A 144,179-nucleotide genomic window follows, 5' to 3' on the forward strand; every position below is an offset into this window, starting at 1 on the left:
ATGCAAAAGAAACAGATATAGGCCAATAACAACCGTGTACATAAACTAAGATTGAGTAGGGCATAGAACAAAATTGGATTAAGGGGAGTATTATATTTGTAATATTGTTTTGGACTATGTATAGTTCGATGCAGGTATGGCGAGTATTCATAGTATAAGGCAAATGACGTCGTGAAATGGAAAGCGAAAGACAAGATTTAAATATTTTATCCTTTTCCTCACCAGTTTGCAGATAACAAGAATAAAGAATACAACGTGTGGAGAATGCAAAAGACAGCCTTACAAATAGCCTCTGAAAAAGGATGTTTTCAAATGGTTAACTTACTAAAGGATGCCGAAGAAATAACTATAAAAGAAAAAATATATGACGCTACAGGTAAGATAATTTCTGAACATACATTATGTAATTCTCTTTCCATAGCACACACTACAAACTAAAATATTAATATGGCATTGGATTAATGCATTGTGCGTGTGGTGCATTTGCTATAGAAAGGTAATCTGTGATTGGTCAGGGGTGTTTGGAATTCCAGTAGAACCACAGTCTACCTAAAACAAATCAGTTGACTGCATCAGAGTAAGGTCACATTCCTGGATCAAGGGAAATGTAGAACTCGCTCTCGGTTCTGTTTTGCTTGACCTAGCACTAATTTCGTCAAGCAGCACCTCGGCTGTCTTCTGTTCATCAAGTGTCCTTAGCACCAGAGTCTATGTGGATTTTTCTAGTCTACCGGTAGCATACTAGCTTGATCAGCGTGACTACTTTTCTGGCTCAATGCGTCCGCATTCTCATTGTTTTTACCAGACCTGTCCGTGTAGACAGTAAATTCTGCAATGATAAGGAGGTCACAATATTTCTTGGTAGCCCAGCTTAGTGCTAACAGCTAGAGATTCATGATAAAGAAGTTCGCCATATGTCGTTCATTGGACCTTCAAACTTCTGCTGGCATAGGTGAGCACAATTTCCTTATCACCATGCTTCTGTGATAATACAGCCCATAGTCGATAATAGCTTGCGTTTCCAAAGTTTTCCTTGAAGATAAAATAATCATACCCATCCATAATCTGATAACACTAGGTAGAAATTCGTAATGCACAATCAATTGTTATAAACATAGACACAAAACAGCACAGAACAGACAGTAAATAGACGGTACACAAATAAAGTCAAATTAATGAAAAGAAGATACATGGACCTCTGGACAAAAGACCAAGAAGTGATGTCAGTTGTTTCGAAAATAGTAAGCGCATCCTGCCCCACATGTGGCACCCGCCATATATCAATCTGTAAGTCAAATAGATATAGTGGTCACCATTTAAGGTCCAATGTCACTGATGCCATCAGCGATCACTTGTCGAAGAGAGATGCTGTATTTATCTACCAGCTTGTGATACCTACCAAAAAAGCGTTTGAATGTAAAGACAAGCCTTTTTCTGGTGTAACCTTGATTTAATAGTTTGTAAGGGAGATGGCTATGTCTACAAAATTACCATATGAACTGCATGCTCTTGCATATCGAATAAGCTGGGAAATTTATACCCCATAAGCTGGTGAGAGTGGAATGTTACAGATAAGGTGTTGGAAATTGATGATACCGAAGTTGAAATCATCTCTCTTTTCATATAGTCTAATAGAAAGGTGGCCTCCAAATTCAACAAATATGTTGTCGATGAGGAAATCAAGCAAACTGATACTGTCTTTCTCGCTAAAAACAACTTCAGAATTAGTAGTAATCTTAACAAGATATGTAGAATTATACCCTAATACTACATATTCGTAATTGTGTGAACCGTTTTTGTATAAAAGATGCTTGGTTAACTATGTTTTTCAAGCGTTCTTTCAATGTATCATGTGTTATTGTGGTACATAACGTGGAATAATCGAAAGTGTTAATAGATTTTTTTAAAGTAGTTCTTGATTTCAAATTATCCAAGAGTTCCTTTAAATATTTAATGTCCTTATTTGATTTATACCATTCCGAGAAAAGACAACATCACAGTATGCCTTAAGTCCCCGTTTAACGATACATAGAACAGAAGTTAGTATCTTCGATTACTTTGTTGTTGAACATTTTGAAGAACCTGCAATAAACCTAGCTTAGTATTGTGGGTTGTTGAGTTTTGGTATCCAGTATATGCTAGGCAACTTATTGTGGTAATCTTTGGTTTTAATATGAACATTATTAATGAATATCTTATGGTCTGCCAAAATTTCGGTTGTTGATGAACATTGATTGTCTGTAAGTAGAGTTGATGGAGGTCTTACACCAAGTTCGGCTACAAGACATTCAAAATAATGCTTCTTACATACCATACCATACAATGATATTGGCAGCTTTATCAGCAAGGAGGACAACATATTTGTCATGGATGTCATTCAAACACTGAACAGGATTCGGATCTTTAAATACAGAATAGGGTCTTCTGCGAATATGTGATTTAAGTCGACCAATACGGCCACGGACTGTTTTCCTCACAGATTTGACCCATTCTGGCAGTGTGTCTAACTCTACATCTTCCCCCTTAGCCAATTTTCCTTGAAGGTTGATCCAAACACTACAGTGTCGTCTAAATAGAAAAGAAGAGTCAGAAAGTTTAATAGCCGAACACTTTGTCCATTAGTTTCATGTAGCTGCTGCTCCTGATAAACGAAATGGTATCCTGAAAAACTTATAGTGGCCATCCATGGCAGACAGGAAGGCAGTTTTTCTCAATGTCCTGCTCAGCGACTGGTACCTGATAGAAGTCATGGACGAGATCGAGACTACAATTATAGCACTTCGCCCTATTCAAACATCAAGTGCCTCCTCTATTCTGAGGGGCGGATATGCTTCTGTGCGCGTTTTGGCATTCAGTGCATGATAAGTCGACACATAAACACAGTTTCCCCACATTTCTTGTGAACCAGAACGATGAAAGGTGCATATGGATTGCTTGACTCCCTTATAATACCTACATCAAAGGATCTCTGAAGGTATTCTCTTACCTCGTCCTTTTGATGTGGGGTGCTCTCTAGTAGGGTATTTAACTGGAATGTCATCAACGGTATTTATTTCGTGTTAGACCAAATCACAGGAACAAATGTCGTTTTCATGCATACAAAAGGTTTGACAGTACTTGCCAACTACTTCATTGAAGAAACTCTGTTCTGCTTACTAAGTTCACCAACATCCATATTTGATACAATGTCCTTTACAAATGATGAAGTTGTATCATCCCCATTCAACAATCTCACTTGGACTTGATTCTCATCAATCTTGTCGGATGTGACAGTCAGTTCAAGAGAATCAGACTTAGTAACACCAAATGGTGTACGGGGCTGTAAAAAGACATCAATATCACTGAAGTTAGCAATTCGCATGGAAACTCTGCATCATGACCTACAGACAAGTATGATGCTCCGAGTGCAAGTCATTCCATTGCTCAACACCACGGGCTTCAAGTCTTTCAATGAGGGTATGATACACTTGTCTTTTATCATATACCCAGATTCACGTGTCTAAAGCTAATGGGAGCAGCGCCTTCCAATTCGTACATTTTTTACATATCACGCCCCGGCACTGTATGCCCAAACTTGGATGTACGCGTCGAATCCCGGACCTACTTTTGTATTTAGAACAGTGCGCAACATTCAAAGGTTATCACACACACTGCTTCGAAATATGAACAATCGCTTGCATTTCTGAACTGCCTTCATTCCTGGTTACTAGGCACGTTGCTTTCTGCACGAGATTAGGAATGTATCTGCCCGCTCAGATCGTAGTGGCGACAATGGAGCCACGCGCCAGTGACATCGGTTGATGTTGTTAAATTCTAGTGAAATCTAGTGTACACTAAGTGCGTCCCTGTTGAGTGTAAATTACAATAATGTACGCTTTTGTGTCTTTCTTTCACCTCGATTTCAGCCTGGATCTCTGTTGGTCACGTATGTTGCTTTGCTTGTTCTAGAATTCTGCAGGTAAACAAATGACGTCATTATGTATGTTAATCCACGACGGGAAATCTTTTTCTAAAAAATTGACACAAATGGCGACGAGTTGTTGATGTCGCACGTATTTTTATCTCCAAAACAGTACTGAATATTATGTTAACTAAATATTTATCATTAAATAAGGTATGATAAAACCTTTACAGCCCTGGTACGGGTTTTGCGGACCTGGTCGTATGGCCTACGGGCCCTTGCACGCTTGGCCCTTCCGCCGTACGACCATGGTCCGCAATACAAATATCAGGGCCGTAAAGATTATTAGCAACACACTTGACAGAACCTTCAACAGTGTTGATTGATCGGCTTCCTACAAGCAACACAAGCATGTGCACATCTGAGGATGGTGCAATTGTCTCTTAATTCATTAGCTGTGGCCCATACATTTCTAGTGCATGTAGAAGTTTGACTTCATCATTGCTTAGTGACGCTGATAACTTTTTGAGGTAATCATCACCATATGTACAGAATCACTTTTGTCTAACATCTAGTAGTACTTTAGTTAGATCCGACAACACCAGGAACTCTCCTTTTCCGGGCTTCAACAGGGGTGTTGACTAGACCACGAAACACAAGGAATCCAAGACCATCAAATTTCATATTGAATACAGTCACAGTAAAAGCTCCACATAACCACTGTAGGGGATTTCCAACCCTTGCGAAGCAGTAATCGTGGTGCACGAGGAGACATCTACCAGTCCCCTTCCTGGATCAAATGTTCTATGACGAATCCGTTAGTTATGATAAACACCTTTGTGCCCATGTCAATCAACATGCCGCCTGAACACCACCTAACTTCACCATCGTTGTCGGACAATTACTGATTGCTTTAATTATGATTGAGCCTCCATTAGTCACAGTCTCGCCTAATAGTGTCGGCATGCCTGGTTTAAGTTCTCAGTCTTGGCTTTCTTAGCTGTAGCAGTGTCACTCCCATTACGTTGATCGGTTTTTTTGGGACAATTTCAGCTTATATGGCAGATAGCATCACACATCCAGTATCGCCTCTTACGATCTGCGGACACAGTAGCTTTTGACGACTTTGTCCAAATGTTTCTATTTTGTATCATTGATGTTAACTGTTGTAACTGCTTTTGCTGGGCTGAAACTAGCTCATCTTGTTTGATAATCAGAATGCGCAAGTCTTCTTCTGCTGCTACTTTGCATAAAACGGCACCATGCTTTGTCCTCAGTGTTTTTCAGTCCATCCATCAAGGCTAGGATATGGTCTCTAGCATCGAAGAATCTGGCTTGCCAGAATTCAGACCTCTGAATTCTATTCGTAGGTTGTCATCTTACACCACCTCAGCAAGTCAGTTTTTCAGTTGAGATTTCCTATCTGGTTTGAATGATGAGTGCAAGTGGATGATTCTATCGTACGAGTTCACCAACTTTATGGAGCATGCCTTCAAAACTTCTCAATCCTTCTGGTGGTAAGCAAAAAAGCTGTTGTAATCGTAGCAAAGTTTCACCATCACCGAATACTTCAGTCAACACAGCAAATATCTTATTTGGATAGGAACCCCTTGATGCAATTAACGCTCCTGCATCTTGCATCCAGTCTTCAATGAGCAGCCCTGATTCACTCTTGCCATCAAACCCGTCAATGTTTTTGGTTTGTTTACACATGTACCATCTATGTGGCTGCATTTTTATTAACATGGCCTGAATGGGATTCATCTTTAGGGACAGGTTGTACCTTCTCCGACGTCAGTTCCTTGATGTCTCTTCCTGCTTCTTTGGTATATGTATTTGCAACTGACGCTGCAGACTCCTCGTCCTTTAACGAGCTACTTCCGCCTTCAAGCTCGCTATGGTATCCTGTTACTGCTTCACATACTGTTACGTGATCTCTACTTTCACTGCTGCAGGGTAGGACATTTGAATATACTATACTTTACTGGAGAAGTGTACTTGTATGTGTTACTACACTGGAGTCGACAACAAGAATGACAATTTCGCTCAATGACTGAAACTACTTATTGTACATCATTACAATTTACAGCATTACTTCAAAACATTTCAACGCTTTACAAGTATCAATAGTAATATTGTTGAATGTGTAGTCACTTTAAAAAAAGTTCTGTATATCTACTGCACAGTTACATTTCTTCGTAGGTAGCACATATAACAGTTCAGAACAGTTCATCAAAAGGGTACAAACTATCTTTCCATACAACTGCACAAACACTATCACATCCGTATGCATGCAGGGCTTTCAATGTAGAATATTGATGAGAAAATCCTGCCGACTACGCATTGTGTAACGTTCGGTAAAGATGCGCATATACGCTGTACCTTGACTCATCAATACCGAATTCTTTATTTCGAATTCCCCATTAATTCGAGGCAAATTAGCAGGACATTTCTGTCAGTGTAGTTTGGTACAGGAAAAAAGTCACTCTGACACCGAAGGATCAGAAGACCGGTGTAGAAGACGTAAAGAGCATACCCAAGTTAATAATAATTACAACTGTTTCAGTCTCCACTGAGAAATCAAAATCACTCACAACTACATACAGTATATTTGAGCTTAGAAAGCTTTTTATTGTTTACCCAAGCTTACGAACTGAAGAGGTTCCCAACCCTGAAACTGACAGAATGCAGTCCATCGGAATGTTTATTTAGAATTGCCGGTTGTCTCGTCGGGCCCCTCGGGGCTCTGCTACATTCTGCATTCTGGACCTTGCCAAACGGTAAACTCGCCCTTGCTTGGTTCTGTATACTTAACCTACTACAGTTGCGAATAGCAGACCTAAACGACTGTATATAGAGTCTGGGAAAAAGTTGAAACTTTCCACAATGCAAAAATTATTTCTTAACTGAGGTGGCGAGCCTGATTCGACCCCTTTCAATACGCATCACTCCTAATGTTCTGGCTATAGACTGTCACGTCCGGCGTCGAACAGATTTACAGCTGTAGTATTTTAGGCGTTATAACGTAGTGCAGTTTATCAAGTAGTACAGTTTAGGGAGCTACTAATTATGAAAGGCTTGAGTCTCATTCATAGAATATCCTGGGTGGGTCGGTTCCATGTCCGGGCATTTCCTGTACAGTACACAGCGGTTGAGGTAACTCGGCGTGGGGCCTGCTGCCGGTATTAAAACACTGACTCTCAACTCTGCCATGCTCTCATGGAAATATCTCTAGGTCCACACCAAATTAACACACAAATGTAGACTAAAACTATTCAGGTTTGCGTTGTTGCAGCTACAAATCGCGCATCTTCTCATCATAGTGAACAAACTGAGATCTTCTCGAAGTTGGGACTAAATGCGTTGACTATTGCTCTCAGAGGATTGCTCTCAGAGGTTAGCCACTTCTGACGTCATGCTTCGTGACCAATACATGGCGAATGATCTGTACTCAGACGTTTTTTGACAGGGTGAATTTTTCACAACTTTAACAGTGAAATACACTACTATAGAAATAGTTGCCACTACAACGTCACGGATTTTTCGAAATAATGAATATTGTTTTATGCAATTCGATTAAGTTCAGACATTCAAAAAATAGGTTGATATACACTTTAAATAAAGTACTACAATTTGGACTGAATATTAATAATACACAAAACTCACCGTGACACATTGCAACCTGTGTCTGTAGCCTTATACAATATCTGCAGTTATCATACTAAAACACCTGTTTAAGTAATAGGACAGTGGTTTAGTGTCTCGTAAACTGAACAGAACATTTCGCTGCATGCATATGAAATAACTATGACTAGAAGTCACTTCATAAAAAGTACTTGACTCGGGTTTGTGTCAACAATGGCGTGAACTATCAAAGCGATAAAGTTGCTGCACAATGAACGGCAAACCTTGACGTTGAACAGTAGTCATTACTTCAGCATATGTGTACAGTCGCACATTTGCATCTGACATGTGCAAACTGAAACATTTATAGAATCAGAAGGAAATATGTTCCGAAAAACCGTAAATACAACAAAAGGACCCTTACCAACAAAGGGATTCATGAGTTTTCATTACTTGTGATGCATGCACTCAATTTGAGATAAACTGACAAACAAAGCTTTGGATATGCGCACCAGAAATCAAGCTTCATTTTCAGCTTTTTATTGTCCTGCGTCTGCGCCAGACGGAATGCGCCCTCAAATACCCGAGTGAGCAAGATCGTAGCCTCACAAAATGATGATGGTTTTGCGGGCCATTCGAGAGATTAAAAGAGATAATTTGATACTATCATTGTCACTTTCTTGAAATATGATTCTCTACCCATGTATTTCCATCCATGAAATCACGGATATGATTAAGTATTGTTTAAAACGACAGTGAATACAGCACATTTTCATGTAAATATGCTCTATATACTTATATCGGCAACTATGATGCATTATCCTACAGATGATGTTGAGGACTTAGTTTCGCAGGAGGTACGTAAAATGTTTGCAAAAGCAAACCCGGCATACTTATGTTTGAAAGAGAAAGATCCAGTTGTGTCAGCTTTAGAATGGCCGTTGAAATTCAATGAAGTCTTCGGACCTACGAATACACTACCAATACTACGGGTAAATTATTTACGATATATCAATTTTAAATATTTTTCGGGTAGTTATTATAGCTTTGTCAATACCGTTGTATTTTGTGAAGTCTTCACCCAGATTATTACAGATAATGTATCCGATATCTAGCATTGAGACTCTAGATGTTTTTTACATCTACTTTAATTAGCTGCATTGCCAAAACTATAAAATATTAGCCTCGTACATTATTGAAAGCAATGTTTGTTGGTGGGATTGGGTACATTATTGCCTAATTATCATTACAAGTTTTAAAAGTAGATTACACTACGGGGGACAAGATTTTCAAATCTAGTTTGATAATGTTATCAAACATGTTGCGTGTTAGATCATTCGCCCATTAAATTATCTAGAAATTGCCGCAATCGAAAATCTTGTATATACCATTAGCTCTATGGTAAAATATATTTATAATGTATGTAAAAGCAGGGATTTGTTGATAACCCACGTCTTACTAAATATTAAGACCTGTCATGTTGTAAAGGAGACTGAAATATGTCATACTAAAACCGTTTAAGGTACACTTAATTTGTCTTTAATGGTAACACAGCTGCAAGTTTTGATAATATGCTCATCAAAACCGGTGCATATTAATCTTCTCTGCGAGTATTCTGTGTCATCCTTACAACACATCACATTGTGTGCATCTGTTTAAGTAATATGGCCACTGGACAATGCACTTACACCGGTTTACTTACATGTCTTCGGAATTCGACAAACAATACTAACATTTCCACATGATGTTGCGAGTGAAAAAGCAGCTTCATATAAATTTGAAAATTACAATACTTAAGTGGTGTTGTAGTAGCGAATTTCAAAATAGTTTGGAATTACAATGTGCTAGGGTGATTAGAAAAACGTTTCTGGCGATAGAAAATAACTCAAACTACATCCATTGCAAACGTTCTCCTTTGATAGATTTTGCAACAATTTAACCCAATACGACGTCCACTGTTCTCACTCACAGAACACGTTGAGTGTAGGAAACACCAATCGTTGTACCGACTCGTACACACTTTACCGAGGAAAAACCTATCGTTAGCGTTATGTGCAGTTTCATAGACGGGAAATGATATAATAAAGGAAAATAATGATAAAGGCAATATAAGAATATTCAAACAGTCAGTGTACGGGTGAGTTTTTCAATTTGAGCGTGGCAACACAGACGATGTTGACTATGGAACAGAGTATTGGGTTAATTTGTCGCAAAATTTATCGAAGGAGAATAGTTGTAATGAATGCAGTTGGCGTCATTTTTTATCGCCAGAAACGTTTTTCTGATCACCAAAGCACGTTGTAATTCAAAGCTATTTGGCAATTCACTGTTATAGAAAGCAATAAAAATGGAAGAGCGAGTGAGAATATTACTGTTGTTACACTTTTCCTTAGCCGGGCAGTGAAGGGCATATTTTTCTAGTTTTTTACTTTGTTTTATTGTTTTACGGCACTCTAATGAGTTTCTTGTCATCGTTTGCCAACGATTAATATGAAATATTTAATACCATGGCTATACTTGTTTAATTATGGTTCCTTTGTTGCGATATGTATTGACCCAGGACAGGTACATGGGCTACAAGCGACAACTGACACAATTCACGGAAGAGATTCTCGACTGTTGCTTAACACATGCAGAAGTGAGAAAACTGCTGAATGGAAAGGATCGGGCAGAACTGCTGAATGGAAAGGATCGGGCAAACGGAGACGTTTTCTTCATGATACATTAAAGTTGGCCAACGATGCAGTTAGACTTCGAGGGAAGGGAGTAGGGAAATCTACCTTGTCTTCATATTATTTGATACTGTAGATAAAATTGCAAGCCATGCAGGAGATACTTTTGAACTCGCCAAAAGATTGCATGCAAACGTTAGTAAAAGTATATCATTATGTACCTACCTGCCTGCGCTCACATACACACACAAATGAAGAAACATATACATACATACATACATACATACATACATACATACATACATACATACATACATACATACATACATACATACATACATACATACATACATACATACGTACGAACACACGTACACACACATACAGAAATACATATAGACAGACAGACAGACATAACACAAGCACACTGTGAGATGTACTAGAATTCGTTAAATATGCCTTCTCTCTCTCTCTCTCTCTCTCTCTCTCTCTCTCTCTCTCTCTCTCTCTCTCTCTCTCTCTCTCACTCTAGTTTGTAGCGCATCGAAAAACTCAGCTTGAACTTCAGCGGCGATGGCTTTACGGACAGCCAAAGTTTTTTAGATGGAGTGGCAACAGCTGGTTCTGGTTTTTCCTTTATTATTTCTGTTGCTGCATGTTTTACGGACTACTGCTTCCTGTTCTCCCAATGGTTTATGCTCTTCGACTCACTCGCAAATATATATCCAGTCCCAAGGGAAAATTCTTGACTGAGCAATTTTCTGCCATCTTTTTCTTGGTCGCCCTTTTTGTTTACGAAGTTCTTGATAACCATCACCCTGTTTTGTTTAGTTTTCTGCTGTCCTGGATTCTTGGATCTCTTGCCTCTGAACTAATACAACTGAGAATCTACGGCCCTAGGCGTTACTTCGAGAATATTTGGACTATTTTGGACTTGTTGGTTTTAATTTCATTTGCTGCTGGTGTCATTTTAAGGGACTACTTTATAATGTCGGGTAGTCATTTTCTCTTATTTTTTGAGAAATTGCCAGCTTTAACTCTGGTTTGTGCCATGCTCCGCCGCATGCAGAATTTTTATCTTTCGGAACTTGTCGGTAAAATGTTCTTGATATTTATGGAAATGAAGACTGAAGTCTACAGATTTCTTGTTATTTTCGGTTACGTGGTCCTGGCATTTGCCTGTTCATTTTATTTTCTCTACTACGATGTGCGCGACGGAATCTTCAGACCATTTTTAAGGTAAGTGGGAATTCAAGTATTGTATATCGTCGTTGAAGCGACAAAACTAGATAATAGATTGCGCAAGCGGCTCACTAATACGCATGCGTCATAACAGTACGATACGAACAAATGTTTGACCGCTTAGTTGCCGGCATTATTATTGTGATTGCGTCATCGCATGTCATGGCCCTGGTTAAACATTTTTTACTTTGAGCAACATGCAAGCAATAAAGTTATAAATCTTCTTAATTAGTGAAAAGCGAGGATGCATGGCTATCAACACCTGTGACAAAGATGAGTATCTTATAATAAAAACAAGTTGAATTTTTCAATTGTATTCAAATCAAATATTAAAATTTAACAAATAAAATGAATTTTCTTTGAAAACGAAATTAAACGGTGAAGAAACCTTACATCATAATCGTCATTAAACTTAGCTATAAAAAGACGAATAAAGTTCCATTCAATAACAATAGATATGAAAGCTGAAATAATCAACAGTTTTTAATTTACTAATTATTTATAAAACAAGGTTTCATGAGCCTCCACGATTGCCGTAGTACATACCTGCTGATCGTTCGTAATTGTAACCGTGTTTTCTCTGTCGCTGTTATCATTCTTTCATGTTACCCGTGCCGATGGTTGCAATCTCGTGACAATAGTGAGGTGGCAGTATCGTCGATGAAATTTTTATACCTAATTAACATTTTTCTTACAGTTTCCATACCTCCTTACTACATCTGACAATGAAGGTGTTTTCCGAAACGAACAATATTGAATATCTGCAGTTGCTTAATCAGAACATCACCATCGGTGCCGCACAGCGTAATGGAACTATCGCGTTTGACGCCAGTGGTATCTATGATTTTGTGGGGTTTACGTTGTACACAATATTCTTGATGATGGCGATTCTCATTCTTCTAAAATTGTGTGTAGCGATGATGACAAATAAATATAGTATTTTGCAGGTTTGTCAAATTATTCTTGTCGTTCCTTTTCGAAGCAACAATATTCGATGACATGGCACACTCTATATTTGTTGAGAATGAGTAGAGATTTAGAGGACGTAAGACCATGGTGTATTTGATTCGCACGATCATAATTCCGTGATATACTATCGCTCCCCTAAGGGCTGGTCAGTTTCTTCAAAAAGTGGCTGAGTTCCCATTCCAAGTTTGAAATTAGCTTGACCCCAAAGACAAACAGAACTATATATAATATATATAATATATATATATATATATATATATATATATATATATATATATATATATATATATATATATATATATATATAAACAGAATACTTCAAGTACAAAGTAATGAAATCTATTACTTAAGTTTCATGCATCTTGCAATACTCTATCTGAGGATTGCAAGATGCATGAAACTTAAGTAATAGATTTAATTACTTTGTACTTGAAGTATTCTGTTTATTTATAACGCTCTGCTTTTGCATTGAGCACTGTAATTTCCCACGAGGACATCTGTATACTTCGATATATATATATATATATATAATATATATATATATATATATATATATATATATATATATATATATATATATATATATATATACGCTCTGCTTTTGCATTGAGCACTGTAATTTCCCACGAGGACATCTGTATACTTCGATATATATATATATATATATATATATATATATATATATATATATATATATATATCACATTAAGTGTGTATACAGTATTTTGAATGAGCTGCGAATGTATTTCAAATCTTTCTATGCTTAACCAAATGTCAAGAACCGTTGTATATATTAAAATTGATGTCAGTCTTTAATATAAAAGAGACAATTAGCTGAACTTTTGACAATTTTTCATGAATTATATTCTGTATATGAATGACAAAAAATGCTCAGACTTCAGTTTATCAACATAGCATACATATGTATAAAATAAATATGTATGTTCAATAATTTGTATCATTCAAGGTAAATATATTGCCAATACATGAATTTTGGTTAAGACTGAAAATTTCCTTATGGCCTTAACATATGCAGGCTATTTCAACAAGCTTAACACTGGACATTTCCATGTACTTTTAAACCTTTCTCCATCATGGTGGACCTCCACAGAGTACAATGAGAGTGAAAAGGTTCAGAGATTTCATGACACTGTTGTTGATGTTACAGAAACAAAATAGCAAAGACGTTGTGTTTTCATGCATTATAGCAACCTCCCTCAAACGTGAACTACATTTAAATGGTTTTTTTTTTCATGACGATTTTGGTATAAAATTTTCATTCAGTGACAATGAATGCATTATTGTACTTTTCTGAAACTGTCCTGGTACTTCTTATTGTACTAGCCTCAAAGATATTGAATGTGAATTTTGGTTTTCCTCTTACCTTTTTAATAAATTAAGGAAACTATCACTACCAGTAGTATAACCACGCACATCCATCCCATGGCAAACAACGGACAGGAGCGAAGAAATGTGGGCTTTTCGCTTGGTTCCAATTACATCTCCTGGGAAGCCCTTGAGAACTATTTTTATCAGTTGTGGCCAAATCTGATGTGCACAGTGTCTAAGGGAACCCTTTTATTTACAATAAAAACCATAAAAGCACTGCTAATAATTACAAAAAGTGTCTTGTGTCAACTGTCATTTTACTCATTAAAATATCACTGGTTATTTGGAAACCTGTGTGACAGGAAGGAAAATAATTGCATCAGTGAGAAGAAAAAATATCTTGTTTATTTTTTCTTTATAAAATATGCCACTGTATTAATGTATTGTGAAATATTAGTGCAGATTGCTTTCTCTTCCTAAGTTCTCATTGAGAAAACAATAAGATTGCAGATTTCATAACAATTGTTACACTTAAAATGCAAAACAGTTTTCAGTTTGCAAACATCAAGATATCTCTGACTCGTCGGAATGGCGCGTTAAATACTGCAAAGCGTGGCTGGCACGATGCACTTTATGCAAGTACGAGCCCGTATCTTTATGCAAAAACACACTTACCTCCTCTATTGAGCAATTAGAAAACATGGTGACCCAATAAACAAAGTAAAAAAACAGGGCAACCTCCATGGATACACTTGTCCCAAGACTGAAGAAACTGATCAGTTCCTAATGGCAGCTATTATTGCCAGTTGAAGCGATACACTCACACTTGTTTCGCGTGGTTTTGATGAGAAGGAATGCTTTTCAATGTGTTGCTTTGTCTGCCTTACAACATTTAAATTGTGTCGTTTAATCCTATGTTGAAACAAATCATATGCTGAACGCGGTGTCAAACGTTAGCGTCTTTTCATTTGTTTCTCTGTCGACTGATATATCAACATAAACGTTTTTAACTTCTAAACTAGATTTTCTCAAGAGCAAATACTACAAAGAACTTACCATTTCAAATTGTTTTACCCATCACTTGTACAAACTAATATATTGTTCATATATTTTATATGGCTGTTTCCTTATTTATGACTGTTTATTTATTGTTCTAAAAACTTGCCAGAAAAATATCGAGAAGCTGTGGTATCTCAAGAGATCGGAAATTTGGCTGTATTATATCCGACAGAAAATTATATTTCCACCACCGTATAACTTGTTGGAGATTTTCGTCAGAATATTGCTTGACCTCAAACGCCGCTTTCAACAGGTAATAGTAGAGAAATTCTTTCACTTTTCTGTCTGTGCATTGTAAGATTTGCTGATTAAATAGTTTGCTGATATGCCTCTTTTAATATATATCTGAGGTATGCAAATTTTCTATGGCTGACATTATTTAAATGTATATACTATTAGAAAGGTATTATTCTGTCATTGTTGTCGAAGTAAAGTTAACGTATTGTTTCAACGACATTCTTAAGAACACAATGTCTTGACCTAAGTACAATCACAATGAAATGTCGGCGAATAAAATCGCTGAATTAATGAGTCATCGTTGTCGAACTTGAACATCTTAAACTTATTAAGGTCAAACGCTAAAGCATGTCTGATTTCGTTATAACAGCTAAAAAATCTCGATCTAAAATGCTTGATCTTGATTTGTAGGCTGTGTGCGAGGCGAACGCCAGTGGAGAACCGGTCCAAGACGAACACCAGTGGAGAACCGGTCAAAGAAGTCAAGATCGAAATGACGAAGGTATTAACCGTTTTCGATTGTGTAACATTAAGTGCTGAGAAAAAAACACCATTATCCGTCACTGAGAAAAATAAAGGCTGCGGTAAAGAACGTTTAGACAAATTAAAAGACTTCGAAATAAAATTTTTTTACAATAATTCTCCTTTCTACGATTTGATATGTATCATTTTAATATGCATTTTTGAGGTATTCTGAAGGGGCATGCAGATTTATTTCATTTGTTTACAGTGGAAATATACTTTTTAATGCAATGTGCCGATACTTTTTCAAAGTGAGAAAGCTTTTCCTGTACCAGATGGATTGTCAGACAATGTCCGTTATATTTTTATCGGTAAATGAATGATGTACACAACCATCTAAATCTGAATTTTGTATCGATGCCATTAAAACGAAGCATTGCTTACAGTTGTTTTGCTTTTTATTGCGACCTGTGCTTGTGCTCGTCTTCTTTGAAAGGCCAAACATAATAACCATCATCATCATCATCATCATCATCATCATCGTCGTCGTTGTCGTCGTCGTCGTCGGTCTTATCGTAACGGGGTCCGAAAACGGGCACTCTTTGTACATCGTCATCCGTAGATCCAATCTTTAGAATTTGAACGACATTCGTTACTTCAAAATTACGTAATGCCTTTACGACTAGTGCAATAATCTCCGTAACAGTAATAGATGTATCCAATGCAATTTTTCATGAAGTTTGAATTATAATTGTTCAAGCCAAATACAAGCAGGACAGACTACCCGACGTTCAATTATTCTAGTATAATTTCATTCAATGCGATTCCATGATACTCTTGGCAATAAACCGAAAGTGCTGTTTTGCGCGTGCACCGTATGACGTTTTTATGTAACGGTTTCTTTGAAATTCAGATTATGTATTACACATATTTTCTTCAACCTTTAAAATTCGTTATTCAAAGGCGACTCGACGCTTATAGGAACTCTTATTTCATAAAAACCCAGCTGAAACCTTTATATACATATCACTAACGAATGATGAACTGAATTCCAAAACAGCTAATTGCTCTAGGTGATAATTGTATTTAACTCGTAGCAAATACTTCTTTCCTTTCACTGTAGAAGAACGCTGGACAAGAAGATTTCGAGCCATCGTACGAAGAGGTGAAAAATTAAAATGTCTTTATTATTGTGTAATCTCAATATATTTAGTAGTTCATAAACTACGGCCAAATTGCAGATTCAAAGATTTGAGGACCCTACCCAGATATAGCAAGAGAACGGACAATAGCCATTCTAGATCGGTGGACGGACCGAAACAATCCTTCTTAATCATCGTTTGCAAATTTCCACTTACGGCAAACACTCCCTCAAAAGATTAAGACATTCAGTTCAGTTCAGTTCAGTTTTGATGAGGGATAAGGTATCCAGAGGATAATGAAAGTCCCTTTGTTCTCAAATATTGGCAGAGCGTCGTACTGGGTTTTAAAGTCATTGACAGACTGTGCATATACAATGTTGGCTGGCAAACTGTTCCATGTATTGACTATCCTAGATGAGAAGAAGTATTTCCGTGTATTTAGTCTGACAGTTGGTTCAGTGTTATGTAGGTCATTTACCCCACACTCATCATGACCTGAGTTCAATTAGTCTAGAACATTCTCAAGGTCACTGCCCTTAATGACCTCACAACCTTGAATTCAATTAGTCATGTTTGGAATGTTCTGGAAATTTAATTAGTTGTGTAAGAGAGATAATTTTAGAACAGTATTAGCATGTCAATAAAAGTTCTAGATTGTTCTTATATGCCCTTATGTAACCCATGTTATAAAAGGGACGTGCACAGCTTCCAGTCAGACTTTTGGGATCGTGTCTCTTGTGTGTTACTAAACTCCAGCAGTAGTCATTCTCAAGACTTTTCAAGACCTTCACTGTCAACGCTGGATTTATACTGTGGACTTTGTGCAGCTTCAAGCCTGCAAGCCAAAGGACTGTTCATTCATCCGACTGACTGTTACAACTCTGAGACTGGAGCTTTGCCGTCCCAGCTGAGATAAGTAGTCTGTACACTTTTAAAGCTTGTACTCTGTCCCTAACTTAGCAATTAGTTTTGTTTTCGTAATAAATTTTGTTTAAACGGAAACTGCTGAGTTCACCCTTTTGTTCGTTTTCTCTGCACGTAACAAATTGGGGGCTCGTCCGGGATACGAATATTTTGAGCCGTTTGACAACATTTTGACAGCCTTTTCAAAACTACTGTATACTGTGAACTCAGCGAAATTCAATCATGGCGGAATTCAAGCCAGACGAATTTATGGATGACCTTGATCAGGACACATTAATTCCCTCAGAAAAGACAACCTCATAGCACTGGCAAATTTCCTTAAAGTAGATGTCAAAAGATCTATGCGCAAGCGAGAAATACAGTTCAAGATTGCAAAACATTTAGTTAATTCTGGCCATTTTGAGGAGTCTGCCTTAAAAGATTATGAGCCTGAGTCTTCCTCTGAACTCAGAAAATTAGAATTAGAATTGCAGACACATTTGGAGATTAAGAACTAGAATTACAAATGGAAGAAAGACAGAAAGAAAAAGAATTACAAATGGAAAAGAGAGACAGGCATTAGAAAAAGAAAAATACGAATGCAGTTAGAAATGGAAGAAAGACAGAAAGAAAAAGAAAGGCAGGAAAGATTAGAAATGGAAGAAAGACAGAGAGAAAAGAATTGCGATTAGAAGAACAGCGATTACAGGTAGAAATAAAACGTTTAGAGCTTGGACAGTCAGGAAAATTCTTCCTTCAGACAAGTTTGACATCACTAAGCATTTCAGGTTAGTTCCCCCTTTCCAAGAAAGGATGTTGATAAATATTTCCTTCATTTTGAGAAAATTGCTCAGAGTCTGAATTGGCCTAAGGAGTCCTGGTCTATGCTTTTGCAGAGTGCTTTGGTGGGTAAGCCAGAGAAATTTACATTCAATTGTCAGTAGAGCAGGCTTCAGATTATGATTCTGTGAAGGAATTAATTCTCAAGGGCTATGAGTTGGTGCCTGAAGCTTACCGTCAGAAATTTAGGGATTGTGAGAAGGTGAAGGATCAAACTTATGTTGAATTTGCTCGAACAAAAGAACAACTGTTTGATCGTTGGTGTTCTTCTGAAAAGGTCAGTCAGAATTATGACAAATTACGACAACTTGTTTTGATTGAGGAATTTAAAAGGTGCATTCGGAGTGACATCAAGACGTTTATCAATGAACAAAAGGCAGATACATTGGAGGTTGCTGCACGTTTGGCCGATGATTACTCATTGACTCACAAATCTTCATTTCTCAGCAAACCATCCCAGTCCTTTTCATACAGAAACAATGCAGGTAAATTTAACTCCTCCTTTTCATCCAAGAATTTTTCAAAGGAGAGTAGAAAATCAAATGACAACAGTTCACAGAGTTCAAGTAACACTCCCACATCATCAGATCCCAAGTCTCAATCTCCTTCTGACAAACAGTTTGGTACACTTTCTTGTAATTATTGTAAGAAAGACGGCCATTTAATGTCAAAGTGTTTCAAATTGAAAAGAAAACGTGAAGGTCAAAGTGGTCAAAGTGGATCTAAGCCCACCGGCTTTATTTCTTCATCAACTCAATTAGAGTCTAATAATGTGTGCAACACATTTTCTGAGGTTAAACCCCTCTTATCCCCAATTAATGAGGTCAAGGTCAATTCTTCTCAAGATAGCATTATGGGTATTTTCGAACCATTTATTCATAATGGTTTATATCACTTTCTAGTGATTTCTCTTCCGCTACCCCTGTCAAAATTTTAAGAGATACGGGGCTTCCCAGTCTCTTTTGTTGGCAGATACCCTGCCGTTTTCTGAAAAGTCATTTTCAGGTTCTAAAGTTCTTATTAAGGGGGTAGATTGTAATGACTACATTCCTGTTCCTCTCCATAATGTCTATTTGTCTTCGGACTTTGTTTCTGGACCTGTGACTTTAGGTATTAGGCCTTTTTTGCCTTTTGAAGGGATTCACCTTCTTCTTGGAAACGACCTTGCTGGGGACAAGGTCATTACTAATCCACTTGTGACTGATAATCCTACTTTAGATCAGGATCCAGAGCCAATTGAACAAGAGATACCCGATTTATTTCCTTCATGTGCTATTACTCGAGCCATGTCAAAGAAAACTTCCGAGAATCAAAATACTCTCAAAAATAATGTCACAGATGTTGACTTAAATGACACCTTTCTCAGTCAGGTGTTTGACACGGATCATTCCGTTATCCCTCGTGGATTTGAAACTTCCAGTAAAACTTCTGCTGACCAAAGTCAGACATTTTCTAGATCAAATCTCATTGCAGAACAACACAAAGACCCAGATATTTTGTCTTTGTTTGACAGGGTAGATGATGAAGGTAGAACTTCAGATAGCTCTGTTTCCTATTATACAAAGTCGGTATTCTCATGCGTAAATGGAGACCTCCAGATGTTTTGGTTGATGACGATTGGGCTATAAAACATCAATTGTGGTTCCAAAGCCCTACCGTGCTGAAATATTGCGCCTGGCCCATGAAACCCCTGGGCTGGTCATTTGGGAGTAAGGAAAACTTATCATAAAATTCTCAGTCACTTTTATTGGCCTAATCTCAGGCAGGATGTAGCACATTTCTGTAAAACTTGTCACACATGTCAAATGGTAGGAAAGCCGAATCAGACCATTCCAAAGGCCCCTTTACAGCCAATTCCTGCATTTCAAGAACCATTTAGTAGGATACTAATAGACTGTGTTGGGCCCCTACCAAAAACAAGATCAGGAAATGAGTACATGCTGACAATAATGTGTACATCAACTCGGTTCCCAGAAGCCATACCACTGAGAAATATAAAGACAAAGACTATAGTGAAAGCTTTAGTCAAATTTTTCACTTTATTTGGCCTCCCTAAATGTGTCCAGTCCGATCAAGGCTCCAACTTTATGTCTGGTATTTTTCAACAAGTAATGGATCAGCTAGGCATTAAACAGTATAGGTCATCCGCCTATCATCCAGAAAGTCAGGGTGCTCTTGAGCGATTTCATCAAACTTGAAAAACATGATTAGGACCTACTGTTTTGACACAGAGAAGCAGTGGGATGAAGGAATTCATTTTTTGCTCTTTGCTGTTAGAGAGTCAATTCAGGAGTCTCTTGGTTTTAGCCCATTTGAGCTTGTATTTGGACATACAGTCCGTGGCCCACTTAAGCTCGTTAAAGAGAAATTCCTATCAGACGATGATGATTGTCTGAATATTTTGCAATATGTGTCAGATTTTCGTACAAAACTCTCTAAAGCATGTGAATTAGCCAGAGAAAATCTTGAGTCATCTCAGCAGTCAATGAAAACCAAATATGATAAAACACCTCAAAACGGAAGTTTGAACCAGGTCAAAAAGTTCTTGTTCTACTTCCAATTCCTGGCAAACCACTCCATGCTCGTTACTTTGGGCCATACCTAATTGATAAGAATTGAGTGATTTAAATTACATCATAATAACACCTGACAGGCGAAAACAAAAACAGCTATGTCACATAAATATGCTTAAGCCATATTTGGATAGGGATAATCCTACTATAACTCAGCCTGTCAGTACCGTCAGTTCTGGCCATTATGAAGATAGTGATACTGAAACTGACTTGAGTGAAAATACTCTAAACTCAAAGCTGGGCTCGGTCAAGCTTCAGAACTCAGAAATCCTGGAGAAGCTGGAGTCTACAAAGTTGGCACACCTCCAGCCAGAACAACAACAACAGGTGAAAGAATTGCTCCATGAATATAACACCTGTTTCAAGATGTTCCAACGAGGACAAACGTCATCTATCACGACGTTGATGTTGGGGACAGTAAGCCTGTAAAACAACATCCATACAGACTGAATCCAACAAAAGCAAAATATCTCCAGGAAGAAGTCAAATACCTGCTGGACAATGACTTTATTGAACCCAGTAAAAGTAACTGGAGTTCGCCGTGTATACTTGTTCCCAAATCAGATCACAGTTATCGTATGTGCACGGACTTTAGGAAGGTCAACACTTTAACAAAGACAGACACTTTCCCAATCCCGAGGATTGATGACTGCATCGACCGAGTGGGAAAAGCCAAGTATGTGACGAAATTTGACCTACTGAAGGGATTTTGGCAAGTCCCTCTGACGGATCGTGCTCGTGAAATATCCGCCTTTGTTACACCAGACGGATTGTTCCAGTACAAGGTGATGCCATTCGGAATGAAGAACTCTCCGGCAACGTTCCAACGGATGATCAACGACGTCATATCCGGGCTAGACGGGTGTGCAGCCTATGTTGACGACGTCGTCCTGTATAGTGACACCTGGGAGGAACACATCAAGCTCATGCGGAAGTTCTTTGAGAGACTGAGTAAAGCAATGTTGACTGTCAACCTTGCCAAATCTGAGTTTGGTTGGGCGAGGGTAACTTACCTCGGACATACTGTAGGACAGGGTGAGGTAAAACCTGTTGATGCCAAAATCAGTGCCATTTCAAGTTTTCCCATACCAAACTGCAAACGACAACTGATGCGCTTTCTCGGTATGGCTGGTTACTACAGAAAATTCTGTCCAAATTTCTCCACAATTACTGAGCCTTTGACTAACTTACTTAAAAGAAAGTAAAGTTTGTTTGGTCAGAGCAATGCCAACAGGCATTTGACACACTTAAAGCCATACTGCAAGTGCCCCAGTGTTGTCTGCACCAGATTTCACTTTGCCATTCAAATTAGCTGTGGATGCTAGTGATACGGCTGCTGGTGCTGTTTTATTGCAAGAGGATAGTCATGGTGTAGATCATCCTGTTTGCTATTTTTCACGCAAATTTAACAAATCCCAGAGAAACTACTCCACAATTGAAAAAGAGTGTTTATCTTTGATATTAGCTTTACAGCATTTTGAAGTTTATGTTACTTCTTCAAATCAGCCAATAGTGTTTATATTGATCACAACCCTCTTGTTTTTCTGCAGAAATTTAAAGGCAAAAATCAGAGATTGCTAAGATGGAGTTTAATGTTACAGGAGTTTAATCTTGATATTAGACATATCAAAGGCAGAGACAATTTAATTGCAGACTGTCTCTCTCGTATTTAGAGTTTATTGTTGTTCACTTTCAAGAAATTTTACTTTAGAGTAAAAAAAAAAAAAAAAAAAAAAAAAAAAAAAAAAAAAAAAAATTTGAGTACTTAAATCCTTTTCAAGATTACATTTGTAAAAGAAAGATTTTTCTTTGAAAAATTTTCTTTTTTTGAAGAGGGGGTGTGTTATGTAGGTCATTTACCCCACACTCATCATGACCTGAGTTCAATTAGTCTAGAACATTCTCAAGGTCACTGCCCTTAATGACCTCACAACCTTGAATTCAATTAGTCATGTTTGGAATGTTCTGGAAATTTAATTAGTTGTGTAAGAGAGATAATTTTAGAACAGTAATTAGCATGTCAATAAAAGTTCTAGATTGTTCTTATATGCCCTTATGTAAACCCATGTGTATAAAAAGGGACGTGCACAGCTTCCAGTCAGACTTTTGGGGATCGTGTCTCTTGTGTGTTACTAAACTCCAGCAGTAGTCATTCTCAAGACTTTTCAAGACCTTCACTGTCAACGCTGGATTATACTGTGGACTTTGTGCAGCTTCAAGCCTGCAAGCCAAAGGACTGTTCATTCATCCGACTGACTGTTACAACTCTGAGACTGGAGCTTTGCCGTCCCAGCTGAGATAAGTAGTCTGTACACTTTTAAAGCTTGTACTCTGTCCCTAACTTAGCAATTAGTTTTGTTTTCGTAATAAATTTTGTTTAAACGGAAACTGCTGAGTTCACCCTTTTGTTCGTTTTCTCTGCACGTAACATCAGCAGTTTATAATTGTGTGCACGTGTAGTCCTTGATGACAGTTGAAGTGATATATTGCATGAGTCGTTTCCATTTAAAATCTTGAAAACTTGCAACATGTCTCCCCTGGTTCTTCTCTGCTCCAGTTTAGTAAGACCAAAGTGCTGTAATCTTTCTTGATATGGTAGTTTACGTAGTTCTGGAACTAATTTTGTGGCCCGGCGTTGAACTTTCTCTAGTAAGGTAATATCCTTTTGTAACCATGGTGACCATGCTTGCACACCATATCCAATCTTGGTCTCACCAGTTGCTTGTACAAACGTTTAATTATGTCTGTTGATTTGTGGGTAATTGTTCTTTTAATGATGCCAAGCATGTTATTTGCTGTTTTTGCTGCCTGGATACACTGTGATGAAGGTTTGAGGCTGGAATGCATTGTTACACCAAGATCTTTTTTCCTCCTCTGTATGCTGCAGTGGTATATTGCTCATCTGGTAAACATGTGATGGATTATTCACTCCAATATGCATGGACTTACATTTCTTGACATAAAACTCATCTGCCAATCCTGTGACCACTTTTGGAGTCTGTCCAGATCATTTTGTAACGTATCAGTGTCATTTCTATTGTAAATTGGGCGATATAGCTTTGTGTCGTCAGCAAATTTCTTAATTTGAGATATCAAACCACAGTCAATGTCGTTGATGAAAATCAGGAACAGTATGGGACCATTGATGACAACACGCTGTTGACGATTGATAGCCAGGCTTGTACTCACTGAAGGACAGAACCAGTAATGCCATGGTTTTCCATTTTATTTATGAGTCTAGCATGAGGAACTTTGTCAAAGGCCTTTGCAAAATCAAGATAAATTACATCCACAGGCACTCCGTCATCTATGTACTGTGTAATTTCATCCAGGAATTCTAATAAATTTGTAAGGCATGACTTCCCATGACAAATCCCATGCTGTGAGCCCAGAATTAGATCATGACTGTCCAGATGCTGTACAATATTGTCCCGGATGATAGATTCCAGCAGTTTTCCACAAATTGCTGTTAGGCTAATTGGTCTGTAGTTACCTGGTTCTGATTTGCTGCCTTTCTTAAAATAGGTGTAACATTCGCTTTCCTCCAGTCATCCGGTACAATGCCAGTTATCAGGGATTCAGTATAAATGAGGGATAGTGGTTTAGCTAATTACGCTGCAGCTGTACGTAGAACTCTTTGTGATATTTTATCCGGTCCTGCGGCTTTACCTGGTGACAACTGTAAATGTGCTTCGATGAATGAGCTGATGAGAATAAATTGTGCATCATTTTTTTGAAAACATGTACCATATGCTATTGCAGTCTGGCGTGCTAGTAATTTCTTGAGTCTAAAATGTGTTTGCGCAGAGGTTTTTTTAATGCTTGATCACTTAACCGATACTGCGGATGAACATTCCTTCAAATATGCTATGGAATTAAGTCTTGTGGGCCGAAAATGTTGAGGCCATCGTGTCATTTATTCACTGGACAATAAAATGGTATTTACAAGGAAACGTGGACACTCTAGTCATACTCAACACCGCCGTGGGCAGTAAGAAGAAATAACACCTTCGAAAAATTGCAGCCAGTAACATTTTGTCAGGCAAAATAAAATCAAATTTTCGACTCAAAGTTTGAAGCCCTACCACAACGACAAAAACCTTAGAAACTTTATTTTTTAGGAACGATTCCCGCCCTAGCCGGGTATATTCTCCATTTAGGTACGGCTTGGTGCCATATGAAGCGAATTGTATCCCAATCGAGGTGCCTGCGAAGGGGGTTATTGCTGTTATATTATATCAACACTTATTTTGGTGGCGTTATGTTTTCTTCGTAGGGTTATCATAAGCAGAAAGCAGGATAAAATCTGAGTGATTGCTGTCGAACAGAAATTCAGCGCCCGGGACCGAGCATTCTTGCCGAAATGAATTATACTGCGTGTACTTCGTATGATGCGCAGTCGAAGTGACGCAGACGACAAATGCTTTAATAAGGCAGTTCGAAAAGCAAACTTGCGACTGCTCATGCAGCTATTTCTGCGTTTCACCATTATACTTGTTCTCAAATAAATTTCTCTGTCTTTGTACATCGTCATCCGTAGATCCAATCTTTAGAATTTGAACGACATTCGTTACTTCAAAATTACGTAATGCCTTTACGACTAGTGCAATAATCTCCGTAACAGTAATAGATGTATCCAATGCAATTTTTCATGAAGTTTGAATTATAATTGTTCAAGCCAAATACAAGCAGGACACAATACCCGACGTTTAATTATGCTAGTATCATTTAATTCAGTGCTATCCCATGATGCTCTTGGCAATAAACCGAAACTGGTGTACTGTGCGTGCTCTGTACGTTGTTTTTATGTAACGGTTTCTTTGAAATTCAGATTATGTATTACACATATTTTCTTCAACCTTTAAAATTCGTTATTCAAAGGCGACTCGAGGCTTGTAAGCAGTTATGAAAACCTAGCTGAAACCTTTAAATACGTATCACTAACGAATGACGAACTGATTTCCAGAACAGCATGTTGCTCGAGGTTGTTATTGTGTTTAACTCGTAGCAAACACTTCTTTTTATTCACTGCAGAATAATACCGAACAAGAAGATCGTACGAAGAGGTGAAAAATTATTTTTTTTTATAATGAATAATCTCAATATCTTAATAGTTCATACACTGCGGCCAAGTTGCACAATCAAAGATTTTAGGACCCCAACCAGCCATAGCAAGAGAACAGACCGTAGCCATTCTAGATCGGTGGACGGACCGAAACAATCCTTATTAATCAGCGTTTGTAAGTTTCCACTTACGGCAAACACTCCCTCAAAAGATTAAGACATATGCTTCGATGAATGAACTGATGTATCATTTTTTGAAACATGTACCATATGCTATTGCAGTCTGGCGTACTTGTAATTTGTTGACTCTAAAATGTGTTTTGCGCAGAGGTTATATTTTTAATGCTTTATCGCTGATCAGTTACAGCTGATGAACATTCCTCCAACTTTGCTATGGACTTCAGTCTAGTGCGCTGGATAATTTTGAAGCCATCCTGGCGTTTATTCAAACTTTCAAAGGACAATAAAATCGCGTTAACAGGGAAACGTGGACACTCTAGTCACAATCAACACCGCCGTGGGCAGTAAGAAGAAATAACACCTTCGAAAAATTGCAGCCAGTAACATTTTGTCAGGCAAAATAAATCAAAATTTTCGACTCAAAGTTTGAAGCCCTACCACAACGACAAAAACCTTAGAAACTTTATTTTTTAGGAACGATTCCCGCCCTAGCCGGGTATATTCTCCATTTAGGTATCGCTTGGTGTCATTTGAAGCGAATTGTATCCCAATCGAGGTGCCTGCGAAGGGGGTTATTGCTGTTATATCAGCATTTGTGTCTGTGGCGTTGTTTTCTTCGTAGTTTTAGCATCCTTAAAATAGGAGAAAGCAGGATCAAATCTGAGTGATCTCTGTTCGAACAGAAATTCAGCGCCCGGGACTGAGCATTCTTCACGGAAATGAATTATACCACGTGTACTTCCTATAGTGCGCAGTCGAGGCGACACAGACAACAAATGCCCTAATAAGGCAGTTTGAAAAGCAACGTTCTAAACTTGCGACTGCTCATGCAACTATTTCTGCGTTTCATCATTATACTTGTTCTCAAATAAATTTCTCCTGCTGTTTTAGTGGTCTGTGTCTCCACGTCGAAATTCTACGCCAGTTGAGGGGTCCGTTTTAATACTGGTAAAACTGTTTTTACCACGACCAGTGTGAGCTCTCGTCCACTAAGAACAACGCATTGCGTGATTGACATTTTGTACGTATCAAAATGCAATCGGTTAAAAGTTCTTTTTTGTTAAATTATCTTTTTAATATTGTGTTCTTCCATACAGTTAATCACTATTCTTAAGGTTCGATACTACGTGGCTCATGGTTGTGACAACTGCAAGATACATGGCCTGATGAAAGAGGCATCGACAGGACTATAAACGGAGCGTAAAACATCCATTTAGAATCTGTATCTTTGAATAATGGATAAGAATTGGATAATGTTTTACTCAAGTTTAAATGCACTTTAAATCGAATATTGACAAGCGTACCAACGACGTTTGAAGTAACATTTCCTCAATAATTTTCTTTGCTTCAAGGAAGTGGAAGTCACGAGCACATTAAACATATTCAGAAGTTGTAAACTTTGTTTCTAAGATACCGCATTTTCATATTACTTGCAGCTCTTTTTTTCCTTCATTTCTGTCAAACTTTGAGATCTGAAACAATTATTTACGTTATTGCTTTTTCTTCATATTAATTATCTACAAGTGTAAGTTGATTTTGTCAGTATCCTAATCAGAAAGACGTACATAAAATCTGTTTTTCAGGGCAAACAGATTATTGGATCAAAAAATACTTCCCAAAATGCATTTTATTACGTTTTTCCTTTTGTTCCACTTAGTGTAGTCACGCGTGGTATTATAACTTTAACGAAGTTTCTGAAACATTTTAATCTGTCTAGCGTTTGCTATTTTCATCCATATTCAGTGCATTTTGGGATATAGAACAGTTACAAATGTTTATTACTTTTTGCACATTATAATTTTTAAACACATTTTGTAGCTGTTTTGTTTGAGTAGACCTGGACTCACAGAGAAATATGGATGAATTTCTAATAATCAATAGGATTAGAAGACATTATTATTAAACCTAATATCGACTTCTAAAGTAATATTTTCACAATATTTTCTTCTTCTTCCTTCCAAGAAGTGTATTAACGTGTTGTAGTGAGGTTATTCAGTAGTTTAATTTTAACAACCTTTCTGAGACATTATCTTTCTAGTATACTTTTTCATTTTTCTTGCAATCTTGAACAGTTGTGTACGCAATCACCGAAAGGATCAAAATGAGAGTACCAACAACTTTGAGGTAAGACTTTCTTAATTATCTTCTTCTGTGTCAGGGAGTGAAGTTACGCGTATATTGAACATATTGAGTCGTTGTAACTTGTTTCTAAGAAATTGCATTTTTCTATTACTTGCAGCTCTTATTTTTTATTTCTGGTTGCGATATGGAACAGTAATGTAACGTAATTGCTTTAATTTACATTATCAGTTATGTAGATGTGTAAGTTGATTTTGTCAGTATGATAGTCATAGAGACGTAGATGAAATCTACATTTTTTTTAAGCCAACTGATTTCCCAGATTGCATTTCGCGTTTGATTTCTCTGTCTTGGAATGAATAACATTGTTACATAATTCTGTGATTTTGTGAACACATTTGTCTTGCACAACTTTCAATTTTAGATTTTCTTAACGTTCATGAATTACTGTGAGCTATTCCGTGATTAGCTCTCTCACATGTTCATCGAACACCAGCTGGCCGCAAAATGCTTGGCGTGTGGTGTAATATCGAATGTTCGATATGGGACAATAAAAACATATTTGACCATATTTCAGTAATATTTCTTCGAATTATGTATTAAAACTTTGTTGACCTTAAAATGCCACGGATTATAAAGGTTAGGAACTCAGTTTTCATTTTATTCTCATTCAGTCAATGTTTGTAGTATATTAATCAATCTTCAGTTCCAACTTGTTTGACTTCAAGGATTATGTGAGACTTGTCATTTTTGCAAAAAAAAAAACCCCATTTTATTGGAAATGTATTTTACTTTAAGACAGCACGTCAATGAATAAACTGAATATGCTATCTTTAAACTTAACATCCTTTCTGTCTTAGTATGTTATCCAACGTTTTTTCGTTGTGAACCATTTTCAATAGCGTTGTCTACGACCAGAGGGTGTCCTTCGGAACTTTCGATATCTGCTGGACTTCTGTCACCTTATAGGTACCTGCTCGAGGTGCAATATAATTATTCCTTTCTATTAAAGATGGAAAATTTGATTTATTTGACTTATTTGAGGTCTAAGGACATTGTATAATTCTTGGAGATACACTGACTGGTATATACGGCTATTATATCCACTTTCATTCGTAGATGACGTAGACCTGCTTGCTCTATGCTCTTAGCTGTTCATACGCGATCGAGCTTGAAATCGAACGCTGGCGGGAGTATTTTGACCTGATTTTTGGTGGGCCTCATAACTTTCGCGAAGGGATCAGATTATGTTTCAAAACACCAAAAACACTCATTTTACACACTCCAGCCTATGCTTTACATCTACTGCCATACTAAACTTAAACATAAATGTTCTTCAAATTGTGAAATCTGTGTGCGACAACTTGATATTTGATTGTTTGTTGTGACATGAACGTGTACCACAAACCCTGCCTTGAAGTGGAATGGTCAAACAGCGGAATAATATCAACAAGTGATACAGTTGCCATAAGTCCTTAACAGCCAACTTTTTATGAGTAAGAGGAGCAAGCAAGGTTGATTTCAGTTGATTTCGTCGCTAATTTGGAACGTTTCTAGGGAAACAGTCATAACTATAGAGTATGCATGTTGTTAAATGGGTTTATTGCACGAAGTTAGGTCGATACCGCGTCGCATTCCTCATTTTGACTCGTTGCTACGCAACTCGTCAAAATACGGACACATTACTCGAATACGACGCGATATCGACCAAACTTCGTGTAAATATCCTTAAGTATTTCGTAGAATAAGCTTGCTATAATTGGTCAAAGCCCCATAAAAATCAGTTGACCTGTGACATTCGTTTCTAATAAAGCATTTAGAACTTTCCCCAACAGTGCAGATCGAGTCGACAATAGTACTGACTTCATCGGGAGTGGTTTGAATTTCGATTCCATCGATTTTGTTATATGCTGCCTTCTGAAACAGGACTACCGAGAATTGTCGTAAAAAGTTTCGTCTCATTTAAGTAAGTTTATATACTTCACTAATCAGAATCGATATTTTGCTGCACTTCACACTAAAAGCTATAGTCTTGTACTGGTTCCGCGTGACCTTCCACCAAACCACACATCCGCCATCTAGGTGTCGTTGGACACAGTTGGATCTTTGAGCCTGCTTCAATGAATGGTTTTACATTCAACGGTGAAAAACGCGACAGGCAAAAGGTTTTTGATCCATTCTAGCCCGTCAACGATCGTCTCGCGATGCTTTTGTAAAAGCACAGATTTACAAGGACTGCTGTAAAATGCGTAACGTCTTTATTGGTCTACAGTTGCCATTGCACTGTTGAGCAAACGATGAACTCAAAATGTAGCTTGTTTCACAGCAGGTTTGATGTTTGCCAGCATCCGATGCATATATATGCGTTACGTGAGAAATTAATTGACATGCAAGATATCTGTTATAGATACAAAACTCAAAATGTTGGAAGAAGTCTTCTTCAGTCGAATAATATACGAAGGGCAGGCGGTGACGGGTATATTATGTCAGGCTCTGAGGTGTAGGTACGCTCACGATTGCCAGCAACGAGATTCCGACACCAAGAAGAAATAACAACAACAAAACCAGTTGTCTTCGTAATGGAAATTCAAGTGCTTTTAAACCCTTAAACTACTGAATTTAGTCAGCACAAGCCGTTTTGACCTTTTCATTTGCAACGTTCCACTTCGTGAAAAGCTTTCTGCACTATCCTAAATTAATCTTATTCCAGCAACAAAAACCTTTATGACTGACATTTGACCAGGTTGATTCCGAAATAAACAGTACTTGTGAAACTGCTTTTCAATAAATGACTTTGGTAAACAATCTTTATAATATATGTTCTTGGCGAGGTCCAAAGTTTAAAGTTAAGAGTGCGGAGTATGGTTACACAGGGAAAGGGGAGTACTTAGTTATCAAGCAAAAACGCTGCAATGTTGTGAAATTCGATCTTGAATACGAGAGTATGGTAACTAAAGGTACATGAAAATGCCTACTTGTTAATCGCGCAGTGTCAGTCAATTCCATTGACTTGCTAATGGAAATGCAAGAATAACCTTGAATCTTTCACAAAATGTAAGAATAGCATTTAATAAGACGCATTCAAAAAAAGTGGAAGCACTTGAGTACACTCAATTGTGGAGGCATTCCTCGTGTGCTTTTATGCAGCTACACCCGCTAAATTGCAAATCTAACGTATTAAAATAGTAGCTATTTGAATCTGGTTTCTAAATAAGAGTGCCGTACTCGCAAAGTAATGTCAACAGTGTTTAACAGATATCCAATAAGGTTAAAGGTGTCACCTGTTCCGATTTTGCCACAGTTACCACGGAAAGATAAAATCTAACCCGCTTTTAAAAACAGCGCCCTCATGTTGGCATTTTGAATAGCAAGGACGCCTCTTTGACCTTATATGGGCATCTTTAGATTACAGGTGACTGTATACCTTTAATGTTACAAAGACAAAACACAAAAATATCACAAAGAAGAGTTTTCACTGAATTCTCTGTAGCTGGTTCGTCTGTTTAAAAGGGATAAAACAATGTAAAATGCAGGCGTCATTTTTGAAAATGTGAACTTGGTTAGTTTTTTTCCGAGTCGGTCGTATAACCGAAAACGTACGGTTTTTATTTGCCCTGTAGAGGCTACAGAGCTACATCTTCATCTTCAATTATTCCTGTGCTAAAAACCTATACATCATAAATGACGGTCGTAGTGAGAAAATATTTAGGGAAAAACACGAAATACTTGAGTTTCAATTGCACAACACATTATACACTGGCTATTAAAGGAGATTGCCTCTAACAGTATGACATTTAAAAATCTGGAGTAAAAGTGTGCCATCAACTGCTACTTCTTTTGTTTAACAGGTCGATGTTATCCTAAATGCGGCATCGTCCGTTTTGAAATTCTATAGCTTACAATAGTAGCCGATATAATATGGCAACAGATCAATATTACGGAGACTATCAGCCTGCAACGCCGGTAAGTGTTAATATCCCGACTATTCTTAAACACTTCCGTAAAAGGTGATACATATGTTCTTAAATCCTGTTGCAACATGCACTTACCGGTTGCAGACTTCCTAGCATTTGATTGAATTTGTCGTCATCCAGTTTGCTTGATGTTTCTGTTTCTTTTAGTCTATTTCTCTGTAACTTCCGTCGCATATAATTGCCACGTTTTCAAAAAGACAGCTCTACCCTTCAAAACAAACATACTAAACCATATATATATATAGGCCTATATATATATATTTATATTTCCATCATATTTAATGCGGGCAGTCGGATGCTTAACGCATAAAACTTGTCATTACAAATTGATCAAGTCTACGATTCCAAGTCAAAGAAGTCAACTTTTATTCAAGATGAACACTTGCGTATCCAGTTGTTTATCTGATCGGAAAATTCTCAGAACATTTGTTGTACCTGAAATGCGAATTGCCCACCTAAGAAAGGCATTAATGTTTCAGGCGGTCAACCATACTTTAAACATGGCGGCTTTCTGCAGGTAAAAAACATAAAATTACAAAAGTCAGAGTAAAGTTTTCTTTGAAACAGGAATTTCATACCATAAATGTCTATAAAAAGACAAAGATGCATGAGTTTAGCAAGTTTTAAAAGCAAATAACTTTTGACTATAAACAAGATCGCATTTGCGTTAAAAGTCTTTATTACATCACTCTCAAACTATTGTAGTGAGAAGTCGAAGTTTTACCCACAATGCATTTCAATATCATGCAGTTTGACCAATTGGCACGAGACGAAAGATATTTATCATTGAGAGAATGATATTTTCTATATACTCAATAATAAAATTGCTCATTTATTCCGCAAGCTTTAAACCGGGCCCACACAAGCAATATACAGTAAATTGCTGTACAAATGTAAGAGTGTGAATATAAAATCCCAAGAAACATTCTGTATTCTGCTTTTTTTTCTTTTGACAAATTATTCCTGTTTCGCTTTGCTTTGAAGAATTGAGGTCTGAAATTTGTCATTACCTAGCAAGTGTCAGCAAACGATTCGACATGCCAGTGTTTTGATTTCTTGAATGGAGACCTTCCACTAATGTATCAGTTAATTGGTCAGGACACAGGAGAAATGTAAAGATCTAAAGGCAATTTACGGACACTGTAATTGAAATTGAACAGCAGAATTTGTCAAAATGAGTATTTCATTACATTTTTGTCTTTACATTGAATAAGAAATTTTAATTTGGTTGAATATGTGTACCATATTAAACACGACGATGTTGGATACTCCTTTTGCTAAATGAATGTATCAATTCTCACCTTGTTTACACTATCTAAAAGTTCTCGACAGAGCCGAAAGATACCACTGACAGTAGCACCGGAGAAGATTGGCACAATGTTAATAGGTAAGACAAGCTCACAAAAGAAACCACAGTAGGGGTTACGTTATCAAATGCATCTCTCCCGTTTAGCGACAGACAAGGATTTGCGTTGTCATGGTGTTTGATAAGGCATGTCGGCAATGTACAGTAAAACTGTCTTGTGACTCAAAACAAACCATACAGCACTTAAATTTTTGAAGACGACGTAATGGTCACTTGTACAGATTTCGCTCTTTTATCCAAACGTTGCTCTAATTTCTCGATGCTTTTGAGTTGTTAGTACATTGACATAAGTCTTGTACTGTGCACAAAATAGTATGATGGCACAGTACCAATGTAGAGGTGTGCAATTTCTGCTTTATAGAGGTCTCTCACACAGTATTCTTACCTCGTTTTCTTCCATTATTTTGATCGATTCGGAAAATACAATCTAGACTACATAATCACCACAGCGATGACATCTTGAGTTAAAAGAGATGGACTTTTCTTATAGTAAGGCGAGCGTTTTGATTGCTTTTCTGTTCTTGGCCAAAACTCTAATATGTTCTCCTTTAAACCACCAACACATTAGAAATCAACGAAATATGACATAGTAAGGTAACAAAATAATATTTTGAAGGTTGGTCCGATAACACTTTACCTTCTCATTTTTGATTTTTTGCGTCGTCGTTTTGACTTTATTGTTTGGACAACAAAATAATGTATGTTATTTTACTGCTATTCTGGAATTGATGTCGAAAGTATGTTTGGCGTGTCGGATGGTGATGTATCAAGGTATCTCGAAGACGATCATGGAAATGATAGAAGAGAAGAGAACCAATTTCTTCACTTTATGGAGCAAGGAGACATTGAAAAGATCAAAAAGATACAATCGGTAGGTCAAAAAAAATTTCTTTGTTAACTAGAGTTCAGGCATGAGGAGCAACTACATGAGCAAGTGCATGAGCAAAAATCATGATGTCTTGAGCGGAAGTAATCTTTGCGTATTTCTTTCTCTGACAAGAATGTCAAAAAGGATGCAACATACAACGTCTGGAGAATGCAAAAAACAGCCTTACAAATAGCCGCTGAAAAGGGATGCTTTCAAATGGTTAACCTACTGAAGAATGGCGCTAGAATATCTGTCAACGACAACGGCGCTAGAATATCTGTCAACGACAAAATATATAAAAGCGATGGTAAGGTTATGTCTTTGCGTACGATAAAATCAGTTAAAATACAGAACATTTGTGAAGGAATAATACAAGCTTAACTCGGTGCATTTTTGTAAAGAATGGTAAGGAAGTAAGCACACACTACTGATAGAAGACAGTGTATTATACTAGTAATATGCAGTGTATTATACTGTAAATAATAGTGTAGGTCATATTTGCTAAGAACATGTCAGAATATTTTAGCTTAGAATTTCCACTTGATAATAAAGAATGTTATCATGCGAAACCTATTTTTCTAAAAGTACAGATCTTATCATAGAAATTCGGTCAAATGTTGACGGCATAAATCTACCTGTGTTGGAATAATTTGATAAATCAAAAGACAATATCAGATACTCACCAAATCACATTCTGGTAATGAAATTTACCGCCCCAATAAAGTAGAGGGGAAATGGCTGATACGCAGATTGAAATATTGGCAGATTTGAACATTGTTGCTGTTAATGATCGTTCCTAGTATATTATTACATAGATATTGCAGATGTGACTTCTCGGCAGTTACCTAAGATGGTTGCTAAAGCCAATCCGGCATACTTATGCTTGGTAGAGGAGGATCCGGTAAAATCGGCTTTAAAGTGGCCATCAGAATTCAAGAAAGTCTTTGGGCCCACAAATACATTACCAATACTACGGGTACGTTTTGTCATATCATGTAAGTAAGTTGTGAGTTCGAATCCCATCGAGAATTTACTGAATTTATTTTAAGTGTCCCTCTCTTCAATCATTGTCGCAGCTTGATTACACTGCAGGCGACAAAAAGTTGTCAATAGGTTTACATAAGGGTGAATCAGGATTTGGTCCATCAGCCTGCAAGCCGCTTGTTTTGATAATACATGTTTCATAACAGAGGCCAATCGCTAAATTTGGATATGTTAAGTCTTGGAACGACCCCCCTTGAAGTAAAACCACGCCATGTCGTAGAGTAAAATTTTGTAGATACCATAAATAGTTTGACCAAATATATCTTCATGACTTATGTAAAAATCGGCTTCAGGAGATATTTGTCACCCGTTCAGTACACGTCAAGGCCATTACCAATGCATGGGGTGTAATACCACAGCTGCATCTTTCTAATGGTTTCGCTGCTATAATACTGGTTCCATTTCATTCAGAAAAAGTACAAGTCCTGCAAGCAACAACTCACACTCTTCACTGAACAGCTCCTCAACTGTTGCCTGACAACCACTGAAGTGAGGACACTGTTGAATGGTGCATGCGATAATGGGAAAACAAAAGATTCAATGTTTCTTCATGACAAATTAAAATTGGTCAGCAAGGCTGTCCGACATCAAGGAAAAGCGGTAGGTGCCAAGTACCTGTGTCTGAACAGTATATATACGGTCGACATAAAGTACCAGGAAAACTAAAATGGTGACCGTCGCTTTTTATAAATGTAACAATAATCACATTAAATCTTGTAACTATACTAAGCGAAATTTTGTCCTATCAACACAATTATTCCACATTTACAGAGGTTTTCATAATGACCGGCCATTAATGTCAAACCCTTGAATGGCTTCCACATCTTAAATTTACTGATTTTGCGTCGTTTAAATGAAGAAATTTGGTAGCAATATTTTCTTTCCTGCTGGTGGAATGTCACATCTTTAAATATAGTTAAAGGGTCCTTGCTTGAGACATGTTTCCGTGGAAACGAATATGATGACCCCTATTATTTAACTTTTGGAATTCATAAATTTCAAAGATTTTCCATGCAACCTTTCATGAAATTGACATCATATTTAAATTTCAGTGAATTTGCAGTACTTATCCACAAAGCTTGCGTGAATGCAATATCTACCACAGATACATACATATGTACCTGACTTCACATACATACATACATACATACATACATACATACATACATACATACATACATACATACATACATACATACTTGTACATGTAAATGGAAAGATGCATGCATTACACATTGTTGAACATGCATTCTCTCTCTCTCTCTCTCTCTCTCTCTCTCTCTCTCTCTCCTCTTCTCTCTCTCTCTCTCTCTCTTCTCTCTCTCTCTCTCTCTGTCTGTCTGTCTGTCTCGTCTCTCTCTCTCTCTCTCTCTCTCTCTCTCTCTCTCTCTCTCTCTCTCTCTCTCTCTCTCTGACAAATGTTCCTTCGATGTCTTATCTTTAACAGTTTGTGGCACATCGCAAAACTCAACTTGAAATTCAGAAGCAATGGCTTGACGGACAGCCCGTGTATTTTAGATGGAGTGGCAATAGTTGGCGCTGGTTTTTCTTCTATCATTTCTTTTGCTTTTTGTTTTACGGACTGTTATACCCGATTCTCCCTATGGTCTATACGGTTCCCCGTTTCCGTACATTAATAACCAGTCCAAAGGGCAAATTCTCCTCTGAGCTTTTTTCTTCGATCTTCTTCTTGGTCACATTATTCGTCTACGAAGTTTTGGGTTACCGTCATGCTTTCGTGTTGAGTTTTTTGCTATCGTGGATTATAGGATCTCTTGTCTATGAACTAATTCAGCTTACAACCGTGGGCCGCGTGCTTTACTTCAAGGATGTTTGGAATATCTTAGATCTGCTGGTTTTAATTTCATTTGCTGCTGGTGTCCTAGTAAGGGACTATTTTATCGTGTCGGATAGTCATTTTCTCTTATTTCTTGAGAAATTGCCAGCTGTAACTCTGGTTTGTGCCATGCTCCGCCGCATGCAGACCTTTTATCTTTCGGAATTAATCGGTAAAATGTTCTTAATATTCGTTGAAATGAAGACTGAAGTCTGCCGATTTCTTGTTATTTTCGGTTACGTGGTCCTGGCATTTGCCTGCGCATTTTATTTTCTCTACTATGATGCGAACACTGGACTCTTAACACCATTTTTAACGTAAGTGAAACCTTATGCATTTCTCGCCTTACTAGCGACAAAACCTAGTTTTAGAATAACTTAGCGACTCTACAGATGTTGCTATCGGGTAGTCATCAGGCAGTCAAATAGAAGAATGTTCATAAGAGAATTTAGAAACAAACAAACATTAAAATCGTAAAGTGATATCGTATTTTTGTCATGTGTTTCATGATCGCTAAATTTACGAAATACACGACGGTTTTGGAGCTCGAACCCCTGCGCCCTTCGTCTCAAGACCGTCTCCGATTTTCAGCCTACTCGCTGCAAGATGTTATTCATCTGATATAGATACTTCCGCATCGGACGTTCACCTTAACAAAGAACGTTCGATCTTCGGACCTTTTGATTAAGTGGGCCATCGAAATACAAACCCTTTTGGTAATTGTCCATCTTTCACCAATTTCGCAAGATCTGCACATAGTTGAGAGGTCGAAGCGTTGTATTGAAATAACGTGTTTGCAAGATGAAGCAAAAGGGCAATGACCCCAGTACCGCAATTTGAATACATTTCATACATCTGCCATGATCTTCTATTCATCAGAAAATATTTTTTCTTGAGTCGCTATGACGATGGAAATATTGGTTAATACCATTCTAGGTGCTAATTTAGAAAATGTAGGATGGCAGTATCGTATATTAGACTTTAACACTGAATTTGTCTATTTCCTGTACAGTTTCGGAACCTCATTGCTACATCTAACGATGACAATATTTTCCGAAACAAGTGACCTGGAATACATGCAACTCATCAATCACAACGTCACCGTGAGAGGCGCACAGCGAAACCAGCGGAACGGAACCTATGTGCTCGACGCAAGTAGTATCTATGACCTTGCTGGGTTTACGTTGTATACAGTATTCTTGACGATGGCGATTCTTGTCCTTCTGAAACTGTGTATAGCAATGATGACAAATAAGTACAGGGTGCTGAAGGTTTGTTCAACCAATGCTGTATTATTATAGTGCGAGACAAAGTCATTTGATGCTATGGCGCTCGGTATACTGAAAGACACCAGTTCAGATTTCTGCAAGTGAGACCACAGTGTGTGCGATTAACTAGATTGAAATTTTGTTCGGCCGATCACATCAGTGCTATTCGTAATTATGCATAAATAACAAATACCGACAATCGTGAATGATAATCAGTGCAATACCCATACGCAGATATGGTGTAATTATGGTCTCGAGAACTTTTTCGAAGTGTTGCTCTTGTCTACCTCTTCAAAAATAGTGTTGTTCAGTATACAACCAAAAACAAACAGTAAGATTAGCGACCGATTTGCAAATTGCAATGTTCTTCCAAAAGCGCAGCTTCTTCCGAGATTGTTACATGTAAATGTCCGTTTTTTGCTCACGTGTTTACACACGTGGGCATATGTCGCAGCGATGTCTGTCTGTCTGTCTGTCTGTCCGTCTGTGTGTCTGTCTGTCTGTCTGTCTGTCTGTCTGTCTGTCTGTCTGTCTGTCTGTTGGTCCATTATCTCAAAAACGGCTTATCAGATCAGAATCAAATCTGGTACATATATTCAGTTAGCAAATGGCAAGAACTGATTAGTTTTTGGTGGGTCTGGCTTGCATACTTTTTGCTCATTTGCATAATTAATGATTTTAGAAAAAATGGATATATATTAAAAACAACTACACAAAATTTGATGAGATTTGCTACAAATGTTGATCTCACCAAGATATATCAGCAGTGGGAACCATTAAGGGGTTACATGAAAGATAGTTGCTAATTTGCATATTTAATGAACTTTCCTAACTAGGGATATATGTCTGATTTGACTTGATCAAAATTAACCAAACTTGGTATGTATATTAAAGATACTATGATTTAACATTATTGAAAGTCATTAAGCGTTTTAATTTCAGCCAATTCCTAATTTGCATATTTCATGAACTTTGTTAATTAGGAATATATATTTGAAATGACTGGACCAAAGTTGATGAAACTTGCTACATGTATTGAAGCCACTATGATACAACATTTTTGAAAGTCATTAAACATTTTTACTTCAGCCAATTCCGAATTTGCATATTTAATGAACTTTCCCAATTAGGGATATATATCTGAATTAACTTGATTGTAGTTGTTGAAACTTACTATATACATCAAAGATACTGTGATATAACATTATTGAAAGTCAAAAGACATTTTTACTTCACCAAAACCTAATTTTAATATTAAATGAATTTTCATAATGCGGTATATTTATCTTAATGGACTTGATCAAATTGATGAAACTTACTATGTATATTAAAGACTCTATAATTCAATATTATTGAAAGTCATCAAGCATTTTCTCTTTAGCCAATGCCTAATTTGCATATTTAATGAACTTTCCTAATTAGAGATATATGTCTGAATTGACTTGACCAAAGTTGACAAAATTTGCTACACATATTGCAGATATCATGATACAACATTACTGACAATCACTAAGCATTTTTACTAAAGCCACTTCCTAATTTACATATTTAATTAACTTTGCTTATTAGGGATATATACCGGGATTTACTTGATCAAAGTTGGCAAAACATGCTATGTACATTGATGATTAGACCAGGTACTAGATCAAAACAATATCGAAAGTCATTTCACATTTTCATGTCAGCTTATTTATAATTTGCATATCTAATGAGCTTTCACAGCTCGGCATATATGGCTTGAAGGACTTGGCCAACGGTAATTACACTTGCTAGATAAAGTGGTGATACAATAAGAGCAGTAAAATTACTTTAATATTTTTATTTCAGCTAATTACATATTTGTATACTTCATGACCTTTTAGAATTAATCGGCGGTGATTATTGTTCATTATGTTGATCATAATAATTTCAATGAAGTTGCAAACATGTGGCAAAGGTTCAAATTTACACATAACTTCAATATATAATGAAACACGTGAGCATTTACAGTTCATATCTGGTTGTGTTAGTTTTGTTGACAGTTTCAATATACACAATGAGATCCCATTGCAGATTTGCGAAACGCCGGACAGCGCCCCCACAGAGCTTTGACAGGACTTGTTGCTCGTACTTCCCTCGGTTTCTATGCAAAATTAGGCAAGCGAAGAAGCAGCGTATAAAGGGAAGCCAAGCGGTCTATTCGATAAATTGAAACCATGGATCGTATTACACGAAAATTGTGTATTCTAATGTATAAAAACAAAATAAAAATTTGGAGGAGAAAATAATATTTTTTTTGTAACTATCCTCCGCCACTATTAGGAATTTCCCCTCCCACACGTTTTCCAATGACACCCTCAATGAAATCTCCCCGCTACTCCTCTCACCACCAAAAGCACTTCTTATTTTCCTCTTCTTGCTTGAAATGTTCCCAGTCAGATCTACCTGAAAACTCCGACTATCGGTGAACTCCCGAAAATAGCAAAAACGTACTCCTTGCCCACCCAATGGGCCTTTTCCAAATTCCAACTGATCGCAGTATACACATATTGACTGGCTATGAGGGCAACAGCATACGTTTGTACCCCGAGGGACTGTGAGTCACCCCCAGTCTGTTTTTGGGGGTGACTCACAGGCCCGAGGGGTTAAAGACGTATGCTGTTGCCCTCATGGCCAGTCAATATGTGTTTTGTAACACACCTCATCCGTAGCCATGCATAAGAACGTACTATACACAAAACTTGTCGCATGTAGGCCTATGATGTAGGCCTAATATGTTGGAGTGGTTCAGTAAGAAAAAGTTTTTCCCAAAAGGATCGCAATACTTCTGCAAACGTTCAATGCACCTTTGATTATAGTTTTTGTCGAGTCCTTGTTGGAAACCAAAGCATTCAATTCTTCTTCAGAAAGTAGGATAAACCAAGAAATTTCTCGACTATCGTTTCGATCAGCCGCAGACGACATCTTTGTTTACATTCCGGTCCGCGTTCTCGTCAATGTCGTCAGCGGGCATCATTTTTCGAAACTGATGCCTGGCAGGCAACAGTTCTAACGAATGATGCCTGATGACGCTGTTTACGTGGATCAGCACAAAAAGAACGCATCCCACGTGACTATCAATTGACGAATTAGAATACAGACTGCGGATGAGGTGTGTTACAATAGAATATGGTTTCCCGCTCGACAGTGAGGAAAACTACCCAACTAGCCCGCTACCCGCTCGTTCATGTTAAATAAAAAATGTGTGCCAGTATAATATGAGTCAGAAGCGGGAGCCTTTTCATTTGCTATCTTGCATTGCTGATAAAGCCACGTCGTCATCATTTTCCTAAACTGTAAATTTATCCTGGAATTACTATTACGAAGATTTATTCAAATCGAATTGTTTGCCTATCATGGGGTCAAATCATTTCTTTCCAACGTATCTTTATGTCAATTTTTCTTACTGCTGACTGTTCATGTTTTTTTACTACTTGCCAGGAAAGTATCAGTATGGAATGGCATTTTAGAAGATCGGAAATCTGGCTGCTTTACATCAGACAAAAGATAATATTTCCACCCCCGTTTAATGTGTTGGAGGTTTTCGTAAGAATGTTGCTTCAAAAGGTAATATAGTAAAAAAATGATTTCATTTTTCTGATGTTGTATTTAAAGGCTTTGTTGATAAAATGTCTGCTGATATGCCTCATTTACCATATATGGAGATATACAACTTCATCGCGAGTGGGTTGCTTCAAACGTGTATCTCTGAAGAAAGCTAAGTCTCTAACGTTTTCCAAGGTAACCAAAAGCCTTTATGTGCAGTAAAATCTAATATCGTACCTTCGTCGTAAGTCAAATGACTCTAAATTTTCGGCGACTAGAGTCTCCAAATTACTTACCATCAAGCATGGCAACACTACTCTGTTGACAAGAAATTTTGTACTAAATTGTGTTACCTTGATTTATAGGCTAAGTGTTCGGCGAACAGATGTGAAAACTCGGCCTCAGATGTAGAAATGTCTGAGGTATGTATCTTGCTCAGTACAGATTTTGATACTACATAAAAAATTGAAAATAATATTCTTATCGACAACTCGAAAAGCTGAAGTGGAACTGACCAACCGAACATGCATTGCAGTTAGTTTTTAGGTCGCGGCTGCATTGATACCTACTTGAGTATTTTATAAATTCTCTGCAACATTTCAAAATGGGTAATTCCGAGTTCATAAGGACTCTATATTCCATAAAACCTGACACAATTGCTTGAAATTAAGAATCCTGGAGGATGACTGAACAAAGCGCATCATTACATCTTGTTGGAGAGGTCGTGTTTAATCAAGTAGTATTTGCCGTGGCGCACTACTACTCAACTATCTGCTGTTGGGTAGCGTTAAAGTCAGCAAAATGTGACATCTGTTAGTTTGTGTTCTTTTTTCATATTAGGTGAAAGGCGGACAAGAAAAACTAATGGGAGAAAAGGTGAGAAATATAATTTCTTTATACATAACAGTTGATAGTTGGCAGTCCATTGTCATACGGTATAGCCGATTGGCATTTTCAATACTTTGAAAACCTTAGACATGCCGGTCATTGACCTGATGATGAGAGACAGTATCCAACCTCAACCAGCGAACGGAAAGACAAAATCAGCTTATTAATCGATTTTCTACGTATAAAAAAGATAGTATCAAACACTCATAGACTTCACGACATGTGTTTCACCGAAGCTCAGAGATAATTATCATAATCTGACTGAAAGAAATAAAGGGTTTTCCTCACATGGACAAGAGATGCAATTTTGACTTTTTTAACAGCATAAGTTACTGTTACTTCTATGTCATGCTGTTGCAGCCAGCACTACAAACTATAGATATTTATTAACAGCAGTAAGTGCGTTTAATGTTTTCGGTATAAATTTGGTTTTAAACTCGAAATATCTGCAAATTGAAAGAATGTCAAAGTACCTCTACATTGAATTCTGCAGGTATATTTTCATTCACTGTCATTCTGATTCTCAACAACAATTCAAAACAACAAACGAACAAACAAACGTAGAACCAGAAACTGGCGAACTGCGCGTGCGCTATAGCTCTTAGGTTCCGGATGTTTTATGGTAATTATAACATCTGACAACAGTTACTTTGAATAACAGTCACTGACAAAAAGTCACAGAGAACAGCATTACGCCGCACTAGAAAGGTGGTTTTCATTATCCGGTACTACTTGCTATAGCATACTTTGCTAATTTTCTGCTTTGGGATAACACAAAATTCAATGTAATGTGACGCTTTTCTTTGTACTCTTTTTTTTACTCAGGAAAAGGTCGGATCAAAAGATTTCAAACCTACGTATAAACAGGTGATAAATAACTCTGTTTTCATAAAAGTCGACAGTCGGGCAGTTCATAGTTTGTACGCTATAACAGTATGGCCCTGTCAAAGCTTTGAAGACGTTAAGACTCTATCCTGCCAGTGTCAGCGAACAGGCCTTAGCCATCCCTAGTCAGCGAATGGAACGGCAAAACCAAATAACGCATCCTTTGTCAGTTGACTTATAACAAACACTCCCTTGAAACAAATAAATATTTCGCGATATGTGTTTTGATGAATGATGTGAAGTGGATAAGCCGTAAATGATATCTTGTGCACCCAATTAGCAAATGCTATTATGTATAGCTATTGATATAGTAATTGCTACGATAATAAATTATTGTTGCTTAAGTATCATTTCAAGGGCTGGGTGGCAGATCCTCCACTGTGGATGGACTTCCATCCAACTTTGCTTTGAACAACGCTCTGGTGTGTAGGAGAATTGAACACTTAAGTGGCCAACTTGTCTGTCACTCAGGCCGATTATGACATTGCGATTTAACAAGTAAAAGGATGATACTCCTATCACATTGAAAACCGCTATCGGGGTGAACAGAAACAATATATTGCAGACAGCATTTGTGATACAATACAATGGAGTACATAACGACACAAGCCACATTTCATCAGAAAGAACAGACATAACATATCCAACTTCAAAGACCAAGCCAAAAATTGGAATCTTGTGAAAGTAATATCATCCACTTAATACGTCTAAAATTGTTATTGCGACTGCTTAAAATTAATGATTTTGTAAAATTATTTTCATGTCGCTTTTTTCCCTCCAACAGCTGCTCATAGTTCTCAAGGTTCGGTATTACAAAGCTTATGGTTGTAACAACTGCAAGATACACGACCCTTGTGTAGGATAGACAGTGATATACTGGATAAATGCGAAGAAATCCGCCGATGTAAAGAACTTTAAGTATCGTTGATGGTTGATACGAAGAAGAGAAAAAATTGTCAATTCTTGAAATTATATCTACTTAAAAGCATTTTCATGTACTTTTGATTCAAAATCTGTAAACAGATTTAGATGACAGTATTGCTAAATCTTGTAATGAGTTCTAAACTACATTTCCTTAGTAATATGTTTACTTTCGAAAAGTATAATCACGCCTTGTATTGAATTCATTCAGTAGTTGTAACTTTAGACACGTTTCTCACGTATTTTATATTTCCGATATATTTGTAGTTTTAAGCTTATCCGTTTCGCTTTGCGATCTGCAATAGTTTAAGTGAGGAATTACTTTTGTGCATTTTATATTATGTGTATGTATATGTCGATTTTGTTTTCAGTTGACTTCCAGGGATATAAAGTTGAAATTCTTATAAACAAGGGAGTTTTATGACAGTATTATAAACCTAGAGTTGATATCATAGGCGATCTTTTGATAACACTCTCCTTCAAAGCAGTACTGGTGTAGTGGCGTGATGTATTGAATCCACTCAGAAGTTGTGACTTTAGTAGCACTTTACTTTTCTAATATTTGCACTTCACTTTCCCACTTTCTGTAAAAACTTTTTCCCCTGCTTGTCCGTAAGCTTCAAATTTTTGTGATATAATTTTGTATCTTTTCCAATCTTTGCATTAATTACAAAATCAGTTGTAAGGTCATTACCTAATAGTATGTCTTTTAGTTCCGCATAACTTTGAACTTGCTGGAATCTGAGGACTACTTACTGTCTTGTCAGTCTACCTCAGGGGTCAGGGGCTTTTGGAGAACTCTGCGGTTTAGCGCTAGCCGCTTCACTTAATCAATGTCTCTAAAGTCTTGATAATTATTTTCTGGAAACCTCGTGTCATTTCAATATTTTTGCCTTCCAGTTTTTGTATCAATATAATATATGAGTGAAAATGCCATACCAAAAATCGTTGACACCACAGTACAGAATTATGATTCCAGGAGGAACGAAGGCAGCAAGAACTCGTCATGTTATTAGTCACAATCAAATCCCGACACAACCAATAGAAATACTCTATCTGCGATGGCAGAAACTATAGAGTGAAGTTTTCCTCGCACCAGAAACTTTTAGCTTGGTCTTTGACCTTGAAATCACAGGCACGAAAAACAACAGAATCATGTATAATGTGGCTAAATCCATCGTAAGTTGTCTCATACTCAAATTTGAGGGAGATGTACTTCCCGACCTCGCTTATCATAATATGATTAAATGCTATATTGAGACCTATTCATGTATTAGAAAGATAGAATGAATTTGTATCGCCTGCAGTCGTAGTCAGAAACCATGCACAAATTTCGAAGTGGTGCACGAGATACCGCCCCAAATGACGTAGACGATAACCTCCTTTCGCAGACAAACAGAGGGAAGTGTGCCGTCAGTTTAGTGAATTCCCTGATACCTGACCATTGAACGGTCTATCCTAGTGCACTGGGCAGTCTCATTGAGTAGGAGGTCAAACCGGTTCCAGTAGAGTAATATCTGCTGAGCTCAGAATTATCGACAGTCAGTGCCCCAGGCTTTCAACTCTCTCGAACTCTCTTGAACTCTCTCTTGAATCTTTTTTCTATTTTTGAACTCTCTCTTGAACTCTCAAGGCCAAAAAATGAATTGCGCTGTTTCGATAACATGCCTTTCAAAACGTAGGTAGGTCGGCAGGAATTTTTTCAAAAATATTTTTATTTTTAAATATGCATTTTTCAGTTCAGGCCGGTCAAACACTGGCCACAACATTTCCAGAAAAATGTATCATACATATAAAAGGAAAAAAACATAAACGACATCCTCGTTCAAGCAAAGATCAAATGCCAAGTTAACGCGTGATTTTGCGTTTTCTTTTTATTTTTTTTTACTTCCGTGTTTACGTAGCTCTAAAATGTTAAGGGTCGGCAGGTAAAAAATAGGGTAGGTCGGGTTATCGGAACAGCACAATTTTTTTTGTTTGGCTTAATAAGACAATGGATTTCACTCTGCTCTCGGATATTTTTAATAGACTTTAATACAAGTAATAAGCAGAAAAGACAAGCAATAAATGTGCCATGGACGGATCGAATTGTTGATTTGGTTCAGCACTGAATTGGTCGGCTGGCAAGGATTACTTGTGACCTGTCATTTGCATATGAGATTTTGAATGCCAGGAATCCAAACTTTTTTCGCCGTTGGATTGAAGCGTCTGTGGATACACCTGAACAAGAAAATAATATCGACGATTATTATATCCTTGTTTTAGTTGCGTAACTGAACGATTTCACTTAAATTGTTATACTATGTGCCGTTAAATGTCAGTAATTTGAACTTCAGAACTTTTAGCCTTCTCTCGCTGAGATGGAAAAGGAGATCCAAATTGATTTTAACAATTAAGAAACTAAGAGAAAAATATGTAACATAATACTGCTGCGAAATGGACGGCTACAAAAGAGTTAGACTTCTTTTATCCCATCATTTTATAGATCTGCCAAAGGTGCCCTGACATAACTGAGGTACGTCATTTCACTCTTTCTCTAGTTGCGTCATACAATTCCCCAACTTTCAATGCAAAAAAATATTCAGCAAAAAGTACTATGGTAGTGGTAGGTTAAGTGTGTCTTTTTACTGTGATTGCACCTTCGCCAAATAATGTCAACGTCAATGTCTATTCTTTTTCGTCGTTTAATATTGATTTCTGGTCTACACTATACGTAAGTAATAGGCCACTGCTTCAGGTCACTCATTGTGCCATTTCATGTTAAAAATACTAAGTGTTTGGTAACAAATACATGCATTTACCTTCTTCTTGCGAAATGATGAGAAAATCCAACGCCTAGTGAAATACATATAACCAGTCACCGAAACGATGGCTGCTGCAGAAATTGTGCAAAGGGTCCCTCCTATTATTGCTCCGACCACAGCACCTTTGTTAGAGTCTTGACCTGGCGGGTGTTATAAACGTTAAACGATCATTTTGCAGTTGAATTTGAAAAACAAGAAACGTCATTGCCTTTCTTTTCTCTCAGAGTCAGCGAATTTACATTTCTAAAACACGATTGGAACTAATTTGGGATAATTGGATGGTGAAGTAAACTCGATTTAACCCTTTGAGCGCCAAAGTCAATTTTTGTCGCCTTTATAAAATGTATCCCGGTCAATTTTTTTTTAAATTTTTGCAAATATTTTAATGAAAAACTGTTGCAAATGAAATGTGATGTACGTTAGGTCAGTAATTATGAAACAAATTACAGAAAAAATCATTGAAATTGTTAAAATGTACTAAAATTCTGGTGGGAATTATTACAGCACTCAAAGGGTTAATCTGCATATCTAATCTCATCTACTTTTCTATTTAAGCTACACACTTGTTTTTATGAGTACATTGTAATTTGTTGTATCGCAACATTCAGCTATAGGGCACCTGACACTTTTAAGAAATTTAAAAAATGTAAAGATCCAATTATCCTAAATAAGTTCCAATCGTATTTCAATTAACTGTATATTTTACTCCGATGGATAGGGGTGGGCATTCTGAATATGAAACATGAGAGAAATGTCTGTTCGTTACATATAGAATCGCGTAGTAGTTGTTGATCAGTAATTTGTAAATTATGATAACACTCTGGTAGGATTGCTAAATGTCATCAAATGCGAAATTTAACAAATCACAAAATTTCAGTTTTGAGTATTTCGGTCAAAGTAAAGAATAATTCGAACTCTTCCGAATTTGAACAGTTTATATTTGAAATATCGAGACTACAATAACCACGAACTTGTGTTAATGTTGTATTAAATGTTATTGGTAACGTTACACTCAAAATTGTTGGTATTTCTGAGTAAGAGCCATTGCTAATAGAAATCTGCTTAACAGAACTTGAATTGATGTGTGGAAAGTAGTGTCGAATTTTTGGATAATTCGAGTCAAAAGATTAAAGTTTAGCTGTTGAAATAAGCCTTTTGTGAAACATTAGCACACACAATACCAGACATCATAGTTCTTGAATTTGATTGGATCAACATATAATATTAAAATATTAAATATATGACTGAACAACACAAACCTGAAGTAACTGTCCATTTATATTGGTCAACGTCTGGCACACATTTCTTGTCTGTGTTCAGATGATGACTTTCATTTTCCATATAGCAGTGACCGTTGATGTCGCAAGTGTTTGGCTATTGAAGGAAGCAGATTGTGTTTACGTTATAATCCTGATTCGACATGTCATGTTGTACTGAGCATGGTATATACAGTAACATTTAAATACTTCATAATAGAGGATCAATAGGAGATTCTTATCGCATGCACATAAATACTCGCAGTTTTACTTGTTCTGTTGATGACGTAGAACGCGCCTCGGGCGCTCATTTTTTAAAAAATGTTTTTAAGATCTAGGTCTACCACTTGTGTGGGTTAAATTTTGAAGCTCATGGCGTAAAATATAATTTTCACGGTCTCATTTTGTGAAAATCGGATATTGAATTCTATCTCATAGAGTTAAAAAGTGATATCGCCCATTTTGAATTTCAAATATTGATTATTTTAAGTAGTTTGTTTCTCTAGTACCAAAATTTGCACAGTGATTCCTGATTGTTATTCTTGATATTGGAATTGAATGGTTGAAAATTGTTCAGAACTTGCATGACAAAAAGATGTGCGCTTATATACTTGCCGCTGGCCTGCTGTAATGAAATATCATACTAGTTTTTTCCAATAAAAGTTATGTGCCACATCTCTTAAAATGACCAAAGTCAAACCTTCAAAGAGCAGTTATCCGTCCCATTACATAGTCGACACTTTGAATCAAATATTGTAAATCGTAGCGCGTTACTGGCCGAGTTTCCATTGTCGTTGCTCAAATACACCGCAACAGTCTTGAATGTGACACCTGCATCATCAGGGTCCCCGGGATTCACCATGGCAACGGGAAGTGAACAGGTGATCTCAGAGAATGTCTGGAAATGCGCATCTGAAAGTACTTTTTCATATCGTTCCAGTGACTCCTAAGTATAATGATAATGAGAAATTGAAGATTGCTCAGTATCGTGTTGGATATTTGTGCATTGTTGAGATGTTAAAAAAATCATAAGGATAACAAGAAGCTTTAAAGCTGTATAAAGTCACAATATTGTGAAATTAAAACATGATGTTTACCGTCTCTTCCAGCTGACACTTTAACTTATCCGAATTCAAAATATTATCCCCAATAACATTTATTGACTGGCAGTCTTCTTCTCTGACGTCACAGAAGCTATGTTCAGCGCCATTTACGTACCAGATAGTCGGTGGTTCATTCAGATCAATAGAACAATCAGTGCCACCGTAACCTGTAAAAACCAACGCATACAAACACAAAGGATAACTTTTCAAAACGCTGTTCACTTTTCTTCAATACCCTAAATAATACCTATCTCAAAGCGTACCCTTTCCACAATACTAGCATTATGTACTTTACAGTGCTCAGAAAACTTGTGGCCCTTTGTGCGTAATACACATTTCTTGTTAAATTGGCAAACTCGAGCCTTTAGGCAGAGAAAGGTAACGTTTTAAACGTTTCACGCCGAAATTCCATTATACTGTTGTAAAAATAGCAGTAAACAACCCCAGCGACGAGCCTACGAATCGATTTTGACAATTTGCAGTGTAACTCCATAAACGCAGGCGCAATCACTTCTTGTGAACAGGTCAAAATCTCGTTGTAGCCCCTGGAATATTTACTTTTTGTGAAGTCGGTCTATACTTTCTCAACTTTACTTGATATTGAACGACCACTATAGGATAGGCATTCCTGTCTTGTTTTATAAAGCTGAATGTATGTGCGCTTATTTTCTTTTCGCCGTGAAGGTATTGTCAACGCAATCGCATAAATGTATGATACGAATAGCAAGGAGTGTAGACCATGTGTTACCTTCATGACAGTGATATTTCCCGTTGGTGCAATAGCCATGATCTCCGCATCGGAAAGGACACATGGACGAGGTCAGGAAGCTCGGTGGCGCTATGATTTTTCCATTAATATCTACAATACGTTGTTTAATGAGAAACATATAATGTAAGAGGTGGATTTTGGTACTCGAGAAAGTTTCGTCATCAATTTCATGAATCTGAACTCAAACATACTTTAATATATCGTCGATCAGCTCCACAGATATCACTTTTATGGCGCCTTCCTGCGTAGACTGTAATCACTTAATTCTTGCGATAGACCTATTTAAGGTAGTGCGTGCCTCGAAAGTGAAAGACGTAAACTTTTGCTCAAACTTTCCCTTATGAAACTTTCAACGTTTCTCTTACCAAATCAACAATAAAAAGATTTGGTACTAGAGAAACGCACAATAGTGCCGAATATTTTCGATATTCGAAAAACTGAGACGTGGAAATTTTTTCTTGCCCCAAGAGCTTTAAAATGAGCCCCAACAAGTTGTATACCAGAAAACTACTGAAATAAATTGGGAACAATTTCACAGATCTTTTGAATACATATCTGGTTTTCAGTGTCCGATGCCCCAATTCGCAGCCTGTAGGGTTAATAAAGTTTTTTTAAGTTGATTCTGTAAAAGTTAGAGCAGAGATCGACGGCGGTGATTTTGAAACTCAAATATCAGTAATATTCAAGTAATTTGTTTCTTTAATCATAAAATTGTAAAGTGACCCCTACGTTTTACTCTCAATTTTGAAATAGCAAGATTTTTAAGGTTTGCATTTTCGATCGAGCAGGTGCTATCTCTTAGGTATTGTGCGCATCGGAACTGAAACACTTAAAGATTGCTCAAACTTTTCTTGAGGAAAATTTCGATCATTCTCTTTCAAAATCATGAAATCTGGGCCAACGAGCAACTTTTGGCACAAGCAATTATATTCATTTTAGCGATATTTGTAATTCAACCCTGCCGCCATCCCTGTATTACTCTATTGGTAAATATCAAATTCTCGATTTTCACAAAAATTCGGCGGTGACAACTTTACTACCTCAAGGAGCATAAAAACGAGTTTGAGTATCTTTTCTAAACGCGCATTCTACCTTTATACCACTTCTGGATTTACTGTAGATACAGATTCTGAGTTTACAAATACGATATGCATGTAATCCCTTACCCTTTTGATATAACGTAAGATTCTTCAAAGACACGTCTTCACAATGCTTCTCCATGATGGAGACAACGTCGCAAAGAAACAGCAGACTATCTGAAAACTAGAGATGCCGATGTAGAACAATAGTGACGGTGTGAGTATTGCAGCGGACCAAAATGATTCAGTTGACAAACAATATGCCGGGTTTAAATAGTTATTATGTTAATGATGAGACTTAACAATCCTTTATAAAGACTTGTACTTTAATCAATCATTGGAGAACGATCAATAATGACAATGACCTCATAATTCACAGCTGCAGATATAGCAAGGTACGAGAAAATACATCCTAAAATGTTATTCATAAGGGAAAACTGGAATATCGAACAGTTTAAAGCTTTAAGGTAGTAAGCGCGTCGAAAGTGAAAGACTTAAACTTTTGTTCAAACTTTTCTCAGTGAAACTTTCATTCATTCTCTCAGTACCAAATCAAGAAGAAAAAGTCTTGGGTCACTGTGCAAAGTTTTCTAATTGAGAAGTATCTAACGTTTACAGATATTTGAATTTGAAAATGTCTGTCCTTCTTGTGTTAAGTCTATGAGGAAAATATAATTTCAGATTTAATAAAGCTAAGACGGTGATGCAGAATTTTTCCTTATTCGAAGAGCTTCAACACTGCCCAACAAGCGGTAGACTAGATAAGCAGTGGAAAAATTTTGAGAGTCCGAATATCTGTCCCGACACGCATTCTACCTTAATGTGAATATAATTATCATACCCCTATGTCTTCCACGCATGCGTCCCTTCCGATAAACAAGTCAACCTCTTGAACGTCAGAACATGATGTTGCGCTGTCAGAGTTCTGGACAGCCGAAGTGCAAATATCGCGAGCTTGTTGTTCAGTTATACCGCTTCGAGTTGGCCAGGTTAGAATTCTGGGCAAGAAGTCAGGGTCTTGATAATACGTATATCCAGACAAAAGGGCATCGTCACTGTTGTTTTCTTGTCTTCTACAACAAAAATTAAACTTAAATTAAATCAATAAATTACTAGTAACGCTTGTTGGTTTGTATTTTGCCTTTTGCAAATGTAGAAAATCGTCTACTTTTTTAACGCGAAGCTAATCATCCAAAAATTGCGCAAAAAACTTATATGGTCCTGGAATGCTAACTTTGCATTTAAGATATAAGTTGACAAATCAGATATGACAGTCCTTTACATATATTACTATCGATACCGCAGGCTGTGACAGCCTGAGGTATCGATAGCCGCATGCTACTATCAGCAGAACTTCGAGAATATAGCTTTTTTTCACTGGAACTTCACCAATATCTTCGTTTCCACTGGAGATTGGGATGTGTATTCTTTACCATTCTATTCTCATTGGGCTGGGTTTTTTATTTCTATTTTTCCATCATCACATTATTGGAATCTACAGTTGTGAAAGAAGTGGATTCTTGACTGCGATTGCGAATGAAAGAAAGTAAATCGTGCCTGAATAAGAAAACAAACAAATTACTGTTTTGCATAAAATGAATAAGAAAATGCGGACCTATCACCGCTGTCGTTTAATTCTTCTGTTATATCAACCCATTCTTGCTGAGGACGATTCAGTTGGTCAGCGTGCTCCTTGATATTTTTCCTGCAGTCTTTGTTGCTGCTTTCACATGCACAGAACTCTTGGTCACTGTAGATGACATCATCTGGGCGATTGTCAAACAGACTTTCACCGTTCGTGACTCTGTGATGGTCAAATACAATAAACAACACGTATAGTCTCTATGTTTTTACATTTTGTCGTCACTGGTACAATTCAACAATTGCTGTTTGTTTAACACGTCGACTTAGCGATCTACACGAAACATAGACAAGCCATTAAACAATTACCAAATATGACATTTTCTCGAATAGTGCGTTGGCGATTCACCATTCTCTTGGCGTCATTGGGCCACAACATATTTCCATAAATACATATTTGATAAAAGAAGTAAGTCAGCCATATAAGTAAACAGGTCATCGAACGCCTTCAATCTCTTTAAGAAAGTAACAAAAGCAAGCTTATAATATCTGTAAATATATCACTACATACCTCCAACTTTCAGAAAATGAATCTGGACGACGACCAACATACTGCAAGACCCTTCCATCTCTGTCGGTGAAATCGTTAGTGACATGGCCATCGAATGTTCCACAGAGACCTCTTGAACGATTGAAGTCGTCGCTTGGGATATCTAAGAATATGTTCAGACGGTATCTGTCCGCTGAGACCCGCACTGATCTCTGGGAAGACATTTGCACCTATAAGATAATGGCGGTGACGTATAAGTGAAAGATGCTAGTGATCGATGTCATCGCAAAATTACAAATTTCACGTTTTAAAAATTAAAAGATACTTTAAATGTAATAAATTAAAATAATCACGTTTATCAATTCTTGCTTACCAAAAATTCCTTTCCGTTGAGATGCTTGTAAACTTTGTTGCCGTGAACTAGTTTTCCTTCACTTGGTTTCCGAACTCTGGGCGAAGATTTTCCGAAATTCCCGTGGCACATATCTACGGTGATGACGTCATTAGCTTCTTTAATGGCAATTCCACAATTACAGGTGACGGACCAGCATTTCCAAGTCCTCACCTGAACCTAAATCATACAACAAACGTGTTAATGTAACAAGCGCCTTTGAAAATGAAAACACTAAAACTTTCTGTCAAGCGTTTTTCCTTTGGCAACTTGCAACACAATTCAAGAATAAATCAGGGGTTACCTTCCAAATTTTTGGTACCAGGGAAACAAATCACCGAATATTTAACGATGTTTGAAATTCAAAATAGCCGCAAGATGGTGACATCTGTCCTTACTCCAAGGGCTTCAAATGAGCCCCAACAAGTTAAGTGGAAGACTAATAAAGTACGGTAAAGGCTTGAGAGTCCGAATATCTGTCCCTATAGCGCATTCTACCCTAACAAAAAACATGATGGCGCTATGGTTTTCATTTAGGGGTAGCAATAAGATTTGTATGTCAGATGCTAAGGGTCGCCAGGGCTGTCGCAAGTCGAGTTGATCGACGCATTATGCATTTGGCCTTTGCTCTATGATTTTACATATCCGATAACCGTAAATTAACAAGAAGTTGAGGACTCCGAATTCTGACTGTCCCGAACTTCTTTTGACATATCATTGGGTAGGATTAAACAATATGTAGATCGTTACCTGGAAGTTATTATAGGGGCTCTCGAAGAGTACAAAGTCCCCGACGCCATACCAGTCATATGAACTGTTACAGGGAAAAGAGAAAGTAAACGTATGTATTAAAACAAAGAGGTATTTTTAAACAATTACATTACCAACATTTACACTACCCTTCCAATTATTTCCATGTATTTGATCGCTTAATTAGTTTACCATCAATTTTCCCTACTATCAACATGCTCTCCGTCCCCGTATTGAGCTTCTACGCTAGTTGAAGAAGGAACCGTTTTTAGTAAAGGTAAAACACTTTTTACGACGACTGGCGTGAGCTCTCGTCCAATCAGAACGACGCATTGGCATTACTGGCACGCTAGTGTAATATAATCGAGACATACCATTAACATGCCGTCAATATTTCATCGACATATTAATGTAAGGTTTAAGAATGCCAGCCTATACCCAGGATCTTATTTATATCGCCTTACCTTCCGTCAAACGTTACGTAATGGGGATCTCCTGTTCCATAGCAATGCCCACAGTTAACGTCAACTACCGATATCTATTTTATAAAATGTTTGTAAGAAGGCAGAAAGTGCTTCAACGTACGTTGTTCAGACCAAAAAATACCCCACCAATATTACTGTCCAAATAAATATCGCATACAATTATTACTTTTAATGTTTAACATAACAGCGTTTTGTAATTGTACTTTCCCGCGATAAAATTAATATATTGTGTAGAGCCGACCCGCATGTGGAATTGAATTATTTATAAATTCAGTATTGTATGGTTCAGTAGATTCACTTGTTTCCCCCAAACTTGATCCAGCCATCCACATAGCAACGTCAACACTAACGAAAAACAATCGTATAATTTACCCCGTTTATGTAAAAGGCTTGAATGGATATTTAGTATGTATTCTGGGATAGTACTAACAGTAATGGTTTCCTTGTATCCCTGAACAACGGCAACAGAACACTGACTAGAAGGCGTGATGTCAACAGTTGTTGTATAGAATCCGTCTTCTTGACAGTCTCTCACAGCCAGAACTTTAACGATATGATTTTCATCGAAGTCCGTGTAGTCAATGTCCACCCTACATTTGTCAAATACAACATCTCGGCGACCAATGCCATAATTAGCTGTAAAAAATTCGTTTACAAAAAAATTGAAGCGATAATTTTGAAAGTTCAAACATGCCATGTAGCCGACTTAAACTCTTACAGGTTACTTCGACAAAAATAACAGTGTTAAAACAACGGAAAGGTCACATTCCCCCAAGCCCCACAAAGGTGGTTTAACCCTGTGATACAACCGCAACTTTGATCAGGTCATCATTCTACCTTTGGCGACAGATTATCAACCTCACCCTAACCGTTGCAAGATGAATTTGAAACCGAGGAGAAGAACAACAAACGTGAACAAAAGCAACGATATTTTGCGTGAATAGGCTGTTCGCCATTGCCGATGCTTCTGAAGAACCCTCAAGAAGAGAACGAAAATTCTTTTTGATTTACCACTCCTGGGAGGTTAATATAAAGCTTGGAGTAAATAAAAGTGCCATCGGTTTTATTTTCTATGAAATTCGAAAATTATGCTTGTCTCAATAGAGCTGTGCTTGATTTTGAAGGGAATTTTTGGCGCTTGCGTTTCGAGGCGCGTACAACTTCATAGATATTCAATAAGAATTATTCAATATCGTGCGAGATTAATACCAGGTCTTGCAGTGATGTCAAGAGTGCATCGCATAGCTATGTTTGTCCTAACTGATACATTGACATGACTTCCGCCCTCTATCACTGATACATCTCTTGGGGTAACCTAGAAGAGGAGATATTTGAAACATTATGATAACGGTTATAGGCAGTTAAAGTACATCGTGATTAAGAAGAAGTGGAATATTGACAGAAATTCAGCTTTTCCTGGCTTTTGCATTGCAATCAAGATACACATGTTATGCCCAGTCTAAAATTGATCTATGAGTTGATATCGTTACCTGGAAGCCAATGTATATCTTATTGCTTGAAACTGCTGGCCCAAATATTCCAAAACTGACATATGACCCAGAAACGTCACAGCTCACCTGCAAAGTAACAAACAAATATCTCTCTGGCGTCTCATATATGTGTACTAATAAAAAAGATATATGGTAGACATAAGATATACTAGTAAATTGACATAAACCTAACTTTATGTATTGCTTTGTAAAATGTGTGAAAATTTAGTCATTACTACCCCACTTGCTGTAGTGGATTAAAGTGGTTTTTAAACGTGATTGCGTGAATAATTCATCATTTCAAATGCCATTCAATTCAGTGAATGGTTTGATGGGTGGGGCGAACTTGACCAAAATACTGCACGACATGCAAGACAGAAAGGAAACCGTTTGGTTGGCAAAGGGCTTAGTTGATTGACTGGATACACACAGAGAGTATATGAATGATGGTAATATGAGAAAAGTAGGAATCATAACACTGAAAGTTATACTGACAATGTACAAAAGTTACCTGCCGGCCAATTTGGTATTCACTTTCATACAAACTGCTTGTTCTTTTCAAACCTCCGATGTACTCGGTTTTCACAAGCACATCGTCAAGATACCAATTAACAACATAACTGGCGTTCATCCAATGAGATGCCGTGAACATACATTGGAAGAATACTTCTTGATCAGTGGCAACCTGACTCACATGTTGAACATTCGGTGGGTTCTCCAATGTCGGGTACAACTCTACGAAAGAAAAATGATAATAGAAAGGAGAGATTTTGTTGTGTGAAACATTATCTTCTCGGCGATTTTTCGATCCCCCGTGTCTATATGCCCGATATATTTAACGTGTCAATCCAGGGTTATTTCTAAAAGGGTAACTTTTTGCTATTCGGACTAAATTCAAACTCACCTAGTATCTTAAAATATACAAATACCACTTACTACTTTTTCTATCTTACACAGCCCAATTCTATCAAATACGGATAAGTCCAGAAATCTTAAACAGCTCTCGTATGTGTTCAGTGATATAGTTATCAAACGATTGAAAGGAGGCTTATTTTGCGAGATCGTGAACCTTTAGATGTGGCTGAGAAGACTTGCCTGCTCCTTGAACAAAAGATGTTTTGACTTAAAGGTATACAATCATCTGTAATCTAAATATGCCCATATATGGCCAAAGGGGTGTTCGTTGGTATTCAAAATGCCCATGTGAGGCCGCTGTTTTTAAAATGCGGCCACCCGATTAAAATCTGTGATTGGTTAGATTTAATCTTTCTATGGTAACTGTGGCAAAATTGGAACAGATGACAGTATACCTTTAAGGTAGAACGCGCCTCGGGGACCGAAATTCGGGTTTTCTAATTTTATAATTTTTCTTGTAATCTACCACTTGTGGGAATTCATTTTAAAGCTCACTTTATAGTTAACACAGGGATAGCGGCCATTTTGAATTTCAAATATTAGGAAATCTTAGGTAATTTGTCTCTCTAGTACCAAAGTTTGCAAGGTGACCCCTGATTTTTATTCTTGCTTTGGTAAGAGAATGGTCGAAAGTTTCATTGAGGAATGTTTGAGCAAAAGTTTTAAGTCTTTCACTTTCGAGGCGCATATTACCTTAATGACAATGGCATCAGAAATTTGATAGTGCATCTTAATTTATAAACAAAGATCTGCACATCCACACATCTACATGACAACTCGCACAGACATCAGCCAATCTTGCCCGTACCTGAGCATCCAGGCTGGAAATCTCCGTTTGTAGGAGATCTTTGACCAGGTTTGCAAGGTTCTCTGTCGCCTAGAATTTACAAGAAAATTCACTGGGGTCAAATTTTTCCATGAATTTAAGAATAGACATGTTAAGTTCGGGCAATACTGATATACATTCAACAAAGTACTATTGACTCGTTCAATTTATATTGATGTGTTTCTATACCTGCACAATATGCACTCGGACATGTAGGTAGAGGGCGCAATTCATACACGAAGAATCCTCTTTGGCAATTCTTCATGCGTATATTAAGAGATCGGCCACAGCAGTCTCCATCTGAATGTTACAGAGTAGAAAAACGTTTGATTAAAATCGTATGCGTGTTATAGCCAGCTATTCGGACTCTTTAATTTTCCCTTTAGAGATAGCATAGAGAAAGCAACAATGTGGAATCCAAAATATCGGTAACTTTAAGGTACTATATCTCCCTGGTACCAACACTTGTACGTTGACTCCGATGAACATTTTTGATTTTGAAAGCGAATCGTTTGAACATTAATCGAGCAAAATTTAGGCAAAATGTTAAATCTTGTATTTCGAGACACATACTACCTTAAAGCAACTTATCAATATAATTAAGGTAATATGCACCTCGAAAGTGAAAGACTTAAACTTTTGCTCTAACTTTCCTCAAGGGATCTTTCAATCATTCTCTTTCAAAATCAAGAATAAAAATAGGGGGTCACCGTGCAAATTTTGGTACTAGAGAAACAAATAACCCAAGATTTACCGATATTAGAAATTCAAAATGGCCGCCATCCCTGTGTTAACTCTATGAAGAAAAATAAAAATTTTCGAATTCGAAAAACTAAGCCGGTGAAAAGTTTTCTTTCACCAAGAGCTTTAAAATGAACCCCCACATGTGGTATATCAGAAGAGAATTGTAAAAGTTTGAGAGTCCGAATGTCTGTTCCCGAGGTGCGTTCTGCCTTAATAAAAGTGCTTTGCAAACATATGGTCACTTGTAAATTTGATATACTTTGAGATTTATCTTCACTAGGTGCTGTCAATACGCACAACATTATGCCTACTCTTTGGAGATTAGAGCTAACATTGGAATGCTGTTCATGTTCATAATCCGGTGGTCACTATTAAAATCCGGATTTGTAAGTAGCGATTGTGTTGGTCGTGCAGATGTAACGGTTGAAAATACTGCGCACGCGCTCTGCACTACTGTTCTGAAATTTGCAGAAAGTACAGAATAAGACACTCGTATTATGAATATCTTCTCAGAATATTGACTTGTCAACATTCAGGCATGGAGACATGCAAAGATATCTTTGAAGAACAATAACATGACAAATAGTTAAATTAAGCGCCCATACTTACCAATGTTTATACAGGCATCAACCGTTGTTATAAAGTTCACATCTGGTAGAGGGCTATTGATCCAGACCGGGTATTGAGTTCCACACATGCCTTCGTTGATACACGTTGTTGGTATCTCCCCTCCTGCCTCACTAACAAACCTGTACCAAGCTTTCCTGATATTGCTGTCGCAGATAGTGTCGGAGGAGTTCGTGAAAAGGGTCGATCTGAACCCTGAACTCCGATAGCGGTTGTCGATTTTCAGGTGGCTGTCATCAGCGCATGCGTCTTTGACTTAAAATTTAGGGAAGAAAAGGGAAACGTGATGCGGTACCAATCCTATCTGAACTACAGATTGTGTGTAGTGTAACGCTTCTATGGCCTTTCACACCGTTTGAGACATAACCATTCAAGCATGTCGGTTACAGTTAAGAACTGCTTCTGGCACACGTGCTGATGTTTTTGTTGTATCTTTCCTGCTTACGGCATAGGTGGTTAGACGTTAAAGGAAAACAGAATGTCACTATTCCATAGTCCGAAAAAAGTTGCTGAAGTTTGCCATTGTAATCATAGTGCCACAGTTCTCCATAGGTCTAGTTTTGTGTCGAAGTCAATTTTACAATTTGCTTTTTTACGGGAGTTCGATAACATACAACACCATGTGATTAATTATGACTGAAGTTAGGAATAATATACAAAAAATATGACTTAAGTTAGAAATAATACCGTCGAAGGACAGACGTTAGAATTATAGCAACAACGAAGGTAATATATTCTATCGTCAATTGCCCCGGTTGTAATTTCCCCAGCATGTACTGACTCTGGATTTAGGGCCCGCTCATAGCACTTAACGTGATAATTTGGAACGTGAATTATCTAATTGTTATATGTTGTCACTTCAAGAGTAGTTTTCATATTTATGCTAGGATGAATTTGTTATCTATAATTCATATCCATCGTCCTGTCAAGGTAGAATGCACTCCGGGGAGAGATATTCCGACTCAAAAACTTTTCAAATACATTTTGGTCTATCACTTGTGGGGGCTCATTTTGAAGCTCATAGAGTAAATAAAGATTTCACCGGCTTATTTTTGTGAAAGTCTAAAATTGTATTTTTCCCATAGAATTAACACAGGGATTGTTGCCATTTTGAATTTCACATATCGGTAAACATTGGGTAATTTGTTTTTCTAGAAAGACATTTTGAATACTGACAACTGATTTTTTTGGAATTGGTTAAGGTAGTTATTTCTGACCTCTGGAGTACTCGTGCACCCGCCAAGTATGTTTTCTATAGGCCAAGAGGTTTGTCGCACTTTTCCATATGCATTAAAGGGAAATTCCTATGGTGGCAAACACGAAGAAAACATTTTGCGTCTACTAGTTATGCCTTCTACATTGACTTGATTTATCATAATAGTGTAAACTAAATTATAATAGCGATGTCTGCAACGTGAGACGACGTGACTCACCGGTTCCCCAGAGTTTCACTGTAACGTTGGCGATCTTTGACGATTGGGCGTTAATTTCTCCGCCCCATCCATCGATCACGTTGACCACACTCCCATCAGCCTCTGAGGGAGACCACATTGTCACTTTATCGTTATTGTATGCAAATATCAGACCGCCATATTTGAAACCTGAGCGAGCTTGTTGGGCACCCATGCCATAGAAGACGAAGTGTTCATTCGGTTGACTGATTGACTCGACCTGAAAGGAGCGACATAGGAATGCGGTCACACAGCATATAATATTGGACAATCGTATGTACTATGAAAATCTTAAAAAAACATGACAATAAAATAAATCTAAGGGTTTGACATGGATCAAAATAGATTATTTGAATTAAAGGTAAGTTTACAGTAAAAAAGATAAAAACAGCGAATACATATATAAAGGTAAAGAAACCTAAATTAAAAAGAAACACTCGTTGCTTCATTCGTATAACTTTTATACAGTCTGGCATTACATAATTATCAAAAGTTCAGCCTGTAAGATTAAGAAAATTCTGGCGAAAAAATACTTCAAATAGCTTGGATAACACAAACAAGTGAAAAAAATCACGTACTTCAACGACAACAAAGTCTGGACTCGTCCCAAACGAAGATAGATCCATTTCGTGGTAAGTAACCTCACCATCTTGTCCCATTTGTAAGTGGCCGCCTAGAGTAATGTCTGGTTCTGGAAATTTGTCTCCCCACACTCTGATTTTGACCTTGCCTTGAAGAAAGCGGTGCGAATGAGACCAACCGTCCGAAGATGAGAAAAGAGCACCTGACAGTTGGAGAAAGTAAGACAGACAGACAGATATAAAGAAAGAAAGGAAGAAAGAAAGAATAGGTAAATGAATAAGTAACAAATCAAAGTAGTCCATCGATTGAGAGGGCCCGACGACTCTCCAGACTAACATGTTGTGGCTGCGAGCAAAATTATTCGTAGAGCATCAAATAGGAAATTCATAAATATTATGCCAACGAAAGAATAATGTGGGTCAACGAGATTTAAAATTAATTTTAAATAGAAAATTTAAAATTAGTCTTACAACTGACGAGATGGCAACATTTTTCTTACCAACGTAATCACCAGTGAAGTCATTAACAGTTGGCGCCCAGGCCCTGACACTACTGTTGTCGTATGCGAACACGATACCTCCATGATGTCTCCAATTTGAACCGTCATCAGATTGTGCGGCACCTGAAGTATGGATAAGTACAGATTGTGTGTTTACTCAAAAATGCACATAGACAGTAAGTCTATGAATGCGCATAGCTAGACAATGCAAGCGTACATGCACAATGTAGATGCACAGATGGAGAGACATACATACATACATACATACATACATACATACATACATACATACATACATACATACATACATACACACACACACACACACACACCACACACATACATACATACATACATACATACATACATACATACATACATACATACATACATACATACATACATACATACATACATACATACATACATACATACATACATACATACATACATACGGACAGACAGACAGACAGACAGACTTATGTACGTACGTAAGTGCGAACGTACATAGGTACGCAATACATGCATTTACATATTCACGACCGATGGTAAAAGACTTACCGATGCCGTCGTAGTGAAAGCCTATGTTATCAGGGTCGGCATACTTTTCAGTATACTGTAAGGATACAAGCCGCGGTCTTGCATTAAGACCATGGTAAACTTCAACGAAGGACGAAGCACCATTCTCAGCGCTGAGGTCAAAAAATCCGGAAGTGAACTCAGGTTTCGGGAAATCTTCCTCCTTCCACAAATCCACCTTGACTTCACCGTCGTGACTGCATTGATGTATTGCTGTTCCCCATAATGAGCCACCTTATATGAAGATATACGAGCGAGAGCCGCCTTTTATTAAGAAATACGAGCGAGCAACTTTAGAAAATCGGTCACAACTTACTGTATCATTAAGCTGGCACAATCACAAAGATCTCAAGTAATATATGTTTCGTTATCATCAGATCAAGTCAGAAGGGCTGAAGGATAACAGAAGGCATTTCATCGCACTGGTGATGGCTATATGTAAGCAAGTGTAATAAGAAATAAAGTAAAAAAACTCAGAAATTATTGTCACAGAGGGATTTCTTAATCTAACAGGAGTGGTAATTCCAAAAATGAGGGGTTCAGAAAGCAAGAAATGGAATTAATGCAATCCTTAACTGAAATCATGCTTAGCTTGATTAAGATGATTGAGAATGATGTTGTTGTTTTCGATTGGACAGATACATTCTGACAACAAGTTTTACAGACAAAATTATATATAAAGCAAAGTCATCGCAGCATTACTTTGCTCTCTCAAAGAGCACATGTGATTTTAGAATAAGCTAAACACTATCCGCGTTGGACATTTTACGAAGAGGCAAACCCGAAAATTCGTGCATGACGTCTATGTGAGTTTACCTGTATACACAACACACCCACCGGCATTACCATTATTCACAGTAGGAAGTATGACTCTAACAGTTTCGTGACTGTAACTGTAAACTATGCCACCATACTCATCTGAAGCATCGTCATCTGTTTGGGCAGAACCGACTCCTTTAAAGATCATCCCAGCATTGGGACCATCAACGGAACGCGCCAAAACCTACAAACGATAATCAAGAGCAGGTTGACCTCTTTTAGTGCACGGTGTGAGGTGGATTAGTCATTCATTATGTAAATCATATTCATAAGTATTGTTTGGGTACTGAAATTGTATGCTAATGATTATTTGTCAATTTGGAATATACATGTTCGTGGAGGACTTGACACGAAAATCAAATGAAACTGAAACTGATTGATTGTATGTCGCATCTTGCATTATAGTCGACTTGGGTATGATAATTCAAAGTTATCGGACAGAATAGTTTTAGTCTTGCATAGTTGATCACTCATTATCGCGTTATAATTTTCCGTCCCTTTTGAATCAGAAATAAACACACCGACTCAACTGAGAGGAGAGAAGCTGTCACGGTTCAAAATGAAGTTAAGAGCTAGCAGTTCAGAACCCCTGTCACCGAGTTTAGATTTACTGCAGTCGCACGTGAAATATGTTGACTGATATGTGTGGGCTCTTAAATGATAAACATAAACTTTATTCATACTCTGCACGAAGGGTTAAGAAGCATGTAATATTCATAATGGAAGAACTAAATGGACTGTAAACTTGTGGATGTTCGAACCACTGCTCTGTGCAAACAGGTTTAATCGTCAGATATCGAAGTACAGAAATGAGACGTCAAACGGCCTGGTCCAAATCCAGTTATACTAATTATGGCTCGATATGGGAACTGTAAAAGTTTGAATTGTGTCTGTGCCTGCCTGCACGCTTCGTTAGATTCTCTACGACGATATGTTGAAGCATTGGAAATGTCACATTGTGAAACAAGCGAGTCGGTGATTTATACATAAGCCCCCTTGCACCAAGGACATGCAGGGCACTTTATTAAAAATGTTACATTGTATTTGCAGATAAATCTCGGTAAGGCACACGTAATTATGTTTGACAAAACATTTTCTCAAAGTATCAAAAGGAATTCCAATGGACAATACATTTTCGTGCGAGAATTTTCCAATCAGTAACACGATAACAAAGAGAGGTCATAACTGCAGAGTTATAAGAATGCCTTCGATAGTAGCTTACTTCTGTTGCATGTTAACAGTGCTATTTGTTAACTTCGAAATTAATTACATATATAAGCTATATTTCACGAAAACACTATATTGGAAACATCATTTCTAAATGGAATGTACATCTCTCTCTCTCTCTCTCTCTCTCTCTCTCTCTCTCTCTCTCTCTCTCTCTCTCTGATTTCCGTGATTTACATGTTTGAGTCATCGGCTGGGTGTATCACATAATCTTTCTCGAGTTACCTTCTCCGAGAATCTCACTACCCTTGTATGTTCTTTAGACTTACCTGTACATAGATGGGTACCTCTCCGAGGTCATGGGAAACTTCCAGAAATGAGTCGTCTCCTGCCTGGGATCTTACTGGAATCCACTGACTTGAGAATGAAGGCTGTGGAAGTCGTAACGCTGTAACAGAATCGGAATGCAGATGCTGGTCACATCAAGTGTAAATCAAATGACATCACATCAAGTGAAAATTTAGAGTGTATGTTACGCAATTTTCATGAATTTAAGTTAATAGTTTGATAAACGGAAGGTTTTCGCCCCTGCTCAACGTCTTTCTTGTAATTTCTAACAGTGAGGGCGAGAGAAAGCACCTTTATTCAAGAAAAAAATCCCGAAGCTATTTATCGCCAGAAACGATATAAAATCGCATCTCCGTCACGAAATGTGGTAAAATACGAACGACCCAATGTCAAATTCAATAAGACATGAAGTTCATAGCTGTCATGTTTGTATGGGGTTACTTGAAAAGTCAACCAAAACCATGACGACGAGTGTCGTTGTTGATGTTTCCCAAATTGACTATGTTCCTCAACAAGTTTCAGCGATTGAGAGATCAGAAGTCAATGTTCTTACTCACCTGTTGCTAGGTAAGACGAATAGTATAAATGCACACTAAATACAATTACAAATAATATGACCATAGGTCTTGTCGACGGCATTTTTAAAGGATGCTGTGGAGTGTAAGGTCAATCACTGGTGTTTCATTCCAGGAATCAAACAAGATATGTTACTACTCGCTGTTGTTACGATTACGCGATTTCACATACTGGCGGCGCCACCGGTCGCATGTACACCCCAAGTGTCATTGTATGATGGCATAATAAATCTCTCTTGTTTGAGATTTATTGAATGCGAGTTGAAAGTACGGCTTACCGGGTAGAGTCCTTGTGAACATGTAAACTCTTGCAGTGAATTTCAAAATAGCTTGGAATTACAACGTACAAGGGTGATTAGAAAAACGTTTCTGGCAATATAAGAATGTTCAACAGCTAGTGTACAGGTGGGTTTTTCAGTAGGAGCCCAGCAATACTGACGATGTTGACTGTGGTAGTGGACGTCCTATTGGGTTAAATTGTTGCAAAATTTATCAAGGGAGAACATTTGCAATGGATGCAGTTGGCGTCATTTTCTATCGCCAGAAACGTTTTTCTTATCACCTAAACAAGTTGTAATTCCAAGCTATTTTGAAATTTACTGCAATCAGTGTGAAGCTCTCTCGACTGCACGAGACTTAAAAAGATGTACAGCATATAAAATATTTGGCGGCATTATGGTATGATGAATGTAGACGATATCATATTTATAGTTGTTGTTCACGAATGGTTCCTTCTAGATTGTCCTGAGGACATCGTTTGCAGATCTCAACAATGGCTCCGGGCGAGGGATTATTCTGACGATGTTTATTGTATGTTACGTTACCAACACTAAGCATGTAATTCATATGTCAAATCTGATATAAACGCCTTCCAAAATTTTCAATTGAGAAACATATTCATGCCTGCAAGCCACAATATACCAATGGATATAAGGAATATTGAATGAAGAGTCTCATCTGATATGAATCACTCGAAACATACAAATAAATTATCGAAATTCAAAAATGCTTTCTGCCTCTATACGAACCGTAAGGTGAGCTCCTGTCGTCAATCTAGTGTAAGATGAGTGCTTCTCAAACACGACAATGATTCACAAAAAATAAGCTTCTATGTCAATAAACACACTTAAGATGCTTTGACCTATTTGAAATTCAGATTTTGCGCCGAAACAACGTGATAGGATTGTTTTCAGTGTACAATATCGTCGTGGTTGGTGTAGCTAACGGGACGTGAGGGCGCATAAGTAAACTATAGGTGTATAATTTTTGCTCTGAGTGTTATTCTAAATCCACTGTTGATTTGACCAACGTGTTTTGGTCTTCGAAATGGACCGCGGTCAGGATTAAATGCCAATGTCCCATATAAAAGGGGGATTATGGTAAGACTATGCAAATGTGAAAAAGCCACGCCATGGGAAAGACGCACTCGATTTGCTCCGAGATTTCCAAAAATGCGACGTGTGAACGGCGTTAATTTCCTTCCAATCTCATACATGACGTGCTGTTTATCATGATTACCGGCGGCATGAGCGATCCTTGATCCATGCTGAGCACAACCACGGTCCGAGGGACCGTGGCACAACTAACTGAACTAACAAAGCGTACTGACGTATCACTAAAATCACCGTTATGTACCTAAACATACGCGTACACAGCAACATACAACACGATGAGACATATGTAATGAACATCCAAGAAACGGTATTCTCTTTTTAGAGTGAATGGTGGTCCTGAATAGAACCATTTTGTATGCGGTCCTGTAAAAGTTATGAACATTGAGTCTTCACACGTCGTTTGGAAGTCATTCAAACTTTCATTTCTTCCTTCAGGCATCGAAACTGAATCTTTTCTCTCATATTTTGAGGATTTGCCCGGGCGTTGTGACTGGTTTGATCGATGTTTATATCAGTTGAGCCAATTCAGTTTAGCTGACTGGACTTGAAATTCCAGCGTCGATTACATCGTTACCACTCTCACTGGCCACGTCAACATTGCGTTGTTTGATACATCCTCCACACTCATCGACGACGGCCGCGGCCCTGCACAGCTGTCCTGGGGGACTCATCAGCCTCTAACTTTCTTTACCAATGTATTTCAAAATTCTTTGCTGATCATTTAGTTTCCTTTTGTTGAAGTTTTCTGGCTTACATATCGTGAAAAGCAGCGTATATGGTATTCAAATTAAATATGCATGCTCATCCATGGATGCATATTACTAACGGTTGTCGATGTTTTCCAAGGTTACCTGTACGAGATAACCGTATATGCAACCTGCGCTTACTATACTTCGGGTCATGCCGTTGCTTCAAACAGTAGAAGGTTCTAACTTATAACCACAATCTGCTGCCGTCCTTATAGACTATAATTCATTTGCTAAACTTTCCCCTTAGGCCAGGAAGAAAAAATAAATTGTTCATCGGAATCGCCGCTTCTACTTTGGCATATTTGGAATTTTTTTTGATCGCGGCAAATTCTTACTTCCGCATTACAAATATTTTTAGTACTGCCGCTGGTGGCGCCCTACACTGTGTCGGGTTAGTACATGTCACATGAGTATTAATTTGATCGCCAACATTCGACGTGATGGCCAACAGTTAGTTCCAGAGACGCTATTCAGTGCAGTGTTTGTCCTGATATTACGTTCGGCGATTTGTTCCACAAGATCGTGACAGCAGATGGACGGTGCATCCGATTGAATGAAAACTGCATCGAAAGTATAAAAAATTACGGCAATGACAAAACACATGGTTGCGTCGATGTTAAAGTACGATCTGAATGATGACTATATAACTTCACTCCGATCACAGTACAGTGTTGTTAGACCATTATGTAAAATGTGTATATATAGACAGTGGTAAAGAGGCCAAAACATGGGGCCAAAGTAAAATGAAAAAAACTCTGATGCTAGGTCCCACCAGGACAATATTAAAGGACAATACTGAATTGTTGAATTTCAGTGATTTGCTGTACATTTCAGTTTTATTCTGAGAGAATGTTGAACTGTTCAGAATATGTTGTGCAAACACTAACTGTGAATGTAATGGCCTATGTTATTGTTGGGAATATAGTATTGAATTCAGTTACCAGTATCAGTGTTTCTTGTCTGAGATATTTCAGGTAAAAAGGGAAACAATTATCTTGCCTTGTCTGCATCTGTGCAAAAATGCCACCGCGTTTACCTTCGGCCTAGAAAAAAAAAAAAAAAAAATTCGCTCGCCGCTCCTGGGACTTGGTCCAAAAAATCCGATGAACAAGATTTTTTTCTCTGGCCTTATTACATGTATGTCTTGTGTGCGCGCTTGTACCGAACACGAGACGCTCAGAGCTAGATTTGAGCTCAATACAGTGCCCAAGGAAATTCTCTCCTGAACTATGTCAAGACTCATTTCATCTTCCTTCCGAACTTAGTAATATGTCTATTTCAACGACTGGCTTCCATCACGGCGCCTCTACATTCAAATCACCCGCTGCTGTTGTAAGAAAGTAGTCGTTTCATGTTGGAAGCTGGGGTTGAAAGCCGTGTCCCGTTCGAAATCGCAACGGAATATGCACAGATCGACTTAGACGTAAAAAAACGATAGCAAAAATTCAGAGATGTATTGAAAGCCATGCATCTGGTTTGAATAGGGAAATCCGTCTCCGAACTCGGCGATACGTGGGTATAGCAGCCATTCTGTTACCAAAGTTCCATTCTTTCTATTGCATATCGCAGCGGCCATCGCCGTGTATCGAACCACAAACGTGGTTTGGAAATGGTTTGAATTTAGTAAATTTTCGATGGGATTCGAACTCAAAACGTACGGCATCCAGTCACCTAGCGAATATAACGCAGTCGAGAAAGGTCTGTCGGCCAGACCACAGCACCTCGGCCAGTCTACAACCCCCGGTTTATGAGCTACAGTGTGCTTGAATCGTGTGAACCCTGCAAATTTCCGTATTATTCAGGCAAGGGTGATAATCGGTAGCTCCCGGTGTAATAGATAGTTTATGTTTCTCAGATAAACCTACGACTAACGGGAAGTTACAGTTATCATGGGCGCACAATAGAGGGATTACTGATGACGCACCATTTGCATACACTGGGCGGGAGTTTTTGAATTCTCATAGCGTCGCATTGACTGTATGATAATTTTGAATAATAATCATGATGGGCACTGACGTGACATAAGGGAGCGTTCAGTTATTATGCCGGGGGTGGGCCGGCAAATTCTTCCTGCGCATCAGTCAAAATAAGTGAACCCCCCCTACCCATTGTACCAAAAAAATTTATGACCCCCCCTTTCAAGATGACAAAAATTTCATGACCCCCCCCCCCCCTTGCTTGAGTAAATTAGCTGCACACACAAACACCTCAGGGGTATGGAGCGATAGGATCCCCCCCAAAAAGAGTTTAGATTTTTTCAAATGACCTTCCTTACAAACTCAAAAGGTGTCAATGCTCAGATTTCCCATTCTGACTTGTTATAATTTTGAAATTACCCTCAAAGGGGTTGGACAGAAATTACTGGTGGATCGCAATATTTTTGCGCAAGCGGTGTGTGTACATATTTTGATATTTGGATTTAATTAAAAATCAGCTGTTGATAATGTTGATTCACTATACAAGTGTAACGCTCATTTATTGGACACAGACACGATCACTGAATCCAACACGTTCTTTTATTTCCGACTCCACAGAAACTAAGGCAGAGCACTGGTTTGTTTACAAACACAGTAGTTTATAACATAAGACTAAAAGGAAAAAACCTGAAGGAAAAATAGAAAGAAACTCTGTATAAATATCACTTCAATATAGCATGCTGTGAAACACTAGCACAACAGTGATATCAGTCTCATAGAGGAAATTTACAATACAAGTCAAACACCAGGTAGATGCACTATACGGACAAGCAAAGGACTGTGCGCCCTCAGTGGCGAGTCACGGTATATATGGAAATGTATAGCATAACCTCTATAGGCATACAGATGAATAAACTTCACTGCTAAATACTCGTAAAAATGTGATACAAAAATACATTTCACAAACACTCACCCTGACTGTGACAGGTAAGGCTTTGAATGACAGCAACTCTAGTCTGAATCGATCGACTGTCTTACCTAAAGCAAATGGTAAATGCAGTGTAAAGCTATGGCACTCGCGGTAACACACAAACTATACAGTGTTTGCATAGAACTCTTCAAATCCATCAAACATGATAAAAACTCAAATCGGCAAGTTTCTCGGAGTCAATAAGAACTTTTTGAATCGATAAACCTAGCAGTAAACTCTGAAATACTCTCAAACAATGACTAGAAAAGTTTGAATAAGTTTCCTAGCAGCGATGTATACAAAGTCACATGGTTTGGAAAACGCTATGTATTTCTATGGCAGTTCACTGAGGCAAATACTACAGTACGGAAAACTGTAAATATCTCAGAAATCACTTGGAAACAACTGACAAAATCACATCGGATTAAAGTTCAACATCTTACCAAAGATATCTGCATATCGATTAAACTCTGATGGCATCTGACCACGGTAGATGGCTCAGATAGAAAGTAAATACGGAGCTAACTCAAACTCCAACTAATACAATCAAAGTAAAACTTAAGTTGCCCACGCGGAAATAGTTGAAAAATGCAAGTTTAATCGAATAATAGAATTTGTCACTACATAAATTTACAAAAAAATAGGATTTGCGTTCCTATGTTATAAAAGCAAGCATGGGGTCTCTGAAGTTACACGAGCGTATATAAATAATGACAGACCAAAATATTTCCATTGACAATGATTACATGACACATGAGTTTTAATAACTCTTTTACTAGAGTAAATGAAGCAAGACAATTAATTTTAATAAAATGAACAAACAATGTGCATTTTTCAAGTTACACTATACAATGACAAAGAACAAACTCAGGAATGTACACAACAATTACAATAAAGTTAGATAAAGTAAGACTTTTGAAGTGCAACTTTGGAAATAATTTGAGTTGTGACAAGAATGATTCAAGATGGGTTGTTTTGTTGGACTGTTATGCATTTCAAATTGTGTAGGAGCAATGACATGACCAAGTCAAAGTAAGTGAATTTGGTGTGATTGACAGTTGACATCTTTCACTATCGTTTCTGTGCTCCCTGGAGGTGAATGCCATGGGCTATAATTGGTTATTAATTATGGTCAGCCCTTCAGAAATCTGTTGAGAGAAAAAGGGATACATATATCAAAATATTTGCAAATATATGCAAATGAACTAATTATGATATGGGGAAACTCATGAAACTTTCAAAAATGTATTCAAAAAAATATAGCAAAATGTAAGTATGATGACTCATGGCATGCTCATTAAGCAAAAGCATATATGTTAAACGAAACTTGGATCAAATTCACTCCATTCAGTTTTGTTGATGGCTTAATTTAGCTAATTATAATATGAGATACTCATAAACTTCAAGCATGACTTAAAGTAAGTATAGCTGCTGAAGCTTAGAAGTCATATCAAATTAAGTTACAAATATCACATTCACTTTCAACATATAGCCCAAGTACAGAATTTCATTATGTACAAGTTTTAAATCAGAGTTACATGGTCATCATAAATGTGTTAGTAAATATAACCAATGTACTTCAAGAAGTCCAATCAAATGAATTTTGATACATTGCCTTATTAAAGTTTCATTACATCTTTGGATAAGATCAATAAGATTGTGTGACTTTCAGATTTTCTCCATTAAATAATGTCTTTAATTTACAATGTGCTTGACTGGCTGCCGGGGCTGGCTGCTGCTCTTTATTATCAAGCTGAGATCACAAACAACTACTCTGCTAGTGTTTATCTGCCAATGCATACGCACATGTGCATCTGCAACCCTTTTACCTGTTTACACGTTCACTCACTGAGCACAGCCGTCTTTCAAAGTTTTATTTTGATAAATGTATTCGTGAAGAAAGCAGATTCAAGTTTCGTTTTCGTTACTCTTCAGTGCAGATTTGTTTTCTCTAACTAAGTGAGAGCCGATTCCTAACAACCAAGGTCACGTAATTTGAAACTGTCTGCATCTCACGCACTACGTAGCTGCAATATGTGGCCTCCTTGGTCGACTGAGCCCGTTTCGATTACGATGTAAACTTGTACTCTTTCAACCGAGGGTTGATTAATGCGTTTCACACTAAGCATTGCCGAGATCCATGGCTCCAAATAAAGTTTACATGGCTAATTGTACTCCGCGAAATAGCGAAATGACGAAATGGCGAAATCACGATTTTCGATTTTTTCCAAATAGCAAAATAAACAAATAAAGAAACTACACACAGAGAAATTACCTGCCACCTAGAGTATGCTTTATAATCGTCTCCTACTCTTACTAGTACAACATTACATGTAAAACGCCATGTTGAACATCACTGAAATTGACCTCGGAATCAGATTCAGTTTCGAGTGACCGAACAAACAGCTGGCAGGTTTTTTTCCAAACCGACCAAAGTCATTTTCTGTCACATGAAAAGTATTTCGACCACAACAAGTTTATTACTGGTATGTGTTTTGCAGTATAAAGAAAAGGCACTGATTAGCGATGATACCATTGTCGGTTTAGTTTATTGTTTGGCCGCCGTTTTATCACATACTCCCGCCAAAACACGTGTACGCACGCTTACGCAAAATATTTTATCTTGGTACAAGAGATCTAAGGGACAAACCTTTAGATATTCGGAGGGGTGGTCAGAAACGGAAAAAAATTCAGAAGAGTTTGGCGGGAAATATCTTCACACTATATTGCAAAATAAACAAAATATTTAGAACACAATTGAGTAAAATAAATCTGCAAGACTCAGAAAAATAATTATCTATTCTCATTTGAAAAAAAAAAAGAAAATTTTGAAATTTTCAGTTGTACAAATTTTTTTTCACAATCCGATCGTGACCACTCCCTCCCAAAATCTAATGGTCTGTCCCTAAGCCTGGAGGTATACGTGGTTCTCTGCGCTGTCAACTTCCGGGTTCGCGATCGCGCGATTTCGCCGAATTATCGTACTTTCGGTGCTAAACTTCGATGTTGAGAATCGAAACATGTGCAGATTCACTTAATCTGACTTTGTTCAGATGAAACTCAGCAGATTTTCTTATCAATTTCCAACCTACACGGCATACACATGGGTTTTGGAATCCACCACAGGCTCTAGAGTCAATGCAGGCGAACCGCTAGCCGCCACTGATACAATAAAATTGATTTTTATTGTATCAGTGGCGGCTAGCGGTTCGCCTGCATTGACTCTAGAGCCTGTGGAATCCACCGTGCAGATTGCAGTGTGCACCCGGGTATTTCGGCTTAACATCGATTATACAGCATACTCTAGTGGCAGGTAATTTCTCTATGTGTAGTATCTTCATTTCTTCATTGTGCAATTTGAAAAAAAATCGTGATTTCGTCATTTCGCCTTTCGCTATTTCGCTGTGTACAATTAGCCAGTTTACATCCATTTACCAGCACAATGCAAGGTGCAATTACACTCTCGAGTGAAGTCGACCGTCATACACTTGCACAAAGAGAACGGCAACCACTGTCAAGGGCATACCACCACTTTACGGCAAACATAGAAAACAGTCAGTTGACTCCGCGTACGTTGGAGAGAACATGTCGCAAAACTCTAATTTTACGACTTTTTTGTGTTTTACAACAGCAAGCGATGTCGGGCGGATTTTCAAGGGTTTTCAGAAAAAAAAAATTCTCAGAGTTGAAGGACTTAACATGATTGTAGGCGTGTAGAGACGTAATGAAATACCTTTTGAAGCTTGAATTGTCCAGAGCTTAGTTAATTCAACCGCTGGTGCACTTGCCCATCGGACGGGAAGCATATTGATTTTTATACTTGCCGAACGCAAAATTCACCAGCCACGGCCCGGCGTCGGGCGATAGGAATTTTTGAGCCCTGTACTGGCTAATGAATTGCAAGTATTTATTATTATTTAAATCACGCAGGCTGCGGTTTTGCTGTGTTTTCAAAATGTCACAACATGCTTTTATCTTGTGCTGTATGACTGCATATGCAGCTATCACAGAGGGCAACAACATGTCAAGTGTACAAAAGCTGCTGTCATCGATATGGAGATTAGCCAATCACAAGTTTGGATTCACGCTATGTTTTCATTCATGCACAAATGTCGCAATTAGTTTGTTTTATTTTGCTAACGAGTTTTTCCGCCGTCAGACAACGCGTCTTCCTTCAGTATTCCTTCATTCAAGCCGTAGCATCGATGACATGATGACCCAAAATTTAGTGGTAGAAAAATACCACCAGAAAAAAAAATTGGTGGCAGATTGACATGTTTTGGTGGCAAATGCCACCATTGCCACCGATTATTTCGAACACTGTATTGTATCATATTGTTGCACCAAAATCGATCCGTTACGATGCTTGAATCTGCATGCCGAAGCTGAACTGAACGGAAAATTGCAAGTATAATGTACATATACTAAACAAAAATTACTATTTTGCGACATTGTCAAATCCCCACCTGTTGGGCGTGTAGCGATCAAATTTGCAGCTGCCGGAATACGATGTCCGATCAATTTCTCTGCACTCCCGTCCCCGCGGAAAACACTGATAAGTGAATTACACGGAATAACAAAAAAAAACCCCAAAAAACCCCCCAGAAAACCGAAAACTAAACAAAACGCAATAAAACCTAGCTTTGATACCCCATACCAGCGGGAACAGAACACTGGTTCAAAGATCATGACGCCCATTGGCTATACAAAGTCTTCAAAAGTCATGCGTTAAAACAAAGTCTGTTTTCGATGATATTCACATGGTTAGGCCTACGTTATACAACTTTAGAGTCCTATTTGAACATAAGGCTACACGAAAAATACGAAACAAATAAAAAAATATAACGAACAGCTATCGACAATTTCACAATCTTGCAAGACAATTAAGACATACGGCTGGACACTTGGGCGATATCGAACACCGTTCGGGCCTCCGGCCCATTCATTTTGTCAAATTGATCCGTTACAGAGTTGTTATTCCACAGGGAACTTAGTAATCTTGTTGTTGTTGTTGTTGTTGTTGTTGATGATGGTGGTGATGATGATGTTGACGATAATAAAAAATATTAAAAAACAATGTCTCATTCCTTGCTGTTGTTTGTCGATGTTGTAGATAATTGTAAAAGAAAACTGTAATCGTGATCAAAAAACGACGTAGGTCGCCCAACGTCACTCCCGTCCTATTATACAACCAAGGGTGGAATCGAGATGCCCCTGATCAAGGCTCATCAGCCACCTTCAAGGCCCAGACAAAAACACCCATTCACGAGCGATCGATTGAAAAGTGCTATCATAGGCACTGAAATTTATCTCACTGACCTAATTTGGGCTTCACTTGAACTACCGACCTGCAAACGAGTGGAAAAAACGGCGATTTCCAAGTCGTACCCGGTCAAAATCGATCACATTTGAACTTCCCGGTCGATGGTGACGGCGCTTTCGTCACTGGGCATTTAAATTGACCAATTGGGGGCCCTGTAAAGGCTGCTTCGGCCAGCTCTCATTACCAATACATGAGGAGGCTTGTCCCAACGCAAAATTTCACTACAGTTTAAACTTCGCGGTCTCAACTTCATTGAATTTCTATTCTTGTAGAATAATACTTATATATGGATACCAATGACAAATCAACCCGTCATTTACTGTAAACTATCACCTGGAATACTCATTCACAACGATAATGTACACTCGCTCAAGTACGAGCCCGGATGTTGATTACGCTTGTATCCTTGTAACGGGGGAAAGTCAAATACACGGAAGTGTACGCTCTAACTATCGACAGTATATCCTGACGTAAAATGGCAGATTTCCTGACAAAGAGTTGGAAATTCTCCGTTTATCTGCATGACTATGAAGGTTTTTCTACGTTTTTTCGCGTACTTTTGAACGTTACACGTACGCGTACGAGCAGGGAGCATTGAAACATAAACAATCGGCTGGCCGAAGCAGCCTTTACAGGGCCCCCAATTGTCAATTTAAATGCCCAGTGACGAAAGCGCCGTCACCATCGACCGGGAAGTTCAAATGTGATTGATTTTGACCGGGTACGACTTGGGAAATCGCCGTTTTCCACTCGTTTGCAGGTCGGTAGTTCAAGTGAAGCCCAAATTAGGTCAGTGAGATAAATTTCAGTGCCTATGATAGCACTTTTCAATCGATCGCTCGTGAATGGGGTGTTTTTTCTGGGCCTGAAGGTGGCTGATGAGCCTTGATCAGGGGCATCTCGATTCCACCCTTGGTTGTATAATAGGACGGGAGTGACGTTGGGCGACCTACGTCGTTTTTTGATCACGATTACAGTTTTTTTTTACAATTATCTACAACATCGACAAACAACAGCAAGGAATGAGACATTGTTTTTTAATATTTTTGATTATCGTCAACATCATCATCACCACCATCATCAACAACAACAACAACAACAACAACAACAACAAGATTACTAAGTTCCCTGTGGTTATTCATTCGTAAATGTTCATGACCCCGGGACGAATATCGGTGTTTTGATGCATTCATTAATGATTGACAGATAAATGTATCAAAGTTAACAAATTTTACAAATTTCACGTAGCTGACAAATCCTGTGATTGGCAGCGTTTAGATAATGGTTGCCGCGTTCTCGGAATTCAGTCTGTTTTACCCAGAAACGAACCGCTGGTCTCCATAGTTACGATGCAAATTTTGGCCTTGAAGTGATCAGTATTTCAATCCGTGGTTAATGTTGTGTTAAACATTGTAACTCAATCGTGTTTTTGCTGTCGTTTTTAATATTGCAACTTTCTGAATAGTGGAATTTCACTTGCAGAATGGACGTCTTTCATACGTTTATGATTGCGGCTTCTTGGATGGTTCAGTACGCAAGGGGTAATAGTTTGCCTGTAAGTTTCATGGGGAAAAAGCGATAGCGGTTACAGAGTTGCTCTCGGCCTCTACATTTCACAAAAATGTCAGTATCGAAGTTTTCATCTTTTAAACTGTTGTCGCCATTTTGATTTCGACTTTCAAATCTTAAACTTGTCACTTAGGAATTTGTTTTGGCGTACGCGATTGCTACTACGAGCAGCTGGTTTGCCAATGTCGGTTTCGCGTTCATCACACGTCCTGTAGACGACAGACTGCCAAAGTATATTGCTTGAATTTCACTATCACTTCACCATCAATGCTTTCATCTAACGTTTATCCTTCGATTCACGCTATTATAAGACCGCGAACATTTAGCAACTCAAGTTGTGCGTGTATGATATGAAACACGGCAGGAATAAAAAAACAGCGCAAGGAGATACACGCGCACCGGTACATGTCACTGCCCCTCGTGAAGGGACTGTGTTTATGTCGATAAAATAAATAAAATAACACCATTGAAAATGGTATGCTGGACGAGAGAGAGAGAGAGAGAGAGAGAGAGAGAGAGAGAGAGAGAGAGAGAGAGAGAGAGAGAGAGAGAGAGAGAGAGAGAGAGAGAGAGATGAACTGGTAACTGCTCTACCGTATCTTTCTCATGTTGATTTACATTCTACAAAGCTACGAGAAAAAGCCGATCGATTTTTTTTTCCACTGAAAATGGAGCGTAAACATTCAAATGAAATAACACAAACTCACTTTTATTTCTGGAGCCTTGGGTAATCTATAAAGCACTATAAGGCTAAATCTGTATTGAGAAAGGGGTACTGTATAGAGATACTTTCAGTCGAGCGAAACGTCAATTGGGAAAGGGCAACGCGTACGGCAGTTGGCAGAAGTTATCGGAGCTATATCTATGCTTATTTATTTGTAGTCCTGTGATCAGACATGATTCGTAACACTCTGAAAAAGCCATAAAATAACTTACCTGCTGTATATCAACAACATATAACTGTATGGTTCTCAAAGACAGCTACGTTAAATACGTCAATCTGCAACAGTCATACCGATCACGGTTGCCAGCAGGTACATTATGTCGGCCTTGGATCCGGATCAACTGCGTTCATGACGACATTGACTATGCGCTTGCGCACTTGATGTTGCACGTGATCTAGGGCTGGACCCTTAGTACTAAAGGGTGGGGTTTTTAATACTCTATATAACTTTTGTCTCCATAGGACCTTGCCACCAATTTCCTTATTTTGATGTTTGTTTTTTTAAATAAAAGTTTCATCAGCCTGTTACACAGTACTGGAGATTTCCCATCATGATTGGTACCCTCGGAAACTCTTCAGTGGTCTACTGTGTCTCCCATGTGTACATATATTCACAGACTGGTTTTTAAAATTCTGAAAACGTACCTTTATGGACACCTTTCTTCTAAAATCCTATTTCAAATGATTTAGAAAAATGTGCTTGATTGAGAAAGAAGATAGCATTTTTGTAATTTTTTGCACTGATTGTGTCTTCAGCAATACAGAATAAGGTGATGGAAAGTAGGGAGACTAGTTGCACTTACGGTATTTTGTGAAACAAATGGATATTGATTTATTCCAAGCAGAAAGACAAAAGAAATTTACATGCTGACTTTTCAGAGAATGACCCTTCAGTTTGTCATAATTTACTACCCAAAAGTCTGGCATTTATAGTACCTACAGAATGACTTGTATGGTTACTTAATGATTTCTTTGGAATTTATAGAGATATATGTAAACATACTTTAATAGATGTAATTAATTATACATCTAGAGGTTTTATATTACTGCTTTCAGGCATAACGATAAAAAGTTATAAACATTCTAACGTTGTGTGTACAAATCAAACTGAATTGTGGATAATTTATTGTACCGTGTGTTAATGCTACCCTAAGGTAGAATAAGTAGACTACCAAGAGGCTCAGTATGCAAAATTTACTCATGGCATAGGATTGCGTATAGAAATGTTCGAAAACATACTAGGAATAGAGGCAATTTTCTGGTATTTCCACAACTGATTCACTGAAAGATGCTTTGTTGAAAAATATAAAACCATGTCACCATGCTTGATTTAAGACAACGTCATAGTTTTAGGGTTTCCTTTGAGAAGCCACTGATGCAAAAGTGCTGACTCGGCACTTTCTCATAAGTTTTAATATATTAAATAGGTGGCATCTTTGTTATTGGATCAGTAACTTCATACCTTATGTTTATATCGAAAATACTACATGTAGAAGACATGTATTTCACCACTGTAGTAATGAAATGTACATGGCATTTTGTCAACTTTGGTCAATACAATACTGATATATATTCCTTAGTAGGAAAGTCTCTTAAATATGTTAATTTGTTATTGTAATGCAAATATGCTAAACCACTTAGAGTACTGTGGTATCAGAGTATTTTCAATTTATTTAGCAAGTTTTGTCAACTTTGGTCAGGTCAATGCACACATATATCTGTGATGAGAAAGTTAGTTGCATACACAAATGGACAGTGTCATTCTTTGTCATAATTCTTAGACAGACAAACAAACAGACAGACAGACAGATAAACACAAAGACAGATATACACAGAGAATTTAAAACGTCAGTAGCACAAAAGCTCATTCGAATGAACACACAAGCTAAAAACCCTAGTCATGTAATACTCTTCCAAGTCCTCTGTGCCCCACTCCTTATAATTTAGTGCATCCTCCCTTGCTATGTAAATGAGCAAAAATAAGTCAAAATATTACTTCAAAAATTAATTTCTGCTGAACTATGCAACCAACAGACCCCAAAACTTTGTCAGATCAAGTTTCCATCCTAAAGATTCTGTGTACCTATTTTCATGACATTTGATGAATGAGTTTGAGAGATATCGACGATACAAATCCATAACACACACACACAGACAGACATACATATTACAGACACACATACAGACTAACAAACGCCAACCTATGACATTGGCCCACTTAGGTGGGCTACGCCCACCGCGTGGGCCAAAAATGGCGGAATGTGATATAGCAAATACGCATGCGCATGTGTTTAATTTGCTCACGTCACACACTTCCTGCTTGATGGTTGGTGTCTCAACAACCAAGCAAAAGCTACAAGCTAATTACATTTAGTTTGAGAAATCATCTGCATAATCAAAAGATTTGACTGTGCTATATTAGTCAACACTTGCGAGTCAATCTGAAAAGCAACAGTAGATTCTTTCACAGCAGATTTGGGCAAATGAAAAGGGTTAGAATGACATCCGGCATTCTCACGACTTGTACGTCGAAGTCCTACAGTCTTCTTCTGTCAGCAAGGGCTCTGGACTCTGTCTGATATCCACCTTGTCTGTAAGATTCTTCACCACTTTCTCAGTACCAGGTTGTGCAGAGCTATGAGTATTCTTGTCAGAGGGCTGCTTCCCTGCTTTGACTGAAGTACTAGGCTCACTACCATAGGTTGAAATTACTTTTCCTCTGGGTTTCCGGTCTGATCAGCTGTACTGCTTCTGGTGATGCGGAACATAACTGCTCCCAGCGAATACAATCAACGCCATAGTCAAATTCATCATCATCTGACTCACTACAGGACGTATCTTCACTAACAGGACGTATCTTCAGACTTAACCACATCAGTGGGAGTACTGTCAAGTTCCATGTCTTTTGCAAGGCTTCTGGAATCAACATCTCTCCACGATGAACAGTCTTTTTAGGTCGTCCTCCATCGACAGGCTCAACAACATAGGTGTTCCCACCTGTGTCAAGTCGATCAACCACTATATATGGTTCTGGACTCCATACATCTTGTATTTTATTCCGTCCTCTTGTATTTCTATTCCGCAGAAACACTCGAGCACCGACTGGTAAGTCTGTCTTATCAGCCTTACGGTCATTTCTGGTTCTCCTCCTCAGGGCCTCACGCTCTGTTTTCTTTGAGGCCATATCATATGCATCCATCAACTTCTGGTGATGCTCAGCAATCCACTCTTCCACCTGACTATTGTCGTCGGCATCCACCTCAATTCCTAGTAAATGATCCACAGGGAGTGAAGGTTCTCTACCAAAGAATAAGTAATGCGGTGAATACCCAGTAGACGAATGGGGTGTACTGTTGTATGCATATACCAACTCTGGCAGCAACTCTGGCCATTTACGCTTCTTCTCAGGGGGTAGAGTGCGTAAACGCTCGTGCAGGGTGCGATTAAATCGTTCGCATTGCCCGTTCCCTTCCGGGTGGTATGGGGTCGTGCGACTCTTCACAATGCCATACACCTTACAGAGTTCACTGATGAGTTTGCTCTCAAAATTCCGACCTTGGTCGCTGTGTATTCTACGTGGCACTCCAAACCTCACAAACCAATCACGAACCAGGACTCGCGCTACCGTTGTGGCTTTCTGGTCTCGCGTGGGGATGGCTTGAGTGAATTTCGTAAACACATCTGTTAGCACAAGAACATTCTCGATACCATTGGTTCCAGGTTCTAAAACGGTAAAATCCATGGCTAGTACCTCCAAAGGCTTCGTAGCAGTGAGGGATCCTATAGTTGGGTGGAGTCTCTTCCCTGCTTTGGCCAAGGTACAGCGTTTACATCTGTGACAATAGTCGGTTGCATCAGAGACCATGTTGGCCCAATAACACCTACTCCGAAGAAGGGCAATCGTCTTCTCAGACGCCTGGTGTCCAACCTGGTCATGTACAGCAAACAATACTTTACTCTTGAGTGAGTCAGGAAGTAATAGCTGTCTAACTTCACGTCCGGTTTCATGTACAATGCGGTACAAAACACCATTATCTTCTTTGATTCTCTTCCAACCTCTGAGTAGTTTACGTGTTGATTTGGTCTCTTTCATCAGCTGTCTATTTGTTGGCGGGTGTTTGTTCTCCCAATAGTACCATAGTCTTCCTATGTGGTCCATCAGCTTTCTGGAGTCTGGCAAGTTCATCCCTGGAACTGTGGGGAAAGTAGAAACAGTCTTTGGTTCCATCTTAGCAGATCTTGTACGTATCTCATTCAAGTAACACATCTGTAGTTGTGTGATGAACCTGTTGTCTGACAGCATCTGGTAAAGGCTGAGGTAGTCTAATGGTTGCAGTATGGTTGACAAGGGTTTCACTTGTAGTTTCCTCCAACCGTACAGATCTTGGTTCATTACCATGGCTGACCTTCCTACTGAGCGCATCAGCATTTCTGTTACTCTTACCGGAGCGATACTTGATAGTGAACGTAAACTGTGCAAGTTCTGCGGCCCAACGTGTTTCAGTGGCTCCCAACTTGGCTGTTGACTGTAGATAACTCAAAGGATTGTTGTCTGTATAAACTACAAACTCAGATCCAATCAAAAGGTCACGGTACTTCTGGGTTACTGCCCATTTCAATGCTAGCAGCTCCAACTTCATACTGGAGTAGTTGTTCATGTTGCGTTCATTAGGCTTCAAACTGCGGCTGGCGTACCTAGGACGACAATTCTGTCACCTTGCTTCTGTGAAAGCACTGCTCCTAAACCTTGGAGGCTTGCATCAACCTCAAGTATGAAAGGTAGGTTGAAATCCGGGTAGCCCAATATAGGTGCCGAAGTCAAGACTTGTTTCAAAGTATTAAAGGAATCTTCACATGACAGATCCCAGCGGTCTCGAATCACACATGCAGTACGCTTCTGCTTGACTTTCTTGCCGGTCTTCTCATCTGCAGAGGGGCTCCTCAGCAGGTTTTGCAGGGGTGCTGCAATGTTGGCATATCCTTTCACAAACCTCCTATAGTATCCAGACAAACCTAAGAATCCACGGAGTTCTCGCTCAGACTCCGGTCGAGGCCACTCTCGTACGGCTCGTACTTTCTCTGGATCAGGGCCTGTCCCTTCACTGGTCACCAAATGTCCTAAGAAGTGAACAGTGGTGTGGAATAGTTGACATTTCTCAGGCTTGACCTTCAAGTTAAGGTTTGATAGGCGTGAAAGAACCAAGTCAAGTCTTGCTAAGGTTTCCTCGAATGTGGATCCGAAAACCAATATGTCGTCTAAGTAGATCAGGAGAGTTGAAAATTCAAATCTCCGAAAGAAAAGTTTGAATAAGTTTCCTAGCAGCGATGTATACAAAGTCACATGGTTTGGAAAACGCTATGTATTTCTATGGCAGTTCACTGAGGCAAATACTACAGTACGGAAAACTGTAAATATCTCAGAAATAACTTGGAAACAACTGACAAAATCACATCGGATTAAAGTTCAACATCTTACCAAAGATATCTGCATATCGATTAAACTCTGATGGCATCTGACCATGGTAGATGGCTCAGATAGAAAGTAAATACGGAGCTAACTCAAACTCCAACTAAAACAAAAATGGCGGAATGTGATATAGCAAATACGCATGCGCACGTGTTTAATTTGCTCATGTCACACATGGTATACATATATTTTCTCATACATGTTGAGGAATCTATGTAATACTTTCTCAATGCAAAAACTATATCTATGCATTTATAGATATTTGATAATTTACATAAATGTACTTAAATGAAATAGGGTTGTTACAACTGGCATGTAGACAAAAAGTTAGACCTTAGAATTTCACCAAAAATGTTCATCCACTATACATGGGAGTCAATGATAAAATTGTGAATATTTTTTTTCCAATGAAAAACTTGGTATACTTGTGCATATACAGACGATCAATAATTAACATAATTGTACTTGATTAGAATATGGTGGTTAAAGGTGCATATTATGTGTACAAGAAATCTGATCATGGAATTTCACTGAAAATGTTCATCCACTACACATGGGAGTCTATGAGGAAAGTATGAATATTTTTTTTCCAATACAAAAATAGGTAAACCCATGTATTTATGTACTCTCGATTATTGATATTAATGTACTTGATTAGATTAGGGTGGTAACAAAAGGATGTGTTCGCCAGAAATTGGATTTTGGAATTATACCAAAATGTAGATTCACTGTACATGGGAGTCTATGAGGAAAATATGAATAATTTTTTTCCAATACAAAACTATCAAAATCTGTGTATTTATAGGCATTTGATAATTCATTTTAAAGTACTTAGTTAGCCTAGGATGGTTAAAGGTTGATATGTGTGCAAGAAATTAGATTTTGGAATTTCACCGAAATGCTGATTCACTATACACTGGAATCTATGAGAAAAATAAGAATAATCTTTTTACAATGCTAAACTAAATTAATTTGTGCTTTTATAGGTGTTTGATAATTGATACAAATGTACTTGATTCAAATAGGGTATTTAAAGTTATGATGTGGACAACAATTATGATATTGGAATTTCACCTAAAAGTATTATTTAACTTTTCATGGTACTAGTAGTCTCAGTACAGGTAACTGTTAAATAATTTCCCTGACAAAACTTGCTATATCTCTAATATGTAAGTAATAGGAATTGTTCATTGCCCTCAGTGCAGTGAGCTTGATTTACAATAAGACAAGCCTCAGAGTTGTCAAGTCAAGATGTTCATGTGACAGATAATTATACTTTTGTTCAGATTTACAGGTGAATAACTTCAGAGAATGAAATCATGCAACGAATCATTTTTATCTCCGAATATTTCTGAACACTGAAACTGCTATTTGACGGGACGGATACTTATGAAAATTAAGTGACCCCCCTCTGAGCTGTTTGAAAAATACATGCGACCCCCCCTTTGCAGTTTTCAAATTTGAGGTGACCCCCCCCCCTGGATTTTGCCGGCCCACCCCGGCCATAATAACTGAACGCTCCCTAAGTATATAAAGAGAGGTCAAATGGTTGTACAGGGAACACATTTTGAAACATATGCGTTCTACGAGAAAAAATGGAATATTTTTCAGGTTATTTTCGACTCAAGAGTAGGCGCTATATATTCACAGACATCAAATGCAAGATTTAATGACAATGAACACCTGAAACATGGCAAAATTATGGGGTTATGGGACCAAACACGGCAAGTCCGGTCAGTAGCATGGCTTTTTACATTTGCGTTTATTTACGATAATCCAGGTTTTATATGGAAAGTTCCTGTTTAACCATCCCGCCCAGTGTTTGCCAACGACCGACGTTACTACGACGTTGCCTATTGTGCGCCCACGGCGCTGAACCTTGAACTTTTTTGGTGGCGGTTTTTGGGCATGGCTCTGCATAATGAGTGTGTTGGTTAATTTGATAATTGCGATCTTTCGCATTATCTGCGTAATCTGCTTGCTATCAAACCACGCTAAAAATTAATGTAAGTAAAGCCTTCGTTTCCCGGTTCGTTTCACTTATACTATGGCAATGCTCGAAAGAAAAAGAAAAAAGAAAAGAAAGAAAGAAAAATTATTTTCATCACAGGAGCTTGCTGAGTGGATTTACTGAAGTTTAGAGGTCATGTCAACGTTTATTATTAGAATGATTCGGCTACTTATTATGCTGTTGCCATATGTACACACTGAATTGGCGCCGTATACTTAGTGGAAATAAGTCGACTAGAGCCTTTACAAGATTGGGTGATGACGCTTACTTGCTCACCTTGAACTGACAGATACTGTTCAGATTTCTTGCAAGTTTTGTATAATTCTTGTAAGAGAAGTAAAAAAAATTATGTTTTTATCAGGGCGGAAGACATGAAAATTACTTGTAAAAAGTGGATAAGTTTATTTGTTTGCATGTTTGCGTATTAAGGGTCACTAAGCAACTAACACCATAGAAATTCACAAAGTAACATCGACAAAGTGTTTGAGGTGTCACTACAAAAGCAATTTGTTGGAAGAATTAAAACTACACACATCTATCAATTTAAACCGCGAAAAGGCAAACTGGGCGTGATTGAATTTAAGGTTCCAAGACAAGAAATTGATCTTTTTAATCTAACAATTGTCTGGTGGTTAATAAGCTCAGAACATCCGTAAATTGTACATTTCCTGAAGCCTATAAGGGAACATTTTAGTGGGAACATTTTAGTAAAATAGTGTCACCATTGTTTACATAACTATCACGTGACAGGTAATTTGCATAACCTTTCAGAAATCGGTTTCCCTATGTTTTGTCTCAATTCTTCAAAATATCTAACTCAACCTTTCTGGAATGCAAGCTGTCACAACGGTTTTACAGAGTGTGTCTCAGATTTGTTTATATCTTGCTTAGTGCTTTTTGGAGCACAATTTTAAAGAAATCAACTAGGATTAAATTCACCGCTCTGGAAGTTTTTCTGACATAAAAATTGTTCAAGAAGGTTTAAAAAATTTCTGAGACACACATTTTTGAAGATCTTTAGGACGGCTTGCACTCACACAAATTTCAGCCTTATATCTCAAAGCATTGATACAAAACATAGGGCAAACCGATTTTTGAAAGGTTATGTAAATTACCTGTCACGTGATAGGTTTGTAAACAATGGTGTCACTATAGTAACCAAAATGTTTCCCTGTATCCAGGTTTTGCGAAAAAATATAATTTACGGGGGTTCTGAGCTTATTAACCACAAGAGAATTGTTAGCTTAAAAAGATCAATTTTTGTCTTTGAACTTTAACACTTGATCTACATGGGCAGATTTGACCAATTGCTCTGTCTAATACTAGTATTTATAACTTGTTAGAGAAAACAATAAATAACCCTTACATTACGGGCCAATCGATTTCTTCTCCGTATCTACCTGTTTTCGAGGTTGGTGACCCTGATGTGTTCTGAGCGAATATACACAAGAATGAATGAATACTGCATGGAGCTCAGTACAGCCTCGTTTTAATTATAGATCAAAGTTCGCCAATTTTACAATTTTGATGGCAGGGTACTCATATTCAGTGTGACCCTTATATCGACTGTATGACCTCTTGTCTCTTGGCTCTGTTTGACCCTGCTGCTTACAGTTGTCACGATTGAATCACGCGGTGCACAAGTGGGCAAAGTAAATGGCAAGGATAGTTTTTTTTCGAATGACAAATAATCAAGACACCTTAAACAAAGCGTTGGATTGTAAATTAAAATGAAATATTGATCAGTTAATAACATGTCACTGTTGATGTTTCATTGCATGTTGCTCCAGATGACGTAATGTAACTTCATTTGTAGGTCTGACCAATTTTGCTGATTGACATATATAAAGACCTTTGGCGTTGCCTTGTTAAACTTGATGCTACTTAAAATGTCGCTTTGGCAAAGTTATTGAAGCAAAAAGGCTGGAGCAGGCTAAATTTCATGACACTGGCTTCCAAGCTGCAGTATGTGGGTAACTGATCTCGTAAGCAGCAATTTTTGAAGTCCTTGTTAAACACATCGGATCCATTTTCAAGATAGTTAAGGGGCAACAATAGTATTTTTTTCAGTTTTCTTCCTCTTTTATTGTCTCATATGAAATATAGGTGCAGTATATCATATTTTCCATATTACTCACTTAAACTCATTCAGTCATACTCTTTTGCAGTGTGTTGTGTCAACTTTCAATAATTCGCAACTTACCACGTTGAAGCAAATTTGGTATTTTCCTTCCGCGGATCATAATTGTCATGAGAGAGTGCTGAATTTGACACATGAGTTCAATATATCACTAAATACATACATTCCTACCAGGAATCAGTCTGTAAGTTTGTCATTTATATGCTTGTGGTTTTTTTTTCACGAGGAAATTTACATTTTGCTTGCCCGTGTCGTTTGATTTAATCGTAGGCCTCAACTCTCCCCACTCCTTGTCTGTGTCCTGATCAATGTAGTTTGTACCACTGAGGGGTAAACGCTATTTTTCCAACTATCTTCCTCTCTCAATTTATCACCTACTTTAAACATGCCAAAAGCTATTCTGGAATTTACAGGGACTCACAAAAATTCGTGATATCACATCTTAGAGCACTCGGTAACCAATATGTTTAGTATAAAAATCGATACATCGATTTTCATCAAGCTGTAAACAGAAGTAAGAACGGTTCTGAGGCTAAATGCTTCTCTTCTAAACGCAGATGATTGAGTGATCCCGTGCTCACAAACAAGTTTCAGCAAGTTGGCGTTTCAAAATATACCGCATCTCTAAGCAACACACATGCCAATCAGCAAATTGATCAAACCTACAAATGCAGATATACGACGTCATATTAAGCAATTCAATACAACAAAACATCCAGTTAGCTATGAGAGATAATACTTTACAGTAAATCAGAATTATTAAAATCTGCTACTTGACGGTCAAATTTTGTCAAAATGACCGTAAAGCTTTTCACATGACCGTGGGTGAAAAATTCAAATTCTGGAGACCAGCAATGACATGATATTTAATATCTAAACAAACAAAGGGCTAAAATTAACATAACACAAAGTAAGGTGGCATTGGCGCAGAAGTATAGGCGTGTCTGAATTAATAATACATATTCTCGCAAATAGATTGTTTACTTCACTCCTGTTAGATTCTTGTATATCGTAAGCAAGGTAAGTTTGTAACTCATGTTTCATTTGCCTGGACGTGATTGTTTTTTCAAGTAATTTTATAATGTAATATGTTTCTTTGAGTAACTTGGAAAATGTGATTTATAACGTACCTTTGTAAAGTGAGAGAGAAATGAAATGAGTCAAGTAACGCGGGCAGAGTACAAAAGAATATGGCCCCTTAAAACACAAGCATAGAAATGAAGAACGTACGTACTGCTACCTGATTGGAAATTATACATTAACTCACAAATTGCACTTATGTGCTAAATTTAGTACCCTGTCAGCAATTGGCAATTATGAGCCGTGGGAAAGTCAATACCAGATTGTTGGAGCGCAGAGATTTGCAGACAATGAAAAAATAAAAACAAACGCTGCAAAAGAGTGTCTTATAAAACGGGATGAGTTTCAGGAGCTTAGAACATATGATGTAAAGCGACTATGTTTCATGTGATTGAGAAATTGTAAGAGGAAGAACATTTACAAAAATACCGTGGTTGCCCCTCAGTGGCGGAAATCATATTGCTAGGCGAGGGTCGGATCTCTGTTGATCATGATTTCAAAAATTGCAACGGCAGCCATGTAAGTCATTATCGATAAATTTTGCCTGCTCCGGCATTTTAAATTTCCTTTTTTATTCGATGGCATTTGTCGCAGAGTGATGTTAAGGAGCACCAAATAAATGGTAAGATTGTAACAAAATGGTTAAACGTAAAAAGTTATCGTTTTCTTGTCTTCATATATCTACCGAAGTATATTAAGTTACAGACAACATGGCATTACTTTTTTTTGGAAGGAGACCTCTAGAAAACGATATTTATATGACAAAAGTAACAATGATGTTTCATTTTTCTTTTTAAACTAAAACTTAAAGCTTTAAACAGTTTACAAACGAAATTCACACTTATAGTTTAATATTTTGCAACTCTTTAGTATTCCGCAAACTAGCAAAAAAGTGAGGTGAAATGGAATACGATCTCTATGGGGACTATCCACCTACGGTAAGTGTACCCGTAAGACTCTATGAGCAATGCTGGATTATACAGTGATTTCCATCTGATTGCACTTGGTAACCTATATTTAAAGCAGCAATTCGATACATAATCGATTTTTTCAGTAGGCAGGGTCGCGTAAACAAGAAGTACGTCATCAAAACTCTTTGGCTCCGTGCAGAAGTAAGGGACGGACCATTAGACCTTGGAAGGGGGTGGTCACAATGAAATTGTGAAAATGTTTTTTTTACTATTGTAAATTTCTGAAATTTTTTTTTCCAATTGAGATTAGCTGTGCAATTTTTTTTTCAGAGTAAATTTTCAGATTTATAATTTTTTTTAGTTCGTCGCTGTCTGAAGATAAAGAGGGCAAATATGTGGTGCCAAAAATCAAAAGCGGCCACGCAAGCGGTCACGGGGGGGGGGGGGGGTCAGGAGAGGGGTGTCCCCCTGCTGCTGTTGAACCTTTTGAAAAATAGAGATTAAAATGGTGTTATTTGGTGGCACTTGGGGAGTATTTTGCGGGGGGCGGTCAGGAGTGGGTGTCCCCCTCCTGCCGTTGGAGCTTTTGAAAAATAGAGATTAAAATGGTGTTATTTGGTGGCACTTGGGGAGTATTTTTGCAGGGGGTGGTCAGGAGGGGGTGTCCCCCTCCTGCCGTTGGAGCTTTTGAAAAATAGAGATTAAAATGGTGTTATTTGGTGGCACTTGGGGAGTATTTTTGCGGGGGGAGGTCAGGAGGGGGGACACTGTTGGAGCTTTTGAAAAATAGAGATAAAAATGGTGTTATTTGGTGGCACTTTGGGAGCATTTTTTTCGGATTACACATCTTCCTCTGAAACATGGTCTTCTTGCTCCTCAGTAGCTTCCTATAGTTTTGAAAATTGACAATTTTGGTTTCCTGGGCTTCCCTTTCTACTGCGTGGTGAAATGCCTACATTCACCCCACCAAACATCATGCATATCTCATGATTTACAATTGATTTTGACAAGCTGAGAAGCTAAAATAAGCTAAATATATAGTTAAATTTGCATATTTGTGTTTTTAGAACAATTGTTGCCCTTTTATGATCAAAACATCTATTTCTCTGTAGCAGCACGTCCAAATTGATTGGATGTGTATAGATGTGTTGAAATTTCAATATTTGTCTTTTTAGGGCAATTTATGCCATTCTTGGTCAAAAAATCTGTATTCTCTGAAAGGGCTTGTCCAATTTCTTTTAAATTTGCTACACGAAAACGATTATTCATGCAGATTTATTCAGTATTTGCTATCGAGAAACTTTCAAAGTTCAACCCTTTTGTGGTTTTCTGTGTTGGGATTTGTTGGATAGATGGCATTCTACGTAGTGTATTGTTGATTGTTAAAAAAAGTATTGCTGTTGTTTTTGAGGCTGTTTTTTGAGAAAAAAGAATTGAAAATGCCTTTTTAAAAGCAAAATAATACATAATGACTTGATATGTTGTTTTATCATTATTGACGTGTTTCTACTTGTTCACCCATTCTTGCATTCATCATTGCAATAAAATGCTGTGAAAAAAACGAAACTGATGTGGCCTGCATCTATTTACCTTGATCTTAAAAGGCAAATACAACTTTCTGTCTTGACAAACCATACCATAGTTTGAATGTTTTACCTAGTGTACCTGCTTGGTTTGTACGCAGGAAACAAGTAGAAAACAGGCTCTATAATTTCATAATTTTCAAGTGATCAGAATACAAAAGTCCTGAAAAGATAAGATAATCACAACTTCCAGTATAAGGGATACAGTCACTCTAAATGTATAAATTAAAATTAAAAACGTGCCGGGAGGATGTACTAAAAAATACAGAAAGTTGCTTTCTGTTGGTAAAATCTAAAAAAAATCAAAATTTTAAAGACTTTTGCAGATTTTTATTTTACACCTTTGTCTTCTATTTATTTATTTTTTATTTTGCAAATTAGTTTGAAGATTTTTTTTTCCTAACTTTCTGCTCTGAAAATTTTTTTCTGTTTTTGACCACCCCCTCCCAAGATCTAATGGTCCGTCCCTAAACACGGTCATTAGACGAAATGCTGAACTCTTTGACACCAATGATAGGGGTTTCTTGTGCTCACAAACAAGGTTTATAAGTTGCCTTTTAAAATATACCGCATCTCCAAGCAACGCTTAAGATTTTTACATTAATTTGCCGATCAGCAAAGGTGGTCAGACCTACCAATGAAGATATGTTACGTCATCTGGAGCAACATACAATGAAACATCAAAGGCGACTTGTTATTAAACGAACAAACTGTCATTTTAATTTATGATATGATGCTTTGCTTAAGGTGTCTCGATTATTTCTCATTCGGAAAAAAAAATACTCTCTAAATTTTATTCGCCCAATTGTGAATCGCCTGATTCTAGCATGACGAATATAAGCAGCATGGTCAAACAGAGCCAGAGATAAGAGGTCATACAGTCGATATAAGGGTCACACTGAATATGAGTGCCCTGTTATTAAAATTGTGAAATTGGCGAACTTTGATCTATAATTAAAACGAGGCTGTACTGAGCTTCATGCAGTATTCATTCAATATTGTGTTTGTTTGCTCAGAAACCATTAGGGTCACCAGCTACAAATACAGTTAAATGCGGAGTTGGAATCGATTGGCATGATAGGTAAGGGCAAATTTCTTATTCAAAAAATTGTTCATATATTAGTCATGACAATTGGTAAAATCTGCCAGTGTAGGTCAATCCATATCGTTTGGTCTAAAATGTTGTTAGGTTAATAATTTTCAAGAAAATTTACTGTACGACAATAGCATTCGGCACTACTTAAATTAAGGCAGACTTTCAACAATACTATAACGAAGCATAACATTTCGATCATGCACTGTGCATTTCAGCATGATTTCGTATTGGAACTGAAACGTCATATTATAAACTTACAAAGGCACCAAAACAAATGAAATCTTCCACCGAATGTACATTAACTGAAGTCAATTGTTTGCACAAAGTACAGCAAAACTGATACTCTTTATTAACTTTTAAAGGCACAGACATGATGCAGAAGGATTGTTTATAATAGAGAATCGTAGAGATGTGGTCGAATACTTAGAAGATGATAGAGGGATTCAAAACATCGCCGCCAAGGAATTTCTCAATTACATTGAGCATGGAAACGTCGACAAAATTAAAGAAAAATTACAGGACTATGATTATGTCAACAAAACGGTGCGTGTTATTTAATTAAAAAACATTAAATCTTTCAACACAGTAATATAAGCCTTACGGTGTATTAGTTCCGGTTTCTCAGTCATGTGTAACGAACAAACAGACAAATGTGTACACAAACTCCGAATATCAACCGTTGTTCAGTTTGCAGTCATGATTAATGTTTTTTTTAATGAAAGAAGTGGTGACTATGTGAAAGAATACTATAACGAAGCATAATATTTCGATCATTCACGTTGAGGAAGTAAAATTAAAGTGTCGATTTCTACAGTACTTACAGACTCTCGACATAAATAAAAGCCATAAAGTATGGCGGATGTCAAAGACAGCTCTACAGGTAGCTTCAGCGAAAGGATGTTTTCAAATGGTCGGCCTACTTAAAGAGTTTGGAGCTAAGCAAATATCGCTCGAAGGAGAGGTAGATGAAGATGCGGGTAAGGCTTTGTCCTGTTTTGGTTTTTTACATGAAACATGCTGCTCAGAGAGAGAAAATTGTAGGTCTCCAGATCTATTTCACAACGAAGCTACCACCTTCACAGTTTGGGTTGGGGACGTAGCCAAGACGATTTGATCACTAGCGTCTTTGCTTGGTGAGTGAGCGCCGTAAGTCATGAGTTTGATATTCATCAAATACTTACGGAATACTTAGTTTTCATTGAAAATAGTAATGAACTCATTCTTTCGGATAGATGTTTATTTCGAGATGCTTTATGTCTTGGTTGTCTTTCGTAAGTGACTTAGCAAATTTTGGCCGCAATCAAATAACCGTTTGTTTGGCCTAGAGGGCAATTTCTATAACTTTTGAAGATATTTGCCTTTTTTACATATGTAATAGTCAATATGCTATTCAAAAACGCAATGCAAAATAGTGTTTTTCGATTGTTCTCCATAAAAGTCAACAAAGTTTCCAATTTGAAAAACAGCTTTAGTAAATAAAAGGCAGTGATCATGCAGACAGCAATCATTGACATATTTCTCGTTCGCATCTATTTACAAAAAGGTGGTTGAGAAACTTTATATATATATATATATATATATATATATATATATATATATATATATATATTATATATATATATATATATATATTATATATATATATTACTATACAAAAGTAGATGAGAAAGGTACTTTGGTTTTGACTTATTCTTTCAATCTACATTTGAATGTATTCAGGCTGGATAGTTCACTGATTTCAGTCGTTAATGAATTTCACACTTTAGTGACACGGAAATGAAAATTGCGTTCTCCAACATTTAAGACACATACAGGTACATAACATTCCTGATGAGAAGTGGAGCGTGTATAGTAATCATGGACGTAACGTTTCCTTGTGAGTGAATGAATTAGATAAATACCGAGGTCAACCGTAAACGGAAAGCTTTGTCAATAAAATCTGATGATCAATAAGGTCAAAGGCCTTTTTATCCCTTGTTTATATCCCTTGCTTAACCACTGAAACAAGTTTAATGGCTTACGTTGAATACGTCAGCTATATTTTTGAGAAAGAAGATACGGTAGGCTTCCTTTACTCTGAATTTTCGAGTTCAGCTTTCGTTCACACATTAAGGGACTTTATTAACCAAGGTGACATCACTTAATTTCAAAATATATAACAAAAGTTGTTTTTGTTTGGTACATCATATCTTGGGAACGTATTACATCGTTTGTACCTCAAGAGTATATTATTGGACCCTGTTATTTGTATTTTATATCAACGATATTACCGATTTTCTTAGTCGACTTCTGTCGTTGTTGGCTGATGACTAGAAGATGATCATGTCTGTGGAAGGTAATTCAGGTCGTGCTTCTTGGAGGAATAACATTATCTGACTTGTTTAATTAACGGAGAACGAAGTTTTCATTGATGTTGTCTACGGATTTGCCAAGCGCATATCCATAAATTGTTTATATACTGTGGAGGCCCTAGGCATTGATACTTCTTTGGTCAAACATCTCCACGAAGCAATTTCCCATTGTTTTCCTTTATTGCGAAATCAAATATAGTAATCCTATCAGTCATGAAAAAAATTCAGGTTTTTCTCCGTGGTCCATTCACGTTCCGCGTTTTACATATTCTGGTAACCTATTTAAATAAATAAATAAATAAATAAATAAATAAATAAATAAATAAATAAATAAATAAATGAAAAAACAAATAAATAAATAAACATATTAATAAATACATTAATTCAGTTGTTAACAGTACATTAGATACATACATACATACATACAGGTTGTACTGAAAAATAAATGAAACGCTCAGCACATGGAGCCTAAAGTAGGTAAATGTTTGTCTTTTGATGCCATTATTGCGTTTTCCTTCAGACGCTGAACTTCAAAGATCAAGCAAGGTAGCTAAGATGGTCGCCAAGGCGAATCCAGCATACCTGTGTTTTATTGAAGACGACCCAATTATGGCAGTGTTCGAGTGGCCACAATATTTCAAGAACATCTTGGGGAGTATAGATAATATGTCCATATATCGTGTAAGTTTCTCCTGTATTGTTTTCTGTAAGCACTATTAGGTTCATCAGTAATATCCTTCTTTTACTTTTCAAACCTTTTTTTTATCTTTTAATTTTTTGCACCAACCTGTGTTGCGGATTAAAGGGAACATCTTAGCGAATATAAAGTCTGAAAATTGTTGTTATTTATGATCAGAAGTTAGTTGTTTTAAGAAAGTTCAATATAGTTGCCGCATGCCTACTATCATTCTGTCCCAATGAAATGCTGTCTTTATATTCCGAATACTAGGAAAGGTATAGAGCGTGCAAGAAGCAGCTCAATCTTTTCACCGAGCAGTTACTTAACTGTTGTTTGATCCCTGAAGAGGTGAGAACGTTGCTACATGGCAAAGAAACACATGGCAAAATGCTCTTTGTTGAGAAGAAGCTTGACCTGGCCGAAGATGCTGTCAAATATCGAGCAATAGAGGTAACTGACTATCGAATGTATGTATGTATGTATGTATGTATGTATGTATGTATGTATGTATGTATGTATGTATGTATGTATGTATGTATGTATGTATGTATGTATGTATGTATGTATGACTGTATGACTGTATGACTGTATGTATGTATGTATGTATGTATGTATGTATGTATGTATGTATGTATGCATGCATGCATGCATGTATGTATGTGTGTGTGTATGTATGTATGTATGTGTGTGTGTATTTGCGAATGCGTGTATGTAGGTACCAATGTGTTTATCTCTGTACATATCTATGTATCTGTATATTGACGTCATATACCATAGATTGGCATAAGGGGGAGGTAGTTGGGAAAGTAGCCATGTAAATATTACACCATATATAGAGAACTGCGTGGCATTTTTACCCTTTGTGTCCGAGAATCTGCATGTTTTCTTGAGAGACTTTTATTGATATGCAGAGAGAATGTTTACTTTTAGCTTTTATGAGAGGTAATAATTTGAATTTTGTTCACCTTCGACAGTTTGTGGCTCATCGTAAGACTCAACTTGAGCTTCAGCGGCAGTGGCTAGACGGGCAACCGAAGTGGTTTGAAAAAGGAGCCAACAGCTGGTTTTGGTTTTGCCTTAGCCACGTTTGCTTCTGTTTGTTTTACGGATTATCTTACCCAGTCCTTCCTTTAATTTACCCATTTCCTCGTTTCCGTGGATTAATAACCGGTCCAAAGGGCAAATACGTGATAGAGCAGTGTTCTTACATATTTTTTCTCGTCGCCCTATTCGTCAATGAAGTCATACATTTTCATCACGTCGTTTTGGACTATTTCCTGTTGTCATGGATTGTGGGTTATTTTGTCTCTGAACTTGTACAAATGAAGAGATTGGGGTTTTCGAATTATTTTGGAATATTTTGGAATATTTTAGATCTGTTGGTTTTAGCTTCACTCGCTGCAAGTATCATATTGAAAAATACCAAGATGAGTAGTCATTTTGTCATCGTCATCGAGAAGTTACCTGCTTGTACGCTCCTCTGTGCACTCCTCCGTCGGATGCAGATCTTCCACCTTTCGGAATTCGTCGGCAAACTGTTCTTGATATTTTTGGGAATGAAAACCGAAATCTTCCGCTTTCTTGCAATCTTCAGTTATGTGATGTTTGCATTCGCCTGTGCCTTCACTATCCTATTCGATGATATTCGCAACGAAATCTACACACCCTTTTCATCGTAAGTCAATTCCTTATTGTTATCTTGCCGAGTTACAGCATACAATGTCTAATATATAGCAACGGCATTCAAATGAACAAGAGAAGGCACTTATGTGTATGTTCATGTTTAGGGGGGGCAGTTACTATAGCCTAGATCATTGTATATGATTATTGCAAAGGTTAGAAATTTCTTGAATAGAATTTGAAACAAAATATACATACTGGAATATAAGTCAAATGATACTTCCTTCACTGTCATTTAGAGTAAGGCTGACTGCAAACGAAACAATGGAGAACATTGAAAAGCGGTATTTCACATTTTCAACTCACTAAAAATACAATTTAATGTTAATCGCGATAAAAGTAAATGTTCTATTTTGACACCGTTTCCGAACAAAAGTTTGCAATACTTTTTCTGACTTATTACAATAATATTTACTCTTGGCGTTTACACCTTCTAAACAGACTTAGTTCGTCGTTACTGCAGCTGATTACGACCATGTTTGCCGGAGGAAATACGCTACGGTACCTACAAGTGAGAGGACAGAACATCACCGAAGGAGGCACACGAGGAAACGAAACCATTATAATGGACCTTAGCGGTATATATGAATCTATAGGAACTGCGTTGTACGCGGTATTTATGATAATGACGATCGTCATCCTTCTAAAATTGTGCATGGCCATGATGACAGATAAGTTTAGAACACTTAAGGTAAGTATGCTTGGTGTATTGCAGTTCATATGGTTATAATATTGCCATCAAAACAATGTGTTCTAAGTTTTCTGTTTTTGTTGTTACCAAGTTGTTCTCGAATACATAACATAGATAGATAGATAGATAGATAGATAGATAGATAGATAGATAGATAGATAGATAGATAGATAGATAGATGCCGTTCATACACAGGCCATTAAAACGCCTCTTAAACGGTTCTGGGTCAATACTGGCATAAAAAGTTATGTGTGCATGCTCCGAAGTGGTTCTGAAGCGCTTCAGATTTGAGACGGTTTAGTCGGCCCGACCTGAGCCGTTGTAGGGATTAACTCTATCTGCAAATCGCCGTGTGGAAGAACTGAGCCGCTTCAGGGGCGTTTTAAACGCCCTCACGCGACAAGTATTTGTAACATAAAACAAACAACAACCAACAAACAATATTTACTTTCGTCATGGCTGCCGAACACAGTTCCGAACACAAAAAATGACTTTGTTTCAAAGGTCAATACACGTAATGCAAGATTAGTCGAACGTGGCTAAAACAACGGGAAACTCTAGTCACATCGCAAGCACAGTTCGCCGCACGAATTACGCAACTAGAACACCAGCGAAGAAAACACTAGTCTTCGCAACGAAAAATATAGCAAAAATATATATAGGAACACAAGCAATAAAACACAGCAATGTGCGAAAACTCAGAACACATGGACAAGGACGAAACACTAAGGCCTGAAAGAAATTATTTCCACAACAACTGATCATCGCATACAAAAGAAATCAAAACATTTACTGATACAGGCCAAAGTCAATTGCATTTGGAACAAGGCAAGAAACAAAAATACACAAAAAGGTCAAAACATAATATTCTAGTTTCCCTGCTAGAAAAACAAGAGATCAACATCATAGACACAATATATAAAAATAAGAAAGAGATATACATAGGCGACTGAGGAAGAGACCGAGCTGGTTTCGAAACGTGGGGTCAAAGGGTCACGGTTGTCTAAGACACACTCGACTACGCCCACGTCTCGCCATGGCTTATTTTAAAATTAACAACCCGTTTGTTAATTTTCACACTAACAGCCAAAACACAATTAAGACACATTCAAGACAAGATGGGTGATGTGTGAAGCCACTTTCCTTTATTACAATACGACTCCGTCTGGACCGCATAAGCAGCAGATAAAAAAACAGAAGACAAGCCAGTATGACGTCGTTCATTTCGGCCATCTTGCCACAATGCCATATGCTTGGCCATACACACCTTTTGAACTAAAGAGGGCGCATTAAAACGTCTTAAACACCAAAACAATGGCTTAATTTTGTGAGTGTGATGCAAGCGGACTCAAACTATTAACCCCTGTGTTTGCAAATCACAAAAAAGTGTTACAGAAGCGATTCAATTTTTACCTGTCTGAACGTAGCAATAGATAGATAGATAGATAGATAATAGATAGATAGATAGATAGATAGATAGATAGATAGACAGAGAGAGACAGATAGATAGACAGACAAATAGATAGGCAAATACTTACATACATACATACAAACATTCATACATACATACAGACAGACACACACACACACACAGATAGACAGACAGACAGACCCTATTTGTATTCTAGATGTTTAATTATATTTCGTCTCTGTCTATTTGTATTCTTGCTTATCAGGGACGTATATCGAAACATTGGTATTTTAAAAGATCGGAATTTGGTTGTTTTACATTAGGCAGAAGATTATATTTTCACCTCCGTTTAATAGTTTTGAGATTTTATTCAGAATACTGCTGGAAGTTACAAAGTGTCTTAAAAAGGTAAATATATTATTGAGGGAACTTGATGAGTCAATACCTATGTTGCCTTACCGATGATTCCTTGCAAATGACGAAATTGAACGTTAGGGTTATTCGTAGTTTGATATTCAAGGTGAAAAGCTGTGTTCAAAGGACGTTTCCGCATAACAGGAAGCGACGTACTGTGTTCGTTATTTTTTTTTCAAATAATTGTAAAACTCGGTGTTTGTTGCAGAGTAAACCAAGTGTCAGCATTGAGCTTTCCATTGGAAAATTACTCAATTACCACCTTAATCTTACTGAAATGGACAATTAATAGCTCTTAAGAGTACTTCAATCATAATTCGCAGTTGTCAATTTGTATAGTATTTAATTTAGGTTAACATCTCTTTGTTGTGCTCGTCTTCTCCAGGGTGACAAATATGACAATTCATGTGTGGGCAATGATGATGCAAAACAGTGCGAGCAAGAGGTCAGTATGGTTGATGTTTGCCAGAATGTGGGCAATGATGATGCAAAACAGTGCAAGCAAGAGGTCAGTATGGTTGATGTTTGCCTGAAGAGGTTGTTTTAGTATTATGTACGGCTGCCATGGTCGTTAAACTGAACAGTCATTGGATTCTTATGCAAAAGAATTATTATTTCAACATATTGTTCGCAAGTACAATTTGGATATTAACATTTGACTTCCCCAATTCGTATTATTGATACTTCTGCAAATCGAAGAGCAATTCCTCATATCCTCCTAAGTGAAGACATCACTACTTGTCTTAGAGTGTCATTAACCAACAATATACCCTTCTCAGCTAAAAATGGACGAAAGAGAACTTTGCTGTTGAGATATTTGTTGAGAGCAAAGCGTCAGTATATTATTGACCGGAGGGGTATATCATTGCCATTATTTTATGGTTTCGGCAATTGAAGTGAATATGCAAACGTAGAAAAATCGGAAACAATGCTGAATAATCGGATACATTATCAGTGATAATCTTGGGATGACGTCACAAAGCTCATTGGTATTGACAAAGCTATCATATAAAATTAAGCGATAAAGCACAACCAGCGACGGTATACCATGAGATTTGACCAGTCGACGACATATATGCACGAGCGATAGCGAGTGCATAGAAGAAGTGAACTGGTCAAAATCAAGTGGTATACCGTCGCTGGGTGTGACTTATTGCTATTATATCATAACGGTATATTGAAATTCTGACTTGGAAAGTCAAAAACGGATTTTTGCTCAAGCTGAGAGCTCGCGCGTATGCCAACCGTGGTATATCGCGATATGCCGCGGTTCTTTTCGTGTTTCGACCAATCAGATCGCTGTATCTGCGCCATCAGTGTACTGGTATGATATAATAGTTAATAATTAAGAAACGAACCTCGTAAGATGAACGGCTTTGTACGGTTCTCTTATCCTTGATATTCTTCAGTCTTGCGAATGCCATTTGTTATCACTCCTAAGTCGTATCGCGATTTATTATGGAATATGCTTCATGTAACAAAAGTCGTTTTGTTTGAGACTTTGCGTTTTGTTTGAGAAATTGGTCCTTAAGGCAGGCTATACTCTAAAACTAACCAAAATTAAAGATGTTGGCATGCCTATCGTGAATCTCCGACAACTTATCCGGTATTAAAATTACAATGTACTTTGTTCGAAGACCAGCGATTTAGAAAAAAGCAATTGTCTAAAAACATGCTATTGTGCTCCTCCAAGCAAGTTGTTGCATTTATTATGCTTCAGGATACATCATGTTGCTGTGTCAACTTTCCTGCCCAGACGAGCGATGGTTACAAACAGGTAATAGAATGTACAAAGGAGTCACTCCTTATATATGAAAATTAATGTTTTTAAATTAATAATTACAGTGCTCGATGCTATAAGTAGAGCGTTACAAATAATAACACAAATATTAACACGCACATACACATACACACACACACCTGCACATACACACACGCACCCAATAGGTAGATATAAATGTGTCGCAACCAAAAGAAATATATTTTATCGAATTTCAACAACATTACCTATAACCACTGTATAATGGTACGTCTCAGCCATATAAATGAGAACAAAGACCTACGAAAACAATGCCACCGCGTTTAGCTTCCATAAGTGTAAGGAAGGGGCTTCCTTTACTTTCTGTGTTTGAGATCTCAACAGAACAGTATTTGTGTTTCTGATTTTATGTCACCCATCATCTCTACAAAGTTAAATAATATCGGAGAGACTAAGCTTAATATTTATGTTTATACTTTTATTGTCTTTTCTTTTCTCCAATAGCTCATTACTATTCTCAAGATTAGGTACTATAAAGCCTATGGTTACAACAACTGCCAGTACACCATAATGGTGAAGGCTGAAGACGCACAATGCAGCCGATGAAGGAGAAATACAGGATCGTACTTAGCGAAGGCTTAAGTTTAGATCAATAAAAAATAAATGGCCATTTAATGCTCAAACTTAGTAATAGTGGACAATGTGAAAACACTGCTTGTGCTTAAGAAAGTAAATGAAGTGTATATTTTCTGTCAAGATATCTCCCTTGTTATTCCATATCTGAATAATTTTTTTATGAACTACCTCGTCTTTCAAGGCGTATGATAAAGTGGGCACTAACGGCCAATTTTCCCCGAACTTGGATGGTTTGTGATGGATCGATGTCGATGGGTGGGTTGGTGCATGGGTGGATGCATGTCTAATAATTTATAATAGCAGCTTCAAAACCTACTAACAGCACTAATATGGTAAAGTCCCTTGGATTGAACTCTACAAGAACCATTGAAACGTGTACGTGTTCATATTGTGACGGACGTAAATTCCCTGCTAATGTATATTGAGCAGAATTTCTATATGCAGGACGTAGTCAAAGAAAGTGAAACTCACCCTCAATTTCATTTCACTCGCTACCTTTACATGTTTTACATATTGTTGTTATCGCTGTACAGAATACTTAACCATTGGTTCTTGGAGTTTTACAAGCTATGACACGGTAGATACTGATCGTGATAAACCAGGGAGTAGTGAGAGATGTATGACACGCTTAAAACATCTTAGAGTGAATGTCCTTCGTTGGGTAATTTGACGTCAGGCTGTTATATTGAGAACTTTTAATATAATATCCCTTACAAATATTGTTTCTAAATTTGGCGTTCGTCAGATCGATATGACATAGTAAAATTATTAAGAAAGCTGTGTAAATTATCTAATTGGATTATGTTGTTCTTTGCCAAAACAGTCACATACAGTGTATATATAAATGATAGTACACTTAATGATAGTAACACGATTGGAACTACTTTGAGATAATTGGATCTTTATTTTTCGAATTTCTCAAAAGTGTTCAGTACCATATAGCTGAATGTTGCAATATTACAAATTACTCCTAAAAAACAAGTGTGTAACTTAAAAAGAAAAGCAGAGCAGCTTACATTTGCTGATTAAAACGACCTCACTCCGCCATCCAATTATCCCAAATTAGTTCCAATCGTATTTTAGTATAAACATATTCGAAAAGATTAAAAAGCAATTTTGCAGTGTTTTTGTTTTCATAGCCTACCTTCAGGAAAGGCGAATTACCTTTATGTGGAATGTTTACACTCATATTTAGGTTTGCAGGATGTGACTTTGTCAACAGACACATTGATGAAGTGAGTGACATTACCATACAAAAATTTCGTTTGTAATTTCAGATACCATCGCAGCAATGTGTCCTTTGTTCAGCGTTTTGTAGACTGAACAAGGAAGACTGCGAATCTAACAATTATTTAATGTAAAGGCGTTGTAGACAGTCTTTGTCATTAAAAAAGAATGTAATTACAGATATTTATTGTTACAATATATTAAACACTAAATGTGCTCACCGTGTTCATTCACGCTTTTCCTAATGCGTTATTATAGAATTGAAACAATCGAAGCTGCGTAATTGTGATTGTGTTCGCAACACCGTAAATTATTAAGAGAGTGTAAATAACTCGACCCGGTCACAGAGAATATAACCTCATATATGAAACAAACACGACTCCGGCTTTTGCGTTGCATAGCCTATGGAATGATGGCGTAAGTGTGCAAGCGTTGACCGTCTGTAAGAAATATTAGTGATGCAGCTGATTTAACGAAATCGAAAAATAATTTCTTAATTTCAAAAGAAGACAATGTATTAGTACTATCTGACTTTGAAGAAATGTTAATTGTTGTTGTTTCTACCATGCCTTTTTTACCAATTCACTAGCAGTTCTAATCATATTCTAAACAGTTAATCAACATATAGTGGCAAAACGTCTGGGAATAAGGTATACATACGTAAAAAGCAAAGATTGATAATCATTATATTATTATACAATCTGCTAAAGTGAATTCGATCACACTGGGAATGAAAACAGTCATAAGAGACACTAAGTATAAATCATCAGGTTGATTACCCTTCTCATGTGCTTAAATTTACAATTTTAATTTTTGATGAACGTTTAATCAGATTTAGACGAAAACACGTGTTATAATAAATTTAGAAAATTATGATTGAGTTTATCTGTATTTTTTTTATCAGAATACTCTTGTGTAATGATTGCAATATCTCTCAGTGTTATTTGTAATGAGTGTGTATGTATTGAAGCAACAAAAGTTAAAAACTTTCATGTCAGCCCAATGAAAGGTTTGTCCAAAGCTCAAACGGATCTTAAAGTATTACAAAATGTGGACTTTGACCAAAATTTACGTTCACACATACCTACCTACCTACCTACCTACCTACCTACTCATCATTACTACAAAAGCCGTTGCTTCTCAAAGTCACACAAATAATACCTGTAAACTAAAAATAATTACTGATTTCATGAACTTAAAGAGGCACTCAAATTTTCTAATAGTTTTGTAGACAGTCGCTTGAAATAGTTGGAAGGAAAATAGAGAAAACAAATACACCTGTTTGCTAGTACATAATCAAACCACTTATGTTAAATGTATAATTAACACGTGAAACTTACACTTAGCTGATTTTAAAGAATGTGTACTTTTTAAACTTTTTTAATACTTGTCTATTGTGATATTTAGAAGGAAACTTTAATGACAAGATGCGAAGATGAACTGCTCACAACGTAATTTAAATGTTAAACAATACACAGCATAAGTCTTCATAGACTTGAAGTGTCACATTCTTTTCAGTTAATGTAACCATGGCTACTAAAGTCATTCTACTTTGGGGTTCTGTTCTGTCGACTGAGCATAAATATTGTCATTCACTGCCCATGAAATGAGGGTTTTAATTTTCTACAACGGCGGCCCACCGTACCATGTCTTTGAACAAATTACTTAACGACGACACACAATTATACCTCCTCGTTTCTTAGACCCGATGGAATGTTTAGTACAATTAAATTTCCCCATAACTGAAAGATCATGTCAAATTATACTGCAGCATGACTTAATGTGGACAAATATAAGCTAAGGTGTTGAGGTGTTCCATTTTCAACTAACTCTAAGATGGCATGAAATTGTACAAACTGTTGTCAAGCTCGAGGAAATCAAGACGTTACATGGTAGAAAAAAAGGACTTGTCCCCTTACTTTAAGATGACGTCAAGTTATTTATCGCACCATTATTATGTCCAAAGAATTGGCGCTCTTCAACAGCATCATCATTGTTTATCCAATAAAATGAGATGTAGATGATATAGAAACAGTGCACAACTCTTTTCTCATTTTTGAAGGATGTGCTGTTAACATGTTTCAAAGGATAATGCAAACATTTTAAAGGGGTTTCTATGACATCTATTCTTTTATGAAAAGAAATGTTTTTATTGTAGGCTTTCAGGTTGAGTAATCCTTTTTTTCTAATCATAATAGTTTATCGTCTTTTACTATTTAATCTATTTGAAGTGTCAAAATTTTTCTGTTAATGTATACCCATGGCTACTAAAGTCATTCTACTTTGGGGTTCTGTTCTGTCGATTGAGCATAAATATTGTCATTCACTGCCCATGAAATGAGGGTTTTAATTTTTTTTTACAACGGCGGCCCACCGTACCATGTCTTTGAACAAATTACCTAACGATGACATACAATTATACCTCCTCGCTTCCTAGACACGATGGAATGTTTACTATAATAAAAACTTCCCCATAAATGAAAGACCATTTCAAATTATATAGTCTCTAGCATAACTGAAAGAGGGCAAATATAAATTAAGTTGTTGAGGTGCACCATTCTCCTCTAACACAAAGATGGCATGAAATTTTAGAACTATTGTTAGGCTCGAGGAAATAAAGACGTAACATTGTAGACAGAAAGCAAACTTGTCCCCTTACTTCAAGATGACATCACATTATATATCGCACCATTATTATGTCCAAAGGATTGGCACTCTTTAACAGCATCATCATTGTTCATCCAATGAAATGAGATGTCGATGTTGTAGAAACAGTGCACAACTCTATTCTCATTTTTGAAGGATGTGCTGTTAACATTTTTCAAAGAATAATGCAAACATGTTAAATGGGTGTCTATGACATATATTCGTTTATGTACAGAGAGATGATTGTTCACCGATGCTTTCAAGATGAATAATCTTTTTTTTCTGTTCATAATGATTGGTCGTATTTTACCATTTCATATATATATATATATATATATATATATATATATATATATATATATTATATATATATATATATATATATATATATATATATATAAAATGTCCAAAGAATTGGCGCTCTTCAACAGTATCATCATTTTTATCCTATGAAATGAGATGTCGATGATATAGAAACAGTGCACAACTCTTTTCTCATTTTCGAAGGATGTGCTGTTAATAGATTTCAAAGAATAATGCAAACATTTTAAATGGGTGTCCATGACATCGATTATTTTATGTACAGAGATGTTTTTATTGTATGCTTTCAGGATGAGTAATCCTTTTTGTTCTGATCATAATTGATCGTATTTTACCACTAATAACAAGAAAACGCTCACCAATATCAGAGACATTTGCAATATCACAATTATCAAATGCAATTTCACTTCAGTTTCAATAGATATGCATGATGTGTCACATAGCAAAGTGGGAGTTGTTGTTGAATAGGTTCATTGTTGTTGATGGTCGTCGTCGCTATCCAATAGAAAATTACATTCATGGTGCATAATAACGCATGCTGGCGAGAGGTACTTCTCGGTTGGGCATCAGTTTACTAATGAAACTTCCTTTCCATATAAATAGTGGCCAACGAAAAATGCAAATAATACTGGCCACTGTCATTAGAAGGGCACGTGACTGAAATTTTAAGCCCCATAATTGTGCGATGTTATTCTAATTGTATTGTCAAGCATTGAAAGTTACCCAAATATGTGACGCCCTGCAAAGTCATTTATGTACTTGAATGCTGATACCACTGTCTTCTCGTCAACCAGCGTCAACTATGTCTACAATTGAATATGAAAGTAATCGACCATTCAAAAATAGCAGTGTTTGCTACCATGGTACTATACGTGAAAGGTTTCCTACACCGGAATTCCTTTGCCTTTGGCATTCAAAGATACATTCTGTCCATTTGGCCGGAACGTTTAGGCCTTTGGTATTGACAGAAACATTATATAGTTTTTTATATTATATTGTGGGATATTTTTATATATTTTTAACTGGTTGTTGGGTTAACAGTGATATGAAGAAAACCAATCATTCTTTGCTGGATTATTTTAGGCCCCTGCCTTTATGTGAACGGATGAATGAAACAAAAAATACAAAATACCTCAACAAATATTGAATTAGATGTTCCATGTATTAAATATCATTGATATACTTATAGAGGTGGGCAGAAATAAGCTAATGCGAGAAATTAAGTAGAATATAATAAGCACCAAAGTAGTTTCGTGTGACTAGATCACTTTAACATTTCAGAGGTTCGAAAACCAATACCCAGGGCTTAAGCTGATGGTTAAAAAGACAAATGTTGGTGAGGCAATATGCTTTGAGTACTGTATATTTGGTAAAGTGAGTGACCCTGTGCTGGTAGTCTAATCTCCATGTGAAGGGCAAATACTCTTGCATTATTTTATTAGGAGGTGAAAGGGCTATCATATATCCATAAACTATGTAAGCCGCTTGACAAGCCAAGGTGACAAGCGACATGTGCAATACCTCTAGTGTTTTACAAATGCTACCAAGTTGGCGGAAAATTCGGAATGCTATGGAACTGGAAATATAAAAAGTACAGTTACACCGCATCAGTTCTGCTTCAATGCAAATCGGAAAAGGTAAATGGTGTCACACTTTGTATAGGGATATTTCAATGTATGCATCATCAACAGTGGTACGCTGGCAGAGATGAACAAAAATATACTTTTATAGCTTGTGTAGTTGTCAGGCAGGGCACTGATGGGGCGAGACCACTCTTTTGCAAAACAAAACACTTAATCAGTCGACGATGTGTTGAGGAGTTGATTATTTTCATGGAACTGCATAGAGATACAGTACACAAGAGATCTTGATCATAATATTATCAGAAACCTGGGAAAAAACAATAACTTTTTTCATGGATACGCAGCACTGCCTGCGTAATGCTCCACCGGTGTCAATGTTGCCAAAGGGCAAATTCTTCAATTGGCAGCAATGTTTGAAAGGTTTGAGTTCCAGCGAACGTGGTTATATTCAGTAATCTAGGAATTGAATTTGCCCACAGGCCTGTTGTTGTAACTATCTCTTTTCCATCTCTATAAGGTATCAATGATCTGACGAAATATGTGTGTGTCTATTTCACTTGGATATTACACAACCATCAAGTACAGTATCTAAGCGCCTAATTAAAACAAAGTATCGTTTCTTCTTTTCCCAGGGTCAGTGTTTCTGTGTATATAAAATATTACCTGATTACCGCTGCAAACGACAAGACTGAAAGGGATCTTCAATGCTAGTTGGTAAGACCACGATCACCTAACGAGGACAACATTAACATAGCACAAACAATGGTAGAAACTTGTCATCTCTACAGCTGATTTTGTCCTTTTGCATTTACCCTAACCTGCATGTACTTTGTGAAGGCTAAAGAAGGCTCATAGAAATCCGGGCGTTATTTCGTGCACCGTCATTTCCTTGACACCCATTTTCTAATTTTTCAATGGGTGTGTTGTTCAAAATCCAAAGACAAACCAAGCAGTTTAGAAGGGTGATACTAAAATGTGAATGTTTTTATCAGTAAAGAGTAGCGTTTCATATACATGATTACTGGGATGTTTTCCACAATTTTACTTATAATGACAATGAATCTTATATTTCGATGAAAGAAGAAAAATATGCTCAGAACATTAAAGACGTTTCTGCCATTCTTAATGTACAAAAACGCGATGTTACATAAACAGCAAGTATGGTGCCTAAGCAATCAATTATAGCACTGTCAACTGTTTTAATTCCCCAAGGGTCTGTGTGTTTAAAGTACAACCTGAATAACTCCTGCAGATCAAAGGAATGGAACTGGATCTTCTATGTCAGTTGGTGAGATATACTGAATCAACCCTCAGCAAATTAGAAGCACGGCTCAGGCAATGGTGGAAAGTCGCCATAATTATGTCTGCATGTGACAGCGGATTTTTCTCTAGCAAATTAGTGTAGCTTGCATATAACTTTGTTTCGGTTTGCTCATAAGATACCACTTCTTTACAGACAAAAGTAGTCTGGGTTACAAGTGCTCATTAACATAACATTATGAAATAATTTTTGGGGGCATTGCAGTATTGTGCAAATACCGATCGAACGCACGCGCTCCAGTGCAAGCAAAGTGTGGTAACTTGTAATAATAAGTTTAAGTGGCAGTCTTTACCACTTAAATTACGATTTCGCCGTTCGACGAATCTTCAAAGTGGTTCGGTATATATTGCACATCCCTCCGGCAGTAACGTCTAAGTGGTTTTTTGTGGCAGACCTCCCTCTGACAGAGATTACATTGTAAAGAATACGTATGTTTTCGATGTTGTAATGACATCATCGCTTAGGGACTTGGTTCGCATCACTTCTTCCCAATGGCCGCATTTCTAACATATCCGAGAGAGAGAGAGACGACGTCTGTGATAGGCAAAGACCAAAACTGCCTTGTCTCTCTTCGTGTTTCACCAGTGTTTGAGCAGCCTTTCACCATACTCACGCTCATCTAGAGGGAAAGATGTCGCGGTTCGTCGCCCTAGTTCTAACATTATTCTTCCTGAGGAAGAGTGAAGCCGGTGAGTACATAAATATGTCGCTTCTATTTTTCTCCATAAATGTATTCCATAATATACACCATCCTGTCAATTTGAAATAACACGATTGTTATATTTCTCGACAATAAAAGCCAACTTTTCACTGCCTAATATAAATGTGCAATCACTGGACCTAATCCTTGCCTTGCGTTTTTTGAAAATCTTCGGTTTATTCTTTTCTGATCTTGCAACTGCGCTTCCAATGAGCCTTGAACATCGCCACTTCCAGTATCTTCTATTCCTCTCTACCCATGACTTTACAGCTGCAAGAGCGAGCTTGGGAACCAGTCGAAAGATATTTGATGAGAGTTTTAAGGTAGAGATGCGTCTGAATACGAGTATTATGTATTATACTGTAGGAATGTAGTAAAATACGTATTGTGATACAATTTTGTTGAAAAATAAAATTATTTCAAGATGGCACTGATTGTCAAAATATGACGCAAAAGCTAGTCAAATCCATTCTAGGTAAAAGACTATAAGGCTCATTTGATATTTAACATAAATACAACTACTGAATTAACATATATACAATATTTAGTTTGACCAACTTGAAGCTATAGTAAGTGGTGGTACCAGGTGTCCGGAAATGTAAGCATACCCTGCTGGCATGCCGTGTCCGTTCAGGATTGGTCAAACATTGACAAAGGTTTGGTTGGTGCTATTTTATGACTCTCCTTATACAGTCATAGATAGTTGGAATAACTGAAAGCGTCATATTACTCCAAGATATATCCAGACATTTTCTAGAACTTTTGAAAGGTCTCATCAGTCTACTTTCCAAATACCTTTGTCTACCTCGTTCAGATGCTAACGCACTTAGTCATATTTGAAACTGTTTATGTGAATCACTAGCCCTTCTGTATTTCAGAATCTGAGAGATGAGGCGAAGAATACTCGAGAAGTATAAAGGGTAATTTACAATTTCAAAGTCAAGATCATCCTTGTCATACAGCTTAGTTTGTATCCTATATGTATCAGAAAGGAACAATATTCGTCCTATTTGATGTTACCTTAATCTCTAACACATCAGGATAAATGTGCTTCAGATAATTTTAGATGCCTGAATTATCAATGATCTAAACATCTCTCTATATATTTAAGCGTTGTTGAAATGCCTCACAAGTGATTTGACCTAAGTCATTATAGACATTATAGTGGTTTTACGTATTAATACCCAGCAAGTTCACTGATGATATTGAGACTTCAATCGGTAATTACCATGGCGTTTGTGTAATTCACCTCAATCTTGATATCTGATCTGGCTACAGTAACCCCATGGGTGGCAATGTAATTTGTGACAGGGGTTGGTCCATTTGACGGCGTTCCTCAGTAAAATCAACAGATATTACGTGAGTGAACATGACTTCTGAATTGTAGAAGGTATGTACCGTACTCGTCCGAGTATAAGCCCCCTGCTCGTGTATAAGCCTCTCCACTTATTCAAGAGGCCTTTTTAAAATGCTTAACATCTATGTATACGTGTTAGCTAAGTATGTAGGCAATATCCATTGGGTTTACAGAAATCATTTTTGTGCAGTCGGCAGGTGTTCCGCATTGCATACTGTATTTAATTTGTTCTGTGCCTCATATTTATCACTTTGTCAGATAATTTTTTGTATGCGTACACTTTTGAATACTTTGAGTGCATTAACTCATATCTCAAATTGGTTTGCTGTCAGCGGTCGTGTATAATCTTTGCCACCCGTGGATTTACTGCAGCCAGATCAAGTTTGAGGTGAATTACACAAGTGCTTTTGTAATTACCGATCAAAGTCTCAATATCATCAGTAAACTTGCTGGGTATTCAGCAAGTTGACTGTTCAGATTACTCGTAAAACCAGCCGTAATATGTAATAAGATGTGCACAGTTTGAGCGCATTTACGTAAGTTACGAAATTAAGCTGAAGAATTATAATTTGGAAGAACTGACGGGAATGCCAGTATGTTTTCGTGGGCAAATGTTAAGGTTAACCTTACATGTGCATTTTTTGGATTAACCTTCGAACATGCACAGTCAAGAGACATTTTAAGACTCGTACAGCTATGCAAGATCGACGTCATACTATATGCACTGGCAAAACATCAGCTTTAAGGCATGATATGAAATAATTTCGTTGAGTTTTCCCTGAAGTGGTATTGATTACACTGTAATGGTTAAGTAAAAAGAAATATCATTTTTAAATTCTGGTCGGAATAATAAAATATACGATCCAAAAGCTACATTAAAAGCAAGTAATGTAGCTATAATATTTGATGATTTTCGTCACTTGTATTTTTATTTTTGATGTCAATGTTCTACTCCTCTAATCGTGTTGAAATACAAAGTAACTCATCAACTCGTCCTGTATATGTTTAAATTATTATGATAATGTTGACAGGGGAATTTTGGTTCAGATTAGAATCTATATAAAACAATGAGAGAGCATTTTACGTATATACGCTCTGTGTTGATGTATTGAAGAATGTATATTATTCCATGTTTTCGGGTGTACAACAAGAACTTACAATAAGCATACAAAACAAAACCAGTGAAAGATAATTACAGCTGCTGGTCCTTAAGACTGGTAAATTGTGGAGTGGCTTTGTTCTGCGTTGAAATGCGCTAATGAGCTGTCAAATTGTATTGACGTTATATTGTACGCTGACAACCTGCATTTATTATTAATCGTGCCAGTACGAGTAATAAAACAACGGTAGTTTTTATTGTTTTGCATGAGTGAAGTTGATGGAGTCATAAAGAATTACCATGGTAACCTTAGGTTGCTGAAACCATAAGAGTGATTATGACAGTTACAAAACAGTCCGTTATACCACATGGCAAAACAAGGTTTTAACTGTTGACATCGGAAGACAGCAATTCATCAAGACAAGATACAGTGAATTTCAAAATAGCTTGGAATTACAACGTGCTTGGGTGATTAGAAAAACTTTCTGACGATAGAAAAATAAGGCCAACTGCACCAATTCCAAACATTTCCCTTTTAGAGATGTTGCAACAATTAAACTCAATACGACGTCCACTGTTCCCACTTACAGAACACGTTCAGTGTAGGAAATGCCAATTATTATACCGACCCTTACACACTGTACAGAAAAAAAACAATCGTTAGCGTTCTGTGAAGTTTCATCGCCGGGAAATGTGATAAAGGCAAAATGAGGATGTTAAGGCAGTCATTGTGCGGGTGAGTTTTTAAATGGGAGAGCGGCAACACTGACGATGTTGACTGAGGCATAGTGAACGTTGTATTGGGTGAAATTGTTGCAAAATCTATCGAAGGAGATTGTTTGTAATGAATGCAGTAGGCGTATTTTCTATCATTAGAAATGTTTTCTTATCACCCAAGCACTTTTAATTCCAAGCTATTTTGAAATTCACTATAACACGTATCAGAGAGTAATGTGAAGCAGTGGTGAAAGCAGCCTACTGTGGCTACGAAGGCATTAAGGTTAAAGCTTTAAAAGACAATTTGAAACCAAAAAAAAAAAGAACAAATTTAAGAACTCAACGTTTTCAACAGCTTTCATTAACTTATCTTGACCCATTGGGAGGCTTTCTGTCAACTAATGAGAAGCGGAGTCGAGATTAGGCGTGCATTTAGAAACCTTTAAATCATTTTAATGTTCGTCATTGCTAATAGTTTCTTTGGTTGAAAAAATCAAAGAAAAGAAAAAAAGCAATCACATACTTGCCAGACAATTTTATTTGACAATTATACGTAATTAACCATCAGGCTATTTTCAGGTAGGGATGAAAGATGTATCTCGCTTTTACTAAAAGGCACAATTTATCAACTTGGACACATGAACTTGACATTGATTATTGCCTCTGAGTTAAGAGTACATGACTGTAGCTCTCTTGTTCAAGCCCGGCTGACATTACAGAGTAATGACGTTGAAATATTCAAACAGATCCGTGTTCTACCAGTTGGGCAAATCACCTATGTCACTGTCCTTGACCTATAGCCCAAAACAAGATCCAAGCGATTAATAAAGGCAAACAATATGTACGAATTACCCGACCCCCTCGAGCTCGCGATTTATCATTCCCGCACGCTGCGGCATATCATGCACCATTGAATGATACATTGAATTACCTTGATTTTGGTGGACCTCGTGAATTTGGCCAAACATTTGAAGTGCGAACGCGCTGCCAAGACAACCTTTAAAGTGCAGAAAGAAGATAAAATAGAAAAGGCAGCGAATCACTCAACCTCTCTGGCTTAAATATGCCACGAGGAAGTGTCATATTCCTAGATCGACATCAGCTCTGAAAACCATCGTTATATTATATAAAGTTTGGTTTCACTGATGTTGTAGTCGAGTTGTCACATAAAAATGTCTTGCGGGCTTCATTTCAAATTGGTTGCTTCGACACGATTTTTGTTCAGTCATTGTTCATTTGTTTAGCAAATAAATTCTTTAGATTGGGTAAACCTACACGGCTCTGTCTGAAAAAAACTGATTCTACATTGAACGAATACTTGGTAAAGATCAGCTGATGAGTATGGAGTTCCGCGCCCTTATTTGTATGCTTCATGCACAAAACCTAGACAACGTATCATGCGACTTGACTTCCCGTGTTCAATGTAAAAATTCATATTCATTTCGCCTTAGATAATGAGAGATCTTGCTTTTTACTCGTATGACTTCAATAAGTTAGCAAGTAATTTCGTATCTACTTAATTTCAGAACTTCCAGCTGCAGTAGCTTTCTGGCCCCTTGATAGCGATTATATGTACCAAGATGCTTCAGGGGGTAGCAACGACGGTTCTTCCGGAAGCGATGCTCACCTCGAGCCAAATGCTGTAGGCACCGAGAATGGAGCAATACGATTGACAGGTACCAAGGACTCGTACATCGAATTTCCGAACAATGGTGCATATGACACAAGATACTCAATAGCCATGTTTGTGTACGTATATCAGCAAGGGAAGTACGGCCCAATTTTTAATTACCGGCGTAGTGGTTGGGGAATACATCTTAATGCAGGTGATTCGGGTATACTTTCGAGACTATACGAACGTTCGGCGTCCGCACAAACCGATACTGTAAATTACAATGGTCCTCTAAATCATTGGAAATTCTACGGAGTCAGTTACAATTACACTACAGGAATGTTTAAATTATGGGAAATGGATCATGTCTTGGACACACTTAATGTTGGCACTATGGAGCTAGCTACCGATCATGAAGGAAGAATGGGAGCAGTTGAAGGTATAGATGATGCAATGGCAAGTGTCATGGTATCATGCATGCAGATATATGACAGAGAGTTGTCACCATCGGAGATCATAGAAGCTGAGAGCAAATGTAAAATTTTGAAAGGTAGGTAAAACGTTTGAAATTTCTACCAAAATTCAACACTTTACTGTTTACGTCTCAGCATGTTTATTTATTAACCGTTTCCTGATTTTTACTGCACATAGTCATGGAATTTTGAAGCGTGTGCGCAGAATTAAATTATGGAAGCCAATTTTTCATCTATTTCTTCGTTAACTTTCGGTCACAGAACGTCGCTCGTGATTTACATAACGCGCCGGAAAGCATGAACAGCATCGCGTTACTGTGTTAGAACTGTGGAGGGACACAGAGTGATAACGTATTTATAAGTACATTTAAATTCAAGGATAAGGACAAATATTAAGACTCTTCAACATTTACCATTCATTTCTGATCTACTACTTGTGGGATTCATTTTTGAAGTTCTTGGAGTAAGAACATTTAACCGTGACGGTCTTAGTTTTTCCGAAAAATCGACAAAATGTATTTTCCTCCATAGAGCCAGCACTGGGAAAGTTGCCATTTTTAATTTCAAATATCGATAAATGTTTGGTCATTTGTTTCTCTTGTACAACATTTTTCACGATGGCCCCTAATTTTCATTTCGGATTTGGTGAGAGAATGGTAGAGAGTTTCATTGAGGGAACTATGAGCAAAAAATTAAGTCTTGTCATTTCAAGGTGCACACTAACTTAAAAGTTTGGGGTTGGAAGGATGTACAATCGTTTCTCAAAGATTGCAATCGGCAGACAAAAGGAGCTTAATATCAACGAAACATAAATTTCTATTCACTTATCTGATTCCATTTTGGGTCATGATTAATAAAACTTAAATGCTTGTAAATCTTAATAGCTAAATCCTTTTTTGTTGAGTTAAAGTAATTCTATGGCCTTAAAATCTTCGGATTGGCAAGGAGCAGAATATCTGGTGATGGCTGCAGCCCTAATGGATATTATCGTTTGTGGAATTTTCAAAGTATTCTAAATTTTGATAATCATCAGATATCATTAAAATTTCAAAAGGTTGGCAAGGGATAAGGGTAGGGAAATACTCCGTTCAGGAGTTTACTTTCTTTAACCATGGCTTTAGTATGAGAACTCTAGATTTGTTACCAATAATAAAAATACGACTCGGGGAATGGCAAAAGATATATAATGAAGAATACGCACTCGTTACAGATAGGAAAATTTAATCATGTATGTATGTATGTATGTATGTATGTATGTATGTATGTATGTATGTATGTATGTATGCATGTGTGTGTGGGTGTGTGTGTGTGTGCGTATCCTGGTAATGTAAAATTTTCCTTTTACAGTTTTAGTATGAAGGGACCTGTGTGAAATAAAGATGTTTGAAAAACTACTACTACTACTACTACTACTACTACTACTACTACTACTACTATGTTTCATGTTGACAATGTTTATGTTTTCTGACATCATAATAATTGGATATATTGTTTAATATTGTCTATTTTCTGTATGATGAAATGTCGTTATTACTTTGACATGTAATTCTTGATATTCTGTATTTTACAATGTCTTATTTTGTCTTTGTCTTTCTTCTGAAGTTGGCTCACGCTGTAGGCCATACCATCTTATATCTCAATGTGTACAAAATCGGAGATTTGAAAAGATCTAAAAAATACTTTCTTGTGTATGTTTCTGTAATTTCAAATTTGGATCATTATTTCTAGAAATATAATTGGATTTCCTCATTATATGTATTTTATTGCTATTCTCTGTCGAAGAAATTACAACAACGGTAGAGGTCACCACAACTGCTGAAATGACAACCACAGAGATAACAACAGCTGAACCCACTACTACAGAGAAGCAAACCACAGAGGAAGCAATCGCACTATCCGAGACAACAACACAAGAGATAACTACCATAGACGGTGAATATGTCTGTTTCTTCTTCCTCTTCTTCTTCTTGTTGTTATTGTTACTATTATTATTATTATTATTATTGTTGTTGTTGTTGTTGTTGTTGTTGTTGTTGTTGTTGTATACATTTTTCTGTTATTTTTTGTCATTCTTTTGCTATCGCAAACACTGAATTTCTGTGTTTACCTGCACACGACATTGTGACATTTAACAATACCGACGGACTGGCAAATTCCCTCTGCTATTGATAATTATGGTACTCACGACTCAGGAGCATAGTCTTCCATTAGCAGCATAGTCATTTCCTACAAAGCAGTGGACCCTTCGGGCAATATGGCCTTGTATCAATTTAACATTTTAAAAAAGGCGACCTAGAATATATTGTGCATGGCATTACCAATCTCTAACATAAGTTAAGTAAAGTGGGATGACACAAGTTTGTGAATAACTGTTGTTTAAAGGCTATAGCAAAGCCTGAATATATAACAAACTTTGCTGGTGATATGTTTCTTGTTCTGGCTTTCACTGTGAAAATTCAGTTGATTCTTTCTTACACGCGCTAAAAATTAACATTTGAGGGTCGACAAAGACGTCTATATGTGACTAGTGGGGTTTGTTTTTCATTGGGCAAAGCTTTTCTAAACAAATCAAGGTGAGATACTCACATGACGACGACAACATACCTGCTTGTGAGGGGGTACACTGTTTTACATATTCCTCGTACACTAATATGTACATGGTTTGAACATGACAGCAATAAGGGCAGACGCATTTAAGAACAACGTAAAAATGATTTTATTTTTATGACACATAGTACAGGAGAACAGATGGAAGTGAATGCGAATGATGTAGTAAACGGTTCACAAGCCATGTATTTGAACAAAATCACTTATGAGAACAGTGATGTGCAACTGTCAATGATGACTGACAAGCTGTTGGTAACAAGGAAAATATTTAAGAAACAAACGATAATAATTTCTATATTCTACATCTGGCGTCTGAAACTTGCCCAATGTGTTAAACCTTCTTTGTTGTTTTTCCCTGTTATTTATTTAAATAATAATTTACGACGTCATAGATACTATCACTAGCTGTAGACTGCTCAAATGCTTGAACTCGTACCATCGATGATGCCCTTGCCGATGGTAAAGGTGTTGTTATGTTAACCGCCACGAGAACAAGCTCCATGCATGGACAGGCCAAAAAGTTCAACTGTTCCCTCGCTATCACGTGATATAACAGTCTTTCGTTACACTAAAAATATATCCTTCTATACCCAAACCTTGCCACTGAAAGGAGTCAAGCGAAGAGCATTACCACAGGCAAAGTGACGTGGCATTGAACTTTCATTTTTCAATTTCTATACCTAATACTGTGTTGTATGTGGCTAGTTTCGTGTACTTTCAGTGCAATTGCGCTTCAATGCTGTCTACTTAATTGAAATATGCCATACTAACTTTCTATTGAAATCACGGGCAACTAAAATGCACATGAAATTGAAATATGTAATGACGGACAACATCACGGCCTCGAGCTGCCAGAGTCAACTTTCATGCTGCAACGCCACCTGACTAAATCTCAGCCAATTTTGAAAACTTAATAACACTGCAGGTGTCGGCGTCCTCATATCATAGTCTCATTGCCGTGCCTGCAAATATTCATTTACTCTCGAATACATATTCACACCGATCGTTTACATGAGCAAGAACCTCAACAACCGTATATACGATACTGTTTTCCGGTTTGGCACGGTAGACGAGAGCACAGTATATCCTGAATGCGGTTCTAGCTTATTGGAGGTGTGATCGCATTTTCAAGTGAAGCGAAGTGATAAATAAGAGAAAGCAACAGAGGCATATTAGGGTCGGGGAAAAGAAGCATTAAAGATACAAATAAAGAGCAGTGGGGAAGAAAATGGCAGCGCACATTTAAGAAACTGAATACAGTAGACTTAAATAACGAGTTGGTTTGATAACTTTAAAGACCGACATAAGCCCCTGTGCTATGTATCCTGAAGTAATAAAATAAATTGGAAAACAATCTTTCGCTCATAACTCGCACTCCAAAATCATGAAAAAAGCCAACATATCAGAAATAACTTTATATTAGCCAACATACGGTGTTTTAGTTTCCACTGTTCCATTGTTGACGAACAACAATCCTAAAACTGATCTGTGTTTATTTATTTACTGAGTATTCCATTGGTTGATTAATGAACGAAATTTTTCTCTGTAAGATTGTGTTCAAATACCATATGATGCTCGTTCATGTATCATAAATCCTGGCACAAGCTTCATGGTCAGTCATACAAAATCATGTCGGTCAAGCACAGTAAATAATTATTATATCTATAGACTACAAGTAGATTAATTTGTAGAATAACCATGATATCTGATAACAAATCCTCATTAGTCGACCTGCAGGCAGCTGTGATAAATGTAATAATATTGTTTGGCGTGTTTTCTTGTACATCGTAATTTCTAAAGTCTTTAACTCCTCTGCTAATTGTGTAATTAGTAGTGGAATTCAAGGAAGATGTGCATTTTGCTTCAGCGAATCACTTTCGAAGTCATTTAGTCCATTTCAAAGTCAACACCCGCTGCCGTTTGAAAAATCTGAGCCACGCCTCGCAAAAACTGCCGATGAGGGCGGGATTGCGAAAAATGTTGTTCTGGGTAAAGTGTACGGGAATTGACTCTTATTCTCTTTTTTACTCATACTTTTAAAATTTCAATGCAGAAAAAGTCCGGGAAATTGAAGGCACAAATGCGAGCCCGTCAATAAGAGAAGTAAGTAATGTCAAAATACATTTTTCTTTCTTTAAGTTATAGTGATTTTCAATTTGAATGTTACAGTCTATTTAAATGATACTTTTTAACACACACACACACACACTGTTTTTTACACATTTTGTTTTATTTATTTGGTAAATTCAATGGTTAACAATATTCTATAAGTACCATCAGTACATCTCTCATAAACTTGCTATAGACATTAGCTGGATGACACTGACCATATAATATATATATATATATATATATATATATATATATATATATATATATATATATATATATATATATATTATATATATATATATATATACGTAATTATCAAACTTCAATTAAATCAAAAATCGGAAAGCAGTACAACTGTAATTCGTGAGACGTTTGCCTTTTCACATACAGGTTGTACATTATTTCGATGGATTAGCAGACGCTATTTCTGGTCTTGATGATGCCAAAATATCGCAGGAACAGAGCCAAAATATGACCATCGGTAGGTGACATTATAACTTCAGTTTGCAATACGGCCATTAGAATTTCCAAGTCTGTGATGTATTCGAAAATTAAACCGATGTTTAAAGCAGACTGCGCTTCGGGGACAGATGTTTAGTAGACTTTAAACATTGTTTACATCACTTTTCTTGTCATCCACTTGTTGGGACTTATTTTAAAGCTCTCGGTATAAGAAAAATTGTCAGGGTCTTAGTTTTTCGCAAATAAAAAAAATCCACTGAGAGTTACGGATAGCGGTCATTTTTACTTTTAGATATTGGCGAATATTAGCTAATTAGAACCAAACTTTTCACGATGACCCCTGAATTGTATTCTTGATTAGGTGAAGATACGATTGTAAGTTGAATTCCTTCACTTTTGAGGCGCATGCTACCTTAAATTGGCAGTGATTAAAGCAGACTATGACCACTGTCAGATAATATGCACATTGTACCGATGTTGCACAGTCAACTTGGTAAAAATGCCAACGCTTCGAAGACGAAGACAAATCTGAGTGAGACTTCCTCGGCCAAAAACCATTTTTGACTCATTCACAATTTTTTGTCAAATTGAGGTTGGAACGTGGCCATGTTTACCTGAAACATTTTAGAGCAACCCTTCAAACAAGGTGAAGTGAGTAGAATTTTGCAAAATGTCGACTTGAATTATGTTCGTAGACCATCGCCGTAGGTATATCGTACAGTACATTCTTAAAAGATTGATATTTCATTTCCCTGACATAACTTGTCTTACACACCTTCCGTCTACACGAAGATGTTCGAAATTATGTAATTGTATTATATCTAGAACTGGATTTTTCATGCTCCAACCATTGTTAAACATCCTTGTTTGTTAATTAAATAATTCGAATCAACTTAAGCCTTTAAAAAAGGTGAGGATCCACCTTCATTCTAGGAAAGTGTGGCATCGTCAGGAAATAAGTCTTCTTAACGCTTGAAGACAATACTCTACACGAATTTTTCGTACGCTACCGCTTGTGTAATCGAAAAGGATAATATTATCAAAGAGGACCGGAGTCAGTCACATTGGTGGGGGGATGGGTTCTTTGCGAAACGGTTATTTTATCTATAGCATTTTATTATTTTAATTTGACTTTGATATACTGCATTCTTTAATACCTACAAGTCCTTATCTCTTTCCGAATTTGTGTTCACACCACTTTAATTGCTCTGCTAACATTGCCAACAGGCTAATCGGCTGTGTGTATCAGCAGATTAATTCATTTTCCCACACGTCTTATAATTGTTCCATATGATTTGTATATTATCACCTATTTGTCACGTTTCTGCTGTCTATATTTTTCATTGCCAAAAGATGTTTTAAAGAAAATGGACGCAGCCATTCAAATGTTTTGGTCGTCGTCTCCCGAAACTGAGAAACACAATGCCGACAAAGATGTATTGACAGTATCTGTGCTGAACACGACAAAAACGCTGTCAAACTTTGTCCTGCGCAACATGGAGCCTGGATCTGGCTCAGTTTTATTAGAAACACAAGTGTTACAGTTGAACTTGGAGAGTGGCACTGCGGGCAATCTCACAGAATGTTTCCTAAATATGGGAGATGGGAACGGCTTTGATGTACCAGCAGCGGATAAAATGTTTTCCAATCTCGAATCTGACGCTGCGTCATTGAGCAGGATTGTAAGTACATCCTTGCCGATAAAAGTTGACCATCGGAACAAGGAGAAAGTTTGATAGGCAAAACGACAGCAGTTTCGTCAGATCTAAAATAGGACATGTCCAAATAACAGCCAACATGAGTATCATTTTAAGTGAATTTACATGAAGCAGGAAGGTCAAGGTAATCCTTATCGAAGAAGCGTTACAGGACTGTCAATATGCTCATTTGTCTGTTTGACCGATATCTATGATAATAGATTACTTACTTGAGGCGTTGTACATTACACTAGACATAATTTCCATGCCAGGAGTGACGTTTGCATGAACATTAAGCGATTTGAACAAGTGTTCACATTGCCTATGATCTACGATATTATTTTATATAGATATCGTTTATTCCAACTGATCTTTCATTATTATTGTACATTTTCCATTTTATGCTCGAACTCGAACTTTATTACTGAGCGAATAATTTTCCATTATTTTTCATGTCATTGCAACAACCAGACTGTTCAACAATTTAGCAAAATCTGTGATCGAATGATTTCTGATGAATAATATTATTAGCACTTTACGTTGCAACCCTGTAAAGATCCGTCAGAGCTTTCCGTATCTTACTTATTCGTTTATCGACAGCATTGGCAAATCCTAGCTAAATATTACTTCTTACTGATCGCATTGCATCACATCTATAACCCATACAGGTTACAGTTTTCAAACGGAGATCGTTGAACAGAGACAGTAGTGCAAATGATCCTCCGGTAAATGATGTGCTGACATTATCTTTCACAGACAGGAAGGGCGAGGAAATACAAGGTAATAATGCTTCTACATCAAAACTAAACAGATATTCAAATGGTATTGATGAACGAAAGGTTAAGCATAAAGTGTAGAAAGTTTGCCAAACGCTGGAGCCCTGTATTACCCCTATTTGTAACAATCAACCCTATTTGTAACAAAATTCAATTTTCAAAAAAACTTTGCCATATATGTTGAAATATTAATAAAATATGCATATTTGTATGTTTGAGGGCAATTTTCTTTTTTTTTCCTTGTCAAAACTCATTTTTCCGAAACTGCTTTTGTTACAAATTGGGTTGATTGTTACAAATAGGGGTGACATGTATCACCCCTATTTGTAACAATCAACCCTATTTGTAACAAAATTTAATTTTCAAAAAAACTTTGCCATATATGTTGAAATATTAATGAAATATGCATATTTGTATGTTTGAGGGCAATTTTCTTTTTTTTTCCTTGTCAAAACTCATTTTTCCGAAACTGCTTTTGTTACAAATTGGGTTGATTGTTACAAATAGGGGTGACATCTGTCAACCCTATTGTAACAATCAACCCTATTTGTAACAAAACCTAAATTTCAAAGAAACTTGGCCGTATTTGATGAAATCTTGATGAAATATACATATTAGTATGTTCGGGGGCAATTTCTTTGTTTTCCTTGTTGAAACTCATTTGTCCGAAAATGCTCGTGAGATTAAATTTCGTTGTGCAGGTTCCTAGGGATAAGAGCCCTACTCGTAAGATATAATCAAGTCGTGCAGATACATGCCAAAGGTTTGTTTCGGGGCAATTTTCACCATTTTCAGTCAAAAATGTTAAAAATCTTGTTTTCTGACCGAAATCATACTAAACCTATATGGGGTTAACTTTTGTTACAAATTGGGTTGATTGTTACAAATAGGGTTGACGTGTCAACCCTATTTGTAACAATCAACCCTATTGTAACAAAATTTAACCAACTTGAAACAAAACCTAATTTTCTACAAAACTTGGCCGTATTTGATGAAATCTTGATGAAATATATATATAAGTATGGTTTGGGGCAATTTTTATTTGTCCTTGTCGAAACTCTTTTTTTCCGAAAATGCTCGTTAGATCAACTTTCGTTGTGCAGGTTGCCTAGTATAAGAGGCCTACTCGTAAGATATAATCGAGTTGTGCAGATCGCCAAAGGTTTTTTCGGGGCAATTTTCCCCAATTTCGGTCGAAAATGTTAAAAATCTTGTTTTCTGACCGAAATCATACTAAACCTATATTGGGTTAACTTTTGTTACAAATTGGGTTGATTGTTACAAATAGGGTTGACGTGTCAACCCTATTTGTAACAATCAACCCTATTTGTAACAAAACCTAAATTTCAAAGAAACTTGGCCGTATTTGAAGAAATCTTAATGAAATATACATATAAGTATGTTCGGGGGCAATTTTCTTTGTTTTCCTTGTTGAAACTCATTTTTCCGAAAATGCTCGTGATATTAAATTTCGTTGTGCAGGTTCCTTGGGATAAGAGCCCTACTCGTAAGATATAATCAAGTCGTGCAGATACATGCCAAAGGTTTGTTTCGGGGCAATTTTCACCATTTTCAGTCAAAAATGTTAAAAATCTTGTTTTCTGACCGAAATCATACTAAACCTATATGGGGTTAACTTTTGTTACAAATTGGGTTGATTGTTACAAATAGGGTTGACGTGTCAACCCTATTTGTTGCTGATCTATGCACGACTCTTTTTCGGCAATTTCGCCATTTTTGCTAAAAAAGCAGGTCAAAAATCTTCTTCTTAGAATCTACTCGTCCAATTGCTTTGACATTTTGTATGAAGGTTCCTTGTGGTGACGTTTTACCTAATTTTCAGATAATTCATCACAGATACGGCCTTGGCATTTGTTTGGATTCATTTGAACCCTCAATGCTGCTGCTTTAATTTATACACTTGTTTTTATTGTAGGCTCTTGTTGGTTGTTTCGGCAAAAGGGTTTTTATTGCTTCCCACTTATCAAGTTCTTCCAAATATTTTGACGGGCTTTCTTTTTTATCCTTTGTTTTGATATGTGTTGAGCCTAAATGTTGTTGTGAAGATCAAGTCATTTTATGTTGTGAATGTTTGATTGTTTGTTTTTCTATTTACTTTTTTGAGTATGGTTTCTGTTTGGTTTATGTTGCCGTGCATATTGTGTCTATCAATTTGCTTGTGAAGAATTCTACTTTTTTCTTGAAATCGATTGGGTATTGCATGTAGGCGAGTATCTAAGAATTTCGCCTTTGATGGGTCCCTTAAAGGTTGTTTTTGGGTGATCCTCTGAGCAGGCATTGGAACGTTCCGGTTGGTTTTGCATTTGTTTTAATATCAAGAATGATTTCTTAGTTTTGCTTTGAGCCCTGAAATATTTCAACGTCGGAATATGTGATTTTTTTAGGTATTTCTCAACTGTAAATTTAAATGTTGAATGCATTTCAGTGTCAGTAGTGTCATGAAGTCTACCACCATTTTAATATCCAAATTGAATATTCGTCAGTTTGTATAACCTGCTGTAGGGAGATTTTCACTGACAATTAACTGGGAGACAGAGACACAAGGGTAATTTCCCACTCGATGTTGCTGCCGAGCGCTGATGGATAAGTAACCCTATGACCTTTGATGAAGGGATGAGTCAATTGCATGGCATATTTCGTATCATAAACCTCAAGAGGTAGACTATCATAAACGATGTTATTATCTGCATCGGCCGCACCACTTTTTAGATTCGGAGATTTTCGTTCTGAATACTCTTCAGAATCACGTTTCATCTCTACTTTTTATGTTCATAATGATCACGATAACATTCAATAAAATTATGATTACTCACTTCCAGAAGTATCTGTCCCTCAAATTCTAAAACAATGCACTTGATTATATTTTTTGTGATATTCTAAACTACTCGGTTATTTGGGTGACCGATACTATAAGGTCAAATACCAGATCGAAGGTATCTGGAACATAAACGACTCCACTATCTAGCTTTGGACACCATATGTGTAGTGTCTCACCTATCTGTGCCTGGCTTGGATTATGAGTAACTACATGATGGGTCCTTTCTGCCTTAATTCCATGTGGTTTTCGGCTGCTGAAGCTTGATAAAATTATCGATTTTACGGCATTGCCATTGCTGTACGGCATTATTATTGAGGTAATATTGAGAAAAATACGACTGAAGGAGGAAAATATCGAACTCAAGGCCGACGTGATTGAAAGTTTTTTAAAATTTAAAGTTGATGATGATTTAAGTTACTATGAAGCATCCTTTACAGAGGCGACCAAAGTCTCGATGGCCTGCAGATGGATAGGATAGGCAAAAGAAAAAAGTTGTCGTGTTCCGATAACCCGACCTACCCTATTTTTTTGCCTGCGACCCAAAACTTTTTAGCGCAACGTAAACACGGAAGTAACAAAAAGACAGAAACCCCCCCCCCCGTAAAATCACGTGTTCGTCACCTGATATTTGATTTTTGCTTGGGACGTCGACGTCTTTTATGTATTTACTCCTTTAATATGTATGATACGCTTTTTCCGGAAATGTTGTGGTAAGTATTAGATCGCCCTGGACCCCTGAAAAGTGCATATTTAAAAGTAAATATAGGGGAAAAAACCAGCCGACCTACCTGCCCTGTTTTGAAACCGTGTTATTGGAAGAGCAAAATTTTTTTTTTGGTTTTACGAATTACAAATAGCGTTAACTTTTGATACAAATAGGGTTAGTATGACTTCTGTCAGTAAAGAAGATTTGTTTTGCATTTTTGACCAAAATTAGTGACTGATGCCGCCCACCAAATTTTGGCATGTATCTGAAAAACATGATTACCTGTTAGATGGAGGCCTTTATCCCTAAAAACCTGCGAGCCGAAAATTTTATCTAATGAGTAGTTAAATGAGTTTCGACATGGAAAAAACAAAGAAAATTGCCCCCGAAAATACTAATATGTATATTTCATCAAGATTTCATCAAATACGGCCAAGTTTTTTTGAAAATTAGCTTTTGTCACAAATTGGTTACGTTTTGTTACAAATAGGGTTGATTGTTACAAATAGGGTTGATTGTTACAAATAGGGTTGACACGTCAACCCTATTTGTAACAATCAACCCAATTTGTAACAAACTTTAACCCCATATAGGTTTAGTAAGATTTCGGTCAGAAAACAAGATTTTAAACATTTTTGACCGAAATTGCTGAAAATTGGCCCGAAACAAACTTCTGGCATATATCTGCACGACTTGATTATATCTTACGAGTAGGTCTCTTATCCCTAGGAACCTGCACAACAGCATTTAATCTACGAGCATTTTCAGAAAAATGAGTTTCGACATGGAAAAAAATAAAAATTGCCCCAAACATATAAATATGTATATTTCATCAAGATTTCATCAAATACGGCCAAGTTTCTTTGAAAATATGGTTTTGTTACAAATTGGTTAAACTTTGTTACAAATAGGGTTGATTGTTACAAATAGGGTTGACACGTCAACCCTATTTGTAACAATCAACCCAATTTGTAACAAAAGTTAACCCAATATAGGTTTAGTATGATTTCGGTCAGAAAACAAGATTTTTAACATTTTTGACCGAAATTGGTGAAAATTGCCCTGAAACAACCTATCTGCACAACTCGATTATATCTTACGAGTACGCCTCTTATACTAGGCAACCTGCACAACGAAAGTTAATCTAACGAGCATTTTCGGAAAAAATGAGTTTCGACAAGGAAAAAATAAAAATTGCCCCAAACATACTAATATGTATATTTCATCAAGATTTCATCAAATACGGCCAAGTTTTGTAGAAAATTAGGTTTTGTTTCAAGTTGGTTAAATTTTGTTACAAATAGGGTTGATTGTTACAAATAGGGTTGACACGTCAACCCTATTTTGTAACAATCAACCCAATTTGTAACAAAAGTTAACCCCATATAGGTTTAGTATGATTTCGGTCAGAAAACAAGATTTTTAACATTTCGACCGAAATTGAGGAAAATTGCCCCGAAAAAACCTTTGGCATGTATCTGCACAACTCGATTATATGTTACGAGTAGGCCTCTTATACTAGGCAACCTGCACAACGAAAGTTAATCTTTAATCTACGAGCATTTTCGGAAAAAATAAGTTTCGACAAGGAAAAAAATAAAAATTGCCCCAAAACATACTAATATGTATATTTCATCAAGATTTCATCAAATACGGCCAAGTTTTTTAGAAAATTAGGTTTTCTTCAAGTTGGTATAAATTTTGTTACAAATAGGGTTGATTGTTACAAATAGGGTTGATTGTTACAAATAGGGTTGACACGTCAACCCTATTTGTAACAATCAACCCAATTTGTAACAAAAGTTAACCCCATATAGTTTAGTATGATTTCGGTCAGAAAACAAGATTTTAACATTTTTGTCCGAAATTGGGGAAAATTGCCCCGAAAAAAACCTATCTGCACAACTTACTATATCTTACGAGTAGGCCTCTTATACTAGGCAACCTGCACAACGAAAGTTAATCTAACGAGCATTTTCGAAAAAAATAAAAATTGCCCCAAAACATACTAATATGTACATTCCATCAAGATTTCATCAAATACGGCCAAGTTTTGTAGAAAATTAGGTTTTGTTTCAAGTTGGTTAAATTTTGTTACAAATAGGGTTGATTGTTACAAATAGGGTTGACACGTCAACCCTATTTGTAACAATCAACCCAATTTGTAACAAAAGTTAACCCCATATAGGTTTAGTATGATTTCGGATCTGAAAACAAGATTTTTAACATTTTTGACCGAAAATGGTGAAAATTGCCCCAAACAAACCTTTGGCATGTATCTGCACGACTTGATTATATCTTACGAGTAGGGCTCTTATCCCTAGGAACCTGCACAACGAAATTTAATCTCACGAGCATTTTCGGACAAATGAGTTTCAACAAGGAAAACAAAGAAAATTGCCCCCGAACATACTAATATGTATATTTCATCAAGATTTCATCAAATACGGCCAAGTTTCTTTGAAATTTAGGTTTTGTTACAAATAGGGTTGATTGTTACAAATAGGGTTGACAGATGTCACCCCTATTTGTAACAATCAACCCAATTTGTAACAAAAGCAGTTTCGGAAAAATGAGTTTTGACAAGGAAAAAAAAAAGAAAATTGCCCTCAAACATACAAATATGCATATTTTATTAATATTTCAACATATATGGCAAAGTTTTTTTGAAAATTAAATTTTGTTACAAATAGGGTTGATTGTTACAAATAGGGGTGATACATGTCACCCCTATTTGTAACAATCAACCCAATTTGTAACAAAAGCAGTTTCGGAAAAATGAGTTTTGACAAGGAAAAAAAAAGAAAATTGCCCTCAAACATACAAATATGCATATTTTATTAATATTTCAACATATATGGCAAAGTTTTTTTTGAAAATTAAATTTTGTTACAAATAGGGTTGATTGTTACAAATAGGGGTAATACAAGCCCAAGGTTTAAGGATATAATTTGGCTGATACATACCGCAAAATTTAAACATATCATTATTATAATAATACTTTCCCCAAGGAGACTTCAATTATTATTGTCAGTCTTACTCTTCAATCAATTATCATTCTGAAAACGTCACGACAAAAAGAAAACAAGAAAATGCCGAAACGTTCTCGATCAATTTTGAGATTTCTTTTACACAGACACGAGAGGGTGAAATTGATTATCTTTAAAAGTTTCAAAGTGAATTCACAAAAGGTTTATGGCATCAAATAATTGTAAGAGATGTTTGTGCATGTGGGTGAGTGAAAGTCTACCCTTATAGCACCTGTATTTTCGCGGTAAGCATGCATCTTCGGAATCATAGCAAGCGGACGATCTCACGTAGAATGACTTTTACATTTTCATGTCGTCAAAAAAGTCCTGTACGGCGGATATGACGTCCCCATTGTCGTCAAAATGCTTTCCAGCTAACTGTTTCTTCATGTTGGGGAAGGGATGGAAGTCTGAGGGTGCTAGGTCAGGAGAGTATGGTTGGTGTGGAAGGAGTTTGAAGCCGTAGTCATGCACTGTTGCCATGGTAATGACTGACTTGTTGGGTGGAGCATTGTGCTGATGAAACAAGACACTTTTTTCTCAACTTTCCTCGTCGTTTTTAGATAACCTCCTGTAAGTTTTGTATCAGCAGTCAAATACACAGCGAACTGAAAATACACTGTTCAGTTAGTTGGTCATCTGAAGAGTTGAAATAAATGCAAATCAAGCTTTAAAAAACCACCTGATTGACAGTACAGTATAGGATTTTGCAATATATTGTACTGTACGTTACTGCACTTTGCGGTACAGTAGTTACCATAGATCGGATATGACATAGCAGTATAGTTTATGGTCAAAATCTCGATATAGGAAATCCGGCAATGACAAAAATACAACTGTCTATTGGTGATGAAGTAAGATATGACAAGTACAAAAATAAAGTATGATGACACGATATTTTCAATGAAAATGTTTTGCTCCATCGAAATAGACAAGCTCGATGTCTTTTCACCATAAATTTCGAAGTCTTTATTTCATTCTCTCCTTCATATATCTCGAAGACAAAAATGCAGTTTCAATACAGGCATAAGGGAGGACGTATCGCTGGTGTAATTCGTGAAAATAATTGATGAAAGTAAAGGCAATTTATTCAGCTGCTTTAAAAGTGACGAGTTTATCACCTCTTCATTATTGTTCATATACGATTACCGTGTCTTTATTTATCCAAATAATATCTCCCTTTTAATCGGCATTAATTTAGCTGGCATGCAATATTAATTAAGATGCAAACATTTCCAATGTTCTTAATCTAGTGTTTTGGAATATTGCGATGTTTCGTGACAATAGTACAATGGTATTTCATTTCTGTCCAGTGAACAATACTGAAGACTACATTCAAATTATGATTGGTTCTGATGTCCCTTTCCCTGAAAAGCTTGTATTGACGGGAGGACGGTATCTCCAAGAGCAGGATGTTACGTACTTTGGATCAAAGTTTCAGGTAGGTGTATGAATCATACATCAGTGGTTTGTCCAGTATTATGCCAAACCTATACCACCTCCTCTCTTTACCATTGGCAATGTGAATGTGGGTGGTCGGGTGGATAGTTGGTCGGTTGGGCGGTCGGAAAGGTGGTCGGTTGGGTAGGTAGGTAGGTAGGTAGGTTTAGTCCGATGGAAGCTCTTCATCCCTCCCCTTCTAAAGGCAAAACACCAAAAGTCGACTCCCCCTTTGCACACGATATAGCCTTCACTACCCATTCAGCTGAAGACCGACTGATCAAGAGGCGCTTTTATAACATTATACAGTCTGCTGAATCAGAGATGAGATGAATGAACTGTGGCTAGATCTCGAGGCGGTCTTCCCTATTACATTGAAAACACCCCACACGCCGAACTCAGCTTCACTAAAACGATATCTGTACGTAAGACGTGAAGACTATACGCGTCATCCTGATAGCCTGGGACATTGTGGCCTCACAATTATTGGCGTGGGAACAAATAATGCAGGAAGGCTCCCCAAAGTTGAAGAGATGCTTACTAAGCAGTGACTGTCAAAGGCACGAAGCTAAGGAAGAAGGTCAAAGCCAGACAGACGGATCAGCATAATACTTCACTTGTAATCAGTGTGAGAGGGCCGAGGGACTGTCAAGCCCGTACGACCTACTCAGCCACACCGAACACAGCACTTGGATCGCAATCCCGAGCAAAACTCAAGAGTCTCCTGCAACTTCCGGACATTGTAAACGACTGTGTTTTCCTTCATTGCATTTGTTGTGTTTATCTCATGTTGCACTCATTAAGAATCCACCCTAATTGTGACATAGACTGAAGAGATCTGATATGTGGATATCAGTGAACAAACTGTCTTGTATTAGCAGTTTCAAACTCACCTTACTACAAAGGCTTTCCAGCAAGGGATAACTAAAATTACTTATCTGAGAAGAATACTTTCCTTTACTTTCAAACATTTTGTTGTCCTTCTCCGAGTAAGCACACTTCATAATGCATACTTCATTTGCTTGTCCAGGTATCTCAGTTGCATCATGCAATTATCATCCTGTTGGCAAACTCACAACCGCTCCATGTAAATACTACGGCATATATCTTCAATAAAGTGGTTATGTATTCGGATCAATACCGTGGTTATCAACTCTCCCTTGATGTCCACTTTAACGGAAACACTTCAAGCCTGTTTATCCCAGAGCACTACTTTATGAAGACTGGAGAATACTATTTGACCTTTACCATTCCAAAGAGTAAGTATGTCACTTGTTGGCAGTAATACGTCAATCCTGTTAGGGAGTTGCTTATCAAAAGACAAGAAGAGCAAGAAGTTATGTGGGTAATTTTATGCAGCTTACCTGTGCTTTATGACCTGTATTTATAGGACATGAAGCGGAGCTGTCCATGGCTGTGAAGCCAACGGTTTGCGTTTACCTCGATGAAGATATTAGTAGGCCTATGTGGGATACCAGCGGCTGCAAGGTATACCACCATTTTACGCTTTCAATATAACGTTTAGATAATATGCAAATGAAAAAAAAAACACAATCTGGATATGACAGTTTCATCTTCGAAACTAGTATGATTTGTGAAGTTTTACGAAATTGGTATTGCATTGCATCTTTTACGGATTTATCATTGATTATCACTCCTCGTCAGCCTTGCAGAGCGTATTAGATAAGCTGATTTTCCATCCTTGTCCATCCGTCTTCTGTCAACAATGGATTCCTCTGAAAATGCTGGTCCGATTAATGTGAAATTCCCTATGCTTGTTAACGATTTTTACAATGTTGTGGTACGTTGGTTGTATATTAGGACCGATATTCCCCGGGCTTTGACCTATTTTGTTTAAAAGTTGTGGTAACAGTTGCATGTTTACATTTCAGGCAACTTTTTTCAATTCTTAATCAAAAATCTTCTTCTAAGAACCCGCTTGCCTGATTACTTTAAATGTTGATGTATAGGTCTCCAAGGTTGATCTAATTCAGTAAATTTTCGATAGGATTCAAACTCACAAAGTTCTAAGTCAGACTTCTTCAAGTTATGACGAAGTCTTCAGTTTTGTATTTTGGGGCAACGTTTTGATATTGTAAGTTAAAACCTCTACTCCTCGGAATCAGCAGGTCGAGCAGGTCGAAATACTCTGAAAATACACAACAACAATTTAAAGATGATAAAGTAAGTTGTGACAAAGTAAAAGAGTATGTCGCTTTTGGTGAATGTTTACTCTGCCTTCTTAAAGAGAAAACATGACACACTTAAGAATATGTTAATCGTGATTAAACGACTTACCACTTTCAGAACTATTTCACTTCAATTTCAGGTGTCACCAACTTCTAGTATGTCTTCTACCGTTTGCTTATGCAATCATCTGACCACGTTTACAACCAACGCACTGTGTATCAGAAAAAAACATTAAAACGTCACTGTAATATTGATGAACAGGTTGAAAAGACACACAAACAGACAGGTGGAGGCATGGCAGGATTAAAAAGTAAGAGACAAAGAAGACAAGAGGCAAAGAAGAGTTAAGAAGTTTAGTTTGTCAACACTAAATTCATGTGTGCTTATTAAATATTGCTATCAACAATTTCAATGCAATTTCATCATTCTGTGAACATTTAAACCTATTGTTCCATAATGAGGTCAGTAATGACTACAAAGTAATAATTGATTGCCTAGCACGCTTAACAGGTTGCTACAGTAATTCTGTGAATACCTACATCTTATCTTAGCGTGTTCTTTTGCAAATGTTTGCGTGACAGTAGTTTTCCAGTATTTTCTGCCAACTCTTGGCACATTCATTATCTCTGTAGTAACTTGTAACTTACCTAAAATGTTCATAAAAGTGTATATATGCCAATCATTTTCCATGCGCCAGGGTGTATCCATGACTAAAACGTTGTTCCACTCATAACTGTGCTTTAGCATGATACAGCAATTGTTAGGGTGTTTGGACACTGTGGGCCAAAGCCGAACGGTGGCCTATGTCACCAAGATGTCCTCGTTGTGTCCGTCCGTCTGGCCGTCTGTCTGTTAATGGGTTTTTGTTACGGTCATAACTTAAAAACCATCATTCAAACTTGAAAACATCTAATCTAAACAAAGTAGATAGGGTATGGTTAGCATATAAATCCTTCATGATAGTGTAGAGTTAATATAAAATTGCAGATTCGATATTTTCAAACCAAATAACTTACGAGATATAGATAACGGTGCCCTAATGATTGACTGCTTAAAGCCAAAAAACAACAGTTTGTGGATCGAACACTCTTAACACGATGAAATGCATGGGCAGCATATGTTTTTGTGTGGTAAATATATATTTTACTGTGCCTGGACCATATAAGATACACATTGATAAAGTGTACTACATATGCATGTGAACCTCTATGCAACAATCTTACATGTAAATAAGATTGCACTGCTGTAATTTGTTCATTGGCTCTGGCTTCATTCCGTTACCACGGAACTAAGATGATTCCATTGGTGACCTCATGTTTATTGGTTTAACGCATCGTTCTTGAGAAATTTCGACAAGTACACACACAGCATTAGATCAGGTTTACATAATTTCCTCGCTGTTTTGCAATTTCCGATATTCTTCAAGAATAGGTCTTTTTAGATTTCGAATTATGTCATTTGATTGGAAGTCAGGCTTACCAGTATTTTTCGATATAGACTACAAGAATATACCTTTTAAGTTTTTGAATGGTGTCATGTCATTGTAAGTCATATTTATCAATATTTTTCGATATAGACTTTAAGGTCTACTTGAAAAAGATTTGATATTGATTCCAAATAAAATATTCAACCTGATAGAGCTTCATGTAAGTATCACATTTTCAAGGTTTTAATTATGGCAAACGCCACAAACAGGGGGAACACAAACAAAAGTTCGAAACAAAAAATATAATAACCAATGACAAATTCACACCTTCATTCCTCAGCTTAGTCGCGTTGGCTTATGGAAAGTTCCTACTAAATTGAAACGTGACGTCAGTTTATGGTCAAAACTACACATATAGTATTTCTGTGTTTGCATAACATTCAATCAAACAGCCGACAGAATGAAAAATAATGACAGTGAGAATTATTGGCAAGGAGTCAGGGCACAATTTAGTGCAACAAAGATATTTATTGCTCAGAAACAGGTGGCGTAGATGATTGTTCATAATCAGGATAACAGCTTCCAATATTTCTAATCCATGTACATTTGACTCAAACAGTAGCAACGGTGAAAACGATGAAATTGAATGTCACCAAAAATGCATGTAATATATTTCCAACTAATCCATACCTAGGCATACACATCGAAACTAATGCAATTAAAACCAACCGAGAACCGTGGAAATACATCGTGGTAGTTCTTACAAATGTGAAGCATTTGATAGTTGAAAACGTTTAGGCAATGCTGCATGGTGAATTGAATATGATATTTACAAGACATGTATATTTAATCCGCAGTGACTTCATTCAAACGTCTGAATATTTTATCTGTCAAATAATTAAAAAGAATAAACACTATGTCACAATATTTGCCAATTTGGTTTTATTGCTTCTTGCTTCTGATTGTAGTATATTAGTTTGTCAGCCTTTTTCTCTGTTTGTTTGTTTGTATGTATGTATGTATGTATGTATGATTTATATATATATTATATATATATATATATATATATATATATATATATATATATATATAAATTAACAAAAGTCACTGTAGTCGTCAATTATTACAACTAAATTAACAGCTGACAGAGTTTATACAGAACAATAGAATGTGTATCTCTGCATTCTTACAGGCGCAGATTGGTCGTACAAGACGGTAGGATGTAATATATATTCCCCGAGTACTTATAAAAAGAGTCTCCTCCATAGCGTCAATTTACTTGCAGTCATCATATAAAGCCATCGGAGTCACTCCCGACAAACTACTCTGTTATGCTTTGTGGTAGGGTGGCCAAGCCATTTTTTCTCTTGTTATACACACAGTTTAAATGATTTTTAGCAAGAATGGGGTAAAAGAAGAAAAATAAAAAAAAAAATTATGCAAATAGCTGTATCCAATCAAAAGTTATGAAGTTTTAAAGCAATAAAAATGCCATTTTTCGCGGACAATTTTCGGCAAATTTTAAAATTATTTCAATGAATGCCGATTCCTTCAAGTTTGGCAACCCATAATTTTTTATTTACTTCACATGGAATCATTAACACTATGTGTCTTGTGCACAGATTTACCCAATATTACGGAAAAATCAAGATTTGACTGATGCACAGTCTTGGATTTTGAAACTGTGAGTGTTGAAAATTGAAAATATTTTGTCTGACTTTGTCAAAATTGAGGCGGCACCGTACCATCGAAAAATGGATGGATTTTATGTTTTTATGAATTTGAATTCACATAACTTAAAAACTAGAGCTCACAATACAATGAAATTTTGTCACAATGTTATTTAATAACACTCAATTCTAACAAATCAATTTAAACTGCCAATTGTCTTTTAATGCAGTTCATTTCAGCCATGAAATTGTAAGAAATAGCTGTCCCTAACTTAAGCCTCAGGCAGGCTGTCAATGGTGTGTCAGTGTGACTGCCTTCCGCCGCCATCTTGAGTCACACTGTACTGAGGTCTATGAATGAACACGATTTTTATGATTCGTACTTGTGCTCGTGGACAGATTTTCGTCATATTTCACAGAAATGTTGGAATGATGTTTAAAAAGAGCATGCTACAAGTTTTATGGCAAAAATATGTATCTAAATGGGAAAAATCTACACCGAATTTACCGTACTCACTTTACCTCGTGTTTGCTGGCTAAAATTCCCAGAATATAACAAAAACTCACCACTACATGTAAATGGGATGGTCTGCCACTTCCTGGCCAAGTTTCACAGTTCTATGACAGCGTGCACAGGGCCCGAAAGCAGTTCCGTTGCGAAATAGGTATTGACTGGATTCAGAAGTGCGTGCCATGAGGGCGACCGCTCGAGCGCTGTGGCCGGTCAGTACAAAGTGGCATTTTTGGAGAGGAAAAACACTATTTTTCTATCGTTTTTTCTTCAGTTTTTTAATGAAACCTGCCTCATACATCGATTTTAATTGGAAATATCCATTTTTTCAGTAACTGAGCACTTATTTTCAGAAAAAATGGCGTTTAAAATTTCACGAAAATCAAATTTCACTTTCAGTGTGCGTGAGTTGCGCAGAATGTCGCAACATTTAGCTTAACTTTGGCCACCCTATTTGTTGTTTTTGGAAGGTATGACAGATGAAAATCACATTCCAATGTCTGAAAGTATGGCGGACGATCTTGTTATCTTAGCATCAAAAACATCGCCACAGAGAAATGGGAAGACACAAGCTAATGCGAAATATTAATTTGAATACGATAAGCTCGATCAAAGTAGTTTTATGTAACCAGTATCAGTAGAGACGTTAACCTTCAAGAGGTTTAAAAGGAATATCCAGGAATGATGCTGATGGTTTACCATATAAATGTAGGTGAGGCAATACACTTTATGTATTATATGCTTTCTTAAAATAGGTGGTATTTTGCTGGTAGTCTAGTCTCTGTGTGCAGGGTAAATATCTTGCATTATTTTATAAATACGCGAAAGGGGACATTATACATCTATTAACTGGGTCAACTGCTTGGCCAGTCAAGATGAACAGGACGTGTACAATGTCATCAATGTCTCACGTGTTTCACAAAGGTTACTTATTAAGCTGAAAATAAACACTGTAGAATTGGAAACACAAAAAGTATAGTTCTACTTCATCAGAGGCGCTTCGATGCGAATAGGGAAAGGAAATGGTATTGCACGTCATATAAGGATAGACTGAATGTATCATCGACAGTGGTGCGCAGGTTTAGATGAAAAGTATTTTTAAAGCTTGCGTAGTTGTCAGGCAGGGCACTGATGGAACGAGCCAAAACCATTTAAAATAAAATATTTCATTGGTTGACGAATTAATGATTTCCCTGAACTTGCTTGTAGACACAGTACAAGATTATTTGCTGGGTAAATAGACCGCTTTTCATGGATAGGCAGAAATGCCAGTACAATGCTCTATTTGCGTTTTGTCAAGGTGAACATTTTTGATGCAATAATTTGTTTACAGGTCTCGTGTTGTAAAATATCTCTCTTTCATTACATGGTATCAGTGAACTGATAAATGATATTTTTTGTGTCTTCTGCACTTGAATATTATGTAAACATCAAATACAGTACCGAAGCGCCTAATTAAAGCAAAGTAAATAGTTGTTTTGTTTCCCCAGGGTCAGTGCATGTAAAATACTACCCGATGAACTGCTGCAAACCACGATATTGGAACGGGGTCGTCAATGCTAGTTAGTAAGACCACTCCGAGCTAACGAGAACAACAAAACACAAACAATTATGGAAACTCGCCATCTCTCCGTCTGATGTTAGTCATATTGCATTTCTACTAGCTAGAAGATTATACCCAAATATAGTCCGCCATCACTTTATGATGACCTAAAGAAATTCAGGCGTTATCATGTGCACCGTCATTTCCCCTGACAGACATTTTCTAATTTTGCATGGATGTTTTGTTCACTATCCAAAGAACAATGAAAATAGTCTTAATGTGATGAGCGTATTTTATCCTCACCGGAATATAAGATTAATCATCTTTGTAAGTAAAATATGGGAAACATCTCGAGTAATCATGTAAAGATGATGCTACTCCTTTTATTGATAAAAAACCTTGACTTAAGTATGAATGATTTATACCTTTTTCATTGTCTTCGAACGTTATTCTGCATTTGACTTATAAGGATGATCGATCTCATATTCCGTAGACAGAAGAAAAATACGTAAAAAAATAAAGCATTTCTTCATGTACCAAAAGCAATTTTATATCAGGCTTTGATGGATGTAAAACATCGTAAATGTAACATAACTAGTAATGTGCCTAAGCGATCTATTGTAGCACTGCCAACGGTGTTTATTCCCCGGGTCGGTGTGTCCAAAATACAACCTCAATAATTCCTGCTGACCGTGTAATTTGAGGTGAATCTTCTATGCCAGTTGGTGAGATTTACTGTTACGAAACAACTGTCAGCTATTTAGAATGTCGGCAAAACTACGGTGGAAACTCACCATTCCTACCATCACCTTAATAGGGCACCAGAAATGTGAAGGCATTCTATCTTGAACAATCACTCCCCCTGACCTACACATAACATTAAATTATGTCCACACATTACTAGGTTCGAGAAAGTAAATGTCTTACATGGTTGTCCACTTTCTTAATGATAGCGTCAAATAATGTCCACGATAGCCGGGCAAAAAGTCTCTCATTTTGCTTGCACCATCATTGCTTAATAATCTTTAAAAATGAGATGTCACCGATAGATATAAATGACTTGTTTTTCCATTTTCGAAAGGACATATATAGATGTGTCCAAAAACAATGCAAACATTTAACATTGATTCTGCTCATGTCAATGGTCTTATTGTAAAGAGAGACATTCATTACGTGTTGGTCTGGGAAATTTTAATCACGACGATTAAAACTTATATTTTTACGATGTGGAAAGGAATGTATGTTCCGCCACTTGAAGGATATATATATATATATATATATATATATATATATATATATATATATATATATATATATATATATCTATATATATATATATATATATCGTTGACAAATAATCGCTGATGTGTCGGTCTTAAGATGATTAACAGAATATAACAAATGCCCCAGACCAAACACGTAATGAATGTCTCTCTTTACAATAAGACCATTGACATGAGCAGAATCAATGTTAAATGTTTGCATTGTTTTTGGACACACACACACACACACACACACACACATACACACACACACATATGTTGACTTGTCTGAGTTGATAATGTGAAATTTCTCCGTGATGCAGAGGTTGCAGCGTTTTGTCTTGGTTGTCTTTCACATTATCAACTCAGACAAGTCAGCACTGCTAAAACAAACGTACAGAAAGTTCTGTCGAAATGTAGACACAGAAGCAAATCCTTCTCATTAACACTTGAAAGCGCAAGCAACCGCCTCGTTTGCATATACACCTGACCCTATATATAGGTAGCTACAAGCCCGCCAACATCACTCCTGACGATTGCAAGTGCATGAAACAGTCTGTAGAGTAATCACGACAAGTTCCACGTCTAGCAATACCTATGCCCTGCGGAAACGCATCGAGCACTATACATTGCCTGAATTGACACCAAGCCACTGATATATTATATTATATATATATATATATTATATATATATATATATATATATATATATCTATATATTATATATATATATATATCTAGATATATATATATATATATATATAATATATATATATAGCAAACCTCTTTTCAAACGTTAATTAAATTTTCTCGTCAGGTTGTGTATTTTTCTCTGCCTTAAATGCTGAACATGTACGTCGTGGTATTCGGGTATTCGGGTATCACTGATGCTTCCAGTGGAACGTAAACATTATATATACGGGACGGCCTCTCCAAAAGATGTTGAACATTACTTAATGTATCCACTTCTCATGGTGCTTTTTCAAATGCGCAAAAAAAGTCTCAGATAAAACATTCGGTATGTGGCAAAAGCAACTGCAAACACGCGGATTGCCGACACGAATCGTCTGACTTGGAGTATGCTGCCAAATGTAGCCTTTTGATTCTGATCAGACCTACTGTCAGAGGATCATTTAAATTAACAAGAATAATAAAAATCATACCCATCCATAATCAAATAACACTACGTCAAAATTCGTAATACATAGTCAATTGTTATAAACATAGACACAAAACGGCACAGAGCAAACAGCTAAACATATTAGGTAACACAAAAAAGTCAAATTCGTGAAAGAAAGATATATATGTGCCTCTTACAGAGATCAATGAGTGATTTCAGTTTTTGCGAAAATAGTAGGCGCATCCTGCCCCACATGTGGCGTCCGCAATAAATCAATGTGTAAGTCAAATCAGTAGTGACAGTTAGTGTTCACCAACTAAAGACTGCTGTTACTGATGCGATCAGCGATTATTTGTCAAAGAGAGATATCATACTTATCTACCAGCTTGTGATGCCTGCCAAAATTGCGTTTGAATGGTGAGACAAGTCTTTCTCTGGTGTAACCTTGATTTAAAAGTTTCTAAAAGAGACTGCTTTGTCTTTTGCAAAATCACCATATGAACAGAGTGTTCTTGCATATCGAATAAGCAGGGAAATGAATACCCCATAAGCTGGTGAGAGTGAAATATTACTGATGACGTGCTAGAAACTGATGATCATACGTTTTAAATCTTCTCTCTTGTCATATAGATTGGTAGAAAGGAGACGATTAGAGTCAAATTCGAGCAAAATATCCAGATATGAAGCATAAGAAGCCGTTTCTGTATTTCTTTCAATTTTCAATTATGGAGAGCAATCTCTGAAAAGCGAACTTGACAGTGACTTTTTATCACTTGTATTTGATAATAAGTACTGGTCCTGCCGTTTTTCATGCTGTAGCTTCTAACATTCGATACATGCTGCTATTTGTGCTGCGTACTAATTCGGATCGTCAAATGTTTCATAAGTCTGACCTCGTTGTGCCGCCAATACTTATAATTTGCCATCTTTTGGGACCTGCCACCCCTATGAGGAAAACGGTACGATCCACCTGATCGCTAAGCATACACGATGACCTTGGCCTACGCAGTGAACATTAGGTGTCAATGGAATTTGAACAGCGGATGTTGTCAGGTGCATGCAACAAATTACTATGATGCTGCCGCTTAGCTTAATCTATTGTCAATCAAGACTTAACGATAGCCTTAGTCTCAAAACGCAAAAACGTACATCTGTTCCTCTGGTAATTTTTTATCGCAAAATTTAACCAGAAACTGAAGCTTCCAGATCATATTACAGGAATACCTTTCAGGGAAAAACAAGCGTTCATGTTTTTGACTTAAAATACCGTGATAAAGGTTGAAAGCTACCTTTCGTAAAGAATTAGGTTTCTATCGACTGCCCTTAAGAGCATTTTGTAAAATTGCAATGACGTACGCAAGAGATGACGGGTAATGATGAATCGGCAATATTAAAGGCTAGTTCAAACTATAAATTGTCAAAATATGATGTAGCATGGAGGTCCAAGCCCAACTTTTGGTCAGTGGCCGTAACTTTAGCTGCAAATACTTACTTCTTGGCTGGGAGAGTACACAGGTGAAACTAGTTCTAAGAGTAAGTACGGAAGAATATAATGTCGATCTGAGAGTTCTAACATATGCATGCTTGGATGCATAAACCGATGTCAAAGTCACAATATGAACATGAATCAGCCAAGCATGCCCTGTTGCGACAGTGAAGGGGTGATATGCATAAACCATCAGCTACACCTGTAATAAATGCATCTTATTATTCATTAGCGTATTTAATTGGCGACTAACGAATAGAACAAGAATTTGTTTTGTTGGACATTGACCTGCTCAGGACAAAGCGAGGTCCAATAGTTTAGAATTATATCTTTTGAGCTACTTTAACGTCACAGTTGAACTATCATTATTTTGTGAAAGAGTGGGGCCTGTCTGAGGCGGTTCGTTTGCGAGGGAAAGAAATACGGAAAACACTGCTGTCTTAAACATTAAGTTTCTCTCTGTCATAAAAAATACACAGAAACCTTTGCCATGGCTATCGTTTTTGACATTTTTCATGCAAATGTCTCTCTTGCGAAGTAGTGCGACTTACAGAAGCCCATAGTGGATCTGCTTATAAGATAGTACTTTTTAAAAAACGTAGTCGGGAATGCAAGTGCTTATTAACGTCAGATTATGGTATAATGTTTCTGGTTTTGCACTGCAGTGCAAATACCGATGGCACGGGCCCGCTCCGGTTCAAGTAAAGTGTGGTACTTATGAAATAATATGTTTACTCCAGATTGAACACGTAATGGCAATCTTTACTCCCTAAATTATGATTCGGCCCACGGACGAATCTTCAAAGTGCTTCTTCAGTCTAAATTGCGCATCGCTCCTGCAGCTATTTCGGGTGACCTGTTAATGACAGACCTCCCTCTTACTGAGATAATAGTGTAAGGTATATGTTTATCACGTTGTCATGGCATCGTCGCTTATGGGCTTGTTAAGCATCAATTCTTCCCAATAGCCTCGTTTCTTATTCGAGGGAGAAGACGTCTGTGATAGGCAAAAACCAAAACTGCCCTGTCTTTCGAGCTTTAATGGCGTAGGATCTGCATTTTACCATACCCACGCTCATCGAAAGGGAATAATGTTGCGGCTCGTCGCTCTAGTTCTTACCTCCCTATTCCTGAAGAAAGGCGAAGCCCGTGAGTAGTTAAATATGTCGCTTCTATTTCCTCCGTAACAGTATTCAAACTTACACGTCATCCTTTCATTATGGAATGATACCCTTGTTATATTTCTCGACCCAAACAACCAACTTTCCACTGCGTTATATAAATTTGCAGGAATTGCACTTAATCATTGAGTTTCTTGAATATATTTTCTTTTTCTTTCCTAATCTTGCACTTGCGCGCCCATTTGGCCGTGAATATCGCAACTTCGATCCATTTCTTTCCCCCTCTCCTCT

At 37.2% G+C, this 144,179-nt stretch overlaps 5 protein-coding genes and 2 long non-coding RNA genes across 8 annotated transcripts; 3 read left to right on the forward strand and 4 right to left on the reverse strand.

Moving 5' to 3' along the window:
• The first annotated feature begins 8,353 nt into the window (after positions 1-8,353).
• Positions 8,354-29,117, forward strand: LOC139117818 (short transient receptor potential channel 4-like). Of its 2 annotated transcripts, XM_070681064.1 has the most exons (8): positions 8,354-8,517; positions 10,086-11,436; positions 12,137-12,386; positions 14,906-15,049; positions 15,445-15,535; positions 16,619-16,660; positions 25,988-26,019; positions 27,295-29,117. In XM_070681064.1, the coding sequence occupies exons 2-7, from the start codon at positions 10,853-10,855 to the stop codon at positions 25,990-25,992; spliced, it is 1,116 nt and encodes a 371-aa protein (XP_070537165.1). In that variant the 5' UTR covers positions 8,354-8,517; positions 10,086-10,852; the 3' UTR covers positions 25,993-26,019; positions 27,295-29,117. The 2 variants fall into 2 exon arrangements, with proteins under 2 accessions (XP_070537165.1, XP_070537164.1); XM_070681063.1 differs by lacking the exon at positions 8,354-8,517 and having other exon boundaries at positions 10,862-11,436.
• A 9,266-nt stretch (positions 29,118-38,383) lies between these two features.
• LOC139117647 (uncharacterized) lies at positions 38,384-44,835 on the forward strand. Its single transcript, XM_070680888.1, has 6 exons — positions 38,384-38,636; positions 42,093-42,218; positions 42,563-42,619; positions 43,038-43,073; positions 43,911-43,952; positions 44,755-44,835. Exons 1-6 carry the CDS (start codon positions 38,406-38,408, stop codon positions 44,833-44,835), a joined length of 573 nt encoding a protein of 190 aa, XP_070536989.1. The 5' UTR covers positions 38,384-38,405.
• A 2,062-nt stretch (positions 44,836-46,897) lies between these two features.
• On the reverse strand, positions 46,898-56,968 carry LOC139117648 (von Willebrand factor D and EGF domain-containing protein-like). The gene is made up of 15 exons (XM_070680889.1): positions 56,869-56,968; positions 56,090-56,295; positions 55,639-55,712; positions 55,175-55,238; positions 54,407-54,604; positions 54,055-54,263; positions 53,485-53,706; positions 52,744-52,975; positions 51,990-52,086; positions 50,803-50,913; positions 50,049-50,221; positions 49,652-49,897; positions 48,955-49,069; positions 47,693-47,835; positions 46,898-47,111 (listed from the first exon to the last, which is right to left on the reverse strand). Exons 1-15 carry the CDS (start codon positions 56,900-56,902, stop codon positions 47,022-47,024), a joined length of 2,214 nt encoding a protein of 737 aa, XP_070536990.1. The 5' UTR covers positions 56,903-56,968; the 3' UTR covers positions 46,898-47,021.
• Positions 56,969-57,038: 70 nt separating this feature from the next.
• LOC139117650 (uncharacterized) lies at positions 57,039-66,510 on the reverse strand. Its single transcript, XM_070680890.1, has 12 exons — positions 66,264-66,510; positions 65,688-65,806; positions 64,189-64,375; positions 63,355-63,606; positions 62,794-62,916; positions 62,291-62,496; positions 61,695-61,932; positions 60,244-60,516; positions 59,080-59,190; positions 58,873-58,941; positions 57,661-57,884; positions 57,039-57,236 (listed from the first exon to the last, which is right to left on the reverse strand). The coding sequence occupies exons 1-12, from the start codon at positions 66,343-66,345 to the stop codon at positions 57,108-57,110; spliced, it is 2,013 nt and encodes a 670-aa protein (XP_070536991.1). The 5' UTR covers positions 66,346-66,510; the 3' UTR covers positions 57,039-57,107.
• A 4,412-nt stretch (positions 66,511-70,922) lies between these two features.
• LOC139117106 (uncharacterized) lies at positions 70,923-71,848 on the reverse strand. The gene is made up of 2 exons (XR_011548456.1): positions 71,754-71,848; positions 70,923-71,378 (listed from the first exon to the last, which is right to left on the reverse strand). It is a non-coding gene; the product is annotated as an uncharacterized lncRNA (long non-coding RNA).
• Positions 71,849-72,091: 243 nt separating this feature from the next.
• Positions 72,092-79,466, reverse strand: LOC139117107 (uncharacterized). Its single transcript, XR_011548457.1, has 2 exons — positions 79,139-79,466; positions 72,092-72,458 (listed from the first exon to the last, which is right to left on the reverse strand). It is a non-coding gene; the product is annotated as an uncharacterized lncRNA (long non-coding RNA).
• A 31,063-nt stretch (positions 79,467-110,529) lies between these two features.
• On the forward strand, positions 110,530-136,098 carry LOC139117819 (uncharacterized). The gene is made up of 9 exons (XM_070681065.1): positions 110,530-110,622; positions 115,333-115,968; positions 117,674-117,823; positions 120,552-120,601; positions 121,001-123,549; positions 131,433-131,560; positions 132,590-132,818; positions 132,950-133,047; positions 133,889-136,098. Exons 1-5 carry the CDS (start codon positions 110,565-110,567, stop codon positions 121,097-121,099), a joined length of 993 nt encoding a protein of 330 aa, XP_070537166.1. The 5' UTR covers positions 110,530-110,564; the 3' UTR covers positions 121,100-123,549; positions 131,433-131,560; positions 132,590-132,818; positions 132,950-133,047; positions 133,889-136,098.
• The last annotated feature ends 8,081 nt before the right edge of the window (positions 136,099-144,179 follow it).

The sequence above is a fragment of the Ptychodera flava genome, chromosome 18, assembly GCF_041260155.1.
Source record: "Ptychodera flava strain L36383 chromosome 18, AS_Pfla_20210202, whole genome shotgun sequence".
In the NCBI taxonomy this organism is placed as follows: Eukaryota; Metazoa; Hemichordata; class Enteropneusta; family Ptychoderidae; genus Ptychodera; species Ptychodera flava.

Bases quoted from the DNA above. Each gene is read 5' to 3' on its own strand.
- LOC139117818 (XM_070681064.1), top strand. From the start codon at position 10,853: ATGTTTTACGGACTACTGCTTCCTGTTCTCCCAATGGTTTATGCTCTT. The intron at 12,387-14,905 runs GTTTGTCAAATT...AAAACTTGCCAG, and splicing joins ATAAATATAGTATTTTGCAG to AAAAATATCGAGAAGCTGTG. The intron at 15,050-15,444 runs GTAATAGTAGAG...CTTGATTTGTAG, and splicing joins TCAAACGCCGCTTTCAACAG to GCTGTGTGCGAGGCGAACGC.
- LOC139117650 (XM_070680890.1), bottom strand. From the start codon at position 66,345: ATGCCGTCGACAAGACCTATGGTCATATTATTTGTAATTGTATTTAGT. The intron at 63,607-64,188 runs GTAAACTCACAT...TCTTCATATAAG, and splicing joins TGGGTGTGTTGTGTATACAG to GTGGCTCATTATGGGGAACA. The intron at 59,191-60,243 runs GTAAGTATGGGC...TGTAACATTCAG, and splicing joins TGATGCCTGTATAAACATTG to ATGGAGACTGCTGTGGCCGA.
- LOC139117647 (XM_070680888.1), top strand. From the start codon at position 38,406: ATGACAATATTTTCCGAAACAAGTGACCTGGAATACATGCAACTCATC. The intron at 43,074-43,910 runs GTGAGAAATATA...TTTTTTACTCAG, and splicing joins AAAAACTAATGGGAGAAAAG to GAAAAGGTCGGATCAAAAGA. The intron at 43,953-44,754 runs GTGATAAATAAC...TCCCTCCAACAG, and splicing joins TCAAACCTACGTATAAACAG to CTGCTCATAGTTCTCAAGGT.
- LOC139117819 (XM_070681065.1), top strand. From the start codon at position 110,565: ATGTCGCGGTTCGTCGCCCTAGTTCTAACATTATTCTTCCTGAGGAAG. The intron at 110,623-115,332 runs GTGAGTACATAA...ACTTAATTTCAG, and splicing joins CCTGAGGAAGAGTGAAGCCG to AACTTCCAGCTGCAGTAGCT. The intron at 120,602-121,000 runs GTAAGTAATGTC...TTTCACATACAG, and splicing joins CGAGCCCGTCAATAAGAGAA to GTTGTACATTATTTCGATGG.
- LOC139117648 (XM_070680889.1), bottom strand. From the start codon at position 56,902: ATGCGATGCACTCTTGACATCACTGCAAGACCTG. The intron at 52,087-52,743 runs GTATGATAATTA...CGGCATCTCTAG, and splicing joins CATGCGTGGAAGACATAGGG to TTTTCAGATAGTCTGCTGTT. The intron at 47,836-48,954 runs GTTTGTGTTGTT...AACACCCGCCAG, and splicing joins TAAATGGACAGTTACTTCAG to GTCAAGACTCTAACAAAGGT.